Raw genomic sequence first — 133,173 nt, forward strand, 5'->3', positions numbered from 1 at the left:
GAATAGACTGACGGCCAACATAAAAGGGAATCCAAAAGTCTTCTACAGGCATGTAAACAGTAAACGGGTAGTAAGAGGAGGGGTGGGGCCAATATGGGACCAAAAAGGAGATCCACTCATGGAGGCAGTGGGCATGGCTGAGGTACTAAATGAGTACTTTGCATCTGTCTTTACCAAGGAAGAAGATGCTGCCAGAGTCTCAGTAAATGAAGATGTAGTTGAGATACTGGATGGACTAAAAATTGATAAAGAGGAGGTACTTGAAAGGCTGGCTGTACTTAAAGTAGATAAGTCACCCGGTCCGGATGGGATGCATCCTAGGTTGCTGAGGGAGTAAGGGTGGAAATTGCAGAGGTACTGGCCATAATCTTCCAAACATCCTTAGATACAGGGTGGTGCCAGAGGATTGCAGAATTGTAAATGTTACACCCTTGTTCAAAAAAGGGTGTAAGGACAAACCCAGCAACTACAGGCCAGTCAGTTTAACCTCAGTGGTGGGGAAACTTTTAGAAACGATAATCCAGGACAGAATTAACAGTCACTTGGATGAGTGTGGATTGATTAGGGAAAGCCAGCACCGATTTGTTAAAGGCAAATTGTGTTTAACTAACTTGATGGAGTTTTTTGATGAGGTAACAGAGAGGGTAGAAGAGGGCAGTGCGGTTGACGTTGTGTATATGGACTTTCAAAAGGCATTTGATAAAGTGCCGCATAATAGGGTTGTCATCAAAACTGAAGCCCATGGAATAAAAGAGGCAGTAGCAACATGGATACAGAATTGGCTAAGTGACAGGAAACAGAGAGTAGTGGTGAACGGTTGTTTTTCGGACTGGAGGGAGGTGTACAGTGGGGTTCCCCAGGGGTCAGTGCTGGGACCACTGCTTTTCTTGATATATATTAATGACTTGGACTTGGGTGTACAGGGCACAATTTCAAAATTTGCAGATGACACAAAACTTGGAAGTGTCATGGACAGTGAGGAGGATAGTGAGAGACCTCGAGAGGATATAGACAGGTTGATGGAATGGGCGGACACGTGGCAGATGAAATTTTATGCAGAGAAGTGTGAAGGCACTTTTTTGATCAAGGGTGTAACAGTTTCAATTCTCCAGTCCTCTGGCATCACCTCTGTATCTAAGGATGATTGGAAGATTATGGCCAGTACCTCCTACATTTTGGGTAGGAAGAACGAGGAGAGGAAATATTAACTAAAGGGTACAATTCTAAAGGGGGAGCAGGAACAGAGAGACCTGGGGGTAAATGTACACAGGTTGTTGAAGGTGGCAGGACAGGTTGAGAAAACGGTTAAAAAAGCATACGGGATCCCGAGCTTTATAAATAGAGACACCATCCCCGTATCTAAGGATGTTTGGAAGATTGTGGCCAGAGGCTCCGCAATTTCCACCCTTACTTCCCTCAGTAACCTCGGACGCATCCCATCTGGACCAGGTGACTTTTCTACTTTGAGTACTGCCAATCTTTTAAGTCCCTCCTCTTTATCTATTTTTATCCTCTCCAATATCGCTCCCACCTCCTCCTTTACGGCTACAATGGCAGCATCCTCTTCTCCAGTGAAGACCGGTGTGAAATATTCATTTAGCACCTCAGCCATGCCCTCCGTCTCCACAAGAAGATCTCCTTTTTTGTCCCGAATCGCTCCCACCCTTCCGTTGACGACCCTTTTACTATTTATATGTTTATAAAAGACTTTTGGATTCCCTTTTATGTTAGCCGCTAATCTACTCTCACTCTCTCTTTGCCCCTCTTATTCCCTTTTTTAGATCTTCTCTGTACTTTCTGTGTTCGGCCTGGTTCTCCACTCTATTATGAACCTTACATTCATCATAATCTCCTTTTTCTGTTTCATGCAGTGTGAGCTCTTCCTTCAACAGGTGAGGAGACACCTTTATTGGACTGATTAAAACCAAGAGGGAGGATAAACATTGAGACGACTCCAATTACTGCTGTGAGTCAGCTAATGGGTGTAATATTTTATGAACAGAGTTTGAAATGCAACAAAGAACAAGAGATTCATAGAATCACACAGCACAGAAGGAGGCCATTCGGCCCATCGTGCCTGTACTGGCTCTTTGAAAGAGCTATCCAATCAGTTCCAGTCCCCTGCTCTTTCCCCAGAGCCCTGCAAATTTTTTCCCTTCAAGTATTTATCCGATTCCCATTTGAAAGTTATTATTGAATCTGCTTCCACCGCCCTTTCAGGCAGCGCATTCCAGATCAGAACAACTCGCTGCGTAAAAAACTTCTCCTCATCTCCCCTCTGGTTCTTTGCCAATTACCTTAAATCTGTGTCCTCTGGTTACCGACCCTTCTGCCACTGGAAACGGTTTCTCCTCATTTACTCTTTCAAAACCCCTCATAATGTTGAACACCTCGATTAAATCTCCCCTTAACCTTCTCTGCTCTGAGGAAAACAACCTCAGTTTCTCCAGTCTCTCCACATAACTGAAGTCCCTCATCCCTGGAACCATTCTAGTAAATCTCCTCTGCACCCTCTCCGAGGCCTTCACATCCTTCTTAAAGTGCGGTGCCCAGAATTGGACACAATACTCCAGCTGCGGCCTAACCAGTGATTTATAAAGGTTCACAACATGCTTACCAGAAACACAGTTGGAGACACTGTGTTCAATCTTGGGGTTGCCAACTCTGGCAAGATGGATTCCTTGAGGTTTCATCACAGGTTCCAATTGCCCGACCCCCACACTCCCACCATTGGTCGCCCAACATGTCCATCCTCGCAGTGCCCCACCTTCCCAGCCAATCGGAAAGCGAACAGCTTCGTTACCCGATTGGATGTCGGACAAACTGCCTTTTTTCCCATCTCCAATTTTTTTATTACTAATAAAAGCAAAGTGTTGAAAGAAATGTATTTTTTTGAAACGGCCCAATGATTTCTCTCCCAGTTGCTCCCAGCAGTTTCCTGGAGATTAATCTTCAATTGCTGGAGATTGCAGATCAATCCTCGAGGGCTGTCAACCTCCACCTCACTCTCAATCCCAACATAGCGAGAGTGCAGGGAGGAGGATGAAGAGTGCGTGGGATGGGGGATTGGAGCTTAGGGGGAACGAGAGGGGAAAGTTCAGAAGACAACTGACCAGAGTATCGCTAAAACCAAAGAGACAAAACATGGTTCTGATGGGACACGTAGCCGAGAAATCGGGCAGGACTCACCTGTCAGGTAAAGAAAGAACTTGCATTTATATATCACCTTTTACAACTGCAGGACGTCCCAAAGCGATTTACAGCCAATGAAGTACTTTTTGAAGTGTAGTCACTGTTGTAATGTGGGAAACGCGGCAGCCAATTTGTGCACAGCAAGATCCCAAAAACAGCAATGTGATAATGACCAGATAATCAGTGTTTTAGTGATGTTGGTTGCGGGAAGGAATATTGTCCAGGACACCAGGTAGAACACGCCTGCTCTTCTTCAAATAGTGGCCACGGGATCTTTTACATCCACCTGAGAGGGCAGACGGGGCCTCGGCCTCCGACAGTGCAGCGCTCCCTCAGTACTGACCCTCCGACAGTGTGGCGCTCCCTCAGTACTGACCCTTCGACAGTGCAGCGCTCCCTCAGTACTGACCCTCCGACAGTGCGGCGCTCCCTCAGTACTGACCCTCCGACAGTGCAGCGCTCCCTCAGTACTGACCCTCCGACAGTGCAGCGCTCCCTCAGTACTGACCCTCCGACAGTGCAGCGCTCCCTCAGTACTGACCCTCCGACAGTGCGGCGCTCCCTCAGTACTGACCCTCCGACAGTGCGGCGCTCCCTCAGTACTGACCCTCCGACAGTGCGGCACTCCCTCAGTACTGACCCTCCGACAGTGCGGCACTCCCTCAGTACTGGCCCTCCGACAGTGCAGCACTCCCTCAGTACTGGCCCTCCGACAGTGCAGCGCTCCCTCAGTACTGACCCTCCGACAGTGCGGCACTCCCTCAGTACTGACCCTCCGACAGTGCAGCACTCCCTCAGTACTGACCCTCCGACAGTGCGGCGCTCCCTCAGTACTGACCCTCCGACAGTGCAGCGCTCCCTCAGCACTGACCCTCCGACAGTGCAGCGCTCCCTCAGTACTGACCCTCCGACAGTGCAGCGCTCCCTCAGTACTGACCCTCCGACAGTGCGGCACTCCCTCAGTACTGACCCTCCGACAGTGCGGTGCTCCCTCAGTACTGACCCTCCGACAGTGTGGCGCTCCCTCAGTACTGACCCTCCGACAGTGCGGCGCTCCCTCAGTACTGACCCTCCGACAGTGCGGCGCTCCCTCAGTACTGACCCTCCAACAGTGCAGCCCTCCCTCAGTACTGACCCTCCGACAGTGCAGCCCTCCCTCAGTACTGACCCTCCGACAGTGCGGTGCTCCCTCAGTACTGACCCTCCGACAGTGTGGCGCTCCCTCAGTACTGCACTGGGAGTGTCGGCCTGGATTATGAGCTCAAGTCTCTGGAGTGGGACTTGAACCCACGACCTTGTGACTCAGAGACTAGAGTTGCTCCCCACTGAGTCAGGGTTGACAGACCTCTTGTTGTTAACGCGGTGGATATCGAGCAAACACAAACTATTATCCATATACAAGCTGAGGAGACGAGGCGTCCTTCCCTGGTTGAATAAAAATAAATCTCAGTTGACTGTTTTGTCAGTGAATAACAGGCTGTCACAGTGCCACAGTCTCATAGAATAAGAACAGATCAAAGTGAGCAAACCCAGCACTGAGACAGGGACACCCACAGCCAGGCTGTCGGGAAGAAAATGAAAAATATAAGCAGCAGCTGATGGAAGGCAGGGCCCGCTGGTATTTTACACCTCACCGGTATTTTGATAAAATAAATCTACTTCTCCTGCAAAATCTCTCACATGTTTTGCAATTGGAGCAGCTTCCACCTACAGGCGGGGCTGGAATCGAGTTTTGAGGACAGTTCCTTCTGAATCAAATGCCTAAGCTTCCTGTGGAGATGAGAAATCTTGGGATCACAGAGAGAAAGGTCACTGGGGTCAACAAAGTCCATCCCTTTTCAGAGATCTGAATCCCACCGAACAGCGTCGTCACCATAGAAACTGCAGTTGGTGATATCAATGGGCAAAAATTAACACAACCAAAAGACATCATACCGTCCCCTAAATTAATGGAGTGTGAACCAGTTTACAGCTTCCCCTCATGGGAACATAAGAAAGAAAGAAAGGATTAATTAATTTTCATTTACAACAGCAACATTTTATATAGCACCATTACCATAACGTTAGCAGGGATGAGGGACTCCAGTTATGTGAAGAGACTGGAATTGTTCTCCTTAGAGCAGAGAAGGGTAAGGGGAGATTTAATCGAGGTGTTCAAAATCCCGAGGGGTTTTGATAGAGTAAATAAGGAGAAAATGTTTCCAGTGGCGGGAGGGTCGGTAACCAGAGGACACAGATTTAAGGTGATCGGCAAAAGAACCAGAGGGGAGATGAGGAGAATTTTTTTTACGCAGCGAGTTGTTCTGATCTGGAATGCGCTGCCTGAAAGGGCGGTGGAAGCAGATTCAATAATAACTTTCAAAAAGGAATTGGATAAATACTTGAAGGGGAGAAATGTGCAGGGCTCTGGGGAAAGAGCAGGGGGAATGGGACTAATTGGATAGCTCTTTCAAAGAGCCGGCACAGACACAATGGGCTGAATGGCCTCCTTCAGTGCTGTATTATTCTATGATTCTATGTCAACCGTTACTAATAGTGCAGTATTCTTGGGCGTCATTGGCGAGGCCGGCATTTATTGCCCATCCCTAATTGCCCCTTGAGAAGGTGGTGGTGAGCCGCCTTCTTGAACCGCTGCAGTCCGTGTGGTGACGGTTCTCCCACAGTGCTGTCAGGAAGGGAATTCCAGGATTTTGACCCAGCGACGATGAAGGAACGGCGATATATTTCCAAGTCGGGATGGTGTGTGACTTGGAGGGGAACATGCAGGTGGTGTTGTTCCCATGTACCTGCTGCCCTTGTCCTCCTGGGTGGTCGAGGTCGCAGGTTTGGGAGGGAGGTGTGTGGAAGTATTCAGTCATATAAAGGTGTTTCTCCAGCCCAAATGTCCTTTCTCCTTCCAGGTGCCGATTATTTCCAGTGCGTCTGGCGTTCTCACCCTTATTTTCAAATCCCTCCATGGCCTCGCCCCTCCCTATCTCTGTAACCTCCTCCAGCCCTACAACCCTCCGAGATCTCTGCACTCCTCCAATTCTGGCCTCTTGCTCAACCCCGATTTTAATCGCTCCACCATTGGCGGCCGTGCCTTCAGCTGCCTGGGCTCTAAGCTCTGGAATTCCCTCCCTAAACCTCTCCGCCTCTCTCTCCTCCTTTAAGACACTCCTTAAAACCTACCTCTTTGGCCAAGCTTTTGGTCACCTGTCCTAATATCTCCTTATGTGGCTCAGTGACAAATTTTTTGTCTGATAATCGCTCCTGTGAAGGGCCTTGGGACGTTTCACTACGTTAAAGGCACTATAGAAATGCAAGGTATTGTTCTGATTTCTGGTTGCTACAAGTACCAGGACTCCTGATTCAGCCCGTCTGTCAAACCCATGTATTGTCCCATCCGTCAACAGGAGGTGTTCCAGTCAAAGTATTAGTTAGAATGAGAGAAGCTACTAACACTCACAGCTCTGTCCCACCATTAAATGTTCCACATCCCCAAGATTTGGCACTTTGGCTTAAATAGTTTGGCAGTGAAAGATAATGAAGCAGTCCGAGCCCACATGCAGCACAACCTGGACAACATCCAGGCTTGGACTGATAAGTGGCAAGAACCATTCGCGCCAGACAAGTGCCAGGCAATGACCATCTCCAACAAGAGAGAGTCGAACCACCTCCCCTTGACATTCAATGGCATTACCATCGCCGAATCCCCCACCATCAACATCCTGGGGGTCACCATTGACCAGAAATGTAACTGGACCAGCCATATAAATACTGTGGCTACAAGAGCAGGTCAGAGGCTGGGTATTCTGTGGCGAGTGACTCACCTCCTGACTCCCCAAAGCCTTTCCACCATCTACAAGGCACAAGTCAGGAGTGTGATGGAATACTCTCCACTTGCCTGGATGAGTGCAGCTCCAACAACACTCAAGAAGCTCAACACCATCCAGGACAAAGCAGCCCACTTGATTGGCACCCCATCCACCACCCTAAACATTCACTCCCTTCACCACCGGCGCACAGTGGCTGCAGTGTGTACCATCCACAGGATGCACTGCAGCAACTCGCCAAGGCTTCTTCGACAGCACCTCCCAAACCCGCGACCTCTACCACCTAGAAGGACAAGGGCAGCAGGCACATGGGAACAACACCACCTGCACGTTCCCCTCCAAGTCACACACCATCCCGACTTGGAAATATATCGGCCGTTCCTTCATCGTCACTGGGTCAAAATCCTGGAACTCCCTTCCTAACAGCACTGTGGGAGAACCTTCACCACACGGACTGCAGCGGTTCAAGAAGGCGGCTCACCACCACCTTCTCTAGGGCAATTAGGGATGGGCAATAAATGCCGGCCTCGCCAGCAACGCCCACATCCCGTGAATGAATAAAAAAAAAGTGGGTATGAACCGTTAACATACTCCGCGAGTGATGGATTCTGGATGCAGAATGTTTAGCACGCACCCAGGACGGACTCTGAGGAGCAAAGCTTGTCCGACACTGTATTTAATTAAAACTATTTATCCCTCTTTTCACAATTCTGACACAATTAAATCAGCGTTTGTCTTCGTATTCTTGGAAAAAGTTTAGTAATTTGAAGAGCTCAGGGACTGATTCTTCTCTCTCGACTTGCATGCAATAAAGTCACTTGTCCAAATTAAATAATTAATTTGCTATCGAATAATTTTTTAAAAAATCTTTTTTGTGTTTTAATTGTTTCCTTTGATGAGCTGCCAGAGTTCAAATTAATTCACAAGAATCAAGGCACCAACTGTTATTGATCCAAATATAGACTCAGGCACAGGGAACGCAGCACAGCTCATCCAATAGAAAACAATTCCACAACACCAAGCCACAGTCCAGCAATTCCACCTTAAATTCACAAGCCTTCGGAGGCTACCTCCTTCCTCAGGTGAACGATTTGGAAGAGCTCAGGAAGGAGCTGAGGAAGGAGGTAGCAATTGTCGGCCCCAGTCCATCACCGGCATCTCCACATCATCCAATAGAAAGCACGAACTGGCATTTCTACAGGGCCTTTCACAACCTCAGGACGTCCCAAAGCGTTTCACAGACAATGAAGTACTTTTTGAAGTGTTGTCACTGTTGTAATGTAGGAAACGCAGCAGCCAATTTGCGCACAGCAAGATCCCACAAACAGCAATGTGATAAAGACCAGATCATCTGTTTTAGTGATGTTGGTTGAGGGATAAATATTGGCCCAGGACACCGGGGAGAACTCCCCCTGCTCTTCTTCCAATAGTGGCCATGGGATCATTTATGTCCACCTAAGAGGGCAGTCGGGGCCTCGGTTAACATCTCATCTGAAAGACAGCACTCCCTCAGTACTGACCCTCCGACAGTGCAGCGCTCCCTCAGTACTGACCCTCCGACAGTGCAGCGCTCCCTCAGTACTGACCCTCCAACAGTGCGGCGCTCCCTCTGTACTGACCCTCCGACAGTGCGGCGCTCCCTCAGTACTGACCCTCCGACAGTGCAGCGCTCCCTCAGTACTGACCCTCCGACAGTGCGGCGCTCCCTCAGTACTGACCCTCCGACAGTGCAGCGCTCCCTCAGTACTGACCCTCCGACAGTGCAGCGCTCCCTCAGTACTGACCCTCCGACAGTGCAGCGCTTCCTCAGTACTGACCCTCCGACAGTGCAGCGCTCCCTCAGTACTGACCCTCCGACAGTGCAGCGCTCCCTCAGTACTGCACTGGGAGTGTCAGCCTGGATTATCAGCTCAAGTTATATGCTCAGTGCTGTGTGTGGAGGCGGAAGATGTGGGTATGGTTCTTAATGAATACTTTGCGTCTGTCTTCACAAAAGAGAGGGACGATACAGAGATTGTAGTTAAGGAGGAGGAGTGTGAAATATTGGATGGGATAAACATAGAGAGGAAGTATTAAGCGGATTAGCATCTTTGAAAGTGGATAAATCACCAGACCCGGATGAAATGTATCCCAGGCTGTTAAAAGAAGCCAGGGAGGAAATAGCAGAGGCTCTGACCATCATTTTCCAATCCTCCCTGACCACAGGGATGATGCCGGAGGATTGGAGGATTGCTAATGTTGTACCATTGTTTAAAAAGGGGAGAAAGAGATAGACCGAGTAATTACAGGCCAGTCAGTCCAACCTCAGTGGTGGGCAAATTATTGGAATCGATTCTGAGGGACAGCAGAAATCGTCATTTAGAAAGGCACGGGTTAATCAAGGACAGTCAGCACGGATTTGTTAAGGGAAGGTCGAGTCTGACTAACTTGACTGAATTTTTTGAGCAGGTAACAAGGAAGGTCGATAAGGGTAACGCGTTTGAAGTAGTGTAAGTAGATTTTAGCAAGGCTTTTGACAAGGTCCCACACGGCAGACTGGTCAAAAAAGTGAAAGCCCATGGGATCCAAGGGAAAGTGGCACGTTGGATCCAAAATTGGCCCAGTGGCGGGAAATAAAGGGTAATAAGAACATAAGAACCGAAGAAATAGGAGCAGGAGTCGGCCAATCGGCCCCTCGAGCCTGCTCCGCCATTCAATAAGATCATGGCTGATCTGATCCTAACCTCAAATCTAAATTCATGTCCAATTTCCTGCCCGCTCCCCGTAACCCCTAATTCCCTTTACTTCTAGGAAACTGTCTATTTCTGTTTTAAATTTATTTAATGATGTAGCTTCCACAGCTTCCTGGGGCAGAAAATTCCACAGACCTACTACCCTCTGAGTGAAGAAGTTTCTCCTCATCTCAGTTTTGAAAGAGCAGCCCCTTATTCTAAGATTATGCCCCCTAGTTCTAGTTTCACCCATCCTTGGGAACATCCTTACCGCATCCACCCGATCAAGCCCCTTCACAATCTTATATGTTTCAATAAGATCGCCTCTCATTCTTCTGAACTCCAATGAGTAGAGTCCCAATCTACTCAACCTCTCCTCATATGTCCGCCCCATCATCCCCGGGATTAGCCGAGTGAACCTTCTTTGTACTGCCTCGAGAGCAAGTATGTCTTTTCTTAAGTATGGAGACCAAAACTGTATGCAGTATTCCAGGTGCGGTCTCACCAATACCTTATATAACTGCAGCAATACCTCCCTGTTTTTATATTCTATCCCCCTAGCAATAAAAGCCAACATTCCGTTGGCCTTCTTGATCACCTGCTGCACCTGCATACTAACTTTTTGATTTTCTTGCACTAGGACCCCCAGATCCCTTTGTACTTCAGTACTTTCCAGTTTCTCGCCATTAAGATAATAACTTGCTCTCTGATTTTTCCTGCCAAAGTGCATAACCTCACATTTTCCAATATTGTATTGCATCTGCCAAATCTCCGCCCACTCACCCAGCCTGTCTATATCCCCTTGTAGGTTTTTTATGTCCTCTTCACTCTCTACTTTCCCTCCCATCTTTGTATCATCTGCAAACTTTGATATGTTACACTCGGTCCCCTCCTCCAAATCGTTAATATGGATTGTAAAGAGTTGGGGACCCAGCACCGACCCCTGCGGAACACCACTGGCTACTGGTTGCCAGTCCGAGAATGAACCATTTATCCCAACTCTCTGCTTCCTGTTAGATAACCAATCCTCCACCCATGCCAGAATATTACCCCCAATCCAGTGATTCTTTATCTTGAGCAATAATCATTTATGTGGCACCTTGTCGAATGCCTTCTGGAAGTCTAAATACACTACGTCCACTGGTTCTCCTTTATCCACCCTGTACGTTATGTCCTCAAAGAACTCAAGCAAATTTGTCAGACATGACTTCCCCTTCGTAAAGCCATGCTGACTTTGTCCTATTAAATTATGTTTATCCAAATGTTCCACTACTGTCTCCTTAATAATAGACTCCAAAATTTTACCCACCACAGATGTTAGGCTAACTGGTCTATAATTTCCAGCCTTCTGCCTACTACCCTTTTTAAATAAGGGTGTTACATTAGCAGTTTTCCAATCTGCCGGGACCTTTGCCGAGTCCAGAGAATTTTGGAAAATTATTACCAAAGCATCCACAATCCCTACTGCCACTTCCCTCAAGACCCTAGGATGTAAGCCATCAGGTCCAGGGGATTTATCCGCCTTGAGTCCCATTAATTTACTGAGTACCAATTCCTTAGTGATTTTAATCGTATTTAGCTCCTCCCCCCCTAGAGCCCCCTGTTTGTCCAGTGTTGGGATATTCTTAGTGTCCTCTACCGTAAAGACTGAAACAAAATATTTGTTCAGCATTTTTGCCATCTCCATGTTTCCCACCATTAATTTCCCGGTCTCATCCTCTAAGGGACCTACGTTTGCCTTAGCCACCCTTTTTCTTTTTATATAACTATAGAAACTCTTGCTATCTGTTTTTATATTTTTTGCTAATTTATTTTCATAATCTATCTTCCCTTTCTTAATCAATCCTTTCGTTACTTTTTGCTGTCTTTTGAAGACTTCCCAATCTTCTATCCTCCCACTAAGTTTGGCTACCTTACATGTCCTTGTTTTTAGTCGGATACTATCCTTAATTTCTTTACTTAGCCACAGATGGCTGTCATTTCTTTTACACCCTTTTTTCCTCAGTGGAACATATTTATTTTGAAAGTTGTAAAATAACTCCTTAAATGAACACCACTGCTCATGTACCATCTTACCCTTTAATCTATTTTCCCAGTCCACTTTAATCAATTCCTCTCTCATACCATCATAGTCTCCTTTATTCAAGCTCAGTACGCTTGTTTGAGAACCAACCTTCTCACCCTCTAATTGGATATGGAATGTAACCATGTTATGGTCACTCATTCCAAGGGGATCCTTAACGAGGACATTATTAATTAATCCTGGCTCATTACACAGGACCAGGTCCAAGGTTGCTTGCCCCCTTGTCGGATCAGTTACATACTGCTCAAGAAATCCATCCCTAATACACTCAATAAACTCTTCCTCAAGGCTGCCCTGCCCAATTTGATTTGTCCAGTTAATATGATAGTTAAAATCCCCCATAATTATAGCTGTTCCCTTATTACATGCCCCAACTATTTCCTGATTAATACTTCTTCCAGCAGAGTTGCAACTATTAGGAGGCCTATATACTACGCCCACTAGTGTTTTCTTCCCCTTATTATTCCTTATCTCTACCCAAACTGTTTCATTATCCTGATCTTTTGTCCCAATATCATTTCTCTGTATTACAGTGATTCCTTCTTTTATTAACATAGCCACCCCACCTCCCCTTCCTTCCTGCCTGTCCTTCCTGATTGTTAAATACCCTGGCATATTTAATTCCCAGTCGTTGTCACCCTGCAGCCATGTTTCTGTAATGGCCACAAGATCATACCCATACGTAGTTATTTGTGCCGTTAACTCGTCCATTTTGTTACGAATGCTACGTGCATTCAGATAAAGAACTTTCAAATATGTTTTGTGACACTTAGTTCCTGCTTTTTCCTTTTTTAACACTTTGCCTTTTACTCCATACCTTCTGTCCCTTCCTGACACGCTTTCCTCTGTCTCCCTGCTCAGGTTCCCAACCCCCTGCCACAGCTTTGATGCTGGGTTAATCGCCTTACGCCTTCTAGTTTTTATTTTATCTGTCGTGCCTAAAGTACACTTTCTTTCCGCTGCTCTACGCTTTTCCCTTTCACTTGTTCTTGAACAACTGTTTGTACTATTTGTATTGTAGATTTCCCCTGGGTCTTCCCCTCTCTTGCTGCTCTCAACTTTATTCCCTTCTGACTCCCTGCTCAGGTTCCCATCCCCCTGCCACTCTAGTTTAAACCTTCCCCAACAGCACTAGCAAACACCCCCGCGAGGACATTGGTCCCGGTCCTGCTCGGGTGTAACCCATCACGCTTGTACAGGTCCCACCTTCCCCAGAACCGGTCCCAATGTCCCAGGAATCTAAATCCCTCCCTCCTACACCATCCCTGCAGCCACGCATTCATCCTGTCTATTCTCCTGTCTGGTCGACGGGTGTTTTTGCGACTGGAAGGCTGTTTCCAGTGGGGTTCCGCAAGGCTCAGTACTCGGTCCCTTGCTTTTTGTGGTATATATTAATGATTTGGACTTAAATGTGGGGGGCTTGATCAAGAAGTTTGCAGATGATACAAAAATTGGCCGTGTGGTTGATAGTGAGGAGGAAAGCTGTAGACTGCAGGAAGATATCAATGGACTGGTCAGGTGGGCAGAAAAGTGGCAAATGGAGTTCAATCTGGAGAAGTGTGAGGTAATTAATTTGGGGAGGGCAAACAAGACAAGGGAATACACAATAAATGGGAGGATACTGAGGAAATTAGGGACCTTGGAGTGCATATTCACAGATCCCTGAAGGTAGCAGGACAGGTAGATAAGGTGGTTAAGGCAGCATACGGGATACTTTCCTTTATTAGCCGAGGCATAGAATATAAGAGTAGGGAGGTTATGCTGGAACTGTATAAAACACTAGTTAGGCCACAGCTTGAGTACTGTGTACAGTTCTGGTCACCACATTACAGGAAAGATGTGATTGCACTAGAGAGGGTACAGAGGAGATTTCCGAGGATGTTGCCAGGACTGGAGAATTTTAGCTATGAGAAACGATTGGATAGGCTGGGGTTGTTTTCTTTGGAACAAAGGAGGCTGAGGGGAGATTTAATTGAGGTGAATAAAATTATGACAGGACAAGATAGAGTGGATAGGGAGGACCTATTTCCCTTAGCAGAGGGGTCAGTGACCAGGGGGCATAGATTTAAAGTAATTGGTAGAAGGATTAGAGGGGAGCTGAGGAGAAACTTTTTCACCCAGAAAGTGATGGGGGTCTGGAACTCACTGCCTGAAAGGGTGGTAGAGGCAGAAACCCTCAACTCATTTAAAAGGCACTAGGATGTGCTCCTGAAGTGCCGTAACCTCCAGGGCTACGGACCAAGAGCTGGAAAGTGGATAGCTCTTTTTCACCGGCCAAGACATGATGGGCCGAATGGCCTTCCTCTGTGCCCATGAACCCACAACCTTCTGATTCAGAGGGGAGAGTTTGCTGCCCACTGCGCCACGGCTGACTCCTTAACTCATTCACCCTGAACCCCAAGCCCTCTGCCTCCCTGGTATATATGGAATTGACAGGCAGGGAAAGACCACCTGGTCCATCAGGCCTGCCCCAGACCATGACGGCCGGAGCATCCTGGCTAAATACTTCCACCTCCCCCGACCTCCCCCCTCTGACCCCTGTTCCTCCCCCACCTCCGCAGCCATGTAATCTCCTGGGAGAGGCAAAAAAACAAAAACCAGGGCCAATAAGGGAAAAGTACTCTGGGAAATTCCTCTCTGACACCCCTCCTCAGGCGATGGAAACCAGTCCAGGAGATCACACGGACCGAGTGTTGTCTATAAAGACTCTTCCCTTCTCTATGATGTGATCTCTGCCCCAGTCAGGAACCAGTCCAGCTCCCTCTTGAACGTTTACAGAGAGTCGGCACCCACCACACCGGCCGGTAACACATTCCAGAGACTCTCTACTCTCGGGGGAAAGAGGAACCGACCAACACCCAGTCTATTCCCACTCTCCCATCGTTTAAACTCATGTCACCTGGTCCTCCCCAACCTGTTAAACTGGAAGAATCTGTCAATAGGGAGTCTATCTTTTGCACAGTCTGAAATCCAGGTGCGTGCTTACACGACTAAGTGTTATCATGCATGATCAAGTGCTATAGTGCATGACAGGGTGCCATCATACATGACCGGGTGCCATCATACATGACCGGGTGCCATCATACATGACCGGGTGCCATCGAGAAACGACATGAGAGAATCAAAGGTTAAAGTCAGAGTTCCCATGGTGGGGTGAAGTTGACGTGTTAAAGGGGAGGAGTCAGCTCGGAGCACTGTCGAACTGTGTGCAGTTTCGGAGACAGGTGTGGCGGGCGAGTGTGTACTGGAACTGTTTTTTTTTCATTTGTTCACGGGATGTGGGCGTCGCTGGCAAGGCCGGCATTTATTGCCCATCCCTAATTGCCCTTGAGAAGGTGGTGGTGAGCCGCCTTCTTGAACCGCTGCAGTCCGTGTGGTGAAGGTTCTCCCACAGTGCTGTTAGGAAGGGAGTTCCAGGATTTTGACCCAGTGATGATGAAGGAACGGCGATATATTTCCAAGTCGGGATGGTGTGTGACTTGGAGGGGAACGTGCAGGTGGTGTTGTTCCCATGAACCTGCTGCCCTTGTCCTTCTAGGTGGTAGAGGTCGCGGGTTTGGGACGTGCTGTCGAAGAAGCCTTGGCGAGTTGCTGCAGTGCATCCTGTGGATGGTGCACACTGCAGGCACGGTGCGCTGGTGGTGAAGGGAGTGAATGTTTAGGGTGGTGGATGGGGTGCCAATCAAGCGGGCTGCTTTATCTTGGATGGTGTCGAGCTTCTTGAGTTGTTGGAGCTGCACTCATCCAGGCAAGTGGAGAGTATTCCATCACACTCCTGACTTGTGCCTTGTCGATGGTGGAAAGGCTTTGGGGAGTCAGGAGATGAGTCACTCGCCGCAGAATACCGAATACCCAGCCTCTGACCTGCTCTTGTAGCCACAGTATTTATATGGATGGTCCAGTTAAGTTTCTGGTCAATGGTGACCCTCAAGATGTTGATGGTGGGGGATTCGGCGATGGTAATGCCGTTGAATGTCAAGGGGAGGTGGTTAGACTCTCTCTTGTTGGAGATGGTCATTGCCTGGCACTTGTCTGGCGTGAATGTTACTTGCCACTTATGAGCCCAAGCCTGGATGTTGTCCAGGTCTTGCTGCATGCGGGCACGGACTGCTTCATTATCTGAGGGGTTGCAAATGGAACTGAACACTGTGCAATCATCAGTGAACATCCCCACTTCTGACCTTATGATGGAGGGAAGGTCATTGATGAAGCAGCTGAAGATGGTTGTGCCTAGGACACTGCCCTGAGGAACTCCTGCAGCAATGTCCTGGGGCTGAGATGATTGGCCTCCAACAACCACTACCATCTTCCTTTGTGCTAGGTATGACTCCAGCCACTGGAGAGTTTTCCCCCTGATTCCCATTGACTTCAATTTTACTAGGGCTCCTTGGTGCCACACTCGGTCAAATGCTGCCTTGATGTCAAGGGCAGTCACTCTCACCTCACCTCTGGAGGGGCAGAGCATCAGTGGGTGCACTGATTGAGGTTTTCCTGTGGAGAAGGAGGGCCGAGGAGGCACGGAGAATCAACCATGAGCCAGGATTGTTTGATTCGGGGGTCCTCAGTGATTAGTAATGTGCAGAAACAGATCCGGTTTACTAAAGGGGAAAATGGGACTAGAACCCAAGGGCTGAGGGCAGTAAATCCCAGGGAGCGAGGATGGAGTGAGGAGGGAACGAGGGGGAGGGAGGAGGGAGCGAGGGGGGAATGAGGAGGGAGCGAGGGAGCAAGGTGGCCATTCAGCCATTGAGCTTGTTCTGCCATTCAATTAGATCATGGCTGATCTGTATCTCAACTCTATTTACCCTCCTTTGCTCCATATCCCTCGATCCCCTCACCCAACAAAAATCTATCAATCGCAGTTTTGAAAACTCCAATTTTCCCCCAGCCTCAACAGCTTTTTGGGGGAGAGAGTTCCAGATTCCCACTCCCCTTTGTGTGAAGAAGTGCTTCCTGACATCACCCCTGAACGGCCTGGCTCTAATTTTAAGGTTCTGCCCCCTTGTTCTGGACTCCCCCCACCAGAGGAAATAGTTTCTCTCTATCCACCCTATCAAATCCTTTAATCATCTTAAACACCTCGATTAGATCACCCCTTAATCTTCTAAACTCGAGGGACTACAGGCCCAGTCTCTGCAACCTAGCCTCATAATTTAACCCTTTAAGCCCCGGTATCATTCTGGTGAATGTGCATCTCCTCCAAGACCAATATCTCCTTCCTGAGGGGCGGGGCCCAGAACTGAACCCAGTATCTCCAGATGTGGTCTGACCCAACGCTCTGTACACTAACTCCCTCTTTGGGTCAATGTCACTATTTTATTTTTACTAATGCACTTACTGCTGCGACTGAGCCCGGGATCTGACTGCTCCTCCCCAGAATTACCACTTAGCACCTAGCAACCAGTCACTTGGTAGCAGATTGAGAAGGTGGTAGTTAACGGCTGCCTTTTGTTAATTCCACTCTGCTCCACAGCAAAGCTGTAATCAAAAACATTGACGGAGATACTCCCAACACTCACCCACTAAACTCCATTCAGTCCAAACTCCCTCTGTGGGTCATGGGGAGACTGGGGAGACAGTGTAAAATAAAATGGGGCAGGTAGACAGAGAGATAAGGGGCGAATGAACAAACAGACAGACAGTTAGACAGCACAAGAGGGGAAAAGATAGATGAAACAGGCACAGAGAGAGATAGGAAGAGAGAGGCAGAGGGAGAGAGAGAGAGGCAGAGAGAGAGAGAGAGAGGCAGAGAGGCAGGCAGAGAGAGATAGAGACAGGCAGAGACAGAGAGAGAGACAGGGAGAGAGAGAGAGAGAGAGAGACGGAGAGACAGGCAGAGAGAGACAGAGAGAGAGATAGGCAGAGACAGAGAGAGGCAGAGAGAGAGAGATGGAGAGACAGGCAGAGAGAGACAGAGAGAGAGAGAGACAGAGAGAGAGATGGAGAGAGAGAGAGAGAGAGAGATGGAGAGACAGGCAGAGAGACAGAGAGAGAGATGGAGAAACAGGCAGAGAGAGACAGAGAGAGGCAGAGTGAGAGAGAGACAGAGAGAGACAGACAGACACAGAGAGAGAGAGAGAGGCAGAGTAAGAGTGACAGAGAGAGATGGAGAGACAGGCAGAGAGAGGAAGAGTGAGAGAGACAGAGAGAGAGACAGATAGAGAGACAGAGTCCAACAGAGTCATTGATGGACAGAGAGACAGACAGACAGAGACAGACAGACAGATAGAGAGAGAGAGACAGAGACAGTGGCAGACAGAGAGAGAAAAAGAGAGAGAGGTGAGGAGACAGAATGAAACAGAAAGGGAGAGACAGAGAGAGAACGACCAACAAAGAGAGGCAGAGAGAGGCCAAGAGAGGCAGAGAAAAACAAAGACAGAATGAAAGAACCGGGGGAGGATCAATTTGGTTGAATTGAAGCTGTAACTAATGCCCTCACTCCTCCATCAGTGACATCTTGAAGTATGTCACTTCAATGAGGAGATTTAATTTCTGGTCATGACACTGAACGATAACCAGGCTCCAAGATTATCATTAACAGCTTAGCTCCAACAATACCTGGTATTTTGAGAGCCTTTCTTCTTGACATTTAAACACTGTAATAATGTTGTCAAGTTAAGAACGAGCACCAGGCATCTTGTGATTGCTGGGGAGCCAATTAGCATTCATTAGAGAGATTAGCACACACACACACACACACACACACAGGCACAGATTACCTGCACAGAGAGAAGAGGAGCAGGAGAATTAGTTCAATAGAAAATCTACCTTTGACAATACCCCCAAGAAATCCAAGGATGATATACAGCAGTTCCCCACAGCTGCCATCTCAGGGACAGTAACTTGTATTAAAGGTTAGGATCTTGCCTTAGATAGTCCCTCAGGTACAGTAGTGCTGGGCACTCCTATAAGCAGTCTGAGGGTCTTATGTTCAGGAGTGTTCCCTTAATGCTCGATATCTAATTGTACGATAACATAGCCTGGGGGCCATTACAATAGGTGCCCTTTGTGACCTGAACTTGATACTCGTCACTTTCTCTCGTGCACCATTTGTGCCTCTCCACTCCCTTTGAAGAAGGACTGAGAACAACTTTGATACAACGAGGCCAGATATAAATCGTTAAGTTGCTTTATTTCACAGCGAGTGAACATACAGAGCGATGATTATGATACGATTAACTTAATCCAATCAATACAAATTACCTTTGCATAATAATACAAAATAACGAACACGCTACACTGCTCCACATCAGTGGGTTGTCTTGCTTGAATGAAACAAAGTTATTTCTAACTGCCTGCTTGCGTTCTAACCCTCCCCGCTTTCTGTTCGAAAAGCTGTGAGTGTCTGCCGCTGTGTTTTTATCTCCCTGTGTGAATACACTTTGCCTTAAAAACGCAACATTTAAATGGAACTTCATCCCCAATCTTCTGTGGAAAAAATGATCATCAAAAAAAATGCTGAAAGTTGACTCTTGGGTGTAGAGGCAGTTTCTAAAATCTTTGTGTACCCAAGGTAATGGCTTCCTCAGAGGCATCCTGACAACCAACATAAGAGCAGAAGTAGGCCATTCAGCCCCTCAAGCCTGGAGAGGCGCAATGGACTAAAAATGTCCGACAGCATCCTCAAACACTGAGGCGTGGTGTAGAAATCTTCGGGAGCCTGGACTGTTATCCCTGTGGGCTGTCATGGAGGAGGCAAAATGGCCCTCATTATTATTCGCACTGTTAATGAGATCAACAACTGACAGGGTCGGCTGGGGGTCGTGTGGCTTCTTGGAGTCTCCAGGTTGGAGACATCAGTTGTTAATTATATTATTTATATCAATTAGTGTTAATTGTATTCAGGTGGTGCCTATCAATTGGTGACTCTCTGGTATCCATTTATATGAGAGGTTATCACTGTAATGTGGAGCTCTGCCAATAAAGGCTTGGAAGCAACTGAAGATCAGGCTCCAGTATTCCATCCTTCACCACCGGGCCGTCCAGTTTATAACATCAGTGATATCTCGGCCAAGGAAAATTGGTCAGTGATTTCTCCACAAAGTCTATCAGCAGATTATGGGCCCTGGCACTGAAGCAAAAATCGGCAAAGTGTCCCAGAATTTTATGTGGCGCACTCATTAAATATTGGGAATGAAAGAAATAAGAAGAGAGAGAAAGGAAATGAAAGGAAAGAACAAAAGAAAGAAAGAAAAAGAGGAAGTCTGACTGATTGCCTTGTGTTTATACGGCACTTTGTCACATGGGAATTGCTGGATGATAAAAGAGGCAGGTCCATCGAGCCCACCTTCTTCATCCTGACAGTCACACCATACGATGAGAATGGAATTGTTGATCAATCAGAGCAATCGATCTCCATTGGCTCCAGTAAGTTGTAATCTTTCCAGTTGTGTATTTACTACAAACTGACGATTTCACCGTCACTTTTACTGACACCAGAATTCTATTTCCAGATTTTTTAAAGTGAATTCAAAATCTCAAATTGCCCTGGTGGGATTTGAACCCATGTTCTGTGGATTACTGGTCCAGTAACAGATTCACCACATTATCGTAGCCAGAGCGAGAGGATAAAAGACCGCGGTCCATCGAGTTCATCTTCTCCATCCTGATGGTGACACGATACGATAATGGAGTCGTGGCCAATCACGGCAATCAATCTCCATCAATGAGTCCACAACAGACCCAGACATGAGATGAGAAAAACGCCCAGTGGGTGAGAGCTTCGGGAACATCCGACTCCCACAAAACATTAAACACTACCGACACTCTGCAGGCCCGAGAAGTGAGACCCTCACCCACACTCCCCCTCCCTCCCGCTTCAGTCTAAACTACCTCTGCCGGGGCTCCGTGAGCAGCTCTCTCTCCTCTGAGTCAGAAGGTCGTGGGTTCAACCCCCACTCCAGAGACTTGAGCCCATAATCTAGGCTGAATCTCTCAGTGCAATACAGAGGAAGCGCCGCACTGTCGGAGGTTCAGTACAGAGGGAGCGCCGCACTGTCGGAGGGTCAGTACTGAGGGAGGGCCGCACTGTCGGAGGGTCAGTACTGAGGGAGCGCCGCACTGTCGGAGGGTCAGTACTGAGGGAGCGCCGCACTGTCGGAGGTTCAGTACAGAGGGAGCGCCGCACTGTCGGAGGGTCAGTACTGAGGGAGTGCTGCACTGTCGGAGGGTCAGTACTGAGGGAGTGCTGCACTGTCGGAGGGTCAGTACTGAGGGAGTGCTGCACTGTCGGAGGGTCAGTACTGAGGGAGCGCTGCACTGTCGGAGGGTCAGTACTGAGGGAGTGCTGCACTGTCGGAGGGTCAGTACTGAGGGAGTGCTGCACTGTCGGAGGGTCAGTACTGAGGGAGCGCCGCACTGTCGGAGGGTCAGTACTGAGGGAGTGTTGCACTGTCGGAGGGTCAGTACTGAGGGAGCGCTGCACAGTCGGAGGGTCAGTACTGAGGGAGCGCTGCACTGTCGGAGGGTCAGTACTGAGGGAGCGCCGCACTGTCGGAGGGTCAGTACTGAGGGAGCGCCGCACTGTCGGGGGGTCAGTACTGAGGGAGCGCCGCACTGTCGGAGGGTCAGTACTGAGGGAGCGCCGCACTGTCGGAGGGTCAGTACTGAGGGAGTGCCGCACTGTCGGTGGTGCCGTCTTTCAGGTGTCGTTAAACCGAGGTCCCGTCTGCCCCTCTCAGGTGGATGTAAAAGATCCCACGGCCACTATTTGAAGAAGAGCAGGGGAGTTCTCCCCGGTGTCCTGCCCAATATTTATCCATCAACCAACATCACTAAAAACAGATTATCTGGTCATTATCACATTGCTGTTTGTGGGATCTTGCTGTGCGCAAATTGGCTGCTGTGTTTCCTACATTACAACAGTGACAACACTTCAAAATTATTTTATTGGCTGTAAATCACTTTGGGACATCCTGAGGTGGTGAGAGGCACTGGAGAAATGCAGGTCTGTTTTACTTTCTCTGCACTCCAAGTATCCCCACATCCCCCCTCTCCCCTTCCAACTCAGATCGAGCATGCACTTCACCTTCCTCCTCTTTACCATCAGTAACAGAGCCTTCAGCTTCCTCACTCCCACACTCTGGGACTCCCTCCCACACCTCTCCCCTCCTTCAAACTCTGCCCCATTGGCCGTGTTTTTCCTGCACTCTCCTGACCCCCAGTCAGGATGCACCTCTGCAAATTCTGCTACATTAAAAACACCATCCAAATTTTAGTTGTCTTCTGTGTTGGATTTGACCCCAGGTACCAGAGGGTGAAAGGTCAGTGTCTGACCCACTGCCCCACCCCAGTCCCTCATCATCAACATCATCAACAACAACAACTCCTCACATTTCGACACACCTTTAATGTAGTAAAATGTCCTCAGGCCCTTCACAGGAGCGATTATCAAACAAAATCTAACACCAAGCACAAAGGAGATGTTAGGATAGGGACTTGGTCAAAGAGGTGGGTTTTAAGGAGCAACATAAAGGAGGAGAGAGAGGGGGAGAGGTTTAGGGAGGGAATTCCAGAGCTTAGGGCCCAGGCAACTGAAGGCACGGCCGCCAATGGTGGAGCGATTAAAATCGGGGATGGACAAGAGGCCAGAATTGGAGGAGCGCAGAGATCTGGGAGGGTTGTAGGGGCTGGAGGAGGTTACAGAGATAGGGAGGGGGGCGAGGCCATGGAGGGATTTGAACATGAGGATGAGAATTTTAAAATCGAGGTGTTCCCGGACCAGGAGCCGATGACCCTCCGACAGTGCAGCGCTCCCTCAGTACTGACCCTCCGACAGTGTAGCGCTCCCTCAGTACTGACCCTCCGACAGTGCAGCGCTCCCTCAGTACTGACCCTCCGACAGTGTAGCGCTCCCTCAGTACTGACCCTCCGACAGTGCAGCGCTCCCTCAGTACTGACCCTCCGACAGTGCAGCGCTCCCTCAGTACTGACCCTCCGACAGTGCAGCGCTCCCTCAGTACTGACCCTCCGACAGTGCAGCGCTCCCTCAGTACTGACCCTCCGACAGTGCAGCGCATGCTCAGTACTGACCCTCCGACAGTGCAGCGCTCCCTCAGTACTGACCCTCCGACAGTGCTGCGCTCCCTCAGTACTGACCCTCCGACAGTGCAGGGCTCCCTCAGTACTGACCCTCCGACAGTGCAGCGCTCCCTCAGTACTGACCCCCCGACAGTGCAGCTCTCCCTCAGTACTGACCCTCCGACAGTGCTGCGCTCCCTCAGTACTGACCCTCCGACAGTGCGGCACTCCCTCAGTACTGACCCTCCGACAGTGCAGCACTCCCTCAGTACTGACCCTCCGACAGTGCTGCGCTCCCTCAGTACTGACCCTCCGACAGTGCTGCGCTCCCTCAGTACTGACCCTCCGACAGTGCAGCGCTCCCTCAGTACTGACCCTCCGACAGTGCAGCGCTCCCTCAGTACTGACCCCCCGACAGTGCAGCTCTCCCTCAGTACTGACCCTCCGACAGTGCTGCGCTCCCTCAGTACTGACCCTCCGACAGTGCAGCGCTCCCTCAGTACTGACCCTCCGACAGTGCTGCGCTCCCTCAGTACTGACCCTCCGACAGTGCAGCGCTCCCTCAGTACTGACCCTCCGACAGTGTAGCGCTCCCTCAGTACTGACCCTCCGACAGTGCAGCGCTCCCTCAGTACTGACCCTCCGACAGTGTAGCGCTCCCTCAGTACTGACCCTCCGACAGTGCAGCGCTCCCTCAGTACTGACCCTCCGACAGTGCAGCGCTCCCTCAGTACTGACCCTCCGACAGTGCAGCGCTCCCTCAGTACTGACCCTCCGACAGTGCAGCGCTCCCTCAGTACTGACCCTCCGACAGTGCAGCGCATGCTCAGTACTGACCCTCCGACAGTGCAGCGCTCCCTCAGTACTGACCCTCCGACAGTGCTGCGCTCCCTCAGTACTGACCCTCCGACAGTGCAGCGCTCCCTCAGTACTGACCCTCCGACAGTGCAGCGCTCCCTCAGTACTGACCCCCCGACAGTGCAGCTCTCCCTCAGTACTGACCCTCCGACAGTGCTGCGCTCCCTCAGTACTGACCCTCCGACAGTGCGGCACTCCCTCAGTACTGACCCTCCGACAGTGCAGCACTCCCTCAGTACTGACCCTCCGACAGTGCTGCGCTCCCTCAGTACTGACCCTCCGACAGTGCTGCGCTCCCTCAGTACTGACCCTCCGACAGTGCAGCGCTCCCTCAGTACTGACCCTCCGACAGTGCAGCGCTCCCTCAGTACTGACCCCCCGACAGTGCAGCTCTCCCTCAGTACTGACCCTCCGACAGTGCTGCGCTCCCTCAGTACTGACCCTCCGACAGTGCAGCGCTCCCTCAGTACTGACCCTCCGACAGTGCTGCGCTCCCTCAGTACTGACCCTCCGACAGTGCAGCGCTCCCTCAGTACTGACCCTCCGACAGTGCAGCGCTCCCTCAGTACTGACCCTCCGACAGTGCAGCGCTCCCTCAGTACTGACCCTCCGACAGTGCAGCACTCCCTCAGTACTGACCCTCCGACAGTGCAGCGCTCCCTCAGTACTGACCCTCCGACAGTGCAGCGCTCCCTCAGTACTGAACCTCCGACAGTGCGGCGCTCCCTCAGTACTGACCCTCCGACAGTGCGGCGCTCCCTCTGTACTGAACCTCCGACAGTGCGGCGCTCCCTCAGTACTGACCCTCCGACAGTGCAGCACTCCCTCAGTACTGACCCTCCGACAGTGCAGCGCTCCCTCAGTACTGACCCTCCGACAGTGCAGCACTCCCTCAGTACTGACCCTCCGACAGTGCTGCGCTCCCTCAGTACTGACCCTCCGACAGTGCTGCGCTCCCTCAGTACTGACCCTCCGACAGTGCAGCGCTCCCTCAGTACTGACCCTCCGACAGTGCAGCGCTCCCTCAGTACTGACCCCCCGACAGTGCAGCTCTCCCTCAGTACTGACCCTCCGACAGTGCTGCGCTCCCTCAGTACTGACCCTCTGACAGTGCAGCGCTCCCTCAGTACTGACCCTCCGACAGTGCTGCGCTCCCTCAGTACTGACCCTCCGACAGTGCAGCGCTCCCTCAGTACTGAACCTCCGACAGTGCGGCGCTCCCTCAGTACTGACCCTCCGACAGTGCGGCGCTCCCTCTGTACTGAACCTCCGACAGTGCGGCGCTCCCTCAGTACTGACCCTCCGACAGTGCAGCACTCCCTCAGTACTGACCCTCCGACAGTGCAGCGCTCCCTCAGTACTGACCCTCCGACAGTGCAGCACTCCCTCAGTACTGACCCTCCGACAGTGCAGCGCTCCCTCAGTACTGACCCTCCGACAGTGCAGCGCATGCTCAGTACTGACCCTCCGACAGTGCAGCGCATGCTCAGTACTGACCCTCCGACAGTGCAGCGCTCCCTCAGTACTGACCCTCCGACAGTGCAGCGCTCCCTCAGTACTGACCCTCCGACAGTGCAGCGCTCCCTCAGTACTGACCCTCCGACAGTGCAGCGCATGCTCAGTACTGACCCTCCAACAGTGCAGCGCATGCTCAGTACTGACCCTCCGACAGTGCAGCGCATGCTCAGTACTGACCCTCCGACAGTGCACTAAGTGTGAGGTGGTACATTTTGGTAGGAAGAATAATAAGAATCTAAATGGGGTAGAATCATAGAATCGTAGGTCAGCGAGCACAGGGGGTGATGGGAGAACAGGACTTGGTGCGAGTTAGGATACGGGCAGCAGAGGTTTAGATGAGCTGAAGTTTATGGAGGGTGGATGATGGGATGCCCGGCCAGGAGAGCATCGGAATAGACAGGGAGTTGAACACTCTGTCTGGGGCTGGTTTTGGACCTGAGATCCGAGAGGTGAAAGGTCAGAGAAGCACACAATCCCCAAGTCGGCAGCACAACCTTGACTAAATTTTCATTTTTCAGACACTTGAGTCGAGGACACGAAATTCATAAAGACCGACTGTCAGTGAGTCAGATTGGAACATTCTGAAGATAGATTTAAAACAGGCCACTGAGATTCTCTGGGAATCCTAATGAGGAGGTTTATCAAACTCCTTCCGCACCTGTCACGTAATCAGTTCTGGTCTCGGGGCGAATATCTGCAGTTGTGATAAAGATCTGTCTGAGAGCAGCAGTGAGTGGTTGAGAGGGATAGAGCCTGATCCGTCACATTATTAACAGGGGACCGGTGTGGAGAGACGGAACCGCATTCAAAATCACAACAAACAACTCGGGGAACATTGTGATCTGATTACACAATTGAAGCAGTGAGTAAAGAAAAATTTGCATTTATATAGCGCCTTCCACGACCTCAGGATGTCACAAAGCATTTCACAGCCAAAGGAAGTATTTTTGAAGTGCAGTCACTGTTGTAATGTAGGAAACGCAGCAGCCAATTTGCGCACAGCAAGATCCCACAAACAGCAATGTGATAAATGATTAGATAATCTGTTTTTTAGTGATGTTAAGTTGAGGGATAAATATTGGCTGCAGGACACCGGGGAGAACTCCCCTGCTCTTCTTCAAAATGGTGCCATGGGATCTTTTATGATCATCAGTACTGACCCTCCGACAGTGCAGTGCTCCCTCAGTACTGACCCTCCGACAGTGTAGCGCTCCCTCAGTACTGACCCTCCGACAGTGCAGCGCTCCCTCAGTACTGACCCTCCGACAGTGCAGCACTCCCTCAGTACTGACCCTCCGACAGTGTAGCGCTCCCTCAGTACTGCCTTTCTGAGAGTGCAGCGCTCCCTCAGTACTGACCCTCCGACAGTGCAGTGCTCCCTCAGTACTGACCCTCCGACAGTGCAGCGCTCCCTCAGTACTGACCCTCCGACAGTGCAGCACTCCCTCAGTACTGACCCTCCGACAGTGCAGCGCTCCCTCAGTACTGACCCTCCGACAGTGCAGCGCTCCCTCAGTACTGACCCTCCGACAGTGCAGCGCTCCCTCAGTACTGACCCTCCGACAGTGCAGCACTCCCTCAGTACTGACCCTCCGACAGTGTAGCGCTCCCTCAGTACTGCGCTTCTGAGAGTGCAGCACTCCCTCAGTACTGACCCTCCGACAGTGCAGAGCTCCCTCAGTACTGACCCTCCGACAGTGCAGCGCTCCCTCAGTACTGACCCTCCGACAGTGCAGCGCTCCCTCAGTACTGACCCTCCAACAGTGCAGTGCTCCCTCAGTACTGACCCTCCGACAGTGCAGCGCTCCCTCAGTACTGACCCTCCAACAGTGCAGCGCTCCCTCAGTACTGACCCTCCAACAGTGCAGCGCTCCCTCAGTACTGACCCTCCGACAGTGCAGCACTCCCTCAGTACTGACCCTCCGACAGTGTAGCGCTCCCTCAGTACTGCCTTTCTGAGAGTGCAGCACTCCCTCAGTACTGACCCTCCGACAGTGCAGTGCTCCCTCAGTACTGACCCTCCGACAGTGCAGCGCTCCCTCAGTACTGACCCTCCGACAGTGCAGCACTCCCTCAGTACTGACCCTCCGACAGTGTAGCGCTCCCTCAGTACTGCCCTTCTGAGAGTGCAGCACTCCCTCAGTACTGACCCTCCGACAGTGCAGCACTCCCTCAGTACTGACCCTCCGACAGTGCAGCGCTCCCTCAGTACTGACCCTCCGACAGTGCAGCGCTCCCTCAGTACTGACCCTCCGACAGTGCAGCGCTCCCTCAGTACTGACCCTCCAACAGTGCAGTGCTCCCTCAGTACTGACCCTCCGACAGTGCAGCGCTCCCTCAGTACTGACCCTCCAACAGTGCAGCGCTCCCTCAGTACTGACCCTCCAACAGTGCAGCGCTCCCTCAGTACTGACCCTCCAACAGTGCAGCGCTCCCTCAGTACTGACCCTCCAACAGTGCAGCGCTCCCTCAGTACTGACCCTCCAACAGTGCAGCGCTCCCTCAGTACTGACCCTCCAACAGTGCAGCGCTCCCTCAGTACTGACCCTCCAACAGTGCAGCGCTCCCTCAGTACTGACCCTCCAACAGTGCAGCGCTCCCTCAGTACTGACCCTCCAACAGTGCAGCGCTCCCTCAGTACTGACCCTCCAACAGTGCAGCGCTCCCTCAGTACTGACCCTCCGACAGTGCAGCGCTCCCTCAGTACTGACCCTCCGACAGTGCAGCGCTCCCTCAGTACTGACCCTCCGACAGTGCAGCGCTCCCTCAGTACTGACCCTCCAACAGTGCACTAAGTGTGAGGTGGTACATTTTGGTAGGAAGAATAATAAGAATCTAAATGGGGTAGAATCATAGAAAATTTACAGCACAGAAGGAGGCCATAAATATACTGGTCTCCTCAACTACTCCTTGTGGGAGTGAGTTCCACATTCTCACCACTCTCTGGGTAAAGAAGTTTCTCCTGAATTCCCGATTGGATTTATTAGTGACTATCTTATATTTATGGTCCCTAGTTCTGGTCTCCCCCACAAGTGGAAACATCTTCTCCACGTCTACCCTATCAAACCCTTTTAAATCTTAAAGACCTCGATCAGGTCACCCCTCAATCTTCTCTTTTCTAGAGAAATGAGCCCCAGCCTGTTCAGCCTTTCCTGATAAGTATATCCTCTGTCAGTCCTGTACTCGTGTCTGTCAGCATTAATTTAATCTGAGCTTTACATATTGTTCACTGATCATGAGCTACACGATGCTTTGAGAGGTAGCAGCGTCTCCCTGTTTAATCAATAAGTGATGAGCCCCTCATGGAACCTCAAACACCCTGCTCACTGAGGCCTGTCTGGATTATCTCATTTCTTTCCAGTCCTGCAAAGTTCTTTGCCACTGTGTGTGTTTCTCTCTCGGCCTCAGTATTCACCCCTTGTTGTTGTTGTAGGCCATTCAGCCCCTCAAGCTGTGCTGCCATTCTATTAGATCCTGGCTCGACTCCATTTTCCCGCCTTTGCTCCGTCTCCCTCGATATCCTTACCCAACAAAAATCCAATCAATCTCCATCTTGAAAGCTCCAACTGACCCCCAGCATCCACAGCTTTTTCATAGAATGGAATCACAGAAAGGTCACAGCACAGAAGGAGGCCATTCGACCCGTCGAGTCCATGCCAGCTCTATGCAAGAGCAATCCAGCTAGTCCCACTCTCCCGCCCTTTCCCCGTAGCCCTGCACAATTTTTCCTTTCAAGTACTTATCCAGTTCCCTTTTGAAGGCCATGATTGAATCTGCCTCCACCACCCCCTCGGGCAGTGCATTCCAGATCCTAAACACTCGCTGTGTAAAAAAGTTTTTCCTCATGTCACCTTTGGTTCTTTTGCCAATCACCTTAAATCTTTATCCTCTGGTTCTTGACCCTTCTGCCAATGGGAATAGTTTCTCTCTATCTACTCTGTCTAGACCCTTCATGATTTTGAATACCTCGATCAAATCTCCTCTCAACCTTCTCTATTCCAAGAACAACCCCAGCTTCTCCAGTCTATCCACGTAACTAAAGTCCCTCATCCCTGGAATCATTCTAGTAAATCTCTTCTGCACCCTCTCTAAGGCCTTCACATCTTTCCTGAAGTGCGGTGCCCAGAACTGGACACAATACTCCAGTTGTGGCCGAACCAGTGTTTTATAAAGGTTCAACATGACTTCCTTGCTTTTCTACTCTATGCTTCTATTTATAAAGCCTAGGATCCCATATGCTTTTTAACCGCTTTCTCAACCTGTCCTGCCACCTTCAGCGATTTGTGTACATATACCCCCAGATCTCTCTGTTCCTGTACCCCTTTTAGAGTTGTGCCCTCTAGTTTATATTGCCTCTCCTCGTTCTTCCTACAAAATGTATCACTTCGCACTTCTCTGTATTAAATTTCATCTGTCACGTGTCTGCCCATTCCACCAGCCTGTCTATATCCTCTTGAAGTCTATCACTATCCTCCTTTCTGTTAACTGCCCTTCCAAGTTTTGTATCATCTGCAAATTTTGAAATTGTGCCCTGTACACCAAAGTCCAAGTCATTAATATATATCAAGTAAAGCAGTGGTCCCAGCACTGACCCCTGGGGAACCCCACTGTACACCTCCCTCCAGTCCGAAAAACAACCGTTCACCACCACTCTCTGTTTCCTGTCCCTTAGCCTATTCTGTATCCATGCTGCTACTGCCCCCTTTATTCCATGGGCTTCAACTTTGATGATAAGCCTATAATGTGGCACTTTATCAAACTCCTTTTGAAAGTCCATATACACCACGTCAACTGCATTGCCCTCATCGACCCTCTCTGTTACCTCATCAAAAAACTCAATCAAGTTAGTTAAACATGATTTGCCTTTAACAAATCCGTGCTGGCTTTCCCTAATCAATCCACACTTGTCCAAGTGACTGTTAATTCTGTCCCGGATTATCATTTCTAAAAGTTTTCCCACCACCGAGGTTAAACTGACTGGCCTGTAGTTGCTGGGTTTATCCTTACACCCTTTTTTGAACAAGGGTGTAACATTTGCAATTCTCCAATCCTCTGGCACCACCCCCATATCTAAGGATGTTTGGAAGATTATGGCCAGTACCTCTGCAATTTCCACCCTTACTTCCCTCAGCAACCTAGGATGCGTCCCATCCGGACCGGGTGACTTATCTACTTTAAGTACAGCCAGCCTTTCTAGTACCTCCTCTTTATCAATTTTTACCACATCCAGTATCTCAACTATATCTTCCTTTACTGAGACTCTGGCAGCATCTTCTTCCTTGGTAAAGACAGATGCAAAGTATTCATTTAGTACCTCAGCCATGCCCTCTGCCTCCATGAGTAGATCTCCTTTTTGGTCCCTAATTGGCCCCACCCCTCCTCTTACTACCCGTTTATTGTCTACATGCCTGTGGAAGACTTTTGGATTCCTTTTTATGTTGGCCGCCAGTCTATTCTCATACTCTCTCTTTGCCCCTCTTATTTCCTTTTTCACTTCCCCTCTGAACTTTCTATATTCAGTCTGGTTCTCACTTGTGTTATCAACCTGACATCTGTCATATGGCCCTTTTTTCTGCTTCATCTTACTCTCTATCTCTTACGTCATCCAGGGAGCTCTGGCTTTAGTTGCCCTCCTTTCTCCCTCGTGGGAATGTACCCAGACTGTACCCGAACCATCTCCTCTTTAAAGGCCGCCCACTGTTTAAATACAGTTTTGCCTGCCAATCTTTGATTCCAATTTACCCGGGTCAGATCTGTTCTCATCCCACTGAAATTGGCCTTTCTTGAATTGAGTATTTTCACTCTAGATTGCTCCTTGTCCTTTTCCATAAATAATCTAAACCTTATGATACTATGATCGCTGCTCCCTAAATGCTCCCCCACTGACACTTGCTCCACTTGGCCCGCCTCATTCCCCAGAACCAGATCCAGCAATGCCTCCTTCCTCATTGGGCTGGAAACGTACTGGTTAAGAAAGTTCTCCTGAACACACTTCAGAAATCCCTCCCCCTCTTTGCCCCTTATATTATTACTACCCCAGTCTATATTAGGATAGTTGAAGTCCCCCAGTTATCACTACTCTGTGGTTCTTGCACCTCTCTGTAATTTTCCTGCAAATTTGTTCCTCAATATCCTTCCCACTAGTTGGTGGTCTATAGAATACACCCAGTAGTGTAATGGCACCTCTATTGTTTCTTAACTCTAACCAAATAGATTCTGTCCTTGACCCCTCCAGGACATCCTCTCTCTCCAGTACTGCAATATTCTCCTTAATCAATACTGCCACCCACTTCTCCTTTCTTTCCTTCCCTATTTTTCCTGAACACCTTGTATCCAGGAATATTTAGGACCCAATCCTGCCTTTTTTGAGCCGGGTCTCCGTTATCGCCATGACATCATATTCCCATGTGGCTATTTGCGCCTGCAGCTCACCGATCTTGTTTACTACACTTCACACATGCACTGTAAACCTATCTGGTGATGGTGAGCACGATACCACACTCCCCACATTATATTTATATTATCTCTTAATCTGATCCCACCTAATACTGTACTATTTCTTACTCTAATGGTAGCTGTCTCTCCCAATCCTTTGTGCATCTTGTTCCTTCTTCCCAATGTTATATCCTGGTGCCCATCCCCCTGCCAGATTAGTTTAAACCCTCCCCCACAGCACTAGTGAACCTCCCCACAAGGACATTGGTCCCAGCTCTGTTGAGGTGCAACCCGTCCGTCCTGTACAGGTCCCACTTCCCCCAGAACTGGTCCCAATGCCCCAGGAATCTGAAGCCCTCCCTCCTGCACCATCTCTCCAGCCACACATTCATCTGCTCGACCCTCCTATTTCTATACTCACTAGCGGGTGGCACCGGGAGTGATGCGGGGGAGGAGTTGCTCTCCACACAGCTGTATCTGGACAGATAGCCCTCCCTATTGCTGCTCCCAGCCTGCTGTCTCCATCGGTTGGTCGATCTCCGCCAGATGCCATTGCTGATCCTGATTGGGTATCTGCACAGGTTGGTATTGCTGGTCACACAGTATTCCTTAGGTTGCTATTGGGCGACGTCCATCATGTTAATTTATTGATTGAGCTGCTTACAGCAGAAAATTGGTATTTTACACATAAGTGAATTTACCAAATTACACAAATTATAAACGAGAGCGGCTGGGTGTATAATTGATGGAATGTTGTAATGTGCTTACATTGGTCTCATTATAGAGATAAAACACAGAGACAGAATTAGAGTCAGGCACGGCATCAAAACATTCACATTAAACTCCCCTCCGCTGCCTGCTGCCTTGCTGGGCACACGAGTGAGTCAGTGAGGAGGACTCGTGAGTCAGCGTGTCCCACTCGTGAGTCAGCGTGTCCCACTCGTGAGTCAGCGTGTCCCACTCGTGAGTCAGCGTGTCCCACTCGTGAGTCAGTGTGGAGCACTGTGGGCCCGAAGCTCTGGAATTCCCTCCCTAAACCTCTCTACCTCTCTCCTCCTTTAAGATGCTCCTTAAAACCCACCTCTTTGACCCAAGCTTTTGTTCACTCCTCCTAATATCTCCATATGTGACTCGGTGTCAAATTTAGGCTGAAAATCATTCCTTGTGAAGCACCTTGGGACGTTTCACTACATTAAAGGCACTGAATAAAGGGAAGTTGTTGTTGATTGTTTTCGGGAATTTAATTGAGAGACCGAAAACAGCATCGAAAAATTAACAGCTTCAATAAACAACACACTGAGAACAGCAGTTTATAATTCCAAGTAATGATAAACGCAGCGTGAGGGAGCAAGAACAAAAAAACAGACCAGTTAGGACAGTGAGAGGGAAGATGGTGCAATGGGTCAGACACTGACCTTTCAACCCTGGGGCCCAGGATCATAATCCAACCCCGGACATGGGGATGAAGGTGCTCACTATCACCAGTAATGTGAAGAGTGCGGTATCGTGCTCACTATCACTAGTAATGTGAAGAGTGCGGTATCGTGCTCACTATCACTAGTAATGTGAAGAGTGCGGTATCATGCTCACTATCACCAGTAACGTGGAGAGTACAGTATCGTGCTCACTATCACCAGTAATGTGGGGAGTACAGTATCGTGCTCACTATCACCAGTGATGTGGAGAGTACAGTATCGTGCTCAATATCCCCAGTAATGTGGGGAGTACAGTATCGTGCTCACTATCACTAGTAATGTGAAGAGTGCGGTATCATGCTCACTATCACCAGTAACGTGGGGAGTACAGTATCGTGCTCACTATCCCCAGTAATGTGAAGAGTGCAGTATTGTGCTCACTATCCCCAGTTACGTGGAGAGTACAGTATCGTGCTCACTATCACCAGTAATGTGGGGAGTACAGTATCGTGCTCACTATCCCCAGTAATGTGGGGAGTACAGTATCGTGCTCACTATCCCCAGTAACGTGGAGAGTACAGTATCGTGCTCACTATCACCAGTAATGTGAGGAGTACAGTATCGTGCTCACTATCCCCAGTAATGTGGGGAGTGCGGTATCGTGCTCACTATCCCCAGTAATGTGGGGAGTGCGGTATCGTGCTCACTATCCCCAGTAATGTGAAGAGTGCGGTATCGTGCTCACTATCACCAGTAATGTGGGGAGTACAGTATCGTGCTCACTATCCCCAGTAATGTGGGGAGTACAGTATCGTGCTCACTATCCCCAGTAATGTGGGGAGTACAGTATCGTGCTCACTATCCCCAGTAATGTGGGGAGTACAGTATCGTGCTCACTATCCCCAGTAATATGGGGAGTGTGGTACCGTGCTCACTATCCCCAGTAATGTGAAGAGTGCGGTATCGTGCTCACTATCACCAGTAATGTGGGGAGTGCAGTATCGTGCTCACTATCCCCAGTAATGTGGGGAGTGTGGTATCGTGCTCACTATCCCCAGTAATGTGGGGAGTGTGGCATCGTGCTCACTATCCCCAGTAATGTGGGGAGTGCAGTATCGTGCTCGCTATCCCCAGTAATGTGGGGAGTGTGGTATCGTGCTCACTATCCCCAGTAATGTGGGGAGTGTGGTATCGTGCTCACTATCCCCAGTAATGTAGGGAGTGCGGTATCGTGCTCACTATCCCCAGTAATGTGGGGAGTACAGTATCGTGCTCGCTATCCCCAGTAATGTGAAGCGTGCGGTATCGTGCTCACTATCCCCAGTAATGTGAAGAGTGCGGTATCGTGCTCACTATCCCCAGTAATATGGGGAGTGTGGTATCGTGCTCACTATCCCCAGTAATGTGAAGAGTGCGGTATCGTGCTCACTATCCCCAGTAATATGGGGAGTGCGGTATCGTGCTCGCTATCCCCAGTAATGTGAAGAGTGCGGTATCGTGCTCACTATCCCCAGTAATATGGGGAGTGTGGTATCGTGCTCACTATCCCCAGTAATGTGAAGCGTGCGGTATCGTGCTCACTATCCCCAGTAATGTGGGGAGTGCGGAATTGTGCTCACTATCACCAGTGATGTGAAGAGTGCAGTATCGTGCTCACTATCACCAGTAATGTGGGGAGTGCGGTATCGTGCTCACTATCCCCAGTGATGTGAAGAGTGCGGTATCGTGCTCACTATCCCCAGTAATGTGGGGAGTGCGGTATCGTGCTCACTATCCCCAGTAATGTGGGGAGTGCGGTATCGTGCTCACTATCACCAGTAATGTGGGGAGTACAGTATCGTGCTCACTATCCCCAGTAATGTGAAGAGTGCGGTATCGTGCTCACTATCACCAGTAATGTGGGGAGTACAGTATCGTGCTCACTATCCCCAGTAATATGGGGAGTGTGGTATCGTGCTCACTATCACCAGTAATGTGGGGAGTGCGGTATCGTGCTCACTATCACCAGTAATATGGGGAGTGCGGTATCGTGCTCACTATCCCCAGTAATGTGGGGAGTGCGGTATCGTGCTCACTATCCCCAGCAATGTGGGGAGTACAGTATCGTGCTCACTATCCCCAGTAATGTGGGGAGTACGGTATCGTGCTCACTATCACAAGTAATGTGGGGAGTACAGTATCGTGCTCACTATCCCCAGTAATGTGGGGAGTGCGGTATCGTGCTCACTATCCCCAGTAATGTGGGGAGTGCGGTATCGTGCTCACTATCACCAGTAATGTGGAGAGTACAGTATCGTGCTCACTATCACCAGTAATGTGGGGAGTGCGGTATCGTGCTCACTATCCCCAGTAATATGGGGAGTGTGGTATCGTGCTCACTATCCCCAGTAATGTGAAGAGTGCGGTATCGTGCTCACTATCCCCAGTAATATGGGGAGTGCGGTATCGTGCTCGCTATCCCCAGTAATGTGAAGAGTGCGGTATCGTGCTCACTATCCCCAGTAATATGGGGAGTGTGGTATCGTGCTCACTATCCCCAGTAATGTGAAGCGTGCGGTATCGTGCTCACTATCCCCAGTAATGTGGGGAGTGCGGAATTGTGCTCACTATCACCAGTGATGTGAAGAGTGCAGTATCGTGCTCACTATCACCAGTAATGTGGGGAGTGCGGTATCGTGCTCACTATCCCCAGTGATGTGAAGAGTGCGGTATCGTGCTCACTATCCCCAGTAATGTGGGGAGTGCGGTATCGTGCTCACTATCCCCAGTAATGTGGGGAGTGCGGTATCGTGCTCACTATCACCAGTAATGTGGGGAGTACAGTATCGTGCTCACTATCCCCAGTAATGTGAAGAGTGCTGTATCGTGCTCACTATCACCAGTAATGTGGGGAGTACAGTATCGTGCTCACTATCCCCAGTAATATGGGGAGTGTGGTATCGTGCTCACTATCACCAGTAATGTGGGGAGTGCGGTATCGTGCTCGCTATCACCAGTAATATGGGGAGTGCGGTATCGTGCTCACTATCCCCAGTAATGTGGGGAGTGCGGTATCGTGCTCACTATCCCCAGCAATGTGGGGAGTACAGTATCGTGCTCACTATCCCCAGTAATGTGGGGAGTACGGTATCGTGCTCACTATCACAAGTAATGTGGGGAGTACAGTATCGTGCTCACTATCCCCAGTAATGTGGGGAGTGCGGTATCGTGCTCACTATCCCCAGTAATGTGGGGAGTGCGGTATCGTGCTCACTATCACCAGTAATGTGGAGAGTACAGTATCGTGCTCACTATCACCAGTAATGTGGGGAGTGCGGTATCGTGCTCACTATCCCCAGTAATGTGGGGAGTGCGGTATCGTGCTCACTATCACCAGTAATGTGGGGAGTACAGTATTGTGCTCACTATCACCAGTAATATGGGGAGTGTGGTATCATGCTCACTATCACCAGTAATGTGGGGAGTACAGTATCGTGCTCACTATCACCAGTAATGTGAAGCGTGCGGTATCGTGCTCACTATCCCCAGTAATATGGGGAGTGCGGTATCGTGCTCACTATCCCCAGTAATGTGAAGCGTGCGGTATCGTGCTCACTATCCCCAGTAATGTGGGGAGTGCGGTATTGTGCTCACTATCACCAGTGATGTGAAGGGTGCAGTATCGTGCTCACTATCACCAGTAATGTGGGGAGTACGGTATCGTGCTCACTATCCCCAGTGATGTGAAGAGTGCAGTATCGTGCTCACTATCACCAGTGATGTGAAGAGGGCGGTATCGTGCTCACTATCCCCAGTAATGTGAAGAGTGCAGTATCGTGCTCACTATCACCATTAATGTGGGGAATGCGGTATCGTGCTCACTATCCCCAGTAATGTGAAGAGTGCAGTATCGTGCTCACTATCACCATTAATGTGGGGAATGCAGTATCGTGCTCACTATCCCCAGTAATGTGGGGAGTGTGGTATCGTGCTCACTATCACCAGTGATGTGAAGAGTGCAGTATCGTGCTCACTATCCCCAGTAATGTGGGGAGTGCGGTATCGTGCTCACTATCACCAGTGATGTGGGGAGTGCGGTATCGTGCTCACTATCACCAGTAATGTGGAAAGTGCAGTATCGTGCTCACTATCACCATTAATGTGGGGAGTGCAGTATCGTGCTCACTATCCCCAGTAATGTGAAGAGTGCAGTATCGTGCTCACTATCCCCAGTAATGTGGGGAGTGTGGTATCGTGCTCACTATCACCAGTGATGTGAAGAGTGCAGTATCGTGCTCACTATCCCCAGTAATGTGGGGAGTGCGGTATCGTGCTCACTATCACCAGTGATGTGGGGAGTGCGGTATCGTGCTCACTATCACCAGTGATGTGGAGAGTGCGGTATCGTGCTCACTATCACCAGTGATGTGGAGAGTGCGGTATCGTGCTCACTATCCCCAGTAATGTGGGGAGTACAGTATCGTGCTCACTATCCCCAGTAATGTGGGGAGTGCGGTATCGTGCTCACTATCACCAATAATGTGGGGAGTACAGTATTGTGCTCACTATCACCAGTAATGTGGGGAGTACAGTATCGTGCTCACTATCACCAGTGATGTGGAGAGTGCGGTATCGTGCTCACTATCACCAGTGATGTGGAGAGTGCGGTGTTGTGCTCACTATCACCAGTGATGTGGAGAGTGCGGTATCGTGCTCACTATCACCAGTGATGTGGAGAGTGCGGTATCGTGCTCACTATCACCAGTGATGTGGAGAGTGCGGTGTTGTGCTCACTATCACCAGTGATGTGGAGAGTGCGGTATCGTGCTCACTATCACCAGTGATGTGGAGAGTGCGGTATCGTGCTCACTATCACCAGTGATGTGGAGAGTGCGGTGTTGTGCTCGTTAACGCCAGAACACGACTGCACAGTCAGAGAATCCTAAGTCCGTTTCTCCTGAAAGGAAATAAAAGGGCAGCCAGCCGCCCCATTAAGAGCTGCTGGTGCAGGAAATCCAGCCCCCTGCTCCTCCCCCGAACTTGGCCCTCTCCCAGCTCACCACGTGACAAGTGCTGCGAGTGGGTGGGAATGATGTCAATGGGTCGCTGTTACTCGGTGATGTCAGTGATTCCAGCGCGGTGTTACATCACGCGGTGATGTCGGTGATTCCAGCGCGGTGTTACATCACGCGGTGATGTCGGTGATTCCAGCGCGATGTTACATCACGCGGTGATGTCGGTGATTCCAGCGCGGTGTTACGTTACGCGGTGATATCGGTGATTCCAGCGCGGTGTTACGTCACGCGGTGATGTCGGTGATTCCAGCGCGGTGTTACGTCGTGCGGTGATGTCGGTGATTCCAGCGCGGTGTTACGTCACGCGGTGATGTCGGTGATTCCAGCGCGGTGTTACGTCACGCGGTGATGTCGGTGATTCCAGCGCGGTGTTACGTCACGCGGTGATGTCGGTGATTCCAGCGCGGTGTTACGTCACGCGGTGATGTCGGTGATTCCAGCGCGGTGTTACGTTACGCGGTGATGTCGGTGATTCCAGCGCGGTGTTACGTCACGCGGTGATGTCAGTGATTCCAGCGCGGTGTTACGTCACGCGGTGATGTCGGTGATTCCAGCGCGATGTTACATCACGCGGTGATGTCGGTGATTCCAGCGCGGTGTTACGTTACGCGGTGATATCGGTGATTCCAGCGCGGTGTTACGTTACGCGGTGATGTCGGTGATTCCAGCGCGGTGTTACGTTACGCGGTGATGTCGGTGATTCCAGCGCGGTGTTACGTCACGCGGTGATGTCGGTGATTCCAGCGCGGTGTTACGTTACGCGGTGATGTCGGTGATTCCAGCGCGGTGTTACGTCACGCGGTGATGTCGGTGATTCCAGCGCGGTGTTACGTCACGCGGTGATGTCGGTGATTCCAGCGCGGTGTTACGTTAGGCGGTGATATCGGTGATTCCAGCGCGGTGTTACGTCACGCGGTGATGTCGGTGATTCCAGCGCGGTGTTACGTCGTGCGGTGATGTCGGTGATTCCAGCGCGGTGTTACGTCACGCGGTGATGTCGGTGATTCCAGCGCGGTGTTACGTCACGCGGTGATGTCGGTGATTCCAGCGCGGTGTTACGTCACGCGGTGATGTCGGTGATTCCAGCGCGGTGTTACGTCACGCGGTGATGTCGGTGATTCCAGCGCGGTGTTACGTCACGCGGTGATGTCGGTGATTCCAGCGCGGTGTTACGTCACGCGGTGATGTCGGTGATTCCAGCGCGGTGTTACGTCGCGCGGTGATGTCGGTGATTCCAGCGCGGTGTTACGTCACGCGGTGATGTCAGTGATTCCAGCGCGGTGTTACGTTACGCGGTGATGTCAGTGATTCCAGCGCGGTGTTACGTCACGCGGTGATGTCGGTGATTCCAGCGCGGTGTTACGTTACGCGGTGATGTCAGTGATTCCAGCGCGGTGTTACGTCACGCGGTGATGTCGGTGATTCCAGCGCGATGTTACATCACGCGGTGATGTCGGTGATTCCAGCGCGGTGTTACGTTACGCGGTGATATCGGTGATTCCAGCGCGGTGTTACGTCACGCGGTGATGTCGGTGATTCCAGCGCGGTGTTACGTCGTGCGGTGATGTCGGTGATTCCAGCGCGGTGTTACGTCACGCGGTGATGTCGGTGATTCCAGCGCGGTGTTACGTCACGCGGTGATGTCGGTGATTCCAGCGCGGTGTTACGTCACGCGGTGATGTCGGTGATTCCAGCGCGGTGTTACGTCACGCGGTGATGTCGGTGATTCCAGCGCGGTGTTACGTCACGCGGTGATGTCGGTGATTCCAGCGCGGTGTTACGTCGCGCGGTGATGTCGGTGATTCCAGCGCGGTGTTACGTCACGCGGTGATGTCAGTGATTCCAGCGCGGTGTTACGTCACGCGGTGATGTCAGTGATTCCAGCGCGGTGTTACGTCACGCGGTGATGTCAGTGATTCCAGCGCGGTGTTACGTTACGCGGTGATGTCAGTGATTCCAGCGCGGTGTTACGTCACGCGGTGATGTCGGTGATTCCAGCGCGGTGTTACGTTACGCGGTGATGTCGGTGATTCCAGAGCGGAGTTACGTCACGCGGTGATGTCAGTGATTCCAGCGCGGTGTTACGTCGCGCGGTGATGTCGGTGATTCCAGCGCGGTGTTACGTCACGCGGTGATGTCAGTGATTCCAGCGCGATGTTACGTCACGCGGTGATGTCAGTGATTCCAGCGCGGTGTTACGTCACGCGGTGATGTCAGTGATTCCAGCGCGGTGTTACGTCACGCGGTGATGTCGGTGATTCCAGCGCGGTGTTACGTCACGCGGTGATGTCAGTGATTCCAGCGCGGTGTTACGTCGCGCGGTGATGTCGGTGATTCCAGCGCGGTGTTACGTCACGCGGTGATGTCAGTGATTCCAGCGCGGTGTTACGTCGCGCGGTGATGTCGGTGATTCCAGCGCGGTGTTACGTCACGTGGTGATGTCAGTGATTCCAGCGCGGTGTTACGTCGCGCGGTGATGTCGGTGATTCCAGCGCGGTGTTACGTCACGCGGTGATGTCAGTGATTCCAGCGCGGTGTTACGTCGCGCGGTGATGTCGGTGATTCCAGCGCGGTGTTACGTTACGCGGTGATGTCGGTGATTCCAGCGCGGTGTTACGTCACGCGGTGATGTCAGTGATTCCAGCGTGGTGTTACGTCGCGCGGTGATGTCGGTGATTCCAGCGCGGTGTTACGTCACGCGGTGATGTCAGTGATTCCAGCGCGGTGTTACGTCGCGCGGTGATGTCGGTGATTCCAGCGCGGTGTTACGTTACGCGGTGATGTCGGTGATTCCAGCGCGGTGTTACGTCACGCGGTGATGTCGGTGATTCCAGCGCGGTGTTACGTCACGCGGTGATGTCGGTGATTCCAGCGCGGTGTTACGTTACGCGGTGATGTCGGTGATTCCAGCGCGGTGTTACGTCACGCGGTGATGTCAGTGATTCCAGCGCGGTGTTACGTCACGCGGTGATGTCAGTGATTCCAGCGCGGTGTTACGTCACGCGGTGATGTCGGTGATTCCAGCGCGGTGTTACGTCACGCGGTGATGTCGGTGATTCCAGCGCGGTGTTACGTTACGCGGTGATGTCGGTCATTCCAGCGCGGTGTTACGTCGTGCGGTGATGTCGGTGATTCCAGCGCGGTGTTACGTCACGCGGTGATGTCAGTGATTCCAGCGCGGTGTTACGTCACGCGGTGATGTCAGTGATTCCAGCGCGGTGTTACGTCACGCGGTGATGTCTGTGATTCCAGCGCGGTGTTACGTCACGCGGTGATGTCGGTGATTCCAGCGCGGTGTTACGTCACGCGGTGATGTCGGTGATTCCAGCGCGGTGTTACGTCACGCGGTGATATCGGTGATTCCAGCGCGGTGTTACGTCACGCGGTGATGTCGGTGATTCCAGCGCGGTGTTACGTTACGCGGTGATGTCGGTGATTCCAGCGCGGTGTTACGTTACGCGGTGATGTCGGTGATTCCAGCGCGGTGTTACGTCGCGCAGTGATATCGGTGATTCCAGCGCGGTGTTACGTTACGCGGTGATGTCAGTGATTCCAGCGCGGTGTTACGTCACGCGGTGATGTCAGTGATTCCAGCGCGGTGTTACGTTACGCGGTGATGTCGGTGATTCCAGCGCGGTGTTACGTTACGCGGTGATGTCGGTGATTCCAGCGCGGTGTTACGTTACGCGGTGATGTCGGTGATTCCAGCGCGGTGCAGGCACTGTCGCACTCACAGTCCTGTCCCGGGATCGGTCCTGCTCCAATCACGCAGCCCCCGTCCCGAGATTCAGCAAATGCGCAGCATTCCTTTCCCGTTTGGATCCCTGGGATCGTCACTCAATCCAAATTGAGGACCAGTGTTTGGAGATGAGAAATCAAACCGAGCTCTGCACAAGTAATCAGAACTTCAAACAAGGGCTTTTATGAGACAAAGTCTGTCCAGGACAGGCCTCGCAATCACATTAAAGAATAATATTTAGCTTCAAGAAGTTTTATTGCATTGCTGAAGTTAAACAATGTTTTATTGCTGCTTTCTGGTATGAAGTCAAGTGAGAAACGAGAGACAACATTTAAACAAGGGAGGGAGTCACCATTACCCAGAGGGCACCTGGGCCATACACACCCGTCACTCAGGGTCTCAATTCAAAAACAAATAATAACCAGCAGCAGGTTAATAAAACATATCATTACCTTTTAAAGCTTTTTATTTATCTGTGAGAATATTGAAGTTATTTCAAAGCTCACAGAGTGACCGGAGTCTCAGTGTGGAGACTCAGAGTGACCGGAGTCTCAGTGTGAAGACTCAGAGTGACCGGAGTCTCAGTGTGGAGACTCAGAGTGACCGGAGTCTCAGTGTGGAGACTCAGAGTGACCGGAGTCTCAGTGTGAAGACTCAGAGTGATGAGAGTCCTGTATGGAGACTCAGAGTGACCGGAGTCTCAGTATGGAGACTCAGAGTGACCGGAGTCTCAGTGTGGAGACTCAGAGTGACCGGAGTCTCAGTGTGGAGACTCAGAGTGACCGGAGTCTCAGTGTGGAGACTCAGAGTGACCGGACTCTCAGTGTGGAGACTCAGAGTGACCGGAGTCTCAGTGTGGAGACTCAGAGTGACCGGACTCTCAGTGTGGAGACTCAGAGTGATGTGAGTCTCAGTGTGTAGGCTCAGAGTGATGAGAGTCCTGTATGGAGACTCTGGGTTACACAAGTCCAGTTTCGAGACGCGGGGTGACCAGATTCCAGTCTCAAAACCAGAAACCTCGGCCTTCCAGTGCCTTTTTTAAGATCAATGCCCGCCACAGCTGGTTATTCCCTGCGTCACAGGAAATCAGCGAAATAGCTCTCCCTCCACCCTCTCCCCCTCTTCAGTAACATCACTCCAACATTATACAAAAGGTGGGCATGGAGAGGGGCAGAAGCTCCAACCTTTCTTTAATTCCCAGTACGTGGGCGACGCTGGCAAGTTTGGCATTTATTGCACATGCCTAGTTGGCCTGAGGGGATATCGTCAAGCGATTAGTGTGGTGTCTGCAATCGCGTGTAGGCCCAGACCGGGTAAGGAGGGCAGGTTCACTTCCCCGATGGACAATAGTGACCCAGTTGGGTTTTCTACAACAATCCAGCAGTTTTCATGGTCAGTTTATCTGATGCCTTTTTGACTATTTTTGTGCCTCCTCTTTCACCAGGATCTCCAAACCTGGAAACCCCTCGCCTCCCTCGTCCAATCACTACTCTCTGTAAAGCCAAGCTTGGCATCACCTCCACCTCTCCCTCTTCTCCTTTGTCCTTTTCTTTTTGCACCGTCTCTCTGTTGGCCTTTAATCCATTGCCTGGGTCCCCAGAAGTCCAGTCCCAGTGAGAATCCACAGTGTGTTCTGTGCGTAAGAAAAATATAAGGGACTCTTCCATGAGCATCATATTTTAAACAGAAATGTTCGTGTTGTTTGTGCTTTAACTAACCTGTCAGTCGTCGATTAGAGTCAGGATGAGTCAGAGCTGGCTTTAAATAGCAGAGTCTGTGCAAGAAACACTCATGTACTGAGCCTCTCTGAGCATTTATTTCCAGCGAGCTGTTTCATTATAAGGAGGAGCCGTGTGACAGTTTAAATTCATGCCCTGCGATTTCTGGCATCGGCTTAAAAGCAGGTGGGAATCACTCAGGTACATCGTAAACCTCTCATTGCACGGGTAAAAATCAACAACAACAATCTGCATTTATATAGCGCCTTTAACGTAGTTAAAACCTCCCAGGGCACTTCACGGGAGCGATAATCAGACGTAATTTGATAACGAGCCACATAAGGAGATATTAGGACAGGTGATGAAAAGCTCGGGTCAAAGAGGCAGGTTTTAAGGAGCGTCTTAAAGGAGGAGAGAGAGGCGGAGAGGTTTAGGGAGGGAATTCCAGAGCTGAGGGCTGAGGCGGCTGAAGGCACGGCCGCCAATGGTGGAGCGATGAGAATCGGGGATGAACAAGAGGCCAGAATTGGAGGAGCGCAGAGATCTGGGAGGGTTGTAGGGCTGGAGGAGGTTACAGAGATAGGGAGGGGGCGAGGGCCATGGAGGGATTTGAAAACAAGGATGAGAATTTTAAAATCGAGGCGTTCCCAGACTGGGAGCCAATGTAGGTCAGCGAGCACAGGGGGTGATGGGTGAACGGGATTCGGGCAGCAGAGTTTTGGATGAGCTCAAGTTTATGGAGGGTGAGAGGCCGTCAGGAGAGCATTGGAATAGTCCACACAACATCAGAATCCTCTCTGTACATCAGAGGGCGAATTTTCTGAAGCCGCCCTGACAGCAAACAACCTCCGGCATGAGCCCCCGATTCTCCGGAACGCACTGCCCGTGGGTGAAGTGTCCCCCTCACCCCTTCCCCCCTCCCCCTCCCCCCTCCCCCCCTCCCCCTCCCCCTCCCCCCCCACCCCTTCCCCCCTCCCCCTCCCCCTCCCCCCCACCCTGGTGCAGACTCCAAAGATTTCAGCACAAATCTATTTATGAAAGTGTTTTGCCACTAAACGGATGTGCCAGGCCCTCTGCCCAAATAGTTCTGGTCTCCATATTATAGAAAGGATATCGAGGCACTGGAGGAGGTGCAAAAAAGATTTACGAGGATGATACCAGAACTGAGAGGTTATACCTATCAGGAAAGATTGAACAGGCTGGGGCTCTTTTCTCTGGAAAAGAGAAGACTGAGGGGTGACCTGATAGAGGTCTTTAAGATTATGAAAGGGTTTGATAGGGTAGACGTGGAGAAGATGTTTCCACTTGTGGGGGAGACCAGAACTAGGGACCATAAATATAAGATAGTCACTAATAAATCCAATCGGGAATTCAGGAGAAACTTCTTTACCCAGAGAGTGGTGAGAATGTGGAACTCGCTCCCACAAGGAGTAGTTGAGGTGAATAGTGTCGATACATTTAAGGGGAAGCTGGATAAACACATGAGGGAGAAAGGAATAGAAGGATATGCTGATAGGGTGAGATGAAGTAGGGAGGGAGGAGGCTCGTGTGGAGCATAAACACCAGCATGGACCAGGTGGGCCGAATGGCCTGTTTCTGTGCTGTAAATTCTATGTAATTCCAGCCACACCCAAAAGGAAATGAGCTGTGCATTTACCTCCCACCGCTGCTGTGGGAACTCAACCGTCATAAGATGGCGTCCGTATTTACCCATACTGCAACAGTGACGGTGCAATGTAACTCATTCTACGTGATGTGATAAGATCAGGTTCTAGATAAATGCAAGGACTCTCTTTCTAACTATCGCAACTAAAGTTCAAAAGTCCTTGTACTGGTTCTGGTCCTGGGTTAGCAATCCAGAGGTTCAAAGTTCAAATCCCACCAGGGCCAGTTGTGAAATTCAATAAATCCAATGGCAGCAGATAAAGTGACCATGAAAACCGATGGATTGTGCGAAAAACCCAGCTCGTTCCCTCATGTTCTTCAGGGAAGGGAACCTGCCGTCCTTACCCGGACTGGGCCTGCTCGTCAGTCCAATCCTGCCCTCCATGGCCCTCTGAAGTGGCCAAGCAAAACCACTTGGCGTGAAACACAATCGCATCGAGACAAAGGCTCACCGAATTGCTCAGGGAAACGAGAGATGGGAGATAATTGCCGGCCTTGTCAGTGACGCCCATCCTGAGAACAAATATAAATAAAATTGTAGCGATTCCGCTTTCTGCGCTGAATCAACTGGACCCCATCTCAATGAGCCCCTCCCCCATTACCCTCTTCCACCTACTCCCCTACCCCCACAATGAGACCCTACCACTCTCCCCTTCCCCCCTTTCCATGGCTCAGTGGGTAGCCTCTGAGTCAGAAGGTCGTGGGTTACATAAAAATTAAGAGCAGGAGTAGGCCATTCGGCCCCTCGAGCCTGCTCCGCCATTAAATCAGATCATGGCTGATCTTCGACCTCAACTCCACTTTCCCGCCTGATCCCCATATCCCTTGATTCCCCTCGAGTCCAAAAATCGATCGATCTCGGCCTTGAATATATTCAATGACTCGGCATCCACAGCCCTCTGGGGTAGAGAATTCCAAAGATTCACAACCCTCTCAGTGAAGAAATTCCTCCTCATCTCAGTCTTAAATGACCGACCCCTTATTCTGAGACTATGCCCCCTAGTTTTGGACTCTCCAGCCCGGGGAAACATCCTCCCAGCATCTACCCTGTCAAACCCTCTTAGAATCTTACATGTTTCAATGAGATCACCTCTCATTCTTCTAAACTCCAGAGGGTATAGGCCCATTCTACTCAATCTCTTCTCATTCACTCCAGAGACTTGAGCCCATAATCCAGGCTGACATTCCCAGTGCAGTACGAAGGGAGTCCTGCACTGTTGGAGGGTCAGTACCGAGGGAGTGCTGCACTGTCAGAGGGTCAGTACTGAGGGAGAGCTGCACTGTCAGAGGGTCGGTACTGAGGGAGCGCTGCACTGTCGGAGGGTCAGTACTGAGGGAGCGCTGCACCGTCGGAGGGTCAGTACTGAGGGAGCGCTGCACCGTCGGAGGGTCAGTACTGAGGGAGCGCTGCACCGTCGGAGGGTCAGTACTGAGGGAGCGCTGCACCGTCGGAGGGTCAGTACTGAGGGAGCGCTGCACCGTCGGAGGGTCAGTACTGAGGGAGCGCTGCACTGTCGGAGGGTCAGTACTGAGGGAGCGCTGCACTGTCGGAGGGTCAGTACTGAGGGAGTGTTGCACTGTCGGAGGGTCAGTACTGAGGGAGCGCTGCACTGTCGGAGGGTCAGTACTGAGGGAGTGCTGCACTGTCGCAAGTGCCGTTTTTCGGATGAGACATTAAACCGAGGCCTGTCTGTCCTCTCAGGTGGATAGAAAAGATTCCGTGGCCACTATTTCAAAGAAGAGCGGGGGAGTTCTCCCCGGTATCCTGGCCAATATTTATCTCTCAACCATTAAAAACAGATTATCTGGTCATTATCATGCTGTTTGTGGGATCTTGCTGTGCGCAAATTGGTTGTCGTGTTTCCTACATTACAACAGTGACTACACTTCAAAAAAAGTAGTTCATTGTCTGTAAAGTGTTTTGGGACGTCCTGAGGTGGTGAAAGGCACTGTAGAAATGTAAGTCTTTCTTTCTTTCTTTACCTTTTAAGGCCACTATTGGTTCAACTAACCAGGTATTAACTCATTGGTGGGGTCACGGCTTCAATATCTACAAATCGTGTAATAGGAGGCCGCCCGAGTCGCCAACACGTGGTCCCAGTCCGCAAAATGTTGCAGCAGAAGGCGGAAGTTGTTAACATTGACTCGATCGAGTAGAATTTCAGGCTCCTCAACTTCAAAAGGACTTTGATGCATTGGAGCAACAAGGGAGGTAGCTGGAGTCAGTGATGGAGAGAGACTCAGCAAACCAAACATGTTTTCACTGAGGAGTAAAAGGTAGGGGGAGCGGGGACTTCATCCAGCTTTCCACAGTGATGAGAAGCCATGGATTGTGTGACTGTCGGCTGACTGCCATCACCGACCGAGGGGAGTACAAAATGGGCGATCCTTGACAGAAGGCCAGGCAGTGCAGCGGTGTATGTGGGACTGAGCACCAGCCCAGAGTGAATCAATCAACTCCCTTCACACAGAGAGAGACAAATATCTAATTGGGAAAAGCCTTGATGCCTCTCAAGCTGTGTGTCAGCCAACTCCGTTGTTAGCACTCTTACCTCTGAGTGTGAAGGTTCTGGGTTCGAACCCCACCCTCGGTCTTGAGCACATGATATTCAGTGCAGCGCTAAGGGGAGTGCAGCATTGTCAGAGGTGCTGTGATTTAGGGAAGTTATTAAAACCAAGCTCCTGTTAAAAGCCGCAGTGGATGACTTGGTACTCTGGAAACAGATGAAGTTAGATGGAGAAGGTCCAGACTCCCCTGTGGAGCCCAATGGTTCATGTACTGCTGGGACCATGGATGTCATCTGAGGAATGTAAACTGGTCTGAGGGGCGAGTGTGAACTTCAGCTCGTGGAGGTTTACCAGGTAGCAGCTCCCTCAAAAAGAGAGTTTGGTAGAGTCCACAATGGGATACAGGCCACACGGTCAGTGAAACAAATGGGTTTCATGAGCCAGGAGGTCGATCCTCATCTCATGTTCTCTTATACCCTGGAGCAGGAGGCTAAGATCCCATTGCGTGTAAGCGTGGGATGTGTATTACCCACATCACCTACTAAGGCCCCAAAATGAATAGAATCATAGAATCATAGAAGTTTACAACATGGAAACAGGCCCTTCGGCCCAACATGTCCATGTCGCCCAGTTTATACCACTAAGCTAGTCCCAATTGCCTGCACTTGGCCCATATCCCTCTATACCCATCTTACCCATGTAACTGTCCAAATGCTTTTTAAAAGACAAAATTGTACCCGCCTCTACTACTGCCTCTGGCAGCTCGTTCCACACACTCACCACCCTTTGAGTGAAAAAATTGCCCCTCTGGACCCTTTTGTATCTCTCCCCTCTCACCTTAAATCTATGCCCCCTCGTTATAGACTCCCCTACCTTTGGGAAAAGATTGTGACCATCTACCTTATCTATGCCCCTCATTATTTTATAGACTTCTATAAGATCAGCCCTAAACCTCCTACTCTCCAGGGAAAAAAGTCTCAGTCTATCTAACCTCTCCCTATAAGTCAAACCATCAAGTCCCGGTAGCATCCTAGTAAATCTTTTCTGCACTCTTTCTAGTTTAATAATATCCTTTCTATAATAGGGTGACCAGAACTGTACACAGTATTCCAAGTGTGGCCTTACTAATGTCTTGTACAACTTCAACAAGACATCCCAACTCCTGTATTCAATGTTCTGACCAATGAAACCAAGCATGCCGAATGCCTTCTTCACCACCCTATCCACCTGTGACTCCACTTTCAAGGAGCTATGAACCTGTACTCCCAGATCTCTTTGTTCTATAACTCTCCCCAACGCCCTACCATTAACGGAGTAGGTCCTGGCCCGATTCGATCTACCAAAATGCATCACCTCACATTTATCTAAATTAAACTCCATCTGCCATTCATCGGCCCACTGGCCCAATTTATCAAGATCCCGTTGCAATCCTAGATAACCTTCTTCACTGTCCACAATGCCACCAATCTTGGTGTCATCTGCAAACTTACTAACCATGCCTCCTAAATTCTCATCCAAATCATTAATATAAATAACAAATAACAGCGGACCCAGCACCGATCCCTGAGGCACACCGCTGGTCACAGGCCTCCAGTTTGAAAAACAACCCTCTACAACCACCCTCTGTCTTCTGTCGTCAAGCCAATTTTGTATCCAATTGGCTACCTCACCTTGGATCCCGTGAGATTTAACCTTATGTAACAACCTACCATGCGGTACCTTGTCAAAGGCTTTGCTAAAGTCCATGTAGACCACGTCTACTGCACAGCCCTCATCTATCTTCTTGGTTACCCCTTCAAAAAACTCAATCAAATTCATGAGACATGATTTTCCACTCACAAAACCATGCTGACTGTTCCTAATTAGTCCCTGCCTCTCCAAATGCCTGTAGATCCTGTCTCTCAGAATACCCTCTAACAACTTACCCACTACAGATGTCAGGCTCACTGGTCTGTAGTTCCCAGGCTTTTCCCTGCCGCCCTTCTTAAACAAAGGCACAACATTTGCTACCCTCCAATCTTCAGGCACCTCACCTCACCAAAATGGCGGGCAGGAAGCATGCAAACACTTCCAGCCAGCAGTGCGGCACCTGCCATATTGGGTAAGGACAAACAAGAGGCCCCTTTACCCCCACCCCCACCGCAAGCAGGCGTTAGGCCCGTTATTCGCAACGGCAAACAGCCTATTACCTGCTGGAGTTGCCCTCTCCGAGATTGGTCTGTCATCGCCGGCTGCACTTTGGGAAACCAGCCTGCCAACCAAGAAGGGAAGTAACTTACCAGAATGTGGAGCGGAGAGGAGCAGGAATCCTCCTGACCCCAACATGAAAGGACCCTCCCAATCACCACTGCTCCCGGTCCCTCTCCCGGCCCCTGAGATGCCGACTGCCGATCTCCCTTCCCCCCCCCCACTCCGGCCCCAAGCCCCTATCTACCCCCCTTTCCCCTGGACTCCCCGACTCCCGATCTCCCTTCCCCCCCCCACTCCGGCCCCAAGCCCCTATCTACCCCCCTTTCCCCTGGACTCCCCGACTCCCAATCTTCCTCCTCCACCCCCCACCCTGGCCGCCATGACCCCTGACCTCCCTCCTCGGTGCTAAGCCGGCTCAGTGACAATGAGGTCCGAGGCCCAATATCTGTCTGGCGTTGGATTTGACCCGAAGTCCAAGAGGGTGAAAGGTCAGTCTAACTCGGTGCAATGCGTGACATAACTGTGAACCAAAGAGACGGAAAGAAAAGTTCCATGGAGCTGTTTCTACATCGATTAGTTTAATAAACACCTCACCACTCTTTGTACAGGCACAGGCGATGCCAAATTATTCACATACGTCAACACATCCCATAAATTCAGGACGTCACCACGTCAACGGCAGAAATAACAAATACACAAGGGCTTGACCACATCAGACAAAAGCCAAACATGTGCACACCGAACATCACTATCAGAGACCGCAGAGAGTTCTGATCTGGAATTCACTGCCTGAAAGGGCGGTGGAAGCAGATTCAATAATAACTTTCAAAAGGGAATTGGAGAAATACTGGAAGGGGAGAAATTTGCAGGGCTATGGGGAAAGAGCAGGGGGAGTGGGACTAATTGGATAGCTCTTTCAAAGAGCCGGCACAGGCACGATGGACCGAATGGCCTCCTCCTGTGCTGTAAGATTCTATGATGATTCTCAAGAGGTTCTAACTGTTCCTTCTGAGTGAGAGTTTGGAGTCAAGTCAATCGACAGATCTCAAATCAAAAATGGACACTGTGAAAACGCAACCACAGTAGGTACCTCCTGTGATCAACATCACATCATCAGTCCTGAGACTTCCTTACCTTGTATCAATGCCCATCACCCAATGGTCAGTAGACAATATCCATCACCCAATGCCCATCACCCAATGGTCAGTAGACAATATCCATCACCCAATGCCCATCACCCAATGGTCAGTAGACAATATCCATCACCCAATGCCCATCACCCAATGCCCATCACCCAATGCCCATCACCCAATGCCCATACCCAATTGTCAGTAGACAATATCCATCACCTAATTCCCACCACCCAATACCCTGTATTTAATAACCAATACTTACTGCCCAAAACAAAGTGCACAATAGCCAGTGCCCAGTAGTCAGCTCCAGGCCATTGGTTATTCATACTGACCAGCCTCAGTTGGTGGACACTGGCTTGGCTATTTCAGCTTCCATTTTTTTGTATTTTCTTTTTAACTCAGTATCCAAAACCCAGTGTCAGCAGCCAATACAACTGCCCAATGCCCACTATCCAATGCCCACTGCCCAATGCAACTGCCCAATGCCCACTGCCCAATATCCAATGCCCACTGCCCAATATCCAATGCCCACTGCCCAATACAACTGCCCACTGCCCAATACCCACTGCCCAGCATCTAGTTCCATGTGACCCATCAGTCAGACGTTAGTGTAGCTCGTACCTTTGTTCTTGTTCCCATTTTTCCATTTCTTTTCTGGTCCTTCCATTCAGCCCCCGCCTCAGTGAGGTGGCACAGTTTGAATCATAGCTGACACCCACTTGATAAATGTCTAGCTGGCAACGCCACTCGGCCACAGTGAGTCAGGCAGCATCCAGTTTAACACGGGGGCAAATGATGATCGCCATTCCACCAGGTCTTCAGCCGGTCACTAGACTAAGAACTGATGATATTCACCCTACTGAGGAGAGTCAGTCTGAGTGACTGCCCCAGGACTGGAACTCACCCAACTGTGACGCTCGGTGTGACCAGCCCTCAGGTGCTGGTTGCAGTTTGAGAACCTTGCAGGTCTGGGTTACAGACTCTAGCCCTGGCACATGCCCAAGTTGCAGCATTTATCGGTGCCAATCGGGCTAGATTTTATCCCCATTTAATCCCAGAGGATGTACAGTCTGAACTGTAGCAATTCCCAGGGTTATCGTGCAGACTGGGTGTGGGACAGAGTAGACCAATAGCACATTCCAGAGTAACGTCACATAAAACCTACCAGCCCGTTATTAGCATGGAAACCGTCACAAGAGAAACAGGTTGGGTACAGGTCTGCCGTATCCATAGAAACACAATAGCAACCATCACAGCCAGAGTAACACACCAATCGCAGAGCTCGTGGAACTGTAACTATGACGACAATGAATGAACTTCCTTAAGTGGAAATAGGACCCAGTGATGTCAGCAAGCCCAGGAGTGAACCAACAATAATTACTGTCAACTCGACCGAGGTCAGTCAAGCCTCCTCCAATGTCATTTGACTCTGAGGCCATCAGAGGAGCCCTTCATCCCCTCTCTGTGAGGCTGGATTTGACCCCAGGTCCCAGAGGGTGAAAGGTCAGTGTCTGACTCACCGGCCCCACCCAGTCCCCCATCAGAGAGAGAAGGACCTTTCACCCCTCTGGGGCTGGATTTGACCCCAGGTCCCAGAGGGCGAAAGGTCAGTGTCCCATCCAGAGTTACTTCCTGAAGTTCACGAGCTGCATCCTCTGAGATGTGTCCACCTGTGTTGTACTCACATCTCTTGCCCAGCGTGATGCAGGGTGCCGTGAGGTCCTGTCTTGTTTTGGGTCACCAGAAATGCTGAGAAGCTGCTCCTACAGCCCAAGAAGGACAGATGAGCAACTGAATGTTAGGATGCTGACTCCAAAACCCGCCTTCAAACCCGGCACAATATTCAGGCAAATTCAGCAATCTCACGCTTTCAACGGAGAGCGGGGGTCAGAGACTCTCCAACCAGTGGTCCTATCGATTGCTGAGATCACAGGCCCCACCCCCTCGGCAGGGGCTCCGATGGCTGCTGGCTTAAAGGGGCCCTTCTATCTACCCCGCAAAACCAGTAACCAGAGGGTCTCCAGCCCCGAGAGCCTTCCTGAAACAAAAGTTGGCATTTGCCGGTTTAGTTTTGGGCTCTGAGGCCTTGCTGCCCCTCTCCTGCAATCTAAGCCAGGCTGCACATGAGGCCTAAGGCCTATTTCTTCTGGGGACACTTGCTGATGGGCGCCCACCCAACACAGAGAGCGGAAAATGAGGTTGTAGACATTGTCAGTGCCACCCCTTTCACTGATATAAAGCCGCCTGGCTATACCTTCCAACACTTGCCCTGCCCAGACCGCTGCGGTGGCGGTGTGGCCCTTATCACCAAATCACACTTTGGTCTGTCCCCCTACCCCCCAGCACTTACTCCTCCTTTGAGCATCTCACCTTGTTCCACCCCTCTCACCTCTCCTTTAAAATCCCCGTTCTCTACCGCCACCCAAGTACCACGCCAAGTTTCTTACCGAGATATCTTCACTGCTTTCATCCCTCAGCCTCTGCACCGAGCGACTTCTCATCCTCGGTGATTTCATCCTCCATCTCAACTCATCATGCTCTCCTCCGAGTTCACTGCCTTTTTATCCTCCCTTAATCTCTATCTCCATATAAATTCCCCTACCCATTTTCACGGCCACCCCCTCAGCTTTGTTATCTCACGTGGCCTCTCTACTCCCATCATATCAATCATTGATAAGGCCATCTCTGATCGCTTCCTTGTATCCCTCTCCACTCACGTCCCCCTTCCCTCTCCCAACCCCACTTCCTTCTCTGTCCGCCCCTGGAGAAAACTCTCCCCCAAGTCACTTACAACGCCACTTTCAATTTTCCAACTATCTAGACTTTGGCCCCCCATTAACCATGACATTTCTGCAACTACTGATCTGCTCAATCACACCCTCACCTCTACCTTTGATGCCCTTGTCCCCATTAATACCATTACTCTCTCTCACCCTGGTCTTTCCCCTGGTATGGCCCTCATCTCCGTTCCCTTAAGTCCAAGGGTTGCAGACTTGAATGTTTATGGCGAACAAATGGTTTAGCCATTCATCGCCAGATCTGACTGGGCCACATAAAGCACTATCGAGTCTTGCTCTCCTCTGCCAAAACCGCTCACTATTCCAGGATCATCCTGGAATGCAAAGATAACCCCCAGCTTCTATTCTCCACTACAAACCGTCTTCTTAAACCCTCTCCCCTGCCCTCACCTCCAACAAGTGCGAGGAACTCATGGACTACTTTGTCACTGAGATTGAGACCATCCGTTCATACACCTCTGTCACTTCCCTCCCTTCCCCGAGTCCACCAAGCCAAACTTCCCCTAAGAGTCCCCCCTGCTCTGGCCCTGAACTCGTATCTTTCTCGAGTTTCTCTCCTATTTCCCCTCATACCCTCTCCGAGCTCACCTTGACCATCAAATCTACCTCCTGCTCCCTCGACCCTATTCCCACCAAACTACTGGCCACCCAACTTCCCTTCCTGGCCCCCATGTTAGCTGATATTATTAACAATTCCCTCTCCTCAGGTACTGTCCCCCTCCCCTTCAAATCTGCCATCATCACCCACCTCCTCAAAATAACCACCCTTGACTCCTCTGTCCTTGCAAACTACCGCCCCATCTCCAACCTCACTTTCCTCTCCGAAGGCCTCGAATGTGTTGTCGCCTCCCAAATCCGTGCCCATCTTTCCCGCAATTCCATGTTTGAATCCCTCCAATCAGGTTCCCGCCCTTTCCACAGTACTGAAACGGCTCTTATCAAAGTCACAAATGACATCCTATGTGACTGTGACCGAGGTAAACTCTCCCTCCTCACCCTCTGTGACCGAGGTAAACTCTCCCTCCTCACCCTCTGTGAACGAGGTAAACTCTCCCTCCTCATCCTCTGTGACCGAGGTAAACTCTCCCTCCTCATCCTCTGTGACCGAGGTAAACTCTCCCTCCTCATCCTCTGTGACCGAGGTAAACTCTCCCTCCTCACCCTCTGTGACCGAGGTAAACAATCCCTCCTCACCCTCTGTGACCGAGGTAAACTCTCCCTCCTCACCCTCTGTGACCGAGGTAAACTCTCCCTCCTCATCCTCTGTGACCGAGGTAAACTCTCCCTCCTCACCCTCTGTGACCGAGGTAAACCATCCCTCCTCACCCTCTGTGACCGAGGTAAACTCTCCCTCCTCATCCTCTGTGACCGAGGTAAACCCTCCCTCCTCACCCTCTGTGACCGAGGTAAACTCTCCCTCCTCATCCTCTGTGACCGAGGTAAACTCTCCCTCCTCACCCTCTGTGACCGAGGTAAACTCTCCCTCCTCATCCTCTGTGACCGAGGTAAACTCTCCCTCCTCATCCTCTGTGACCGAGGTAAACTCTCCCTCCTCATCCTCTGTGACCGAGGTAAACTCTCCCTCCTCATCCTCTGTGACCGAGGTAAACTCTCCCTCCTCATCCTCTGTGACCGAGGTAAACTCTCCCTCCTCATCCTCTGTGACCGAGGTAAACTCTCCCTCCTCATCCTCTGTGACCGAGGTAAACCATCCCTCCTCACCCTCTGTGACCGAGGGAAACCATCCCTCCTCACCCTCTGTGACCGAGGTAAACTCTCCCTCCTCATCCTCTGTGACCGAGGTAAACTCTCCCTCCTCACCCTCTGTGACCGAGGTAAACCATCCCTCCTCACCCTCTGTGACCGAGGTAAACTCTCCCTCCTCATCCTCTGTGACCGAGGTAAACCATCCCTCCTCACCCTCTGTGACCGAGGTAAACTCTCCCTCCTCACCCTCTGTGACCGAGGTAAACCATCCCTCCTCACCCTCTGTGACCGAGGTAAACTCTCCCTCCTCATCCTCTGTGACGGAGGTAAACTCTACCTCCTCACCCTCTGTGACCGAGGTAAACCATCCCTCCTCACCCTCTGTGACCGAGGTAAACTCTCCCTCCTCATCCTCTGTGACCGAGGTAAACTCTCCCTCCTCATCCTCTGTGATGGTGACCGAGGTAAACTCTCCCTCCTCATCCTCTGTGACCGAGGTAAACCATCCCTCCTCACCCTCTGTGACCGAGGTAAACTCTCCCTCCTCATCCTCTGTGACCGAGGTAAACCATCCCTCCTCACCCTCTGTGACCGAGGTAAACTCTCCCTCCTCATCCTCTGTGACCGAGGTAAACTCTCCCTCCTCATCCTCTGTGACTGTGACCGAGGTAAACTCTCCCTCCTCATCCTCTGTGACCGAGGTAAACTCTCCCTCCTCACCCTCTGTGACCGAGGTAAACTCTCCCTCCTCATCCTCTGTGACCGAGGTAAACTCTCCCTCCTCATCCTCTGTGACCGAGGTAAACCATCCCTCCTCATCCTCTGTGACCGAGGTAAACTCTCCCTCCTCATCCTCTGTGACTGTGACCGAGGTAAACTCTCCCTCCTCATCCTCTGTGACCGAGGTAAACTCTCCCTCCTCACCCTCTGTGACCGAGGTAAACCATCCCTCCTCATCCTCTGTGACCGAGGTAAACTCTCCCTCCTCATCCTCTGTGACCGAGGTAAACTCTCCCTCCTCATCCTCTGTGACCGAGGTAAACTCTCCCTCCTCATCCTCTGTGACCGAGGTAAACTCTCCCTCCTCATCCTCTGTGACCGAGGTAAACTCTCCCTCCTCATCCTCTGTGACCGAGGTAAACTCTCCCTCCTCATCCTCTGTGACCGAGGTAAACTCTCCCTCCTCATCCTCTGTCACAGAGGTAAACTCTCCCTCCTCATCCTCTGTGACCGAGGTAAACTCTCCCTCCTCATCCTCTGTGACCGAGGTAAACTCTCCCTCCTCATCCTCTGTGACTGAGGTAAACCATCCCTCCTCACCCTCTGTGACCGAGGTAAACTCTCCCTCCTCACCCTCTGTGACCGAGGTAAACTCTCCCTCCTCATCCTCTGTGACCGAGGTAAACCATCCCTCCTCACCCTCTGTGACCGAGGTAAACTCTCCCTCCTCATCCTCTGTGACGGTGACCGAGGTAAACTCTCCCTCCTCACCCTCTGTGACCGAGGTAAACTCTCCCTCCTCATCCTCTGTGACTGTGACCGAGGTAAACCATCCCTCCTCATCCTCTGTGACCGAGGTAAACTCTCCCTCCTCATCCTCTGTGACTGTGACCGAGGTAAACTCTCCCTCCTCATCCTCTGTGACCGAGGTAAACTCTCCCTCCTCACCCTCTGTGACCGAGGTAAACTCTCCCTCCTCATCCTCTGTGACCGAGGTAAACTCTCCCTCCTCATCCTCTGTGACTGTGACCGAGGTAAACTCTCCCTCCTCATCCTCTGTGACCGAGGTGAACTCTCCCTCCTCACCCTCTGTGACCGAGGTAAACTCTCCCTCCTCATCCTCTGTGACCGAGGTAAACTCTCCCTCCTCATCCTCTGTGACCGAGGTAAACCATCCCTCCTCATCCTCTGTGACCGAGGTAAACTCTCCCTCCTCATCCTCTGTGACTGTGACCGAGGTAAACTCTCCCTCCTCATCCTCTGTGACCGAGGTAAACTCTCCCTCCTCATCCTCTGTGACCGAGGTAAACTCTCCCTCCTCACCCTCTGTGACCGAGGTAAACTCTCCCTCCTCATCCTCTGTGACTGTGACCGAGGTAAACCATCCCTCCTCATCCTCTGTGACCGAGGTAAACTCTCCCTCCTCACCCTCTGTGACCGAGGTAAACTCTCCCTCCTCATCCTCTGTGACCGAGGTAAACTCTCCCTCCTCACCCTCTGTGACCGAGGTAAACTCTCCCTCCTCATCCTCTGTGACCGAGGTAAACTCTCCCTCCTCATCCTCTGTGACCGAGGTAAACCATCCCTCCTCACCCTCTGTGACCGAGGTAAACTCTCCCTCCTCACCCTCTGTGACCGAGGTAAACTCTCCCTCCTCATCCTCTGTGACTGTGACCGAGGTAAACTCTCCCTCCTCATCCTCTGTGACCGAGGTAAACTCTCCCTCCTCACCCTCTGTGACCGAGGTGAACTCTCCCTCCTCACCCTCTGTGACCGAGGTAAACTCTCCCTCCTCATCCTCTGTGACCGAGGTAAACTCTCCCTCCTCATCCTCTGTGACCGAGGTAAACCATCCCTCCTCATCCTCTGTGACCGAGGTAAACTCTCCCTCCTCATCCTCTGTGACTGTGACCGAGGTAAACTCTCCCTCCTCATCCTCTGTGACCGAGGTAAACTCTCCCTCCTCATCCTCTGTGACCGAGGTAAACTCTCCCTCCTCATCCTCTGTGACCGAGGTAAACTCTCCCTCCTCATCCTCTGTGACCGAGGTAAACTCTCCCTCCTCACCCTCTGTGACCGAGGTAAACTCTCCCTCCTCACCTCTGTGACCGAGGTAAACTCTCCCTCCTCATCCTCTGTGACCGAGGTAAACTCTCCCTCCTCATCCTCTGTGACCGAGGTAAACTCTCCCTCCTCATCCTCTGTGACCGAGGTAAACTCTCCCTCCTCATCCTCTGTGACCGAGGTAAACTCTCCCTCCTCATCCTCTGTGACCGAGGTAAACTCTCCCTCCTCATCCTCTGTGACCGAGGTAAACTGTCCCTCCTCACCCTCTGTGACCGAGGTAAACTCTCCCTCCTCATCCTCTGTGACCGAGGTAAACTCTCCCTCCTCATCCTCTGTGACCAAGGTAAACTCTCCCTCCTCATCCTCTGTGACCAAGGTAAACTCTCCCTCCTCATCCTCTGTGACCGAGGTAAACTCTCCCTCCTCATCCTCTGTGACCGAGGTAAACTCTCCCTCCTCACCCTCTGTGACTGTGACCGAGGTTGTGAAAGACACGATTATATTTGCAAATTCTGTCTTTCTTTCAAACACTCCCCCTCTCCCAATCTATGGTGGACACCACACTTTGCAGAATGTCCCATGGGCTGTTTTGGGAGACTCCATCCCCCCAATGCCAGGTGTGTCACACAACACAGTCCCACTCTCCCCGTTGAAAGATACCTTCCCCATTCCCGTGTTTCCAATGGGGAGCTGCGGTTGGAGAGAGCGTGGGTCAGGGGATCAGCGGTACAGTGTTGTAGACCCACCTCCCATCTGTGTTCCTTCGTGTGGCAACTTAGGTGGTGAGCACTAGCAGGTCATTCCACCACAGAAGGCATCACTGCCGAGCTCCAGTGCGAGTCTCACCCAAAGGTCTGCTCGTACTCACAGTGGGGGGGTCGCACGTCGAGCATTCAGGCCGATTCTGACCCCCTCCAACCCCCTCCCTAACCCAGGGACACTAAGGACCAATTGCAGACCAACCAACAGCTGGTCACGGGTGAAATCAGTAACTGCCACCCAAACCAGGGAATGGAGCCGGGGGAGGGAGGGTCTTTCTGGGGGGGGGGGATCTTCTGGTCCATACCCACTGACCTATCAGAGGGGAGGGGAGGGGGAACAACGAGGGAGGAGGGGAGATGCTTCACACGGTTGAATGGGTCAGACGGTGGCTTCGCCCCAGAGCTGGGGACAAGGGTCAACAAGAGCTACTGGGGTCAAGGGGTCAAGACCACAACACAAAGTGCATTTCCCTGCACCTTTTATCCGCCTTCTGAGTTGCCTCCAGGTTCTCTCAGGACGATGCGTCAGAGTCAAGGTCGGGGGGCGGGGGGGCAGAAAAAAAGAAAACTCACAGAAACACACAAGAGTTGAGAGATCAGCCCAAATGGTGGGGTGGGGGGGCGGGGCGAGGGCGGGGCGGGGGCGGGGCGAGAGCGGGGCGAGGGCGGGGCGGGGGCCAGGGCGGGGCGAGAGCGGGGGCGGGGCGAGGGCGGGGCGAGAGCGGGGGCGGGGCGAGAGCGGGGCGGGGGCGGGGCGAGAGCGGGGCGAGAGCGGGGAGGGGCGGGGCGGGGGCGGGGCGAGAGCGGGGTGGGGGCGGGGCGAGAGCGGGGCGGGGCGAGAGCGGGGCGGGGGCGGGGCTAGAGCGGGGAGGGGCGGGGCGAGAGCGGGGCGAGAGCGGGGCGAGAGCGGGGCGGGGCAAGAGCGGGGCGGGGCGGGGCGAGAGCAGGGACGAGAGCGGGGCGAGGGAGGGGCGGGGCGAGGGTGGGGCGGGGGCGGGGCGGGGGCCGGGCGAGAGCGGGGCGAGGGCGGGGCGGGGGCGGGGCGAGAGCGGGGCGAGGGCGGGGCGGGGCGAGGGCGGGGCGAGAGCGGGGCGGGGCGAGGGCGGGGCGAGAGCGTGGGCGGGGCGAGGGCGGGGCGGGGGGAGGGCGGGGCGGGGGCGGGGCGAGAGCGGGGCGAGGGCGGGGCGGGGGCGAGGGCGGGGTGAGAGCGGGGGGCGAGAGTGGGGCGAGAGCGGGGAGGGGGCGGGGCGGGGCGAGAGCGGGGGCGAGAGCGGGGCAGGAGCCGGAGCCGGAGTTTACGGGGGTCCCACTGTGCTGACGGTGGTGTAGCTGAACTTGGACAGCGAGGTCCCCATCGCCCCTGGTTCCTCCTCCAGATCCTTGAAGACGCCGAGGGGCCGGAGGCAGCGGGAGAAGGTAGTGAGAGAGGCCTTGCGGAACCGCTTGTTCATGAAGCAGTAGACGAGGGGGTTGACGCAGGCTGAGGTATAGGACAGCAGGTGGATGAAGGAGATGGGGGCACCGGAGAGCCTTCTTGTGGCGGCCATGTTATCGAACGCCCGCCATGTGTTGACGGTGTAGATTGGCATCCAACAGACAAAGAACATCACCACGATGACTATCAGCATGCGGATCACCCGCTTCTTGGCCACCAGTTTGGACTCGGAGGCATTGCTGCGGGCGCGGTCCAGCTTGGCGCTGGCACTGGGCGTCAGTGTCGACATCTCCATGGTGTTCCTGCGCTTGCTGACCTGCAAATAGCAGCCGTCGCTATCGTCGTACTGGTGATTGGTCAAGGCAACGGCTCCGTTAGTGTGCGCTAGAAATTGAAAGTTTCAATTGGTTAACGGGGCAGATGATGCTGGCCAAAATCTGGAGCGGTCAAGCAAGTATCTCACCTGGTCTTTTGTTCATTCTCGGGATGTGGGCGTCGCTGGCGAGGCCGGCATTTATTGCCCATCCCTAGTTGCCCTGAGAAGGTGGGGGTGAGCCGCCTTCTTGAACCGCTGGTAACGGTTTGATACAACTGAGGGGTTTGCTAGGCCACTTCAGAGGGCAGTCAAGTGTCAACCACGTTGGTGTGAGACACATACAGGCCCAGACCGGGTAAGGACGGCAGGTTTCCCTCCCTAAAGGACATCAGTGAACCAGTTGGGTTTTTATGACAATCTTTTTATTTCCAGATTTTTCAAACTGAATGCCGAGGGTCCAGTCTCCACTGATTCTTTGCTCTTCCTGTCCACCAAGTGCCCACATATATGAACTCCATGTGGAGTCCACACTACTGATCACACAGCCTGTCGAACAGACCAGGTTATAAACCACCCAACCTCCCACCAGCTACAGGAGATCATAAGAATCGTAGAATCTTACAGACCAGGAGGCCATAAATGGGGTTGAGGTACGTGAGAATGGCTCGAGGGGCTGAATGGCTTATTCCTGTTGCTATGTCCCATCGAGCCTGTGCAGGCTCTTTGAAAGATCTATCCAATTAGCCCCATTCCCCGCTCTTTCCCCAGGGCCCTGTAAATTTTTCCCTTTCAATTTTAAATCCAATTCCTTTTTGAAAGTTACTGTTGAATCTGCTTCCACTGCCCTCCCAGTGAAACCCTTTGAGGAAGGTCAATACAGAGGAGACAAGTTGATGAATTCCGACTTTGTGCGATTGTGTATAAAACGGACGACAGCCGATTTTATTCCTATTTTGATTCGCTATCACCTGGTTCACACTTTCGCACAAAGTCAAGAGCTTTTGAAAAAGTGAATCCGAACCTTTGGTCTCCTTTAGCTGATTCATCTCAAACTGGATTCCTCTGTAGAGCTCCCTGGAGATTAAACCATAAGCGATGACCATCACCACACCAGGGAGGAAGAAGAGAATGAAGAGCAGGAAGACGTACCTGAAAAAAACGAGGCAGAAGAACAGGTCCACAATTAAACACAACAAATCTCCAAACAGGACAAACACCGCCAGAACCAGCTCAAGGTCAACACCACACTTGGAGACGTCAAGGTGACAATCTCCCCTCTTACACCTCACCTCTAGTTGATGTATGAAGCACAGTTCAGACCAATAGCTCTGGAGACTCTCTGATGAGATGGTCAATATCAGCCCTGGCCCCTGGCCTATGGGGTTGCCAACCCTCCAGGATTGGCCGCGGAGTCTCCAGGGATTAAAGACTAGTCTTCAGGACACTGCTGGGAGCACAAACCCGGGAAGAAATTTACAGGGGCCTTAAACAAAATTGTGTTTACAAAAAAGTTTTCTTTAAAAACTTTTGTTTACTAGTTATAAAAATATTCAGAATCTTACAACACCAGGTTATAGTCCAACAATTTTATTTGAAAATCGCAAGCTTTCGGAGATTATCTCCTTCAGCTTGTGATTTTCAAATAAAACTGTTGGACTATAACCTGGTGTTGTAAGATTCTTTACATTTGTCCACCCCAGTCCATCACCGGCATCTCCACATCATAAAAATATTCGTCATGGGAAAAAGAGGCTGTTTGACTGACAGTAAAGTATCATCTAATTGGGTAATGAAGAGAATGTTCACTTTCCGATTGGCTGGGAAGGCGGGGCACAGCAAGGATGGACGTGTCTGGCGACCAATGACAGGAGTGTGGGGGCAGAGCACAGCGGGGATGGACGTGTCTGGCGACCAATGACAGGAGTGTGGGGCAGAGCACAGCGGGGATGGACGTGTCTGGCGACCAATGACAGGAGTGTGGGGGCAGGGCACAGCGGGGATGGACGTGTCTGACAACCAATGACAGGAGTGTGGGGGCAGGGCACAGCGGGGATGGACGTGTCGGCCAACCAATGGCGGGAGTGTGGGGCGGGGCGATTGGAGGCAGGCGGTAATATGATGACATTTCCAGGAATACGTCCAACCAGAGTTGGTGACCCCGTCCAGGTGAGTGACACACTCTCACGGACAGACACACGGCCCCTGATAATCGGATACACAAACCAACTAACTGATGTGTGTTGTAAACAATTTTACAACACCAAGTTATAGTCCAGCAATTTTATTTTAAATTCACAAGCTTTCGGAGGCTTCCTCCTTCCTCAGGTGAACGTTTGTTGGAATGTGTGTCTGACTTGTCAGTTGGCACAGGACTGCACTTCAGTAGGAAATACCAGAACCCGAGGAGAAGGCCATTCAGGCCCTCGAGCCTGTTCCACCATTCAATCACATCATGGCTGATCTGCACCTCAACTCCATTTACCCGCCTTTGCCCCATATCCCCCGATGCCCAACAAAAATCTATCGATCTCAGTCTTGAAAGCTTCAATTGACCCCCAGCATCCACAGCTTTTTGGGGGAGAGAGTTCCAGATTTCCACTCCCCTTTGTGTGAAGAAGTGCTTCCTGACATCACCCCTGAACGGCCTGGCTCTAATTTTAAGATTACGATGTAGCCAGGTAAATATGCAATTGAGTAAAACTCCAGCCAGTAGCTCACCCAATGGCACTGAATGAAACGGACCAATAAAAATTTGGTCTTCTAGAATCATAGAATCATACAGTGCAGAAGGAGGCCATTCGGCCCATTGTGCCTGTGCCGGCTCTTTGAAAGAGCTGTCCAATTAGTCCCACACCCCTGCTCTTTCCCCAGAGCCCTGCACATTTCTCCCCTTCCAGTTTTTATCCAATTCCCTTTTGAAAGTTATTATTGAATCTGCTTCCACCGCCCTTTCAGGCAGCGCATTCCAGATCAGAACAACTCGCTGTGTAAAAAAAATCCTCCTCATCTCCACCTCTGGCTCTTTGCCGATCACCTTAAATCTGTGTCCTCTGGTTACCGACCCTCCCACCACTGGAAACAGTTTCTCCTTATTTACTCTCTCAAAACCAGCCATTATTTTGAACACCTCGATTAAATCTCCCCTGAACCTTCTCTGCTCTAAGGAGAACAATCCCAGCTTCTCCAGTCTCTCCACATAACTGAAGTCCCTCATCCCTGGAATCATTCTAGTAAATCTCCTCTGCACCCTCTCCGAGGCCTTCACATCCTTCCTAAAGTGCGGTGCCCAGAATTGGACACAATACTCCAGCTGAGGCCTAATCAATGATTTATAAAGGTTCAGCATAACTTCCTTGCTTTTGCACTCTGTGCCTCTGTCAATAAAGCCCAGGATCCCATTTGCTTTTTTAACAGCCTTCTCAACTTGTCCTGCCACCTTCAAAGATTTGTGTATGTGCACCCCCAGGTCTCTGTTCCTGGACCCCCTTTTGCCTCTCCTCATTCTTCCTTCCAAAATGTATCACTTCACACTTCTCTGTGTTAAATTTTATCTGCCGTGTGTCTGCCCATTTCACCAGCCTGTCTCTGTCCTCCTGAAGTCTGTTACTATCCTCCTCACTGAATTCCCGAATCCCTGGCACCATTCTGGTAAATTACCCCTTAACCACTGTTGCCCCGAAGCTGCGGGTGTGCAGGGCCACATGTTAGGGGCCCGCCCGTGCACCAAACCAGTGCTCGACCCCTCTCACACACTGACCAGTCCCCAGACCCCTCCCCCACACTGACCACCCCCAGGCCCCTCTCCCACACTGACCGGTCCCCAGACCCCTCTCTCACACTGACCAGTCCCCAGACCCCTCTCCCACACTGACCAGTCCCCAGACCCCTCTCCCACACTGACCAGTCCCCAGGCCCCTCTCTCACACTGACCAGTCCCCAGGCCCCTCTCCCACACTGACCAGTCCCCAGACCCCTCTCCCACACTGACCACTCCCCAGGCCCCTCTCTCACACTGACCAGTCCCCAGACCCCTCTCCCACACTGACCAGTCCCCAGACCCCACTCTCACACTGACCAGTCCACAGACCCCTCTCCCACACTGACCAGTCCCCAGGCCCCTCTCCCACACTGACAACCCCCCAGGCCCCTCTCCCACACCGACCAGTCTCCAGACCCCTCTCTCACACTGACCACCCACCAGGCCCCTCTCCCACACTGACCAGTCCCCAGACCCCTCCCCCACACTGACCACCCCCAGGCCCCTCTCCCACACTGACCGGTCCCCAGACCCCTCTCTCACACTGACCAGTCCCCAGACCCCTCTCCCACACTGACCAGTCCCCAGACCCCTCTCCCACACTGACCAGTCCCCAGGCCCCTCTCTCACACTGACCAGTCCCCAGGCCCCTCTCCCACACTGACCAGTCCCCAGACCCCTCTCCCACACTGACCACTCCCCAGGCCCCTCTCTCACACTGACCAGTCCCCAGACCCCTCTCCCACACTGACCAGTCCCCAGACCCCACTCTCACACTGACCAGTCCACAGACCCCTCTCCCACACTGACCAGTCCCCAGGCCCCTCTCCCACACTGACAACCCCCCAGGCCCCTCTCCCACACCGACCAGTCTCCAGACCCCTCTCTCACACTGACCACCCACCAGGCCCCTCTCCCACACTGACCAGTCCCCAGACCCCTCTCCCACACTGACCACCCCCAGGCCCCTCTCTCACACTGACCACCCCCAGGCCCCTCTCTCACACTGACCAGTCCCCAGGCCCCTCTCCCACACTGACCAGTCCCCAGACCCCTCTCTCACACTGACCAGTCCCCCAGACCCCTCTCTCACACTGACCAGTCCCCAGGCCCCTCTCTCACACTGACCAGTCCCCAGGCCCCTCTCTCACACTGACCAGTCCCCAGACCCCTCTCTCACACTGACCAGTCCCCAGACCCCTCTCTCACACTGACCAGTCCCCCAGACCCCTCTCTCACACTGACCACCCCCCAGACCCCTCTCCCACATTGACCAGTCCCCAGACCCCTCTCCCACAATGACCACTCCCCAGGCCCCTCTCCCACACTAACCACTCCCCAGGCCCCTCTCCCACACTGACCAGTCCCCAGACCCCTCGCCCACACTGACCACTCCCCAGGCCCCTCTCTCACACTGACCACCCACCAGACCCCTCTCCCACACTGACCAGTCCCCAGGCCCCTCTCCCACACTGACCAGTCCCCAGACCCCTCCCCCACACTGACCAGTCCCCAGGCCCCTCTCCCAAACTGACCACCCCCCAGGCCCCTCTCCCACACTGACCAGTCGCCAGACCCCTCTCCCACAGTGACCACTCCCCAGGACCCTCTCTCACACTGACCACCCACCAGACCCCTCCCCCACACTGACCAGTCCCCAGGCCCCTCTCTCACACTGACCACCCACCAGGCCCCTCTCTCACACTGACCAGTCCCCAGACCCCTCTCCCACACTGACCAGTCCCCAGGCCCCTCTCTCACACTGACCACCCACCAGGCCCCTCTCCCACACTGACCAGTCCCCAGGCCCCTCTCCCACACTGACCACCCCCCAGGCCCCTCTCCCACACTGACCAGTCTCCAGACCCCTCTCTCACACTGACCACCAACCAGACCCCTCCCCCACACTGACCAGTCCCCAGGCCCCTCTCTCACACTGACCACCCACCAGGCCCCTCTCCCACACTGACCAGTCCCCAGGCCCCTCTCCCACACTGACCACCCCCCAGGCCCCTCTCCCACACTGACCAGTCTCCAGACCCCTCTCTCACACTGACCACCAACCAGGCCCCTCTCCCACACTGACCACTCCCCAGGCCCCTCTCTCACACTGACTACCCACCAGACCCCTCTCCCACACTGACCAGTCCCCAGGCCCCTCTCTCACACTGACCACCCACCAGGCCCCTCTCTCACACTGACCACCCACCAGACCCCTCTCCCACACTGACCAGTCCCCAGGCCCCTCTCTCACACTGACCACCCACCAGGCCCCTCTCTCACACTGACCAGTCCCCAGACCCCTCTCCCACACTGACCAGTCCCCCAGACCCCTCTCTCACACTGACCACCCCCCAGACCCCTCTCCCACATTGACCAGTCCCCAGACCCCTCTCCCACACTGACCTCTCCCCAGGCCCCTCTCCCACACTGACCACTCCTCAGGCCCCTCTCTCACACTGACCACCCACCAGACCCCTCTCCCACACTGACCAGTCCCCAGGCCCCTCTCCCACACTGACCACTCCCCAGACCCCTCTCCCACACTGACCACTCCCCAGGCCCCTCTCTCACACTGACCACCCACCAGACCCCTCTCCCACACTGACCAGTCCCCAGGCCCCTCTCTCACACTGACCACCCACCAGGCCCCTCTCTCACACTGACCAGTCCCCAGACCCCTCTCCCACACTGACCAGTCCCCAGGCCCCTCTCCCACACTGACCAGTCCCCAGGCCCCTCTCTCACACTGACCACCAACCAGGCCCCTCTCCCACACTGACCAGTCCCCAGGCCCCTCTCTCACACTGACCACCCCCCAGACCTCTCTCCCACACTGACCAGTCTCCAGACCCCTCTCCCACACTGACCAGTCCCCAGGCCCCTCTCTCACAGTGACCAGTCCCCAGACCCCTCTCCCACACTGACCAGTCCCCAGACCCCTCTCTCACACTGACCAGTCCCCAGACCCCTCTCCCACACTGACCAGTCCCCAGACCCCTCTCCCACACTGACCAGTCCCCAGACCCCTCTCTCACACTGACCAGTCCCCAGACCCCTCTCCCACACTGACCAGTCCCCAGGCCCCTCTCCCACACTGACCAGTCCCCAGGCCCCTCTCTCACACTGACCACCCCCCAGGCCCCTCTCCCACACTGACCACTCCCCAGGCCCCTCTCTCACACTGACCACCCACCAGACCCCTCTCCCACACTGACCAGTCCCCTGGCCCCTCTCTCACACTGACAACCCACCAGGCCCCTCTCTCACACTGACCAGTCCCCAGACCCCTCTCCCACACTGACCAGTCCCCAGACCCCTCTCCCACACTGACCAGTCCCCAGAACCCTCTCCCACACTGACCAGTCCCCAGACCCCTCTCCCACACTGACCAGTCCCCAGGCTCCTCTCCCACACTGACCACCCTCCAGGCCCCTCTCCCACACTGACCACCCCCCAGGCCCCTCTCTCATACTGACCACCCACCAGACCCCTCTCCCACACTGACCATTCCCCAGGCCCCTCTCTCACACTGACCACTCCCCAGGCCCCTCTCTCACACTGACCACCCACCAGGCCCCTCTCTCACACTGACCAACCACCAGGCCCCTCTCTCACACTGACCAGTCCCCAGGCCCCTCTCCCACACTGACCAGTCCCCAGGCCCCTCTCCCACACTGACCAGTCCCCAGACCCCTTTCCCACACTGACCAGTCCCCAGGCCCCTCTCCCACACTGACCAGTCCCCAGGCCCCTCTCCCACACTGACCACCCCCCAGGCCCCTCTCCCACACTGACCAGTCTCCAGACCCCTCTCTCACACTGACCACCAACCAGGCCCCTCTCCCACACTGACCAGTCCCCAGGCCCCTCTCCCACACTGACCGGTCCCCAGGCCCATCTCTCACATTGACCAGTCCCCAGACCCCTCTCTCACACTGACCAGTCCCCAGACCCCTCTCTCACACTGACCAGTCCCCAGACCCCTCCCTCACACTGACCAGTCCCCAGGCCCCTCTCTCACACTGACCAGTCCCCAGACCCCTCTCCCACACTGACCAGTCCCCAGGCCCCTCTCTCACACTGACCAGTCCCCAGACCCGTTTCCCACACTGACCACCCCCCAGGCCCCTCTCTCACACTGACCAGTCCCCAGACCCCTCTCTCACACTGACCACCCCCCAGACCCCTCTCCCACATTCACCAGTCCCCAGACCCCTCTCCCACACTGACCAGTCCCCAGGCCCCTCTCCCACACTGACCAGTCCCCAGGCCCCTCTCTCACACTGACCAGTCCCCAGACCCCTCTCCCAAACTGACCAGTCTCCAGACCCCTCTCTCACACTGACCAGTCCCCCAGACCCCTCTCCCACTCTGACCAGTCCCCAGGCCCCTCTCTCACACTGACCAGTCCCCAGACCCCTCTCTCACACTGACCAGTCCCCCAGACCCCTCTCTCACACTGACCAGTCCCCAGGCCCCTCTCCCACACTGACCAGTCCCCAGACCCTTCTCCCACACTGACCAGTCCCCAGACCCCTCTCTCACACTGACCAGTCCCCAGACCCCTCTCTCACACTGACCAGTCCCCAGACCCCTCTCTCACACTGACCAGTCCCCAGACCCCTCTCCCACACTGACCAGTCCCCAGGCCCCTCTCTCACACTGACCAGTCCCCAGGCCCCTCTCTCACACTGACCAGTCCCCAGACCCCTCTCCCACACTGACCACTCCCCAGGCCCATCTCCCAGACTGACCAGTCCCCAAACCCCACTCCCACACTGACCTCTCCCCATGCCCATCTCTCACACTGACCACCCACCAGACCCCTCTCCCACACTGACCAGTCCCCAGGCCCCTCTCTCACACTGACCACCCACCAGACCCCTCTCCGACACTGACCAGTCCCCAGACCCCTCTCCCACACTGACCAGTCCCCAGGCCCCTCTCCCACACTGACCAGTCCCCAGACCCCTCTCCCACACTGACCACTCCCCAGGCCCCTCTCTCACACTGACCAGTCCCCAGGCCCCTCTCCCACACTGACCAGTCTCCAGACCCCTCTCTCACACTGACCACCCACCAGGCCCCTCTCCCACACTGACCAGTCCCCAGACCCCTCTACCACACTGACCACCCCCAGACCCCTCTCCCACACTGACCAGTCCCCAGGCCCCTCTCTCACACTGACCAGTCCCCAGACCCCTTTCCCACACTGACCACCCCCCAGGCCCCTCTCTCACACTGACCAGTCCCCAGACCCCTCTCTCACACTGACCACCCCCAGGCCCCTTTCTCACACTGAACAGTCCCCCAGACCCCTCTCCCACACTGACCACCCCCCAGACCCCTCTCCCACATTCACCAGTCCCCAGACCCCTCTCCCACACTGACCAGTCCCCAGGCCCCTCTCCCACACTGACCAGTCCCCAGGCCCCTCTCCCACACTGACCAGTCCCCAGACCCCTCTCCCACACTGACCAGTCCCCAGGCCCCTCTCTCACACTGACCAGTCCCCAGACCCCTCTCCCACACTGACCAGTCCCCTGGCCCCTCTCCCACACTGACCACCCCCCAGGCCCCTCTCCCAAACTGACCAGTCCCCAGACCCCTCTCTCACACTGACCAGTCCCCAGGCCCCTCTCCCACACTGACCAGTCCCCAGACCCCTCTCCCACACTGACCAGTCCCCAGACCCCTCTCTCACACTGACCAGTCCCCAGACCCCTCTCTACCACTGACCAGTCCCCAGACCCCTCTCTCACACTGACCAGTCCCCAGACCCCTCTCTCACACTGACCAGTCCCCAGACCCCGCTCCCACACTGACCAGTCCCCAGGCCCCTCTCCCACACTGACCAATCCTCAGGCCCCTCTCCCACACTGACCAGTCTCCAGACCCCTCTCTCACACTGACCAGTCCCCAGACCCCTCTCTCACACTGACCAGTCCCCAGACCCGTCTCTCACACTGACCAGTCCCCCAGACCCCTCTCTCACACTGACCAGTCCCCAGGCCCCTCTCTCACACTGACCACTCCCCAGGCCCCTCTCTCACACTGACCAGTCCCCAGACCCCTCTCTCACACTGACCAGTCCCCAGGCCCCTCTCTCACACTGACCAGTCCCCAGGCCCCTCTCTCACACTGACCAGTCCCCAGACCCCTCTCCCACACTGACCACTCCCCAGGCCCCTATCCCACACTGACCAGTCCCCAAACCCCACTCCCACACTGACCACTCCCCAGGCCCATCTCTCACACTGACCACCCACCAGACCCCTCTCCCACACTGACCAGTCCCCAGGCCCCTCTCTCACACTGACCACCCACCAGACCCCTCTCCGACACTGACCAGTCCCCAGACCCCTCTCCCACACTGACCAGTCCCCAGGCCCCTCTCCCACACTGACCAGTCCCCAGACCCCTCTCCCACACTGACCACTCCCCAGGCCCCTCTCTCACACTGACCAGTCCCCAGACCCCTCTCCCACACTGTCCAGTCCCCAGACCCCGCTCTCAAACTGACCAGTCCCCAGACCCCTCTCCCACACTGACCAGTCCCCAGGCCCATCTCCCACACTGACAACCCCCCAGGCCCCTCTCCCACACTGACCAGTCTCCAGACCCCTCTCTCACACTGACCACCCACCAGACCCCTCTCCCACACTGACCAGTCCCCAGGCCCCTCTCTCACACTGACCACCCACCAGACCCCTCTCCCACACTGACCAGTCCCCAGGCCCCTCTCTCACACTGACCACCCACCAGGCCCCTCTCTCACACTGACCAGTCCCCAGACCCCTCTCCCACACTGACCAGTCCCCAGGCCCCTCTCTCACACTGACCACCCACCAGGCCCCACTCCCACACTGACCACCCCCCAGGCCCCTCTCCCACACTGACCAGTCTCCAGACCCCTCTCTCACACTGACCACCAACCAGGCCCCTCTCCCACACTGACCACTCCCCAGGCCCCTCTCCCACACTGACCAGTCCCCAGACCCCTCTCCCACACTGACCGGTCCCCAGACCCCTCTCTCACACTGACCAGTCCCCAGACCCCTCTCCCACACTGACCAGTCCCCAGACCCCTCTCCCACACTGACCAGTCCCCAGGCCCCTCTCTCACACTGACCAGTCCCCAGGCCCCTCTCCCACACTGACCAGTCCCCAGACCCCTCTCCCACACTGACCACTCCCCAGGCCCCTCTCTCACACTGACCAGTCCCCAGACCCCTCTCCCACACTGACCAGTCCCCAGACCCCACTCTCACACTGACCAGTCCACAGACCCCTCTCCCACACTGACCAGTCCCCAGGCCCCTCTCCCACACTGACAACCCCCCAGGCCCCTCTCCCACACCGACCAGTCTCCAGACCCCTCTCTCACACTGACCACCCACCAGGCCCCTCTCCCACACTGACCAGTCCCCAGACCCCTCTCCCACACTGACCACCCCCAGGCCCCTCTCTCACACTGACCACCCCCAGGCCCCTCTCTCACACTGACCAGTCCCCAGGCCCCTCTCCCACACTGACCAGTCCCCAGACCCCTCTCTCACACTGACCAGTCCCCCAGACCCCTCTCTCACACTGACCAGTCCCCAGGCCCCTCTCTCACACTGACCAGTCCCCAGGCCCCTCTCTCACACTGACCAGTCCCCAGACCCCTCTCTCACACTGACCAGTCCCCAGACCCCTCTCTCACACTGACCAGTCCCCCAGACCCCTCTCTCACACTGACCACCCCCCAGACCCCTCTCCCACATTGACCAGTCCCCAGACCCCTCTCCCACAATGACCACTCCCCAGGCCCCTCTCCCACACTAACCACTCCCCAGGCCCCTCTCCCACACTGACCAGTCCCCAGACCCCTCGCCCACACTGACCACTCCCCAGGCCCCTCTCTCACACTGACCACCCACCAGACCCCTCTCCCACACTGACCAGTCCCCAGGCCCCTCTCCCACACTGACCAGTCCCCAGACCCCTCCCCCACACTGACCAGTCCCCAGGCCCCTCTCCCAAACTGACCACCCCCCAGGCCCCTCTCCCACACTGACCAGTCGCCAGACCCCTCTCCCACACTGACCAGTCCCCAGACCCCTCTCTCACACTGACCAGTCCCCCAGACCCCTCTCTCACACTGACCAGTCCCCAGGCCCCTCTCTCACACTGACCAGTCCCCAGGCCCCTCTCTCACACTGACCAGTCCCCAGACCCCTCTCTCACACTGACCAGTCCCCAGACCCCTCTCTCACACTGACCAGTCCCCCAGACCCCTCTCTCACACTGACCACCCCCCAGACCCCTCTCCCACATTGACCAGTCCCCAGACCCCTCTCCCACAATGACCACTCCCCAGGCCCCTCTCCCACACTAACCACTCCCCAGGCCCCTCTCCCACACTGACCAGTCCCCAGACCCCTCGCCCACACTGACCACTCCCCAGGCCCCTCTCTCACACTGACCACCCACCAGACCCCTCTCCCACACTGACCAGTCCCCAGGCCCCTCTCCCACACTGACCAGTCCCCAGGCCCCTCTCCCAAACTGACCACCCCCCAGGCCCCTCTCCCACACTGACCAGTCGCCAGACCCCTCTCCCACAGTGACCACTCCCCAGGACCCTCTCTCACACTGACCACCCACCAGACCCCTCCCCCACACTGACCAGTCCCCAGGCCCCTCTCTCACACTGACCACCCACCAGGCCCCTCTCTCACACTGACCAGTCCCCAGACCCCTCTCCCACACTGACCAGTCCCCAGGCCCCTCTCTCACACTGACCACCCACCAGGCCCCTCTCCCACACTGACCAGTCCCCAGGCCCCTCTCCCACACTGACCACCCCCCAGGCCCCTCTCCGACACTGACCAGTCTCCAGACCCCTCTCTCACACTGACCACCAACCAGGCCCCTCTCCCACACTGACCACTCCCCAGGCCCCTCTCTCACACTGACCACCCACCAGACCCCTCTCCCACACTGACCAGTCCCCAGGCCCCTCTCTCACACTGACCACCCACCAGACCCCTCTCCCACACTGACCAGTCCCCAGACCCCTCCCTCACACTGACCACCCACCAGGCCCCTCTCCCACACTGACCAGTCCCCAGGCCCCTCTCCCACACTGACCACCCCCCAGGCCCCTCTCCCACACTGACCAGTCTCCAGACCCCTCTCTCACACTGACCACCAACCAGGCCCCTCTCCCACACTGACCACTCCCCAGGCCCCTCTCTCACACTGACCACCCACCAGACCCCTCTCCCACACTGACCAGTCCCCAGGCCCCTCTCTCACACTGACCACCCACCAGGCCCCTCTCTCACACTGACCACCCACCAGACCCCTCTCCCACACTGACCAGTCCCCAGACCCCTCCCTCACACTGACCAGTCCCCAGGCCCCTCTCTCACACTGACCAGTCCCCAGACCCCTCTCCCACACTGACCAGTCCCCAGACCCCTCCCTCACACTGACCAGTCCCCAGGCCCCTCTCTCACACTGACCAGTCCCCAGACCCCTCTCCCACACTGACCAGTCCCCAGGCCCCTCTCTCACACTGACCAGTCCCCAGACCCCTCTCTCACACTGAACAGTCCCCCAGACCCCTCTCTCACACTGACCACCCCCCAGACCCCTCTCCCACATTGACCAGTCCCCAGACCCCTCTCCCACACTGACCACTCCCCAGGCCCCTCTCCCACACTGACCACTCCTCAGGCCCCTCTCTCACACTGACCACCCACCAGACCCCTCTCCCACACTGACCAGTCCCCAGGCCCCTCTCCCACACTGACCACTCCCCAGACCCCTCTCCCACACTGACCACTCCCCAGGCCCCTCTCTCACACTGACCACCCACCAGACCCCTCTCCCACACTGACCAGTCCCCAGGCCCCTCTCTCACACTGACCACCCACCAGGCCCCTCTCTCACACTGACCAGTCCCCAGACCCCTCTCCCACACTGACCAGTCCCCAGGCCCCTCTCCCACACTGACCAGTCCCCAGGCCCCTCTCTCACACTGACCACCAACCAGGCCCCTCTCCCACACTGACCAGTCCCCAGGCCCCTCTCTCACACTGACCACCCCCCAGACCTCTCTCCCACACTGACCAGTCTCCAGACCCCTCTCCCACATTGACCAGTCCCCAGGCCCCTCTCTCACAGTGACCAGTCCCCAGACCCCTCTCCCACACTGACCAGTCCCCAGACCCCTCTCTCACACTGACCAGTCCCCAGACCCCTCTCCCACACTGACCAGTCCCCAGACCCCTCTCCCACACTGACCAGTCCCCAGACCCCTCTCTCACACTGACCAGTCCCCAGACCCCTCTCCCACACTGACCAGTCCCCAGGCGCCTCTCCCACACTGACCAGTCCCCAGGCCCCTCTCTCACACTGACCACCCCCCAGGCCCCTCTCTCACACTGACCAGTCCCCCAGGCCCCTCTCCCACACTGACCACTCCCCAGGCCCCTCTCTCACACTGACCACCCACCAGACCCCTCTCCCACACTGACCAGTCCCCAGGCCCCTCTCTCACACTGACAACCCACCAGGCCCCTCTCTCACACTGACCAGTCCCCAGACCCCTCTCCCACACTGACCAGTCCCCAGACCCCTCTCCCACACTGACCAGTCCCCAGAACCCTCTCCCACACTGACCAGTCCCCAGACCCCTCTCCCACACTGACCAGTCCCCAGGCTCCTCTCCCACACTGACCACCCTCCAGGCCCCTCTCCCACACTGACCACCCCCCAGGCCCCTCTCTCATACTGACCACCCACCAGACCCCTCTCCCACACTGACCATTCCCCAGGCCCCTCTCTCACACTGACCACTCCCCAGGCCCCTCTTTCACACTGACCACCCACCAGGCCCCTCTCTCACACTGACCAACCACCAGGCCCCTCTCTCACACTGACCAGTCCCCAGGCCCCTCTCCCACACTGACCAGTCCCCAGGCCCCTCTCCCACACTGACCAGTCCCCAGACCCCTTTCCCACACTGACCAGTCCCCAGGCCCCTCTCCCACACTGACCAGTCCCCAGGCACCTCTCCCACACTGACCACCCCCCAGGCCCCTCTCCCACACTGACCAGTCTCCAGACCCCTCTCTCACACTGACCACCAACCAGGCCCCTCTCCCACACTGACCAGTCCCCAGGCCCCTCTCCCACACTGACCGGTCCCCAGGCCCATCTCTCACATTGACCAGTCCCCAGACCCCTCTCTCACACTGACCAGTCCCCAGACCCCTCTCTCACACTGACCAGTCCCCAGACCCCTCCCTCACACTGACCAGTCCCCAGGCCCCTCTCTCACACTGACCAGTCCCCAGACCCCTCTCCCACACTGACCAGTCCCCAGGCCCCTCTCTCACACTGACCAGTCCCCAGACCCGTTTCCCACACTGACCACCCCCCAGGCCCCTCTCTCACACTGACCAGTCCCCAGACCCCTCTCTCACACTGACCACCCCCCAGACCCCTCTCCCACATTCACCAGTACCCAGACCCCTCTCCCACACTGACCAGTCCCCAGGCCCCTCTCCCACACTGACCAGTCCCCAGGCCCCTCTCCCACACTGACCAGTCCCCAGACCCCTCTCCCAAACTGACCAGTCTCCAGACCCCTCTCTCACACTGACCAGTCCCCCAGACCCCTCTCCCACTCTGACCAGTCCCCAGGCCCCTCTCTCACACTGACCAGTCCCCAGACCCCTCTCTCACACTGACCAGTCCCCCAGACCCCTCTCTCACACTGACCAGTCCCCAGGCCCCTCTCCCACACTGACCAGTCCCCAGACCCTTCTCCCACACTGACCAGTCCCCAGACCCCTCTCTCACACTGACCAGTCCCCAGACCCCTCTCTCACACTGACCAGTCCCCAGACCCCTCTCTCACACTGACCAGTCCCCAGACCCCTCTCCCACACTGACCAGTCCCCAGGCCCCTCTCTCACACTGACCAGTCCCCAGGCCCCTCTCTCACACTGACCAGTCCCCAGACCCCTCTCCCACACTGACCACTCCCCAGGCCCATCTCCCACACTGACCAGTCCCCAAACCCCACTCCCACACTGACCTCTCCCCAGGCCCATCTCTCACACTGACCACCCACCAGACCCCTCTCCCACACTGACCAGTCCCCAGGCCCCTCTCTCACACTGACCACCCACCAGACCCCTCTCCGACACTGACCAGTCCCCAGACCCCTCTCCCACACTGACCAGTCCCCAGGCCCCTCTCCCACACTGACCAGTCCCCAGACCCCTCTCCCACACTGACCACTCCCCAGGCCCCTCTCTCACACTGACCAGTCCCCAGGCCCCTCTCCCACACTGACCAGTCTCCAGACCCCTCTCTCACACTGACCACCCACCAGGCCCCTCTCTCACACTGACCAGTCCCCAGACCCCTTTCCCACACTGACCACCCCCCAGGCCCCTCTCTCACACTGACCAGTCCCCAGACCCCTCTCTCACACTGACCACCCCCAGGCCCCTTTCTCACACTGAACAGTCCCCCAGACCCCTCTCCCACACTGACCACCCCCCAGACCCCTCTCCCACATTCACCAGTCCCCAGACCCCTCTCCCACACTGACCAGTCCCCAGGCCCCTCTCCCACACTGACCAGTCCCCAGGCCCCTCTCCCACACTGACCAGTCCCCAGACCCCTCTCCCACACTGACCAGTCCCCAGGCCCCTCTCTCACACTGACCAGTCCCCAGACCCCTCTCCCACACTGACCAGTCCCCTGGCCCCTCTCCCACACTGACCACCCCCCAGGCCCCTCTCCCAAACTGACCAGTCCCCAGACCCCTCTCTCACACTGACCAGTCCCCAGGCCCCTCTCCCACACTGACCAGTCCCCAGACCCCTCTCCCACACTGACCAGTCCCCAGACCCCTCTCTCACACTGACCAGTCCCCAGACCCCTCTCTACCACTGACCAGTCCCCAGACCCCTCTCTCACACTGACCAGTCCCCAGACCCCTCTCTCACACTGACCAGTCCCCAGACCCCGCTCCCACACTGACCAGTCCCCAGGCCCCTCTCCCACACTGACCAATCCTCAGGCCCCTCTCCCACACTGACCAGTCTCCAGACCCCTCTCTCACACTGACCAGTCCCCAGACCCCTCTCTCACACTGACCAGTCCCCAGACCCGTCTCTCACACTGACCAGTCCCCCAGACCCCTCTCTCACACTGACCAGTCCCCAGGCCCCTCTCTCACACTGACCACTCCCCAGGCCCCTCTCTCACACTGACCAGTCCCCAGACCCCTCTCTCACACTGACCAGTCCCCAGGCCCCTCTCTCACACTGACCAGTCCCCAGGCCCCTCTCTCACACTGACCAGTCCCCAGACCCCTCTCCCACACTGACCACTCCCCAGGCCCCTCTCCCACACTGACCAGTCCCCAAACCCCACTCCCACACTGACCACTCCCCAGGCCCATGTCTCACACTGACCACCCACCAGACCCCTCTCCCACACTGACCAGTCCCCAGGCCCCTCTCTCACACTGACCACCCACCAGACCCCTCTCCGACACTGACCAGTCCCCAGACCCCTCTCCCACACTGACCAGTCCCCAGGCCCCTCTCCCACACTGACCAGTCCCCAGACCCCTCTCCCACACTGACCACTCCCCAGGCCCCTCTCTCACACTGACCAGTCCCCAGACCCCTCTCCCACACTGTCCAGTCCCCAGACCCCGCTCTCAAACTGACCAGTCCCCAGACCCCTCTCCCACACTGACCAGTCCCCAGGCCCATCTCCCACACTGACAACCCCCCAGGCCCCTCTCCCACACTGACCAGTCTCCAGACCCCTCTCTCACACTGACCACCCACCAGGCCCCTCTCCCACACTGACCAGTCCCCAGACCCCTCTCCCACACTGACCACCCCCAGGCCCCTCTCTCACACTGACCACCCCCAGGCCCCTCTCTCACACTGACCAGTCCCCAGGCCCCTCTCCCACGCTGACCACCCCCCAGGCCCCTCTCTCACACTGACCAGTCCCCAGGCCCCTCTCCCACACTGACCAGTCCCCAGACCCCTCTCTCACACTGACCAGTCCCCCAGACCCCTCTCTCACACTGACCACCCACCAGACCCCTCTCCCACACTGACCAATCCCCAGGCCCCTCTCCCACACTGACCAGTCCCCAGACCCCTCTCCCATACTGACCAGTCTCCAGACCCCTCTCCCACACTGACCACTTCCCAGGCCCCTCTCCCACACTGACCAGTCCCCAGGCCCCTCTCTCACACTGACCACCCACCAGACCCCTCTCCCACACTGACCAGTCCCCAGGCCCCTCTCTCACACTGACCACCCACCAGGCCCCTCTCTCACACTGACCAGTCCCCAGACCCCTCTCCCACACTGACCAGTCCCCAGGCCCCTCTCTCACACTGACCACCCACCAGGCCCCACTCCCACACTGACCACCCCCCAGGCCCCTCTCCCACACTGACCAGTCTCCAGACCCCTCTCTCACACTGACCACCAACCAGGCCCCTCTCCCACACTGACCACTCCCCAGGCCCCTCTCCCACACTGACCAGTCCCCAGACCCCTCTCCCACACTGACCACTCCCCAGGCCCCTCTCTCACACTGAGCAGTCCCCAGACCCCTCTCCCACACTGACCAGTCCCCAGGCCCCTCTCCCACACTGACCACCCCCCAGGCCCCTCTCCCACACTGACCAGTCTCCAGACCCCTCTCTCACACTGACCACCAACCAGGCCCCTCTCCCACACTGACCAGTCCCCAGGCCCCTCTCTCACACTGACCACCCCCCAGACCTCTCTCCCACATTGACCAGTCTCCAGACCCCTCTCTCACACGGACCAGTCCCCCAGACCCCTCTCCCACACTGACCAGTCCCCAGGCCCCTCTCTCACACTGACCAGTCCCCAGACCCCTCTCCCACACTGACCAGTCCCCAGACCCCTCTCTCACACTGACCAGTCTCCAGACCCCTCTCTCACACTGACCACCAACCAGGCCCCTCTCCCACACTGACCGGTCCCCAGGCCCATCTCTCACATTGACCAGTCCCCAGACCCCTCTCTCACACTGACAAGTCCCTAGACCCCTCTCTCACACTGACCAGTCCCCAGACCCCTCCCTCACACTGACCAGTCCCCAGGCCCCTCTCTCACACTGACCAGTCCCCAGACCCCTCTCCCACACTGACCAGTCCCCAGGCCCCTCTCTCACACTGACCAGTCCCCAGACCCCTTTCCCACACTGACCACCCCCCAGGCCCCTCTCTCACACTGACCACCCCCCAGGCCCCTCTCTCACACTGACCACCCCCCAGGCCCCTCTCTCACACTGATCAGTCCCCCAGACCCCTCTCTCACACTGACCACCCCCCAGACCCCTCTCCCACATTCACCAGTCCCCAGACCCCTCTCCCACACTGACCAGTCCCCAGGCCCCTCTCCCACACTGACCAGTCCCCAGGCCCCTCTCCCACACTGACCAGTCCCCAGACCCCTCTCCCACACTGACCAGTCCCCAGGCCCCTCTCTCACACTGACCAGTCCCCAGACCCCTCTCCCACACTGACCAGTCCCCTGGCCCCTCTCCCACACTGACCACCCCCCAGGCCCCTCTCCCACACTGACCAGTCTCCAGACCCCTCTCTCACACTGAGCAGTCCCCCAGACCCCTCTCCCACACTGACCAGTCCCCTGGCCCCTCTCTCACACTGACCAGTCCCCCAGACCCCTCTCTCACACTGACCAGTCCCCAGGCCCCTCTCCCACACTGACCAGTCCCCAGACCCCTCTCCCACACTGACCAGTCCCCAGACCCCTCTCTCACACTGACCAGTCCCCAGACCCCTCTCTCACACTGACCAGTCCCCAGACCCCTCTCTCACACTGACCAGTCCCCAGACCCCTCTCTCACACTGACCAGTCCCCAGACCCCTCTCCCACACTGACCAGTCCCCAGACCCCTCTCCCACACTGACCACTCCCCAGGCCCCTCTCTGACACTGACCAGTCCTCAGGCCCCTCTCCCACACTGACCAGTCTCCAGACCCCGCTCTCAAACTGACCAGTCCCCAGACCCCTCTCCCACACTGACCAGTCCCCAGGCCCATCTCCCACACTGACAACCCCCCAGGCCCCTCTCTCACACTGACCAGTCCCCAGGCCCCTCTCTCACACTGACCACTCCCCAGGCCCCTCTCTCACACTGACCAGTCCCCAAACCCCTCTCCCACACTGACCAGTCCCCAGGCCCATCTCCCACACTGACAACCCCCCAGGCCCCTCTCTCACACTGACCAGTCCCCAGGCCCCTCTCTCACACTGACCAGTCCCCAGGCCCCTCTCTCACACTGACCAGTCCCCAAACCCCTCTCCCGCACTGACCATTTCCCCAGACCCCTCTCTCACACTGACCAGTCCCCGAGGCCCCTCTCCCACACTGACCACCCCCCAGGCCCCTCTCCCACTCTGACCAGTCTCCAGATCCCTCTCTCACACTGAACAGTCCCCCAGGCCCCTCTCCCACACTGACCAGTCCACAGACCCCTCTCTCACACTGACCAGTCCCCAGACCCCTCTCTCACACTGACCAGTCCCCAGACCCCTCTCTCACACTGACCAGTCCCCAGGCCCCTCTCCCACACTGACCAGTCCCCAGGCCCCTCTCTCACACTGACCAGTCCCCCAGACCCCTCTCTCACACTGACCAGTCCCCAGGCCCCTCTCTCACACTGACCAGTCCCCAAGCCCCTCTCTCACACTGACCAGTCCCCAGACCCCTCTCTCACACTGACCAGTCCCCAGACCTCTCTCTCACACTGACCAGTCCCCCAGACCCCTCTCTCACACTGACCACCCCCCAGACCCCTCTCCCACACTGACCACTCCCCAGGCCCCTCTCCCACACTGACCAGTCCCCAGACCCCTCTCCCACACTGACCACTCCCCAGGCCCCTCTCTCACACTGACCACCCACCAGACCCCTCTCCCACACTGACCAATCCCCAGGCCCCTCTCCCACACTGACCAGTCCCCAGACCCCTCTCCCACACTGACCAGTCTCCAGACCCCTCTCTCACACTGACCACCAACCAGGCCCCTCTCCCACACTGACCACTCCCCAGGCCCCTCTCCCACACTGACCAGTCCCCAGAACCCTCTCCCACACTGACCACTCCCCAGGCCCCTCTCCCACACTGACCAGTCCCCAGGCCCCTCTCTCACACTGACCACCCACCAGGCCCCTCTCTCACACTGACCAGTCCCCAGACCCCTCTCCCACACTGACCAGTCCCCAGGCCCCTCTCTCACACTGACCACCCACCAGGCCCCTCTCCCACACTGACCAGTCCCCAGGCCCCTCTCCCACACTGACCACCCCCCAGGCCCCTCTCCCACACTGACCAGTCCCCAGACCCCTCTCCCACACTGACCAGTCCCCAGACCCCTCTCCCACACTGACCACTCCCCAGGCCCCTCTCTCACACTGACCACCCACCAGACCCCTCTCCCACACTGACCAGTCCCCAGGCCCCTCTCTCACACTGACCACCCACCAGGCCCCTCTCTCACACTGACCACCCACCAGACCCCTCTCCCACACTGACCAGTCCCCAGACCCCTCCCTCACACTTACCAGTCCCCAGGCCCCTCTCTCACACTGACTAGTCCCCAGACCCCTCTCCCACACTGACCAGTCCCCAGGCCCCTCTCTCACACTGACCAGTCCCCAGACCCCTTTCCCACACTGACCACCCCCCAGGCCCCTCTCTCACACTGAGCAGTCCCCAGACCCCTCTCCCACACTGACCAGTCCCCAGGCCCCTCTCTCACACTGACCAGTCCCCAGACCCCTCTCTCACACTGACCAGTCCCCAGGCCCCTCTCCCACACTGACAACCCCCCAGGCCCCTCTCCCACACTGACCAGTCTCCAGACACCTCTCTCACACTGACCACCCACCAGGCCCCTCTCCCACACTGACCAGTCCCCAGGCCCCTCTCCCACACTGACCACTCCCCAGGCCCCTCTCTCACACTGACCACCCCCCAGACCCCTCTCCCACACTGACTAGTCCACAGGCCCCTCTCCCACACTGACCAGTCTCCAGACCCCTCTCTCACACGGACCAGTCCCCCAGACCCCTCTCTCACACTGACCAGTCCCCAGACCCCTCTCTCACACTGAACAGTCCCCCAGACCCCTCTCTCACACTGACCAGTCCCCAGGCCCCTCTCCCACACTGACCAGTCCCCAGACCCCTCTCTCACACTGACCAGTCCCCAGACCCCTCTCTCACACTGACCAGTCCCCAGACCCCTCTCTCACACTGACCAGTCCCCAGACCCCTCTCTCACACTGACCAGTCCCCAGGCCCCTCTCCCACACTGACCAGTCCCCAGGCCCCTCTCCCACACTGACCACTCCCCAGGCCCCTCTCCCACACTGACCAGTCCCCAGACCCCTCTCCCACACTGACCACTCCCCAGGCCCCTCTCTCACACTGACCACCCACCAGACCCCTCTCCCACACTGACCAGTCCCCAGGCCCCTCTCTCACACTGACCACCCACCAGGCCCCTCTCTCACACTGAGCAGTCCCCAGACCCCTCTCCCACACTGACCAGTCCCCAGACCCCTCTCCCACACTGACCAGTGCCCAGACCCCTCTCCCACACTGACCAGTCCCCAGACCCCTCTCCCACACTGACCAGTCCCCAGGCCCCTCTCCCACACTGACCACCCCCCAGGCCCCTCTCCCACACTGACCAGTCCCCAGACCCCTCTCTCACACTGACCAGTACCCAGACCCCTCTCTCACACTGACCAGTCCCCAGACCCCTCTCTCACACTGACCAGTCCCCAGACCCCTCTCTCACACTGACCACCCCCCAGGCCCCTCTCCAAGATAATTGGAATCTGATAATTGGAGTGTGATAATTGTATAATTGGAATGTGATAATTGGATAATAGGTGTGCGATAATTGGAGTGTGATAATTGGAGAGTGATAATTGGAGTGTGATAATTGGATTTTGATCATTGGATAATTGGAGTGTGATAATTGGAGTGTGATAATTCCAACGTGATAATTGGAGTGTGATAATTGGAGAGTGATAATTGGGGAGTGATAATTGGAGTGTGATCATTGGATAATTGGAGTGTGATAATTCCAATGTGATAATTGGAGAGTGATAATTGGAGAGTGATAATTGGATTTTGATCATTGGATAATTGGAGTGTGATAATTCCAATGTGATAATTGGAGTGTGATAATTGGAGAGTGATAATTGGAGAGTGATAATTGGATTTTGATCATTGGATAATTGGAGTGTGATAATTCCAATGTGATAATTGGAGTGTGATAATTGGAGTGTGATAATTGGATTTTGATCATTGGATAATTGGAGTGTGATAATTCCAATGTGATAATTGGAGAGTGATAATTGGAGAGTGATAATTGGATTTTGATCATTGGATAATTGGAGTGTGATAATTCCAATGTGATAATTGGAGTGTGATAATTGGAGAGTGATAATTGGAGAGTGATAATTGGATTTTGATCATTGGATAATTGGAGTGTGATAATTCCAATGTGATAATTGGAGTGTGATAATTGGAGTGTGATAATTGGATTTTGATCATTGGATAATTGGAGTGTGATAATTCCAATGTGATAATTGGAGTGTGATAATTGGAGAGTGATAATTGGAGAGTGATAATTGGATTTTGATCATTGGATAATTGGAGAGTGATAATTGGAGAGTGATAATTGGAGTGTGATAATTGGATTTTGATCATTGGATAATTGGAGTGTGATAATTGGAGTGTGATAATTGGAGAGTGATAATTGGAGTGTGATAATTGGATTTTGATCATTGGATAATTGGAGTGTGTTAATTCCAATGTGATAATTGGAGTGTGATAATTCCAATGTGATAATTGGAGTGTGATAATTGGAGTGTGATAATTGGAGTGTGGTAATTCCAGTGTGATAATTGGAGTGTGATAATTGGAGTGTGATAATTCCAATGTGATAATTGGAGTGTGATAATTGGAGTGTGATAATTCCAACGTGATAATTGGAGTGTGTTAATTCCAATGAGATAATTGAAGTGTGATAATTGGAGTGTGATAATTCCAACATGATAATTGGAGTGTGTTAATTCCAATGAGATAATTCCAATGTGATAATTGGAGTGTGATAATTGGAGTGTGATAATTCCAATGTGGTATTTGGACTGTGATAATTCCAATGTGATAATTGGAGTGTGATAATTCCAACGTGATAATTGGAGTGTGATAATTGGAGTGTGAAAATTCCAATGTGATATTTGGAGTGTGATAATTGGAGTGTGATAATTCCAATGTGATAATTGGATTGTGAAAATTCCAATGTGATATTTGGAGTATGATATTTGGAGTGTGATAATTGGAGTGTGATAATTCCAATGTGATATTTGGAGTGTGATAATTGGAGTGTGATAATTCCAATGTGATATTTGGAGTGTGAAAATTCCAATGTGATATTTGGAGTGTGAAAATTCCAATGTGATATTTGGAGTGTGATAATTGGAGTGTGATAATTGGAGTGTGATAATTCCAATGTGATAATTGGAGTGTGATAATTCCAATGTGATATTTGGAGTGTGAAAATTCCAATGTGATATTTGGAGTGTGAAAATTCCAATGTGATATTTGGAGTGTGAAAATTCCAATGTGATATTTGGAGTGTGATAATTGGAGTGTGATAATTGGAGTGTGATAATTCCAATGTGATAATTGGAGTGTGATAATTCCAATGTGATATTTGGAGTGTGATAATTGGAGTGTGATAATTGGAGTGTGATAATTCCAATGTGATAATTGGAGTGTGATAATTGGAGTGTGATAATTGGAGTGTGATAATTCCAATGTGATATTTGGAGTGTGATAATTCCAATGTGATAATTGGAGTGTGATAATTGGAGTGTGATAATTCCAATGTGATAATTGGAGTGTGATAATTGGAGTGTGATAATTCCAACGTGATAATTGGAGTGTGTTAATTCCAATGAGATAATTGAAGTGTGATAATTGGAGTGTGATAATTCCAATGTGATAATTGAAGTGTGATAATTGGAGTGTGATAATTCCAACGTGATAATTGGAGTGTGATAATTGCAGTGTGATGATTCCAACGTGATAATTGGAGTGTGATAATTCCAAAGTGATAATTGGAGTGTGAAAATTCCAATGTGATATTTGGAGTGTGATAATTGGAGTGTGATAATTCCAATGTGATAATTGGAGTGTGAAAATTCCAATGTGATAATTGGAGTGTGATAATTGGAGTGTGATAATTCCAACGTGATAATTGGAGTGTGATAATTGGAGTGTGAAAATTCCAATGTGATAATTGGAGTGTGATAATTCCAATGTGATAATTGGAGTGTGATAATTCCAACGTGATAATTGGAGTGTGATAATTGGAGTGTGAAAATTGGAGTGTGATAATTCCAATGTGATAATTGGAGTGTGATAATTCCAATGTGATAATTGAAGTGTGATAATTCCAATGTGATAATTGAAGTGTGATAATTGGAGTGTGATAATTCCAACGTGATAATTGGAGTGTGTTAATTCCAATGAGATAATTGAAGTGTGATAATTGGAGTGTGATAATTCCAACGTGATAATTAGAGTGTGTTAATTCCAATGAGATAATTCCAATGTGATAATTGGAGTGTGATAATTGGAGTGTGATAATTCCAATGTGATATTTGGACTGTGATAATTCCAATGTGATAATTGGAGTGTGATAATTCCAACGTGATAATTGGAGTGTGATAATTGGAGTGTGAAAATTCCAATGTGATATTTGGAGTGTGATAATTGGAGTGTGATAATTCCAATGTGATAATTGGATTGTGAAAATTCCAATGTGATATTTGGAGTATGATATTTGGAGTGTGATAATTGGAGTGTGATAATTCCAATGTGATATTTGGAATGTGATAATTGGAGTGTGATAATTCCAATGTGATATTTGGAGTGTGAAAATTCCAATGTGATATTTGGAGTGTGAAAATTCCAATGTGATATTTGGAGTGTGAAAATTCCAATGTGATATTTGGAGTGTGAAAATTCCAATGTGATATTTGGAGTGTGATAATTGGAGTGTGATAATTGGAGTGTGATAATTCCAATGTGATAATTGGAGTGTGATAATTCCAATGTGATATTTGGAGTGTGATAATTGGAGTGTGATAATTGGAGTGTGATAATTCCAATGTGATAATTGGAGTGTGATAATTGGAGTGTGATAATTGGAGTGTGATAATTCCAATGTGATATTTGGAGTGTGATAATTCCAATGTGATAATTGGAGTGTGATAATTGGAGTGTGATAATTCCAATGTGATAATTGGAGTGTGATAATTGGAGTGTGATAATTGGACTGTGATAATTCCAATGTGATAATTGGAGTGTGAAAATTCCAATGTGATATTTGGAGTGTGATAATTCCAATGTGATATTTGGAGTGTGAAAATTCCAATGTGATATTTGGAGTGTGATAATTCCAATGTGATATTTGGAGTGTGATAATTGGAGTGTGATAATTGGAGTGTGATAATTCCAATGTGATAATTGGAGTGTGATAATTCCAATGTGATAATTGGAGTGTGATAATTGGAGTGTGATAATTGGAGAGTGATAATTGGATTTTGATCATTGGATAATTGGAGTGTGATAATTCCAATGTGATAATTGGAGTGTGATAATTGGAGAGTGATAATTGGAGAGTGATAATTGGATTTTGATCATTGGATAATTGGAGTGTGATAATTCCAATGTGATAATTGGAGTGTGATAATTGGAGTGTGATAATTGGATTTTGATCATTGGATAATTGGAGTGTGATAATTCCAACGTGATAATTGGAGTGTGATAATTGGAGAGTGATAATTGGAGAGTGATAATTGGAGAGTGATAATTGGATTTTGATCATTGGATAATTGGAGAGTGATAATTGGAGAGTGATAATTGGAGTGTGATAATTGGATTTTGATCATTGGATAATTGGAGTGTGATAATTGGAGTGTGTTAATTCCAACGTGATAATTGGAGTGTGATAATTGGAGAGTGATAATTGGAGAGTGATAATTGGAGAGTGATAAGTGGAGTGTGATAATTGGATTTTGATCATTGGATAATTGGAGTGTGTTAATTTCATTGTGATAATTGGAGTGTGATAATTGGAGTGTGGTAATTCCAGTGTGATAATTGGAGTGTGATAATTGGAGTGTGGTAATTCCAGTGTGATAATTGGAGTGTGATAATTGGAGTGTGATAATTCCAATGTGATAATTGGAGTGTGATAATTGGAGTGTGATAATTCCAACGTGATAATTGGAGTGTGTTAATTCCAATGAGATAATTGAAGTGTGATAATTGGAGTGTGATAATTCCAATGTGACAATTGAAGTGTGATAATTGGAGTGTGATATTTCCAACGTGATAATTGGAGTGTGATAATTGCAGTGTGATAATTCCAACGTGATAATTGGAGTGTGATAATTCCAATGTGATAATTGGAGTGTGAAAATTCCAATGTGATATTTGGAGTGTGATAATTGGAGTGTGATAATTGGAGTGTGATAATTCCAATGTGATAATTGGAGTGTGAAAATTCCAATGTGATATTTGGAGTGTGATAATTGGAGTGTGATAATTGGAGTGTGATAATTCCAACGTGATAATTGGAGTGTGATAATTGGAGTGTGAAAATTCCAATGTGATAATTGGAGTGTGATAATTCCAATGTGATAATTGGAGTGTGATAATTCCAACGTGATAATTGGAGTGTGATAATTGGAGTGTGAAAATTGGAGTGTGATAATTCCAATGTGATAATTGGAGTGTGATAATTCCAATGTGATAATTGAAGTGTGATAATTCCAATGTGATAATTGAAGTGTGATAATTGGAGTGTGATAATTCCAACGTGATAATTGGAGTGTGTTAATTCCAATGAGATAATTGAAGTGTGATAATTGGAGTGTGATAATTCCAACATGATAATTGGAGTGTGTTAATTCCAATGAGATAATTCCAATGTGATAATTGGAGTGTGATAATTGGAGTGTGATAATTCCAATGTGATATTTGGACTGTGATAATTCCAATGTGATAATTGGAGTGTGATAATTCCAACGTGATAATTGGAGTGTGATAATTGGAGTGTGAAAATTCCAATGTGATATTTGGAGTGTGATAATTGGAGTGTGATAATTCCAATGTGATAATTGGATTGTGAAAATTCCAATGTGATATTTGGAGTATGATATTTGGAGTGTGATAATTGGAGTGTGATAATTCCAATGTGATATTTGGAGTGTGATAATTGGAGTGTGATAATTCCAATGTGATAATTGGAGTGTGATAATTGGAGAGTGATAATTGGAGAGTGATAATTGGATTTTGATCATTGGATAATTGGAGTGTGATAATTCCAATGTGATAATTGGAGTGTGATAATTGGAGTGTGATAATTGGATTTTGATCATTGGATAATTGGAGTGTGATAATTCCAACGTGATAATTGGAGTGTGATAATTGGAGAGTGATAATTGGAGAGTGATAATTGGATTTTGATCATTGGATAATTGGAGAGTGATAATTGGAGAGTGATAATTGGAGTGTGATAATTGGATTTTGATCATTGGATAATTGGAGTGTGATAATTGGAGTGTGATAATTGGAGAGTGATAATTGGAGTGTGATAATTGGATTTTGATCATTGGATAATTGGAGTGTGTTAATTCCAATGTGATAATTGGAGTGTGATAATTCCAATGTGATAATTGGAGTGTGATAATTGGAGTGTGATAATTGGAGTGTGGTAATTCCAGTGTGATAATTGGAGTGTGATAATTGGAGTGTGATAATTCCAATGTGATAATTGGAGTGTGATAATTGGAGTGTGATAATTCCAACGTGATAATTGGAGTGTGTTAATTCCAATGAGATAATTGAAGTGTGATAATTGGAGTGTGATAATTCCAACATGATAATTGGAGTGTGTTAATTCCAATGAGATAATTCCAATGTGATAATTGGAGTGTGATAATTGGAGTGTGATAATTCCAATGTGGTATTTGGACTGTGATAATTCCAATGTGATAATTGGAGTGTGATAATTCCAACGTGATAATTGGAGTGTGATAATTGGAGTGTGAAAATTCCAATGTGATATTTGGAGTGTGATAATTGGAGTGTGATAATTCCAATGTGATAATTGGATTGTGAAAATTCCAATGTGATATTTGGAGTATGATATTTGGAGTGTGATAATTGGAGTGTGATAATTCCAATGTGATATTTGGAGTGTGATAATTGGAGTGTGATAATTCCAATGTGATATTTGGAGTGTGAAAATTCCAATGTGATATTTGGAGTGTGAAAATTCCAATGTGATATTTGGAGTGTGATAATTGGAGTGTGATAATTGGAGTGTGATAATTCCAATGTGATAATTGGAGTGTGATAATTCCAATGTGATATTTGGAGTGTGAAAATTCCAATGTGATATTTGGAGTGTGAAAATTCCAATGTGATATTTGGAGTGTGAAAATTCCAATGTGATATTTGGAGTGTGATAATTGGAGTGTGATAATTGGAGTGTGATAATTCCAATGTGATAATTGGAGTGTGATAATTCCAATGTGATATTTGGAGTGTGATAATTGGAGTGTGATAATTGGAGTGTGATAATTCCAATGTGATAATTGGAGTGTGATAATTGGAGTGTGATAATTGGAGTGTGATAATTCCAATGTGATATTTGGAGTGTGATAATTCCAATGTGATAATTGGAGTGTGATAATTGGAGTGTGATAATTCCAATGTGATAATTGGAGTGTGATAATTGGAGTGTGATAATTGGACTGTGATAATTCCAATGTGATAATTGGAGTGTGAAAATTCCAATGTGATATTTGGAGTGTGATAATTCCAATGTGATATTTGGAGTGTGAAAATTCCAATGTGATATTTGGAGTGTGATAATTCCAATGTGATATTTGGAGTGTGATAATTGGAGTGTGATAATTGGAGTGTGATAATTCCAATGTGATAATTGGAGTGTGATAATTCCAATGTGATATTTGGAGTGTGATAATTGGAGTGTGATAATTCCAATGTGATATTTGGAGTGTGATAATTCCAATGTGATATTTGGAGTGTGATAATTGGAGTGTGATAATTGGAGTGTGATAATTCCAATGTGATAATTGGAGTGTGAAAATTCCAATGTGATATTTGGAGTGTGATAATTCCAATGTGATATTTGGAGTGTGAAAATTCCAATGTGATATTTGGAGTGTGATAATTCCAATGTGATATTTGGAGTGTGATAATTGGAGTGTGATAATTGGAGTGTGATAATTCCAATGTGATAATTGGAGTGTGATAATTCCAATGTGATAATTGGAGTGTGATAATTCCAATGTGATATTTGGAGTGTGATAATTGGAGTGTGATAATTGGAGTGTGATAATTCCAATGTGATAATTGGAGTGTGAAAATTCCAATGTGATATTTGGAGTGTGAAAATTCCAATGTGATATTTGGAGTGTGATAATTGGAGTGTGATAATAAGAGTGTGATAATTCCAATGTGATAATTGGAGTGTGATAATTCCAATGTGATATTTGGAGTGTGATAATTGGAGTGTGATAATTGGAGTGTGATAATTCCAATGTGATAATTGGAGTGTGATAATTGGAGTGTGATAATTGGACTGTGATAATTCCAATGTGATAATTGGAGTGTGAAAATTCCAATGTGATAATTGGAGTGTGATAATTGGACTGTGATAATTGGAGTGTGATAATTCCAATGTGATATTTGGAGTGTGATAATTGGACTGTGATAATTGGAGAGTGATAATTCCACATGGGGTGGGGGTGGGCTGGGGTGGGGGTGGGGTCGGGGTGGGGTGGGGTGGGGGTGGGGATGCGATGGGGTGGGGTGGGGTGGGGATGCGGTGGGGTGAGGGTGGGGGTGGGCTGGAGTGGGGTGGGGGTGGGCTGGGGTGGGGTGGGGTCGGGGTGGGGGTGGGGGTGGGCTGGGGTGGGGTGGGGTCGGGGTGGGGGTGGGGGTGGGGGTGGGCTGGGGTGGGGTGGGGTCGGGGTGGGGGTGGGGGTGGGCTGGGGTGGGGTGGGGTGGGGTCGGGGTGGGGGTGGGGTGGGGTGGGGGTGGGGTGGGGTGGGGTGGGGGTGGGCTGGGGTGGGGTCGGGGTGGGGGTGGGGATGCGTGGGGTGGGGATGCGGTGGGGTGGGGGTGGGGGTGGGGATGCGATGGGGTGGGTTGGGGTGGGGATGCGGTGGGGTGAGGGTGGGGGTGGGCTGGAGTGGGGTGGGGTCGGGGTGGGGGTGGGGGTGGGGGTGGGGATGCGATGGGGTGGGTTGGGGTGGGGATGCGGTGGGGTGAGGGTGGGGGTGGGCTGGAGTGGGGTGGGGTCGGGGTGGGGGTGGGGGTGGGCTGGTGTGGGGTGGGGTCGGGGTGGGGGTGGGGGTGGGCTGGGGTGGGGTGGGGTCGGGGTGGGGGTGGGGGTGGGGGTGGGCTGGGGTGGGGTGGGGTCGGGGTGGGGGTGGGGGTGGGCTGGGGTGGGGTGGGGTCGGGGTGGGGGTGGGGTGGGGTGGGGTGGGGGTGGGGTGGGGTGGGGTGGGGGTGGGCTGGGGTGGGGTGGGGTCGGAGTGGGGGTGGGGGTGGGCTGGGGTGGGGTGGGGTCGGGTTGGGGTCGGGGTCGGGGTGGGGTTGGGGGTCGGGGTGGGGGTGGGGATGCGGTGGGGTGGGGGTTGGGGTGGGGGTCGGGGTCGGGGTGGGGGTGGAGCTTTAATTAAACTGTTCCCTTTCCCCAAATTCACACTGACTGATTTGACAGCTGTTTTGTATTTCTGACTCAATTTAAAAATTCTGATTGAACACAATTTGTTTCTGTTTCGATCAGAGTCATTGAGCTGATTCAACAAAAAGCTGATTGGAATCGTTCCCATCAGGTAATTTTCAATAACATGTCATGAGACGGGTCTGCTCAATCCGAGGGCAACTTCAGAAACCCATTTAATAAATTATATAAGTTTATCGGCCAATATAACATTAAATTGTTACAATTATCCATTATTTTGTACCTTTGTTCAGTTTGTTATTTACCCTGAATAATGTTTTCTAGAAAGATGTTCTATTTAAAGTTGAAGGTTTTTGACGATGGTGCACACAGCCTTTATATCGATGCACAAACCCAAATTCATTCCCCACATGGCCGAGAAAGATTCGAGGGAACCTTGCCCATAACCTCCTGCTCTAAGAACAACCCCAGCTTCTCCAGTCTCTCCACATAACTGAAGTCCCTCATCCCTGGTACCATTCCAGTAAATCTCCTCCGCACCCTCTCCGAGGCCTTCACATCTTTCCTAAAGTGCGGTGCCCAGAACTGGACACCTGTGAATCCAGCTCTCACTCACTCTGCGGCAGTTTGGATCAGTCCTTACCAGGCCTGCTGCACCTCTTTGCTGGGCCATGTTAGTCTGCAGTTGTGAGCCGTGCGCTTGTCCAACCTCTGGAAGGGGCTGAGTAGATTGTAGACGGGATACGGGATCATGATGACTATGGACAGGAGCCAGGTGGCTGCGATGACTCTGTAAGCATGGGATCGGGTCTGCCAGACACGAGACTTGAGTGGGTTGCAGATGGCGCTGTAGCGCTCGATGGCAATGGCCACAAGGCTGAAGGTGGAGACGCTGACCGAGATCCCTGGAAGGAAGGAGTCCGTTAGTTCGCAGGGAAAACTCGAACCATCTGTAACAAGATCCGGAGCCTGGCATCCGGCAGCGAGACTCATTCAAAACAGGACAGCATGTAAACCCCATCGCCCCTAACCCTTCTCATCCCCCTCCCCAAATCGAGCGCTCAACACTGGGGACTCAGTTGGGAGCCCCCTAATGGGAAAATTTTTAAGCTGACAAAAGGAGGGGCATTTTCTCTCCAGTGACGAGTTCTTGGATCGAATCACAACACCCAGAAAGATTCTCGGTGAATTCCCACCTGTTATAGAAACCACCCGACTCTGTCCCGGTGCGTACCCCAATATTACACAGGGTGTACCCCAATATTACACAGGGTGTACCCCAATATTACACTGTGCGTACCCCAATATTACACTGTGCGTACCCCAACATCACACGGTGCATACCCCAATATTACACAGGGTGTACCCCAATATTAAACTGTGTGTACCCCGACATCACACGGTGCATACCCCAATATTACACAGGGTGTACCCCAATATTAAACTGTGTGTACCCCAACATCACACGGTGCATACCCCAATATTACACAGGGTGTACCCCAATATTACACTGTGCGTACCCCAACATCACACGGTGCATACCCCAATATTACACAGGGTGTACCCCAATATTAAACTGTGTGTACCCCAACATCACACGGTGCGTACCCCAACATCACACGGTGCATACCCCGATATTACACAGGGTGTACCCCAATATTACACTGTGCGTACCCCAACATCACACGGTGCATACCCCAATATTACACAGGGTGTACCCCAATATTAAACTGTGTGTACCCCAACATCACACGGTGCATACCCCAATATTACACAGAGTGTACCGCAACATCACACGTGCATACCCCAATATTACACAGAGTGTACCGCAACATCACACGGTGAGTACCCCAACATCACATAGGGTGTACCCCAATATTACATGGTGCGTATCCAAACATCACACAGGATTAACCCCAACATCGCACAGAGTATACCCCAACAATACACGGTGCGTATCCCAACATCACATAGGGTGTACCCCAATATCACACGGGGCGTACCCCAACATCACACAGGGTGTACCCCAACATCACACAGGGCGAACCCCAACATCACACAGGGCGAACCCCAACATCACACAGGGCGAACCCCAACATCACACAGGGCATACCCCAACATCACACAGGGTGTACCCCAACATTACACAGGGCGAACCCCAACATCACACAGGGTGAACCCCAACATCACACGGAGCATACCCCAACATCACACAGGGCGTACCCCAACATCACACAGGGTGTACCCCAACATCACACAAGGCGAACCCCAACATCACACAGGATTAACCCCAACATCGCACAGAGTGTACCCCAACAATACACGGTGTGTATCCCAACATCACACAGGGTGTACCCCAACATCACACAGGGCGAACCCCGACATCACACAGGATTAACCCCAACATCACACAGGGCGAACCCCAACATTACATGGTGCGTATCCCAACATCACACAGGATGAACCCCAACATCACATAGGGTGTACCCCAACATCACACAGGGCGAACCCCAACATCACACAGGGGGTGTACCCCAACATCACACAGGGGGTGTACCCCTACAACACACAGGGCGAATCCCAACATCACACAGGATGAACCCCAACATCACATGGTGTACCCCAACATCACACGGTGCGTACCCCAACATCACACAGGATGAACCCCAACATCACACAGAGTGTACCCCAACAATACACGGTGCGTACCCCAACATCACACATGGTGTACCTCAACATCACACATGGTGTACCTCAACATCACATGGTGCGTATCCCAACATCATACAGGGTGTACCCCGACATCACACAGAGTGTACCCCAAAATCACACAGGGTGTACTCCAACATCACACAGGGTGTACTCCAACATTACATGGTGTGTACCCCGACATCACACAGGGTGTACCCCAACATCACACGGTATGTACCCCAACATCACACAGGGTGTACCCCAACATCACATGGTCCGTACCCCAACAACACACAGGGTGTACCCCAACATCCCACAGGGTGTACCCCAACATCCCACAGGGTGTACCCCAACACCACTTGGTGTGTACTCCAACATCACATGTTCCGTACCCCAACATCACACAGGGTGTACCCCCACATCACATGCTGTGTACCCCAACATCACACGGTATGTACCCCAACATCACACATGGTGTACCCCAACATCATACATGGTGTACCTCAACAACACACGGTGCATATCCCAACATCACACATGGTGTACCCCAAAATCACACAGGGTGTACCCCAACATCACACAGGGTGTACCCCAACATCACATAGGGTGTACCCCAACATCACATAGGGTGTACCCCGACATCACACAGGGGGTGTACCCCAACATCACATAGGGTGTACCCCAACATCACACAGGGGGTGTACCCCAACATCACACAGGGCGAATCCCAACATCACACAGGATGAACCCCAACATCACATGGTGTACCCCAACATCACACGGTGCGTACCCCAACATCACACAGGGCGAACCCCAACATTACATGGTGCGTATCCCAACATCACACAGGATGAACCCCAACATCACACAGAGTGTACCCCAACATCACACGGTGCGTACCCCAACATCACACAGGGCGAACCCCAACATTACATGGTGCGTATCCCAACATCACACAGGGTGTACCCCAACATCACACAGGGTGTACCCCAACATCACACAGGGTGTACCCCAACATCACACAGGGTGTACCCCAACATCGCACAGGGTGTACCCCAACATCACACATGGTGTACCTCAACAACACACGGTGCGTATCCCAACATTGCACAGGGTGTACCCCGACATCACACAGGGTGTACTCCAACAACACACAGGGTGTACCCCAACATCACACAGGGTGTACCCCAACATTACATGGTGTGTACCCCAACATCACACAAGGTGTACCCCGACATCACATGGTCTGTACCCCAACAACACACAGGGTGTACCCCAACATCACATGGTCTGTACCCCAACAACACACAGGGTGTACCCCAACATCACATGGTCTGTACCTCAACAACACACGGTGCATATCCCAACATCACACAGGGTGTACCCCAACATCACACAGGGTGTACCCCAAAATCACACAGGGTGTACTCCAACATCACATGGTGTGTACCCCAACATCACACAGGGTGTACCCCAACATCGCACAGGGGGTGCACCCCAACATCACATGGTGTGTACCCCAACATCACATGGTGTGTACCCCAACATTGCACAGGGTGCACCCCAACATCACATGGTGTGCACCCCAACATCACATGGTGTGTACCCCAACATCGCACATGGTGTACCCCAACATCACATGGTGTGTACCCCAACATCGCACAGGGTGTACCCCAACATCACATGGTGTGTACCCCAACATCACACTGAGTGTACCCCAACAACACAATGCATATCCCAACATCATACGGTGTGTACCCGAACAACACACAGTGCATACCCCAACATCACACGATGTGTACCCCAACATTGCACTGTGTGTACCCCAACATTGCACTGTGTGTACCCTAATGTTACAATGTGTATCCTAACATTACAGTGTGTTCCCTGACACTATATAGTGTGTACCCTAACAGCACCCTAACATCACAGGGCATACCCAACATTACACAGTGTGTACCCCAACATTACACAGTGTGTACCCCAACATTAGCAGTGTGTACCCCAACTTTACACACTATTAGGAATACAGGAACAGGAGACGGCCATTCAGCCCCTGGAGCCTCTTCTGCCATTCATTGAGATCATGGCTGATCTGCATCTTAACTCCATTTCCCTTGATACGCCTTTACTCAACAAAAATTTTTCGATCTCAGTCTTGAAAATTGACCACCAGCATCCTCAGCCTGAGAGAGAGCTCCAGATTTCCACTTCTCTGCCCTGGGAGTGTTTGATGGGACAGTGTAGAGGCAGCTTTACTCTGTATCTCACCCTGTACCTGCCCTGGGAGTGTTTGATGGGACAGTGTAGAGGGAGCTTTACTCTGTATCTAACCTTGTAACTGCCCTGGGAGTGTTTGATGGGACAGTGTAGAGGCAGCTTTACTCTGTATCTCACCCTGTACCTGCCCTGGGAGTGTTTGATGGGACAGTGTAGAGGGAGCTTTACTCTGTATCTCACCCTGTACCTGCCCTGGGAGTGTTTGATGGGACAGTGTAGAGGGAGCTTTACTCTGTATCTCACCCTGTACCTGCCCTGGGAGTGTTTGATGGGACAGTGTAGAGGGAGCTTTACTCTGTATCTAACCCTGTACCTGCCCTGGGAGTGTTTGACGGGACAGTGTAAAGGGAGCTTTACTCAAACCAGCAAAGGGTTAATTTATTAAGGTAGCCTAGTGGTTATGTTACTGATTTTAAATCACACCAGGGCAAGTTGTGAAATTAAATTCAATAAATCTGGTAATTTGTTGACTGGCACCAGGAAATATTTATGAAGCTATCGGATTGTTGTTTAAAACCCAACTAGTTCACGAGTGTCCCACACACGCACGGACACACACACACGCACGGACACACACACACGCACGGACACACACATGCACAGACACACACATGCACAGACACACACAGACACACGCACAGACAAATACATGTGCAGACAAATACACATGGACATATATGCATAGACACACATGCACAGACACACACGCATGCACACGCGCAGGCACACACAGACATGCAAACATATACACGCAGACACACACACGTGCAGATATACACGCTCAGACGTACACGCAGACATGAACTTTCCAGCAGGGGTCACTGGATAGTGATCAGGCCAGAAACCCGAGCCCATTCTCCCCCTCTCTCCAGATCATGCACTGGGGGTAACTCCGCTGATCTGCCTGTGTTCTCTTACCCATGAAATAAGCAGTGATTTTACACATGGCCTCCCCGAAGATGAAGTCTCCCAACAGGTTGGGGATGAGTGTAAATGGCATACAGAAGATGGCGACCATCAGGTCGCTGAGGGCCAGTGAGAGGAGGAAGGAGTTAGTGACTGTTCGCAGCCTCTTGTTCAGGATCAGCACCAGGATAATCATCGTGTTCCCAAAAATACTCAGGAGGAAAATAATTGAGTACAGGAGGATTCGAACTGTGTAATCGAGATCTGCGAAAGGAAACGAGAACAGGAATTAAAACTGTCCTTAATAAAAGGATGATCCACTCTGCTTAAATGTACAATGGTACCGAGATTAACAGGGAAAGATCAATTACTCCATTCAGCCTGTTCCATCACCAAATGGTACAATTAACACATCCCATAACCCCCCCCCGGCAATCTTCTGGGAGAGAAAAGAAAGAACTGGCATTTCTCCAGGGCCTTTCACCACCTCAGGACGTCCCAAAGTGTTTCACGGCCAATGAAGTACTTTTTTTTGAAGTGTAGTCACTGATGTAATGTAGGAAACGCAGCAGCCGATTTGTGCACAGCAAGATCCCACAAACAGCGATGAGATAAATGACCAGATAATCTGTTTTTAGTGATGTTGGTTGAGGGATAAATATTGGCCAGTGACGCCCACATCCCGAGAATGAATATTTATTCACACTGACCAGGTGCTTTCAGCGGACAATTAAAATTTCTCCCCCCAAATCCCTTCAATTGGGGGAGGAGGGGAAGGAGAGAAAATTGATGGAGGAATGAAAAGATTGAACACAGGCGCAGAGCAGGTGCTGTGGTCAGCACGCTGACACGGGCCGGAGTTTACAGGGGGGACCTTTTTGCGCTGGACACAGTTTTATTGTCACCCTGTTTCTATCAGTTTTACACCCCATTTATCCGTCCTTAAAATACATCTCAGCCCACCCACAAAGTTGGGCCAAAATCTCCCAGAACTAAACCGGACCCTCCTCCCTACTCCTGAGACCACCCAAAATAATTTGCTGATACAGTCACAGGAGGAAAGGAGCAGCCAGTGAGGAAATTTGGAATCGTAGAATCATACAGCACAGAAGGAGGCCATTCAGCCCATCGTGTCTGTGCCAGCTCTTTGAACGAGCTATCCAATTAGTCCAATTGGTCGTACTCTAAAAGGTATAAGTGGAGGTAAGATTGAAGAAGTTCTCTTTGCTCCTCCACACCCTTCAGTCTGCCCGTCCCACTCACCCTGTCTGCCCGTCCCGCTCACCCTGTCTGCCCGTCCCGCTCACCCTGTCTGCCCGTCCCGCTCACCCTGTCTGCCCGTCCCGCTCACCCTGTCTGCCCGTCCCGCTCACCCTGTCTGCCCGTCCCGCTCACCCTGTCTGCCCGTCCCGCTCACCCTGTCTGCCCGTCCCGCTCACCCTGTCTGCCCGTCCCCCTCACCTTGTCTGCCCGTCCCGCTCACCCTGTCTGCCCGTCCCACTCACCTTGTCTGCCCGTCCCGCTCACCCTGTCTGCCCGTCCCACTCACCTGTCTGCCCGTCCCGCTCACCCTGTCTGCCCGTCCCACTCACCTGTCTGCCCGTCCCGCTCACCTTGTCTTGTCTTCCTGAAGTCGTAGATAAACATGAGGGAGAAAGGAATAGCAGGATGTGCTGATAGGGTGAGATGAAGTAGGGAGGGAGGAGGCTCGTGTGGAGCATAAACACCAGCATGGACCAGTTGGGCCGAATGGCCTGTTTCTGTGCTGCACACTAAATGTAATTCCTTTCAAATCATTATCCAATTCCCTTTTAAATTATGTTAAATTCCTTCTTCAATCATCCCTTGTGGTGAAGCTTCAAAATTATCAGGAGAATTTTTTTCACAGAGGGGGGAGATGAGGAGAATTTTTTTTACAGCGAGTTGTTCTGATCTGGAATTCACTGCCTGAAAGGGCGGTGGAAGCAGATTCAATAATAACTTTCAAAAGGGAATTGGATAAATACTTGAAGGGGAAAAATTTTCAGGGCTATGGGGAAAGAGCAGGGGAGTGGGACTAATTGGATAGCTCTTTCAAAGAGCCGGCACAGACACAATGGGCCGAATGGCCTCTTTCTGTGCTGGATGATTCTATGATTCCCTGTTCTAATAACTCTCTGTGTGTAAACATTCTTTCTAACGTCCCTCCTTCATTGTTCTATTGATATTCCTCAGTCTGTGCCGTTTGTTACTGATCCAGCACTGCCTCTAATCTTTGATCCTCTCTGACCAGTCTATACCGGGCTGACTGCTGTGATTGCCAGTTTGACGAGAGGGGCGAGAATGAGCCTCGTCCTCACACAAGGCAGGGGCTCATGGGGTCGGGGGTAATATATTAGCATGGATAGAGGATTGGTTAATGGACAGAAAACAGAGAGTAGGGATAAACGGGTCATTCCCAGGTTGGCAGGCTGTAACTAGTGGGGTGCCGCAAGGATCAGTGCTTGGGCCTCAGCTATTTACAATCTATATTAATGATTTGGATGAAGGGACCGAGTGTAATGTATCCAAGTTTGCTGATGATACAAAGATGGTGGGAAAGTAAGCTGTGAGGAGGACACAAAGGGTCTGTAAAGCGATATAGACAGGTTAAGTGAGTGGGCAAGAAGATGGCAGATGGAATGTAATGCATCCCAGGTTGCTGAGGGAAGTAAGGGTGGAAATTACGGAGGTACTGGCCATAATCTTCCAAACATCCGTAGATACGGGGGTGGTGCCAGAGGACTGGAGAATTGCAAATGTTACACCCTTGTTCAAAAAAGGGTGTAAGGATAAACCCAGCAACTATAGACCAGTCAGTTTAACCTCAGTAATGGGGAAACTTTTAGAAACGATAATCCGGGACAGAATTAACAGTCACTTGGACAAGTGTGGATTGATTAGGGAAAGCCAGCACGGATTTGTTAAAGGCAAATTGTGTTTAACTAACTTGATTGAGTTTTTTGATGAGGTAACAGAGAGGATAGAAGAGGGCAGTGCAGTTGACGTTGTGTATATGGACTTTCAAAAGGAGTTTGATAAAGTGCCGCATGGTAGGCTTATCATCAAGATTGTGGCCCATGGAATAAAGGGGGCAGTGGCAGCATTGATACAGAATTGGCTAAGGGACAGGAAACAGAGAGTGGTGGTGAATGGTTGTTTTTTGGACTGGAGGGAGGTGTACAGTGGGGTTCCCCAGGGGTCAGTGCTGGGACCACTGCTTTTCTTGATATATATTAATGACTTGGACTTGGGAGTACAGGGCACAATTTCAAAATTTGCAGATGACACAAAACTTGGAAGTGTAGTGAACAGTGAGGAGGATAGTGATAGACTTCAAGAGGATATAGACAGGCTGGTGGAATGGGCAGACACGTGGCAGATGAAATTTAACACAGAAAAATGCAAAGTGATACATTTCGGTAGGAAGAACGAAGAGAGGCAATATAAACTAGAGGGCACAATTCTAAAAGGGGGAGCAGGAACAGAGAGACCTGGGGGTATATGTGAACAAATCGTTGAAGGTGGCAGGGCAGGTTGAGAAAGTGGTTAAAAAAGCATACGGGATCCTGGGCTTTATAAATAGAGGCACAGAGTACAAAAGCAAGGAAGTCATGATGAACCTTTATGAAACACTGGTTCGGCCACAACTGGAGTATTGTGTCCAGTTCTGGGCACCGCATTTTAGGAAAGATGTGAAGGCCTTAGAGAGGGTGCAGAAGAGATTCACTAGAATGATTCCAGGGATGAGGGACTTTAGTTACGTGGATAGACTGGAGAAGCTGGGGTTGTTCTCCTTGGAACAGAGATGATTGCGAGGAGATTTGATAGAGGTATTCAAAATCATGAAGGGTCTAAACAGAGTGGATAGAAAGAAACTGTTCCCATTGGCAGAAGGATCAAGAACCAGAGGACATAGATTTAAGGTGATTGAGAAAAGAACCAAAGGTGACATGAGGAAAAACTTTTTTACACAGCGAGTGGTTAGGATCTGGAATGCACTGCCCGAGGGGGTGGTGGAGGCAGATTCAATCATGGCCTTCAAAAGGGAACTGGATAAGTACTTGAAAGGAAAATAATTGCAGAGCTACGGGGAAAGGGCGGGGGAGTGGGACTGGCTGGATTGTTCTTGCATAGAGCCGGCACGGACTCGATGGGCCGAATGGCCTCCTTCTGTGCTGTGACCTTTCTGTGATTCTATTCTATGATTCTATAATGTGGGGAAGTGTGAGGTTATTCACTTTGGTAGGAAGATTAGAAAAACAGAATTTTTTTAAATGGTGAGAAACTATTAAATGTTGGCGTCCTTGTACAAGAAACACAGATATTTTGCATCCATCTTCACTGTAGAGGATATGAATAACATGCCAGAAATAATTGTGAATCAAGAGGTGAGAGAGGGAGGGAGGAACTTAAAACATTTACAATCACCAGGGAAAGGGTTCTGAAAAAATTATTGGAACTAAAAGCTGACAAGTCCCCAGGTCCTGATGGACTTCATCCTCGGGTCTTAAAAGAAGTGGCTGCAGAGATAGTAGATGCATTGGTATTAATTTTCCAAAATTCCCTAGATTCTGGAAGGGTCCCATCAGATTGGAAAATAGCAAATGTAACTCTTCTGTTCAAGAAAGGAGGGAGACAGAAAGCAGGAAACTACAGGCCAGTTAGCTTAACATCTGTCATAGGGAAAATGCTGGAATCTATTATTAAGGAGGTTATAGCAGGGCACTTAGAAAATCTCAATGCAATCAGGCAGAGTCAACACGGCTTTGTGAAAGGGAAATCGTGTTTGACTAATTTATTAGAGTTCTTTGAGGAAGTTACAAGCAACGTGGATAAAGGGGATCCTGTGGATGTGGTGTACTTGGATTTCCAGAAGGCTTTTGACAAGGTGCCACATCAAAGGCTACTACACAAAGTAAGAGCTCATGGTGTAGGGAGTAACATATTAGCATGGATAAAGGATTGGTTAGCTAACAGGAAACAGAGAGTAGGGATAAATGGGTCATTTTCAGGTTGGCAAGATGTAACGAGTGGAGTGCCACAGGGATCAGTGCTTGGGCCTCAACTATTTACAATCTATATCAATGACTTGGATGAAGGGACCGAATGTATGGTTGCTAAATTTGCTGATGACACAAAGGTAGTTAGGAAAGTAAGTTGTGAAGAGGACATAAGGAGTCTGCAAAGGGATATAGATAGGTTAAGTGAGTGGGCAAAAATTTGGCAGGTGGAATATAATGTGGGAAAATGTGAACTTGTCCACTTTGGCAGGAGGAATAGAAAAGCAGTTTATTATTTAAATGGAGCGAGATTGCAGAACTCTGAGCTACAGAGGGATCTGGGTGTCCTGGTACATGAATCACAAAAAGTTAGTATACAGGTACAGCAAGTGATTAGGAAGGCAAATGGAATGTTGTCATTTATTGCAAGGGGAATGGAATATAAAAGTAGAGATGTTTTGCTGCAGTTGTACAGGGCGTTGGTGAGACCACATCTAGAATACTGTGTGCAGTTTTGGTCTCCTTATTTAAGAAAAGGACGTAATTGCTTTGGAGGCGGTTCAGAGAAGGTTCACTCGACTGATTCCTGGGATGAGGGGGTTATCTTATGAGGAAAGGTTGGACAAGTTGGGCCTGTATACACTGGAGTTTAGAAGAATGAGAGGTGATCTTATTGAAACATGTAAGATCCTGAGGGGACTAGAAGGGGTAGATGCTGAGAGGATGTTTCCCCATGTGGGAGAGACTAGAACCAGGGGACACAGTTTAAAAATAAGGGGTCTCCCATTTAAGATGGAGATGAGGAGAAATTTTTTCTCTGAGGGTGGTGAGTCTGTGGAACTCCCTTCCCCAGAGAGCGGAGGAGGCAGGGTCACTGAATATTTTTAAGGCTGAGTTGATAGATTCCTGATTAACAAGGGAGTCAAAGGTTATAGTAGGTAGACGGGAAAGTAGGGTTGAGGTCACAATCAGATCAGCCATGATCTTATCAAATGATAGAGAGGCTCGAGGGGCCGAATGGCCTACTCCTCTTAATTCGTATGTTCGAAGGTACAGCAAGCAATTAGGAAGGCAAATGGTATGTTGGCCTTTATTGCAAGGGGGTTGGAGTACAAGAGTAAGGAAGTCTTGCTACAATTGTACAGGGCTTTGGTGAGACCTCACCTGGAGAACTGCGTACAGTTTTGGTCTCCTTATCTAAGGAAGGATATACTTGCCTTAGAGGCGGTGCAACGAAGGTTCACTAGATTAATTCCTGGGATGAGAGAGTTGTCCTATGAGGAGAGATTGAGTAGAATGGGTCTATATTCTCTGGAGTTTAGATGAATGAGAGGTGATCACAGTGAAACGTATAAAATTCTTAGAGGGCTTGACAGGGTAGATGCTGAGAGGATGTTTCCCCTGGCTGGAGAGTCTAGAACTAGGGGGCATAGTCTCAGGATAAGGGGTCGGCCATTTAAGACTGAGATGAGGAGGAATTTCTTCACTCAGAGGGTTGTGAATCTTTGGAATTCTCTACCCCAGAGGGCTGTGGATGCTGAGTTGTTGAATATATTCAAGGCCGAGATCAATAGATTTTTGGACTCGAGGGGAAATTGAGGGATATGGGAAAGGGAGGGAAAGTGGAGTTGAGGTTGAAGATCAGCCATGATCTGATTGAATGGCGGAGCAGGCTCGAGGGGCCGTATGGCCTACTCCTGCTCCTATTTCTTATGTTCTTATGAAAGAAACTTTCACTATTCACTCTATCAAAACTTTACCTAGTTCTCTGTTCCATCCCTTTCATTTTCTCTGTAAAAAGCACCAACTTTCAAACATCACATTCCTGGCTTCATTCTAGTGAATCCTCCCATAGTTCTAATATCCTTCCTACGATGGGTGCCAGGACTGCACACAACTGGAAATCTGGAACTCTCTCCCCCAAAAAGCTGTTGAGGCTGGGGGTCAATTGAAAATTTAAAAACTGAGATTGATCGATTTTTGTTGGGTGAGGGGATTAAGGGTTAGGGAACCAAGGCGGGTAAATGGAGTTAAGATACAGATCAGCCATGATCTAATTGAATGGCGGAACAGGCTGGAGGGGCTGAATGGCCTCCTCCTGTTCCTATGTTGCTGACTCCAATCAGGACAGACCCAATGTGATCTACCATCTTATTATCTCCTTGCTTTATATTCAATGGCCCATTTATAAAACCCAGAATCCCATTTGCTCATTTTATGGATCACCAGTGTCCTTCCCCTGTCTACCCACTGGCAGGAGGGTCAGTCACCAGAGGACACAGATTTAAGGTGATCGGCAAAAGAACCAGAGGGGGAGATGAGGAAACATTATTTTACACAGCGAGTTATTCTGATCTGGAATGCGCTGCCTGAAAGGGCGGTGGAAGCAGATTCAATAATAACTTTCAAAAGGGAATTGGATAAATACTTGAAGGGGAAAAATTTGCAGGGCTACGGGGAAAGAGCACGGGGAGGGGGACTAATTGGATAGCTCTTTCAAAGAGCCAGCACAGGCACAATGGGCTGAATGGCCTCCTTCTGAGCTGTACCTACTACAATACTATGATATCCATTAATTCCTACTCTGCTTTCTGTTCCTTTCTCTTGTACTCCAACCCTCTTGCAATAAAGGCCAACAGACCAATTGCCTTCCGAGTAGCTTTCTGTTCCTTGGTCATCTGATTCTCCAATTACATTCCCTTTAATACATAGAAATACATTGAAATTACAACACAGAAGCAGGCCATTCGGCCCGACTAGTCCGTGTTACCATTTACCCCGCTACGAGAACAATTAGTCCCAATCACATTTACCTGTCATCTTCCCAAATCCCTTCAACCCCTTTTCCTTCATACACCTTTCCAATCTAATTCTGAATGTTGCCATAGTTTCTGTCCCAACCACTAACCCAGGAAGTGAATTCCACATCTTCATAACTCTGTGTGTGAAGAAGTTTCTCCTGCTCTCTGTCCCAACATTTAATCTTGATTTGTTTCCACTCCGTCTCGACCCTCAACGATCATTTGCCTGAATTTTTTGAAACAAATCTCTTGCAGCATTTTATCAAAGCACCTTCCAAAAATTCCTCGACAAAACCCACCATGTTCCCAGTATCTGTAAATGGCAGTAACTTTGGGGCTCCTGTAAATGTCTGTTCCGCCCTCTCCAGATAGAACATGACCGATAGATTTAACAAAACAGAACGACGAGTCAGAAAGAGGAAAAGACACAACACAATAAACCAGGTACGGTCAATGGACCGGGTACATCGAATATACCGGGTACATCGAATACACCGGGTACATCGAATACACCGGGTACATCGAATACACCGGGTACATCGAATACACCGGGTACATCGAATACACCGGGTACATCGAATATACCGGGTACATGGAATACACCGGGTACATCGAATACACCGGGTACATGGAATACACCGGGTACATCGAACACACCGGGTACATCGAATACACCGGGTACATCGAATACACCGGGTACATCGAATACACCGGGTACATCGAATACACCGGGTACATCGAATACACCGGGTACATCGAATACACCGGGTACATCGAATACACCGGGTACATCGAATACACCGGGTAATTCGAATATACCGGGTACATCGAATACACCGGGTACATCGAATATACCGGGTACATCGAATACACCGGGTACATCGAATACACCGGGTACATCGAATACACCGGGTACATCGAATACACCGGGTACATCGAATACACCGGGTACATCGAATACACCGGGTACATCGAATACACCGGGTACATCGAATATACCGGGTACACCGAATACACCGGGTACATCGAATATACCGGGTACATCGAATACACCGGGTACATCGAATACACCGGGTACATCGAATACACCGGGTACATCGAACACACCGGGTACATGGAATACACCGGGTACATCGAATACACCGGGTACATGGAATACACCGGGTACATCGAATACACCGGGTACATGGAATACACCGGGTACATGGAATACACCGGGTACATCGAATACACCGGGTACATCGAATACACCGGGTACATCGAATACACCGGGTACATCGAATACACCGGGGACATCGAATACACCGGGTACATGGAATACACCGGGTACATCGAATACACCGGGTACATCGAATACACCGGGTACATCGAATACACCGGGTACATCGAACATACCGGGTACATCGAATACACCGGGTACATCGAATACACCGGGTACATCGAATACACCGGGTACATCGAATACACCGGGTACATCGAACATACCGGGTACATCGAACATACCGGGTACATGGAATACACCGGGTACATCGAATATACCGGGTACATCGAATAAACCGGGTACATCGAATACACCGGGTACATCGAATACACCGGGTACATCGAATACACCGAGTACATCGAATACACCGGGTACATCGAATACACCGGGTACATCGAACACACCGGGTACATCGAATACACCGGGTACAACGAATACACCGGGTACATCGATCACACCGGGTACATCGAACACACCGGGCACATCGAATACACCAAGCACCTCAAATACACCAAGTACATCAAATATACCGGGTACATCGAATACACCGGGTACATCGAATACACCGGGTACATCGAATACACCGGGTACATCGAATACACCGGGTACATCGAACACACCGGGTACATCGAATACACCGGGTACATCGAATACACCGGGTACATCGAATACACCGGGTACATGGAATACACCGGGTACATCGAATACACCGGGTACATCGAATATACCGGGTACATGGAATACACCGGGTACATCGAATACACCGGGTACATGGAATACACCGGGTACATCGAATACACCGGGTACATCGAATACACCGGGTATATCGAATACACCGGGTACATCGAATACACCGGGTACATCGAATACACCGGGTACATCGAATACACCGGGTACATCGAATACACCGGGTACATCGAATACACCGGGTACATCGAATACACCGGGGACATGAAATACACCGGGTACATCGAATACACCGGGTACATGGAATACACCGGGTACATCGAATACACCGGGTATATCGAATACACCGGGTACATCGAATATACCGGGTACATCGAAGACACCGGGTACATCGATTATAGCGGGTATATCGAATACACCAGGTACATCGAATATACCGGGTACATCGAATACACCGGGTACATCGAACATACCGGGTACATGGAATACACCGGGTACATCGAATACACCGGGTACATCGATCACACCGGGTACATCGAATACACCGGGTACATCGAATACACCGGGAACATTGAACACACCGGGTACAGGGAATACACCGGGTACATCGAATACACCGGGTACATGGAATACACCGGGTACATGGAATACACCGGGTACATCGAATACACCGGGTACATCGAATATACCGGGTACATCGAATATACCGGGTACATGGAACACACCGGGTACATCGAATACACCGGGTACATCGAATACACCGGGTACATCGATCACAGCGGGTACATCGAATATACCGGGTACATCGAATATACCGGGTACATCGAACACACCGGGTACATCGAACACACCGGGTACATGGAATACACCGGGTACATGGAATACACCGGGTACATCGAACACACCGGGTACATCGAACACACCGGGTACATCGAATACACCGGGTACATGGAATACACCGGGTACATCGAACACACCGGGTACATCGAATACACCGGGTACATCGAACACACCGGGTACATGGAATACACCGGGTACATCGAATACACCGGGTACATGGAATACACCGGGTACATCGAATACACCGGGTACATCGAACACACCGGGTACATGGAATACACCGGGTACATCGAATACACCGGGTACATGGAATACACCGGGTACATCGAATACACTGGGTACATCGAACACACCGGGTACATCGAATACACCGGGTACATCGAATATACCGGGTACATGGAATACACCGGGTACATCGAATACACCGGGTACATGGAATACACCGGGTACATCGAATACACCGGGTACATCACATATAGCGGGTGTATCGAATACACCGGGTACATCGAATATACCGGGTACATGGAATACACCGGGTACATCGAATACACCGGGTACATGGAATACACCGGGTACATCGAATACACCGGGTATATCTAATACACCGGGTACATCGAATACACCGGGTACATGGAATACACCGGGTACATCGAATACACCGGGTACATCGAATACACCGGGTACATGGAATACACGGGTACATCAAATACACCGGGTATATCTAATACACCGGGTACATCGAATATACCGGGTACATGGAATACACCGGGTACATCGAATATACCGGGTACATGGAATACACCGGGTACATCGAATACACCGGGTATATCGAATACACCGGGTACATCGAATACACCGGATACATCGAATATACCGGGTACATCGAATACACCGGGTACATCGAAGACACCGGGTACATGGAATACACTGGGTACATCGAATACACCGGGTGCAACGAATATACCGGGTACATCGAATACACCGGGTACATCGAATACACCGGGTACATCGAATACACCGGGTGCATCGAATATACCGGGTACATCGAATACACCGGGAACATCGAATACACCGGGTACATCAAATGCACCAAGTACATCAAATACACCGGGCACATCGAACACACCGGGTACATCGAATACACCGGGTACATCGAATACACCGGGTGCATCGAATACACCGGGTACATCGAATACACCGGGTACATCGAATACACCGGGTGCATCGAATACACCGGGTACATCGAATACACCGGGTACATCGAATATACCGGGTACATCGAACACACCGGGTACATCGAATACACCGGGTACATCGAATACACCGGGTACATCGCATATACCGGGTACATCGAACACACCGGGTACATCGAATATACCGGGTACATCGAATACACCGGGTACATCGAATAAACCGGGTGCATCGAATACACCGGGTACATCGAATACACCGGGTACATCGAACACACCGGGTACATCGAATACACCGGGTACATCGAACACACCGGGTACATCGAATACAGCGGGTACATGGAATACACCGGGTACATGGAATACACCGGGTACATCGAATACACCGGGTACATCGAATACACCGGGTGCATCGAATACACCGGGTACATGGAATACACCGGGTGCATCGAATACACCGGGTACATCGAATACACCGGGTACATGGAATACACCGGGTGCATCGAATACACCGGGTACATCGAATACACCGGGTACATCGAATACACCGGGTACATCGAATACACCGGGTGCATCGATTACACCAGGTGCATCGAACACACTGGATACATGGAATACACCGAGTAAATGGAATAGACCGGGTACATCGAATACACCGGGTACATCGAATACACCGGGTACATCGAATACACCGAGTACATCGAACACACCGGGTACATCGAATACACCGGGTACATCGAACACACCGGGTACATCGAACACACCGGGTACATCGAATACACCGGGTACATCGAATACACCGGGTACATCGAATACACCGGGTACATCGAACACACCGGGTACATCGAATACACCGGGTACATCAAATACACCGCGTACATCGAATATACCGGGTACATCGAATACACCGGGTACATGGAATACACCGGGTACATCGAATACACCGGGTACATCGCATATAGCGGGTGTATCGAATACACCGGGTACATCGAATATACCGGGTACATGGAATACACCGGGTACATCAAATATACCGGGTACATGGAATACACCGGGTACATCGAATACACTGGGTATATCTAATACACCGGGTACATCGAATATACCGGGTACATGGAATACACCGGGTACATCAAATATACCGGGTACATGGAATACACCGGGTACATCGAATACACCGGGTACATCGAATACACCGGATACATCGAATATACCGGGTACATCGAATACACCGGGTACATCGAAGACACCGGGTACATGGAACACACTGGGAACATCGAATACACCGGGTACATGGAATACACCGGGTACATCGAATACACCGGGTGCATCGAATATACCGGGTGCATCGAATATACCGGGTACAGCGAATACACCGGGTACATCGAATACACCGGGTACATCGAATACACCGGGTACATCGAATACACCGGGTGCATCGAATACACCGGGTGCATCGAATACACCGGATACATGGAATACACCGAGTACATCGAACACACCGGGTACATCGAATACACCGGGTACATCGAATACACCGGGTACATGGAATACACCGGGTACATCGAATACACCGGGTACATCGAACACACCGGGTACATCGAATACACCGGGTACATCGAATACACCGTGTACATGGAATACACCGGGTACATCGAATACACCGGGTACATGGAATACACCGGGTACATCGAATACACCGGGTACATCGCATATAGCGGGTGTATCGAATACACCGGGTACATCGAATATACCGGGTACATGGAATACACCGGGTACATCGAATACACCGGGTACATGGAATACACCGGGTACATCGAATACACCGGGTATATCTAATACACCGGGTGCATCGAATATACCGGGTACATGGAATACACCGGGTACATCGAATATACCGGGTACATGGAATACACCGGGTACATCGAATACACCGGGTACATCGAATACACCGGGTACATGGAATACACCGGGTACATGGAATACACCGGGTACATCGAATACACCGGGTATATCTAATACACCGGGTACATCAAATATACCGGGTACATGGAATACACCGGGTACATCGAATATACCGGGTACATGGAATACACCGGGTACATCGAATACACCGGGTATATCTAATACACCGGGTACATCGAATATACCGGGTACATCGAATACACCGGGTACATCGAATATACCGGGTACATGGAATACACCGGGTACATCGAATACACCGGGTATATCGAATACACCGGGTACATCGAATACACCGGATACATCGAATATACCGGGTACATCGAAGACACCGGGTACATGGAATACACTGGGAACATCGAATACACCGGGTACATGGAATACACCGGGTACATTGAATACACCGGGTGCATCGAATGTACCGGGTACATCGAATACACCGGGTACATCGAATACACCGGGAACATCGAATACACCGGGTACATCGAACACACCGGGTACATCGAACACACCGGGTACATCGAATACACCGGGTACATGGAATACACCGGGTACATCAAATGCACCAAGTACATCAAATACACTGGGTACATCGAACACACCGGGTACATCGAATATCCCGGGTACATCGAATACACCGGGTACATGGAATAAACCGGGTGCATCGAATACACCGGGTACATCGAATATACCGGGTACATGGAATACACCGGGTACATCGAACACACCGGGTACATCGAATACACCGGGTACATCGAATAAACCGGGTACATGGAATACACCGGGTACATCGAACACACCGGGTACATCGAACACACCGGGTACATCGAATACACCGGGTACATCGAATATACCGGGTACATGGAATACACCGGGTACATCGAATACACCGGGTACATGGAATACACCGGGTACATCGAATACACCGGGTATATCGAATACACCGGGTACATCGAATATACCGGGGACATCGAAGACACCGGGTACATGGAATACACCGGGTACATCGAATACACCGGGTACATCGAATACACCGGGTACATCGAACATACCGGGTACATGGAATACACCGGGTACATCGAATACACCGGGTACATCGATCACACCGGGTACATCGAATACACCGGGTACATCGAATACACCGGGAACATCGAACACACCGGGTACATGGAATACACCGGGTACATCGAATACACCGGGTACATGGAATACACCGGGTACATGGAATACACCGGGTACATCGAATACACCGGGTACATCGAATATACCGGGTACATCGAATATACCGGGTACATGGAACACACCGGGTACATCGAATACACCGGGTACATCGAATACACCGGGTACATCGATCACAGCGGGTACATCGAATATACCGGGTACATCGAATATACCGGGTACATCGAACACACCGGGTACATCGAACACACCGGGTACATGGAATACACAGGGTACATGGAATACACCGGGTACATCGAACACACCGGGTACATCGAATACACCGGGTACATCGAATACACCGGGTACATGGAATACACCGGGTACATCGAATACACCGGGTACATCGAACACACCGGGTACATCGAATACACCGGGTACATCGAACACACCGGGTACATGGAATACACCGGGTACATCGAATACACCGGGTACATGGAATACACCGGGTACATCGAATACACCGGGTACATCGAACACACCGGGTACATGGAATACACCGGGTACATCGAATACACCGGGTACATGGAATACACCGGGTACATCGAACACACCGGGTACATCGAAAACACCGGGTACATCGAATACACCGGGTACATCGAATATACCGGGTACATGGAATACACCGGGTACATCGAATAAACCGGGTGCATCGAATACACCGGGTACATCGAATACACCGGGTACATCGAATATACCGGGTACATCGAACACACCGGGTACATCGAATACACCGGGTACATCGAATACACCGGGTACATCGCATATACCGGGTACATCGAACACACCGGGTACATCGAATATACCGGGTACATCGAATACACCGGGTACATCGAATAAACCGGGTGCATCGAATACACCGGGTACATCGAATACACCGGGTACATCGAATACACCGGGTACATCGAACACACCGGGTACATGGAATACACCGGGTACATGGAATACACCGGGTACATCGAATACACCGGGTACATCGAATACACCGGGTGCATCGAATACACCGGGTGCATCGAATACACCGGGTACATGGAATACACCGGGTGCATCGAATACACCGGGTACATCGAATACACCGGGTACATGGAATACACCGGGTGCATCGAATACACCGGGTACATCGAATACACCGGGTACATCGAATACACCGGGTGCATCGATTACACCGGGTGCATGGAATACACTGGATACATGGAATACACCGAGTAAATGGAATAGACCGGGTACATCGAATACACCGGGTACATCGAATACACCGGGTACATCGAATACACCGAGTACATCGAACACACCGGGTACATCGAATACACCGGGTACATCGAACACACCGGGTACATCGAACACACCGGGTACATCGAATACACCGGGTACATCGAATACACCGGGTACATCGAACACACCGGGTACATCGAATACACCGGGTACATCAAATACACCGCGTACATCGAATATACCGGGTACATCGAATACACCGGGTACATGGAATACACCGGGTACATCGAATACACCGGGTACATCGCATATAGCGGGTGTATCGAATACACCGGGTACATCGAATATACCGGGTACATGGAATACACCGGGTACATCAAATATACCGGGTACATGGAATACACCGGGTACATCGAATACACTGGGTATATCTAATACACCGGGTACATCGAATATACCGGGTACATGGAATACACCGGGTACATCAAATATACCGGGTACATCGAAGACACCGGGTACATGGAACACACCGGGAACATCGAATACACCGGGTACATGGAATACACCGGGTACATCGAATACACCGGGTGCATCGAATATACCGGGTACAGCGAATACACCGGGTACATCGAATACACCGGGTACATCGAATACACCGGGTACATCGAACACACCGGGTACATCGAATATACCGTGTACATCGAATACACCGGGTGCATCGAATACACCGGGTACATCGAATACACCGGGTACATCGAACACACCGGGTACATGGAATACACCGGGTACATCGAATACACCGGGTACATGGAATACACCGGGTACATCGAACACACCGGGTACATCGAACACACCGGGTACATCGAATATACCGGGTACATGGAATACACCGGGTACATCGAATACACCGGGTACATGGAATACACCGGGTACATCGAATACACCGGGTACATCGCATATAGCGGGTGTATCGAATACACCGGGTACATCGAATATACCGGGTACATGGAATACACCGGGTACATCAAATACACCGGGTACATGGAATACACCGGGTACATCGAATACACCGGGTATATCTAATACACCGGCTACATCGAATACACCGGGTACATCGAATACACCGGGTACATCGAATATACCGGGTACATCGAACACACCGGGTACATCGAATACACCGGGTACATCGAATACACCGGGTACATCGCATATACCGGGTACATCGAACACACCGGGTACATCGAATATACCGGGTACATCGAATACACCGGGTACATCGAATAAACCGGGTGCATCGAATACACCGGGTACATCGAATACACCGGGTACATCGAATACACCGGGTACATCGAACACACCGGGTACATCGAATACACCGGGTACATCGAACACACCGGGTACATCGCATACACCGGGTACATCGAATACACCGGGTACATGGAATACACCGGGTACATGGAATACACCGGGTACATCAAATACACCGGGTACATCGAATACACCGGGTACATTGAATACACCGGGTACATGGAATACACCGGGTACATGGAATACACCGGGTGCATCGAATACACCAGGTACATGGAATACACCGGGTGCATCGAATACACCGGGTACATCGAATACACCGGGTACATGGAATACACCGGGTACATCGAATACACCGGGTACATGGAATACACCGGGTGCATCGAATACACCGGGTACATCGAATACACCGGGTACATCGAATACACCGGGTACATCGAATACACCGGGTGCATCGAATACACCGGGTGCATCGAATACACTGGATACATGGAATACACCGAGTAAATGGAATAGACCGGGTACATCGAATACACCGGGTACATCGAATACACCGGGTACATCGAATACACCGAGTACATCGAATACACCGGGTACATCGAATACACCGGGTACATCGAACACACCGGGTACATCGAACACACCGGGTACATCGAATACACCGGGTACATCGAATAGACCGGGTACATCGAATACACCGGGTACATCAAATACACCGCGTACATCGAATATACCGGGTACATCGAATACACCGGGTACATGGAATACACCGGGTACATCGAATACACCGGGTACATCGCATATAGCGGGTGTATCGAATACACCGGGTACATCGAATATACCGGGTACATGGAATACACCGGGTACATCAAATATACCGGGTACATGGAATACACCGGGTACATCGAATACACTGGGTATATCTAATACACCGGGTACATCGAATATACCGGGTACATCGAATACACCGGGTACATCAAATATACCGGGCACATGGAATACACCGGGTACATCGAATACACCGGGTATATCGAATACACCGGGTACATCGAATACACCGGATACATCGAATATACCGGGTACATCGAATACACCGGGTACATCGAAGACACCGGGTACATGGAACACACTGGGAACATCGAATACACCGGGTACATGGAATACACCGGGTACATCGAATACACCGGGTGCATCGAATATACCGGGTACAGCGAATACACCGGGTACATGGAATACACCGGGTACATCGAATACACCGGGTGCATCGAATACACCGGGTGCATCGAATACACCGGGTGCATCGAATACACCGGGTGCATCGAATACACCGGATACATGGAATACACCGAGTACATCGAACACACCGGGTACATCGAATACACCGGGTACATGGAATACACCGGGTACATCGAATACACCGGGTACATCGAATACACCGGGTACATCGAACACACCGGGTACATCGAATACACCGGGTACATCGAATATACCGGGTACATGGAATACACCGGGTACATCGAATACACCGGGTACATGGAATACACCGGGTACATCGCATATAGCGGGTGTATCGAATACACCGGGTACATCGAATATACCGGGTACATGGAATACACCGGGTACATCGAATACACCGGGTACATGGAATACACCGGGTACATAGAATACACCGGGTATATCTAATACACCGGGTACATCGAATATACCGGGTACATGGAATACACCGGGTACATCGAATATACCGGGTACATGGAATACACCGGGTACATCGAATACACCGGGTACATCGAATACACCGGGTACATGGAATACACCGGGTACATGGAATACACCGGGTACATCGAATACACCGGGTATATCTAATACACCAGGTACATCGAATATACCGGGTACATGGAATACACCGGGTACATCGAATATACCGGGTACATGGAATACACCGGGTACATCGAATACACCGGGTATATCTAATACACCGGGTACATCGAATATACCGGGTACATCGAATACACCGGGTACATCGAATATACCGGGTACATGGAATACACCGGGTGCATCGAATACACCGGGTATATCGAATACACCGGGTACATCGAATACACCGGATACATCGAATATACCGGGTACATCGAATACACCGGGTACATCGAAGACACCGGGTACATGGAATACACTGGGAACATCGAATACACCGGGTACATGGAATACACCGGGTACATTGAATACACCGGGTGCATCGAATATACCGGGTACATCGAATACACCGGGTACATCGAATACACCGGGAACATCGAATACACCGGGTACATCGAACACACCGGGTACATCGAACACACCGGGTACATCGAATACACCGGGTACATGGAATACACCGGGTACATCAAATGCACCAAGTACATCAAATACACTGGGTACATCGAACACACCGGGTACATCGAATATACCGGGTACATCGAATACACCGGGTACATCGAATACACCGGGTACATCGAATACACCGGGTACATGGAATAAACCGGGTGCATCGAATACACCGGGTACATCGAATACACCGGGTACATGGAATACACCGGGTACATCGAACACACCGGGTACATCGAATACACCGGGTACATGGAATACACCGGCTACATGGAATACACCGGGTACATCGAACACACCGGGTACATCGAACACACCGGGTACATCGAATACACCGGGTACATCGAATATACCGGGTACATGGAATACACCGGGTACATCGAATACACCGGGTACATGGAATACACCGGGTACATCGAATACACCGGGTATATCGAATACACCGGGTACATCGAACACACCGGGTACATCGAACACACCGGGTACATCGAATATACCGGGTACATGGAATACACCGGCTACATCGAATACACCGGGTACATCGAATACACCGGGTACATCGAATACACCAGGTACATCGAATACACCGGGTGCATCGAATACACCGGGTGCATCGAATACACCGGGTACATGGAATACACCGAGTACATCGAACACACCGGGTACATCGAATACACCGGGTACATCGAATACACCGGGTACATGGAATACACCAAGTACATCGAACACACCGGGTACATCGAATACACCGGGTACATCGAATACACCGGGTACATGGAATACACCGGGTACGTCGAATACACCAGGTACATGGAATACACCGGGTACATCGAACACACCGGGTACATCGAACACACCGGGTACATCGAATACACCGGGTACATCGAATACACCTGGTACATCGAATACATCGGGTACATGGAATACACCGGGTACATCGAATACACCGGGTACATGGAATACACCGGGTACATCGAATACACCGGGTATATCGAATACACCGGGTACATCGAACACACCGGGTACATCGAATATACCGGGTACATGGAATACACCGGGTACATCGAATACACCGGGTACATCGAATACACCGGGTACATCGAATACACCGGGTGCATCGAATACACCGGGTACATCGAATACACCGGGTACATGGAATACACCGAGTACATCGAATACACCGGGTACAACGAATACACCGGGTACATGGAATACACCGGGTACATGGAATACACCGGGTACATCGAATACACCGGGTACATCGAATACACCGGGTACATCGAATACACCGGGTGCATCGAATATACCGGGTACATGGAATACACCGGGTACATCGAATACACCGGGTACATCGAACACACCGGGTACATCGAATACACCGGGTACATCGAATACACCGGGTGCATCGAATATACCGGGTACATGGAATACACCGGGTACATCGAATACACCGGGTACATGGAATACACCGGGTACATCGAATACACCGGGTACATCGAATACACCGGGTGCATCGAATACACCGGGTACATGGAATACACCGGGTGCATCGAATACACCGGGTACATCGAAAACACCGGGTACATGGAATACACCGGGTGCATCGAATACACCGGGTACATCGAATACACCGGGTACATCGAATACACCGGGTACATCGAATACACCGGGTGCATCGATTACACCGGGTGCATCGAATACACCGGATACATGGAATACACCGAGTACATGGAATAGACCGGGTACATCGAATACACCGGGTACATCGAATACACCGGGTACATCGAATACACCGAGTACATCGAACACACCGGGTACATCGAACACACCGGGTACATCGAACACACCGGGTACATCGAACACACCGGGTACATCGAATACACCGGGTACATCGAATACACCGGGTACATCGAACACACCGGGTACATCGAATACACCGGGTACATCGAATACACCGGGTACATCGAATACACCGGGTACATCGAACACACCGGGTGCATCGAATACACCGGGTACATCGAATACACCGGGTGCATCGAATACACCGGGTACATCGCATATAGCGGGTGTATCGAATACACCGGGTACATCGAATATACCGGGTACATGGAATACACCGGGTACATCAAATATACCGGGTACATGGAATACACCGGGTACATCGAATACACCGGGTATATCGAATACACCGGGTACATCGAATACACCGGGTACATCGAATACACCGGGTACATCGAAGACACCGGGTACATGGAATACACTGGGAACATCGAATACACCGGGTACATGGAATACACCGGGTACATCGAATACACCGGGTGCATCGAATATACCGGGTACAGCGAATACACCGGGTACTTGGAATACACCGGGTACATCGAATACACCGGGTGCATCGAATACACCGGGTGCATCGAATACACCGGGTGCATCGAATATACCGGGTGCATCGAATACACCGGGTGCATCGAATACACCGGATACATGGAATACACCGAGTACATCGAACACACCGGGTACATCGAATACACCGGGTACATTGAATACACCGGGTACATGGAATACACCGGGTACATCGAATACACCGGGTACATCGAACACACCGGGTACATCGAATACACCGGGTACATCGAATATACCGGGTACATGGAATACACCGGGTACATCGAATACACCGGGTACATGGAATACACCGGGTACATCGAATACACCGGGTACATCGCATATAGCGGGTGTATCGAATACACCGGGTACATCGAATATACCGGGTACATGGAATACACCGGGTACATCGAATACACCGGGTACATGGAATACACCGGGTACATCGAATACACAGGGTATATCTAATACACCGGGTACATGGAATAAACCGGGTGCATCGAATACACCGGGTACATCGAATACACCGGGTACATGGAATACACCGGGTACATCGAACACACCGGGTACATCGAATACACCGGGTACATCGAATACACCGGGTACATGGAATACACCGGGTACATCGAACACACCGGGTACATCGAACACACCGGGTACATCGAATATACCGGGTACATGGAATACACCGGGTACATCGAATGCACCGGGTACATGGAATACACCGGGTACATCGAATACACCGGGTATATCGAATACACCGGGTACATCGAACACACCGGGTACATCGAATATACCGGGTACATGGAATACACCGGCTACATCGAATACACCGGGTACATCGAATACACCGGGTACATCGAATACACCAGGTACATCGAATACACCGGGTGCATCGAATACACCGGGTACATCGAATACACCGGGTACATGGAATACACCGAGTACATCGAACACACCGGGTACATCGAATACACCGGGTGCATCGAATACACCGGGTACATCGAATACACCGGGTACATGGAATACACCGAGTACATCGAACACACCGGGTACATCGAATACACCGGGTACATCGAAAACACCGGGTACATGGAATACACCAAGTACATCGAACACACCGGGTACATCGAATACACCGGGTACATCGAATACACCGGGTACATGGAATACACCGGGTACATCGAATACACCGGGTACATCGAATACACCGGGTACATCGAACACACCGGGTACATCGAACACACCGGGTACATCGAATACACCGGGTACATCGAATACACCGGGTACATCGAATACACCGGGTACATGGAATACACCGGGTACATCGAATACACCGGGTATATCGAATACACCGGGTACATCGAACACACCGGGTACATCGAATACACCGGGTACATCGAATACACCGGGTACATCGAATACACCGGGTACATCGAATACACCGGGTACATCGAATACACTGGGTACATCGCATATAGCGGGTGTATCGAATACACCGGGTACATCGAATATACCGGGTACATGGAATACACCGGGTACATCGAATACACCGGGTACATGGAATACACCGGGTACATCGAATACACCGGGTATATCTAATACACCGGGTACATCGAATATACCGGGTACATGGAATACACCGGGTACATCGAATACACCGGGTATATCGAATACACCGGGTACATCGAATATACCGGGTACATGGAATACACTGGGTACATCGAATATACCGGGTACATCGAATACACCGGGTACATCGAACACACCGGGTACATCGAAAACACCGGGTACATGGAATACACCGGGTACATGGAATACACCGGGTCCATCGAATACACCGGGTACATCGTATATACCGGGTACATCGAATACACCGGGTACATGGAATACACCGGGTACATCGAATACACCGGGTACATCGAATACACCGGGTGCATCGAATACACCGGGTACATCGAATACACCGGGTACATCGAATACACCGGGTACATCGAATGCACCGAGTACATCGAACACACCGGGTACATCGAATACACCGGGTACATCGAATACACCGGGTACATCGAACACACCGGGTACATCGAATACACCGGGTACATCGAATATACCGGGTACATGGAATACACCGGGTACATCGAATACACCGGGTACATGGAATACACCGGGTACATCGAATACACCGGGTACATCGCATATAGCGAGTGTATCGAATACACCGGGTACATCGAATATACCGGGTACATGGAATACACCGGGTACATCGAATATACCGGGTACATGGAATACACCGGGTACATCGAATACACCGGGTATATCTAATACACCGGGTACATAGAATATACCGGGCACATGGAATACACCGGGTATATCAAATATACCGGGTACATGGAATACACCGGGTACATCGAATACACCGGGTATATCGAATACACCGGGTACATGGAATACACCGGGTACATCGAATACACCGGGTACAGCGAATACACCGGGTACATGGAATACACCGGGTACATCGAATACACCGGGTACATCGAATACACCGGGTACATCGAATACACCGGGTACATCGAATACACCGGGTGCATCGAATACACCGGGTGCATCGAATACACCGGGTGCATCGAATACACCGGGTGCATCGAATACACCGGATACATGGAATACACCGAGTACATCGAACACACCGGGTACATCGAATACACCGGGTACATGGAATACACCGGGTACATCGAATACACCGGGTACATCGAACACACCGGGTACATCGAATACACCGGGTGCATCGCATATAGCGGGTGTATCGAATACACCGGGTACATCGAATATACCGGGTACATGGAATACACCGGGTACATCGAATACACCGGGTACATGGAATACACCGGGTACATCGAATACACCGGGTATATCTAATACACCGGGTACATCGAATATACCGGGTACATGGAATACACCGGGTACATCGAATATTCCGGGTACATCGAATACACCGGGTACATCGAATACACCGGGTACATCGAATACACCGGGTACATCGAATACACCGGGCACATGGAATACACCGGGTGCATCGAATACACCGGGTACATCGAATACACCGGGTACATGGAATACACCGGGTACATCGAATACACCGGGTATATCTAATACACCGGGTACATCGAATATACCGGGTGCATGGAATACACCGGGTACATCGAATATACCGGGTACATGGAATACACCGGGTACATCGAATACACCGGGTATATCTAATACACCGGGTACATCGAATATACCGGGTACATGGAATACACCGGGTACATCGAATATACCGGGTACATGGAATACACCGGGTACATCGAATACACCGGGTACATGGAATACACCGGGTACATCGAATACACCGGGTATATCTAATACACCGGGTACATCGAATATACCGGGTACATGGAATACACCGGGTACATCGAATACACCGGGTATATCGAATACACCGGGTACATCGAATATACCGGGTACATGGAATACACTGGGTACATCGAATATACCGGGTACATCGAATACACCGGGTACATCGCATATAGCGAGTGTATCGAATACACCGGGTACATCGAATATACCGGGTACATGGAATACACCGGGTACATCGAATATACCGGGTACATGGAATACACCGGGTACATCGAATACACCGGGTATATCTAATACACCGGGTACATAGAATATACCGGGCACATGGAATACACCGGGTATATCAAATATACCGGGTACATGGAATACACCGGGTACATCGAATACACCGGGTATATCGAATACACTGGGTACATCGCATATAGCGGGTGTATCGAATACACCGGGTACATCGAATATACCGGGTACATGGAATACACCGGGTACATCGAATACACCGGGTACATGGAATACACCGGGTACATCGAATACACCGGGTATATCTAATACACCGGGTACATCGAATATACCGGGTACATGGAATACACCGGGTACATCGAATACACCGGGTATATCGAATACACCGGGTACATCGAATATACCGGGCACATGGAATACACTGGGTACATCGAATATACCGGGTACATCGAATACACCGGGTACATCGAACACACCGGGTACATCGAATACACCGGGTACATGGAATACACCGGGTACATGGAATACACCGGGTCCATCGAATACACCGGGTACATCGTATATACCGGGTACATCGAATACACCGGGTACATGGAATACACCGGGTACATCGAATACACCGGGTACATCGAATACACCGGGTGCATCGAATACACCGGGTACATCGAATACACCGGGTGCATCGAATACACCGGGTACATCGAATACACCGGGTACATCGAATACACCGGGTACATCGAATGCACCGAGTACATCGAATACACCGGGTACATCGAATACACCGGGTACATCGAATACACCGGGTACATCGAACACACCGGGTACATCGAATACACCGGGTACATCGAATATACCGGGTACATGGAATACACCGGGTACATCGAATACACCGGGTACATGGAATACACCGGGTACATCGAATACACCGGGTACATCGCATATAGCGAGTGTATCGAATACACCGGGTACATCGAATATACCGGGTACATGGAATACACCGGGTACATCGAATATACCGGGTACATGGAATACACCGGGTACATCGAATACACCGGGTATATCTAATACACCGGGTACATAGAATATACCGGGCACATGGAATACACCGGGTATATCAAATATACCGGGTACATGGAATACACCGGGTACATCGAATACACCGGGTATATCGAATACACCGGGTACATGGAATACACCGGGTACATCGAATACACCGGGTACAGCGAATACACCGGGTACATGGAATACACCGGGTACATCGAATACACCGGGTACATCGAATACACCGGGTACATCGAATACACCGGGTACATCGAATACACCGGGTGCATCGAATACACCGGGTGCATCGAATACACCGGGTGCATCGAATACACCGGATACATGGAATACACCGAGTACATCGAACACACCGGGTACATCGAATACACCGGGTACATGGAATACACCGGGTACATCGAATACACCGGGTACATCGAACACACCGGGTACATCGAATACACCGGGTGCATCGCATATAGCGGGTGTATCGAATACACCGGGTACATCGAATATACCGGGTACATGGAATACACCGGGTACATCGAATACACCGGGTACATGGAATACACCGGGTACATCGAATACACCGGGTATATCTAATACACCGGGTACATCGAATATACCGGGTACATGGAATACACCGGGTACATCGAATATTCCGGGTACATCGAATACACCGGGTACATCGAATACACCGGGTACATCGAATACACCGGGTACATCGAATACACCGGGCACATGGAATACACCGGGTGCATCGAATACACCGGGTACATCGAATACACCGGGTACATGGAATACACCGGGTACATCGAATACACCGGGTATATCTAATACACCGGGTACATCGAATATACCGGGTGCATGGAATACACCGGGTACATCGAATATACCGGGTACATGGAATACACCGGGTACATCGAATACACCGGGTATATCTAATACACCGGGTACATCGAATATACCGGGTACATGGAATACACCGGGTACATCGAATATACCGGGTACATGGAATACACCGGGTACATCGAATACACCGGGTACATGGAATACACCGGGTACATCGAATACACCGGGTATATCTAATACACCGGGTACATCGAATATACCGGGTACATGGAATACACCGGGTACATCGAATACACCGGGTATATCGAATACACCGGGTACATCGAATATACCGGGTACATGGAATACACTGGGTACATCGAATATACCGGGTACATCGAATACACCGGGTACATCGCATATAGCGAGTGTATCGAATACACCGGGTACATCGAATATACCGGGTACATGGAATACACCGGGTACATCGAATATACCGGGTACATGGAATACACCGGGTACATCGAATACACCGGGTATATCTAATACACCGGGTACATAGAATATACCGGGCACATGGAATACACCGGGTATATCAAATATACCGGGTACATGGAATACACCGGGTACATCGAATACACCGGGTATATCGAATACACCGGGTACATGGAATACACCGGGTACATCGAATACACCGGGTACAGCGAATACACCGGGTACATCGAATACACCGGGTACATCGAATACACCGGGTACATCGAATACACCGGGTACATCGAATACACCGGGTGCATCGAATACACCGGGTGCATCGAATACACCGGGTGCATCGAATACACCGGATACATGGAATACACCGAGTACATCGAACACACCGGGTACATCGAATACACCGGGTACATGGAATACACCGGGTACATCGAATACACCGGGTACATCGAACACACCGGGTGCATCGAATACACCGGGTACATCGCATATAGCGGGTGTATCGAATACACCGGGTACATCGAATATACCGGGTACATGGAATACACCGGGTACATCGAATACACCGGGTACATGGAATACACCGGGTACATCGAATACACCGGGTATATCTAATACACCGGGTACATCGAATATACCGGGTACATGGAATACACCGGGTACATCGAATATTCCGGGTACATGGAATACACCGGGTACATCGAATACACCGGGTACATCGAATACACCGGGTACATCGAATACACCGGGCACATGGAATACACCGGGCGCATCGAATACACCGGGTACATCGAATACACCGGGTACATGGAATACACCGGGTACATCGAATACACCGGGTATATCTAATACACCGGGTACATCGAATACACCGGGTACATGGAATACACCGGGTACATCGAATACACCGGGTATATCGAATACACCGGGTACATCGAATACACCGGATACATCGAATATACCGGGTACATCGAATACACCGGGTACATCGAAGACACCGGGTACATGGAATACACCGGGTACATTGAATACACCGGGTGCATCGAATATACCGGGTACAGCGAATACACCGGGTACATCGAATACACCGGGAACATCGAATACACCGGGTACATCAAATGCACCAAGTACATCAAATACACTGGGTACATCGAACACACCGGGTACATCGAATATACCGGGTACATCGAATACACCGGGTACATCGAATACACCGGGTACATCGAATACACCGGGTACATCGAATACACCGGGTGCATCGAATACACCGGGTACATCGAATACACCGGGTACATGGAATACACCGGGTACATCGAACACACCGGGTACATCGAATACACCGGGTACATCGAATACACCGGGTACATCGAACACACCGGGTACATCGAATACACCGGGTACATCGAACACACCGGGTACATCGAATATACCGGGTACATGGAATACACCGGGTACATCGAATACACCGGGTACATCGAATACACCGGGTACATCGAATACACTGGGTACATCGCATATAGCGGGTGTATCGAATACACCGGGTACATCGAATATACCGGGTACATGGAATACACCGGGTACATGGAATACACCGGGTACATCGAATACACCGGGTACATGGAATACACCGGGTACATCGAATATACCGGGTACATGGAATACACCGGGTACATCGAATACACCGGGTACATGGAATACACCGGGTACATCGAACACACCGGGTACATCGAATACACCGGGTACATGGAATACACCGGGTACATCGAACACACCGGGTACATCGAACACACCGGGTACATCGAATACACCGGGTACATCGAATATACCGGGTGCATGGAATACACCGGGTACATCGAATCTACCGGGTACATGGAATACACCGGGTATATCGAATACACCGGGTGCATCGAACACACCGGGTACATCGAATACACCGGGTACATCGAATACACCGGGTACATCGAATACACCGGGTACATCGAATGCACCAGGTACATCGAATACACCGGGTGCATCGAATACACCGGGTACATCGAATACACCGGGTACATGGAATACACCGAGTACATCGAACACACCGGGTACATCGAATACACCGGGTACATCGAATACACCGGGTACATGGAATACACCGGGTACATCGAACACACCGGGTACATCGAACACACCGCGTACATCGAATACACCGGGTACATCGAATATACCGGGTACATGGAATACACCGGGTACATCGAATACACCGGGTACATCGAACACACCGGGTACATCGAATACACCGGATACATCGAATACACCGGGTACATCGAATACACCGGGTGCATCGAATACACCGGGTGCATCGAATACACCGGGTACATCGAATACACCGGGTGCATCGAATACACCGGGTACATCGAATACACCGGGTACATGGAATACACCGAGTACATCGAACACACCGGGTACATCGAATACACCGGGTGCATCGAATACACCGGGTACATCGAATACACCGGGTACATCGAACACACCGGGTACATCGAATACACCGGGTACATTGTACACACTGGGGTCGGTGAGGGTAATTTATGAGACATTCCAGAGGGTTAAACTCAGGTATATTCCCACGGATAAATCCCACTCCTTTTCTCTCAGGTGACCTCGGCCCAGGGATATGAAGCACCATTCGGATTTGACGCCTACACTGAGCTGCAAGCAGTTAGAAAAATGGAAAAAAATTCATGTACATTTGTATGATTTGCAAAAAAGAAAGTGATGAAGGGATCTGACAGCACTGATTGTTGTCTTAATGGTTGTATATGTCCCCTGGGACCCATCGATCCAGTTGCAGACGGTATAATTACAGGTAGAGTGCCTCTTGATAACTGGATGAATCAGAGCTGCAGATCGTTGGTGGAGTGGGGGAGGGGAGCCAAGCGGAGTCTGTGACAGAATGGATGGTCTTTCTCATTCATTCTCGGGATGTGGGCATCACTGGCGGGGCCGGCAATTTACTCCCCATCCTTCGATGCCCTTGAGAAGGTGGTGCTGAGCCGCCTTCTTGAACCGCTGCAGTCCGTGTGGTGAAGGTTCTCCCACAGTGCTGCTTTAATACAACTGAGTGTCTCACTCGGTCACTGCAGAGGGCATACAAGAGTCAACCACGTTGGTGTGGGGACTTTAGTCACATATAGTCCCAGACCGGGGAAGGACGGCAGGTTCCCCTTCCCTAATGAACCAGTGTGGTTTTTACGACAATCCGACAGTTTCATGGTCACTTTTACTGAGGCCGGATTTTTATTTCCAGATGTTTTAAAAACTGATTCCGTGTTGGGATTTGAACTCGCGTTCTCTGGATTACTAGTCCAGTAAAAATCGCTATACTACCGTACCCGCATGTGGTGAGGGATCTGAGATGGAGAGAAGGGTCTGAGGGGGAACGGGGAGAGGGGGTCAGGGAGAGGGAAGGGAAACTGGGAAATGAGGGTCAACGAGAGGGAAGAGGGCACAGAATCGTGTCTATGAGGGAGACGGGCACGAGGAAAGCCAGCTGTGAGGGAGGAAATCTGAGTGGAAGGATAGCAATAGTCCAGGGCACTGTTATCTGATACTGAAATTTATGAAGTGGAAATGAAAGAGAGAAGAGAGAGGAAATGGGAAGAAGAGCTTTTGGGAGATAAGGATTCTGATCGGAATGGCCGATTCAGGACAGGTCTGATCAATTAAATCAGATGCACCCACCAGCCTCATTAACACAGCATCGTTACTTGCGAATGCAAGTTGGAGTTACTCTCCCTCATGGTCCAATAGGTAATGACAGTCACACACCATCCCAACTTGGAAATATATCGCCGTTCCTTCATCGTCGCTGGATCAAAATCCTGGAACTCCCTTCCTAACAGCACTGTGGGAGAACCTTCACCACACGGACTGCAGCGGTTCAAGAAGGCGGCTCACCACCACCTTCTCAAGGGCAATTAGGGATGGGCAATAAATGCCGGCCTCGCCAGTGATGCCCACATCTGTTGTTATGTAACCTTCAGCCAATTTCAAATCCATTCCCAAACCCTTCTCTTGAATCCACCCAGCTCTGGGCCTCACCAGGAACCTTGAGAAACACTGTTAAGAAAAAGGACTTGCATTTCTCCAGCGTCTTTCACCACCTCGGGACGTCCCACAGCACCTCACAGACAATGAAATATTTTTGAAGTGTAGTCACTGTTGTAATGTAGGAAACGTGGCAGCCAATGTGCACAGCAAGATCCCACAAACAGCAATGTGATAATGACCAGATAATCTGTTTTAATAATGTTGGTTGAGGGATAAATATTGGCCCCAGGACACCGGGGAGAACTCCCCTGCTCTTCTTCAAATAGTGGCTGTGGGATCTTTAACATCCACCTGAGAGGGCAGACGGGGTCTCCATATAGCATCTCATCCGAAAGGCGGCACCTCTGACAGTGCAGCACTCCCTCGGTACTGACCCTCCGACGGTGCAGCGCTCCCTCAGTACTGACCCTCCGACAGTGCAGCGCTCCCTCAGTACTGACCCTCCGACAGTGCAGCGTTCCCTCAGTACTGACCCTCTGACAGTGCAGCGCTCCCTCAGTATTGACCCTCCGACAGTGCAGCGCTCCCTCAGTACTGACCCTCCGACAGTGCGGCGCTCCCTCAGTATTGACCCTCCGACAGTGCGGCGCTCCCTCAGTACTGACCCTCCGACAGTGCGGCGCTCCCTCAGTACTGACCCTCCGACAGTGCGGCGCTCCCTCAGTACTGACCCTGCGACAGTGCAGCGCTCCCTCAGTACTGACCCTCCGACAGTGCGGCGCTCCCTCAGCACTGACCCTCCGACAGTGCAGCGCTCCCTCAGTACTGACCCTCCGACAGTGCAGCGCTCCCTCAGTACTGACCCTCTGACAGTGCAGCACTCCCTCAGTACTGACCCTCCGACAGTGCAGCGCTCCCTCTGCCTTTCTCTTCCTTTCGGATGTTTCTCTCCCTCTCTCTCTCTGTTTTGTGTTTTGGCCGTTTGTGTATTCGGTGGTCCTGTAGGTAACATCACTCTGTCTGAACACTTTGATTGCCTTGACAACGGGCAGTTGGAAAGATTATCTGTAATCACCAGGTATTGTTCTCTGAATATAAATGCAGTACCTTCCATTGAATCCCACACTCGCTCACCTGACGAAGGAGAAAGCCTCCGAAAGCTTGTGATTTTCAAATAAAACTGTTGGACTATAACCTGGTGTTGTAAGACTCCTTACATTTGTCCACCCCAGTCCATCACCGGCATCTCTGCATCATCCCTTAAGAATTACATAGAAATTACAACACAGAAACAGGCCATTCGGCCCAATCAGTCGGTGTTGGTGTTTATGCTCCACACGAGCAGTATCCCGTTCCCATCCCCTTTATCCCCCTTTCCTTCAATCACTGTGTAACCTGTTCTTCAACGCTGTCCTGGTCCGTGCTTTGCCCGGCACTGAATCCCACAGCCTCACAGCCCTCGGTGTAAAAAGCTTTCTCCTGCCCTCTGTCCTAAATCTTTTACATTTAACCCTGTGTCGACGGCTCCTCGTTCCAGATCCCTCAACTACTGGAAACAGTCTGATTCCATCAACCCATCCCATCATAATTTTAAACACCTCGAACAAATCACCTCACAATCTCCTCTTCTATTGAAAACAGCCTCATTTTTTCAAAACATACTTTGTATTTCCTCACTCCAGGCAGCAGAGTGAGTCTGTGCTGGACCCAATAATAAACATCCCAACTGTGGTCTTACTAAGGTTTTATATAGATTCACCATTTACTGCACAGGAGGAGGCCATTCAGCCCATCGTGCCTGTGCCAGCTCTTGGAAAGAGCTGTCCAATCAGTCCCACTCCCCCGATCTTTCCCCATAATCCCTGCAAATTTTTCCCCTTCAAGTATTATCAGAACTGAGAGGTTAGACCTATCAGGAAAGATTGAACAGGCTGGGACTCTTTTCTCTAGAAAAGAGAAGATTGAGGGGGTGACCTGATCGAGGTCTTTAAGATTATGAAAGGGTTTGATAGGGTAGACGTGGAGAAGATGTTTCCACTTGTGGGGGAGACCAGAACTAGGGACCATAAATATAAGATAGTCACTAATAAATCCAATAGGGAATTCAGGAGAAACTTCTTCACCCAGAGAGTGGTGAGAATGTGGAACTCACTCCCACAAGGAGTGGTTGAGGTGAATAGTATAGATACATTTAAGGGGAAGCTCGATAAACACATGAGGGAGAAAGGAATAGAAGGATATGGTGATAGGGTGAGATGAAGTAGGGAGGGAGGAGGCTCGTGTGGAGCATAAACACCAGCATGGACCCGTTGGGCCGAATGGCCTGTTTCTGTGCTGTAAATTCGATGTATTTATTCAATTCCCTTTTGAAAGTTATTATTGAATCTGCTTCCACCGCCCTTTCAGGCAGTGAATTCCTGATCATAACAACTTGACTTTTATATTCTAAACATGATTGCCAGGGCCTCACAGTTCTCCTCCAGTCTA

At 51.5% G+C, this 133,173-nt stretch overlaps 1 protein-coding gene across 1 annotated transcript; it reads right to left on the reverse strand.

The window, feature by feature from the left end:
* Positions 1 to 60,401: 60,401 nt before the first annotated feature.
* LOC137322628 (cholecystokinin receptor-like) lies at positions 60,402 to 100,070 on the reverse strand. Its single transcript, XM_067985535.1, has 5 exons — positions 100,016 to 100,070; positions 98,436 to 98,687; positions 93,190 to 93,451; positions 61,879 to 62,006; positions 60,402 to 60,925 (listed from the first exon to the last, which is right to left on the reverse strand). Exons 1-5 carry the CDS (start codon positions 100,068 to 100,070, stop codon positions 60,402 to 60,404), a joined length of 1,221 nt encoding a protein of 406 aa, XP_067841636.1.
* Positions 100,071 to 133,173: the final 33,103 nt, after the last annotated feature.

Source organism: Heptranchias perlo, chromosome 6, assembly GCF_035084215.1.
Source record: "Heptranchias perlo isolate sHepPer1 chromosome 6, sHepPer1.hap1, whole genome shotgun sequence".
NCBI lineage: Eukaryota > Metazoa > Chordata > Chondrichthyes > Hexanchiformes > Hexanchidae > Heptranchias > Heptranchias perlo.

What these genes read in the sequence shown, in the direction of transcription:
- LOC137322628 (XM_067985535.1), bottom strand. Translation starts at nt 100,070, where the DNA reads ATGTTTATCTACGACTTCAGGAAGACAAGACAAGGTGAGCGGGACGGG. An exon ending in TGAGCGGGACGGGCAGACAG is followed by an intron (nt 98,688 to 100,015) that starts GTGAGTGGGACG and finishes TTCCTTTCGCAG; the next exon opens with ATCTCGATTACACAGTTCGA. An exon ending in TCAGCTAAAGGAGACCAAAG is followed by an intron (nt 60,926 to 61,878) that starts GTTCGGATTCAC and finishes TTCAATTTCTAG; the next exon opens with CGCACACTAACGGAGCCGTT.